General features: G+C 42.9%; 3 protein-coding genes and 1 long non-coding RNA gene across 6 annotated transcripts; 2 read left to right on the forward strand and 2 right to left on the reverse strand.

Annotated features, from left to right (window-relative positions):
* Positions 1-1,762: 1,762 nt before the first annotated feature.
* On the reverse strand, positions 1,763-47,459 carry crtc3 (CREB regulated transcription coactivator 3). 2 transcript variants are annotated; one of them, XM_086294720.1, is made up of 15 exons: positions 46,204-47,459; positions 39,333-39,443; positions 34,717-34,848; positions 30,757-30,815; positions 21,103-21,165; positions 17,137-17,240; positions 11,921-11,959; positions 11,755-11,840; positions 10,383-10,432; positions 9,463-9,683; positions 6,626-6,861; positions 6,183-6,344; positions 5,623-5,706; positions 5,083-5,290; positions 1,763-4,200 (listed from the first exon to the last, which is right to left on the reverse strand). In XM_086294720.1, exons 1-15 carry the CDS (start codon positions 46,333-46,335, stop codon positions 3,995-3,997), a joined length of 1,893 nt encoding a protein of 630 aa, XP_086150846.1. In that variant the 5' UTR covers positions 46,336-47,459; the 3' UTR covers positions 1,763-3,994. The 2 variants fall into 2 exon arrangements, with proteins under 2 accessions (XP_086150846.1, XP_086150854.1); XM_086294728.1 differs by lacking the exon at positions 21,103-21,165 and having other exon boundaries at positions 46,204-47,458.
* A 1,768-nt stretch (positions 47,460-49,227) lies between these two features.
* Positions 49,228-92,049, reverse strand: iqgap1 (IQ motif containing GTPase activating protein 1). Its single transcript, XM_086294742.1, has 37 exons — positions 91,767-92,049; positions 90,597-90,699; positions 71,267-71,423; positions 71,091-71,168; positions 69,640-69,716; positions 68,631-68,698; positions 67,922-68,035; positions 67,260-67,438; positions 66,872-66,959; positions 66,627-66,784; positions 66,462-66,546; positions 66,227-66,390; positions 65,275-65,435; positions 65,045-65,169; positions 63,893-64,056; positions 60,506-60,596; positions 60,266-60,433; positions 59,469-59,611; positions 59,215-59,385; positions 59,035-59,118; positions 58,883-58,954; positions 58,527-58,596; positions 58,084-58,448; positions 57,679-57,842; positions 57,372-57,596; positions 57,078-57,218; positions 56,910-56,994; positions 55,750-55,982; positions 55,505-55,637; positions 55,255-55,357; positions 53,120-53,255; positions 52,939-53,026; positions 52,355-52,564; positions 52,110-52,276; positions 51,027-51,149; positions 50,807-50,915; positions 49,228-50,713 (listed from the first exon to the last, which is right to left on the reverse strand). The coding sequence occupies exons 1-37, from the start codon at positions 91,810-91,812 to the stop codon at positions 50,600-50,602; spliced, it is 4,962 nt and encodes a 1,653-aa protein (XP_086150868.1). The 5' UTR covers positions 91,813-92,049; the 3' UTR covers positions 49,228-50,599.
* Positions 92,050-98,825: 6,776 nt separating this feature from the next.
* Positions 98,826-101,347, forward strand: cartl (cocaine- and amphetamine-regulated transcript-like). Its single transcript, XM_086299630.1, has 3 exons — positions 98,826-99,135; positions 100,437-100,514; positions 101,112-101,347. The coding sequence occupies exons 1-3, from the start codon at positions 98,878-98,880 to the stop codon at positions 101,217-101,219; spliced, it is 444 nt and encodes a 147-aa protein (XP_086155756.1). The 5' UTR covers positions 98,826-98,877; the 3' UTR covers positions 101,220-101,347.
* A 458-nt stretch (positions 101,348-101,805) lies between these two features.
* LOC147339491 (uncharacterized) lies at positions 101,806-104,193 on the forward strand. 2 transcript variants are annotated; one of them, XR_015130302.1, is made up of 4 exons: positions 101,806-102,109; positions 102,833-102,987; positions 103,401-103,490; positions 103,579-104,193. It is a non-coding gene; the product is annotated as an uncharacterized LOC147339491 (long non-coding RNA). The 2 variants fall into 2 exon arrangements; XR_015130304.1 differs by having other exon boundaries at positions 101,806-102,100.
* The last annotated feature ends 39,986 nt before the right edge of the window (positions 104,194-144,179 follow it).

The following is a 144,179-nucleotide window of genomic DNA, read 5'->3' on the forward strand; positions in this document are numbered from 1 at the left end:
TAGTGTTTACTGCAGAGTCAACAATTAGTATTACCATCTTCTTACGGCAGCTGTGAGGATGAGCACGAAGCAGGCGAACACACTGTGATGACTAAAACTCTGGGAAACGCTTTTTCTCTCATAGCTTCAGCTGAAATTTAGAGTTCTTAGACAGAGAGAAGACTAGATTTCGACTTAATCCCACAGTTTATTGCCTTTGCTGGCAGGTACAGAGGAACAAACATTATCAAATTGTTACCATCTGACTTCAGCTTGAACGTATAAACACAGAGCAGCAGTGCTAATAAATACACATGAACAGGTCTATGTGCCGGCACTCGATCGAGTACTGTAGTCATCAGACACTCGAGAGTAACGTGACGCTATTGTGCTCATTCACAGCTTCATGTTTTTATTCTTGGGCTCTGCTAGGAGGAGCTTTGCATGATTCACGGTTCAAAATCATCTTTTAAAAAAAAATCTTATACCAGGACTTTGTGCAGTCGCGCAATTAGCCATCATTTGAAACAAGCAGTCCTTCCTTTAACCTAAAGCTCTTTCCAGTGGCTGACCGTCATAACATAAAGACAACTGAGCGTGTTTTCAATGTGAGGATATCCTTGATGTCATATGGAGCTAAAAGAAAAAAACCCTCAGAAACTTAGATGACAGATTATATGCAACTTTGGTCATGTTTTATTTGATGCCAGCATCCACATCATTAGCTACACCAGTACTAGGTTGGATCACCTTTTGCATTCAGAACTGCCTCAAGTCTTTGTGGCACAGTTTCAGCAAGTTGCTGGAAACATTCATCAGAGATTTGGATCACTACTGACACGACAGCATCACACAGTTGCTGCAGATTTTTGCACATCCATGATGTGTGTTCGACTGGATTAAGATGTAACTAAAAGGACAAGAAACTAGTTTGATGCATTTCAATTTTTGTGGCATGGCACAATATCCTGCAGGAAGCAGCTATCAGAAGGGATGGATATGAAAGGAGAATAGTATTTATGTAGGCTGTGGTGTTTGATTGATTTAATTGGTAAAAAGGAGCCCGAAGTGTGTAAAGACAATGTCCTCCACACCGTTACAGCACCTGATCCACTGATACAAGAAGGAGTCGTGTTTTCATTTGTTTACATCAAATTCTGACCTCATCATCCAGATGTTGCAGCACAAATTGAGACACATCAGGTGGATGATCATTTTTCCAACCATTTATCTTCCGATGTTTGGCGATGCCATGTAAATTGCAGCCTCAGCTCCCTGTTCTGATAGGAAACAACCACACCGGGGACTGTTTCTAACAGCACATCTGCTCTAAGGGCTGACATGTTGTACATTCAGAGCTACCCTTTCCATCAGTGTGAAACAGTTTTCCACTGACCTCTGACATCATGGTGTGTGGGGATGTGTACATTAATGCATAGAGGAAACTTGTAAATAAATAATCTGCATTTGAATCCTGACAGACACTAACAAATGTTGTTTGTAGACCACTTACAGAAAACATGAGGGCAAAGGAAACTGCACGTGTTGAGCTCATCAGCTGAACTAGCTGTGGTTTAAAGAGGCTTCCTGCAGTGATGCTGTTAGTTTGTGCAGCGCTTACAAACATCGGAACCAATCAAATCAGACGTCCCTTTAAGGGACTTGTCTCTTTACAGAGTACATTTATATTGGTTTCAAGCGAGCGTGTGTTCGACTGTAAGTGTGAGGTACACCACACTGCTGCCATCTGGTGGCAGGAGCAGAAACGCCAGGACAACATTAATACTTAATGCACAGTATAGAGTTTTATTGTTTATATTAAATCAGAAAGAAAAGCACTATAACGTATGATACAAACCAATAAAATTTTATATCTTAGGGAAAAACAAAAACTCAAATGACATTACAAAAAAATAGTAACACTAGTGGACAAAAAACATTCTTTAAATAACAGAACTGTACATTTTCATACGCAACTAAAAAACAAAAAACAAAAAAACAGAAAAAAGTAAGACACCAAAAAGAAACGAATTAAATAGTGATGGAAAAGAACCACAGGCAGTCAGTACCAAACAGAGCTAAAGCTAAAGTCAGCTGACGCGGGAGGAAGGACGTAAGGCAGCAGGAAACAGGCTGGGACGCGGGGAGGATCAGAGCGAAGAGAGGAGAAACTGCTGTGTGGTTCCTTCACTCACCGTCTTTACAGAGTTAACAAGAGAGAGCAAGTAGCTGAATATAAACTCTTTAGAAAACAACCTCAGTGTAACCCCAGCACCCCCCCTTCATTTTCATTTTGACAAATATAATGACACTGAATCTCTTTGACACACAGACAGAAGCCACAGTCCACACAGTGCAGGACACCTCCAGGTTCCTTTGCATCAATCACTGTAAACTCTCACGAGAGTCGGCACCCACCGTGGACGCCGGACGGATGTAATATCGCAATTTGTAGGAAACTCGAGCCCGCCCATCGACTCAACCGGCGAGCCTTGTTACACTGCATAAAGTCCAAGTTGCACCTGTTCTACAGGTTTCTGAAACTCTTTGAAAAGTTGCATAGGTAAACGAGCAGGCAGCAAACGACAGCCTTCGATTTGACTACAACAAACACTAGAGGGCACCGAATGACTTTGATTCATTACATAATCGTCTGCAAATCTGAAAAACTTTTCACCCAGGAAACAAAAACTCATCTCGCATCAAAATTAAACTCGTGGTGCTTTTCTGCAACAACTGCATGTGTGCTATAGAAAGTCTTCAGTGATGGCTTCATTCTGTTTCTTTGGGTTTGCAGGTTTAAACAAAGAATCTACACAATGAGAATCAATTAGTGCAAAAGAGGTTAAATGCAACGTTACACCATGTCCGGAGTCCACGTGATCGAGAGCCCCCTGAACGACTCAGCAGCTTCAGCCACAGAGTGCTGGTGGAGGGAGGGGAGCTATGTACTGCTACAGAAGACAAACACGTAATTAACCCAGTAGCACAGCGCATGCCCCGCCCCTTTTTCTTGTCTTTTTTTAAAAAAGCGCCATTACAAGTTGGTACAAAATGTAAAATAAAATCATATGCAGTGAACGTACACATGAGCAAAAATGTGTCAGGTTCCTTTGAAGCGGATTCAGCCCAGAGCTGTGCGAGCTGTGCCAGACAGAAGTGCCAGGCCGCTCACGTGTGACGCAGGAAAGATCCATCAAAAATGCAAATAAACAAAACGTCTCAGAATCTGACTTCTCCGATAGAAAATTCACAAATCTAAACTTTTTAGTAGCAATATCAAAATGTCCTCTTTGTAAACAGTTTGCCCTTTTTGTCGAGTGGGTAAATACATTCTAGTCACACTGATGCTGAGGCTTGTATACGAGTGTGTAAGCGTGTATTCACAAATCTGTGGCAAACATCTCAAAATCATCTGACGCTCAAATCCCTGTGAGCTGCACTTCTGTTGTTCAAGCAGCCACGGCTGACTTCACTGCAGAACAAAGTCGTGCAGGTGTTCGACTTCATCGCAGCTCCACTCGTACGTTTGAAGAAACGTAAATTGCGTGCTGGCGTTCGCGTCGCCTTTTGGAGCAGCGGCGGGGTTGCTATGGTGCGTAACCATGGTGATTGGCGCAGAGTGGGGTGGGGGTAGGGTGTTGTGAGCTGGTGATGAGTGAAAGGACGGGAGCACTCGAGCTCCTGTCGGACGTCCTCGAGGTTTTGAGTGTGGAGACGGGAGGGGCTGTGTGTGTGTGAGTGTGTGTGTTAGGGCGGGGGGGCTCAAGCGTGCATGAGGGGAACGTTGCTCAGAGCAGGCATAAACAGTGTCTGTTCACAAGTCTCCTTCTTCCGAAGTGGGCATGACCGTGTGGGCGTGTTTCACATTTCATGAATCTTAGTGGCAGTGGATGCATGCACAGTGGCCCTACATGGATTGTTTGCATGCAGATTCAGATTTGTACACTATACACTGCAAATCTGTGTGTGTGTGTGTGAGTGTGTTTCTTTAGACATGTGGTGCTCTTCACATTCAGAGTCTGTCACTGCGGAAAGTATCCTCCACAGACGGGTCCGGCAGCACCATGTCGGGATCACTGAGCATGCTCAGTCCGTCCAGGCTGAGGGGCTCGATGCGCAGCTCGTCCTCCAACGGGAAGCCTACCTCTGAGTCAAAACATTCGGGCACCGTGGAGAGCGCACTGCTGATGTCCTTGGACAGACTGGGGTTGGAGTCATCTGAGAGAGAGAAGCAGGTAACGCCCAATGATCTTTTTGCTTAGACCAAAAAGAAATAAAAAAAAAAGCACAAGAGCAGCACAGGTAAAAGTCACGTACATGAAAGTGAGTTCATCTCCCTTCAGTGAGAAACGTCAGCACGGCGCTCTCCTATTCTTTGCTTTCAATGAACACTGAAAATTCGAGGTCGCAGCTGCGTGACATTTACTAATGTCACTGCAGTTCAGCACAATCACTGCAGCTGTCTGAGGCTGCGCCGCATTAGCTCAACATCCACCAGCTCTCTGCAACACGGCAAACATCATAATACACAACATCCTGTGAAACAGGTGATTTCTAACACCCATAACTGCACAGGCCAGTGGCTCATGTTAGCAAGCCAGAGACAGGTTAACAGATGGGAGGGGCTCCGTGATCCACCGAAAGCAGTAAAGACAGATGGAAAACGGGAGGTGCAGTAAAACAACTTGTGACCAGCAGAGGAGCTCTCAGCTGGACCGTCCTGACAGACGAAGCTAGCTCTGCTAACGTGAATGAGCCAGATGTTGACTTTGTTTGAAAACAGTAGCACCAAAATGTGGCACCGCATCCAATCGAACAGCAGGCAGCCTGGTGAGGACTCCCTGTGCCAAAGTCACTGACTGCTGTTAACTCAAACTAACAGCAACAGCAACAAAAGTAAGACTAATAACAATGTGACATCATAGCAAACAGTAAGGGTGACAAAAACAGGGCTGTGTAACTGGCTCAGATTCCTGCACCAGGATATCCAAACAGTCCAGCGTGTCAGGAAAACACCGACTGTTCGGTTTGTTTTACATACTCGCATGTTTATTTTTTTTAATCCAGACATGACAGCGGCTCTCTCCCCGTCAGACTCACCAGTCAGTATGATGTTGGGCAGTCCTCCGCTGCAGTTTGAGTACAACATATTGGACCTCATGTGCATCTGGTCCTGCAGGCTGCTGTGGCTGCCACCCATCCCTGACTGAGCAGCCTGCGAGTAATAGAGGGAGGCGGACGACGGATCGAAGCAAGACCCCCCTGCTGTGGAGCTCATTGTGTTTTCCAACAGACCAAACTGATCCAACTAGCAGGCAGAAGGTGGAGAGAAAAACAGAAAGAATCAAGGAGCTGAGATGGTGTCACATTCACCCTGGCAGACTGTACCATGTAGCACGTTTTCTCAGCACAAGAAAAATGTCACATCCTCCTGATCTGTCCTGTCAACACTGCACTCACTTTACTGTTGGTTTGATCTTTGTTTGAGGTTTCACACATACAGTCTGCAGGATTTTGTTTAGGAAAAATGTTCCCAGAAGATATTTCAATCTTTTAACAATTACAGACACTGGAATCTGTGTGTCAATAACCAAACACTCGAGGTTCTCATAGCACATCTGCAGGTTTAACAGTGGTCACCTGATAGGGGACCATCTTGTTCTGGCGATTACAGAACTGCGGCTCCATGAACGGGTCGCTGAAGAGAGCTGCCAAATTGTTGGGCTATCAGGGAGAAAACATTACAATGAGAAGGAAATCAGTTCATTTCATTCGTGATGACGTGTGCTGCCAAAACATATCAGACTTTATTATTATTACATATAATGTTGCTTCAGTCACTTTAACCGTAACCACAGGAAAGGACAAAAAGCTAAAACAGAATGAAACTAAAGGAGGCTTTGTGTGTCTGCTTCTGAATACATCTGCATAAAAATGATCGCATATGAAGTGCTGACTGACAAATCCAACTACAGCCTCAGTGTTGCACTGGCTTGTTTGTTGTTCAGACTCCATAATAAGATATAAAGGCTCAGCCTTGTCTGTTACAGTTCAAATGCTGAAGCAAAAATGTATGAAAATCAATAATACGCTGCAAACACTGTTGTTTAGTGACATGACTGTGTGTCCCCGCGTGTGCATGCTAACCATTCTGCACACACACAGACACACACAGACAGACAAAGACGCTCTTCACTCACTTGGCTCATGTTGAAGTCTAGTGGAATGCTCTGAAGCGGAGAGACGGGCTGCTGCTGCTGCTGGCGTTGGCGGCCCTGGTCCACTACATGCTGGGGTTGTTGGTAGAGCGGATAGGGCGGCGGAGGCTCCCTTGGCATATTGCTGGTATCCAAAGCAACTCCCTATCCACAACAGAGAAACCCAGCAGGAGTCACTAAAGTCCAATAAAGACCTGAAGCTAATTCAGTCTGACTGTAGTGTCATTACTTCATTACTCTGAACAATGACACCAGCGTGTTTTCTGCAATGTAAATGAGTAACTTGGAGGAAATGCTTTGCTTTGTTATGCGTACGTTGAATTTTGGATCCTTCTTTGTGACAGCAGTCGTTCACACAGTGAAATAACTCCTTTTTCTGGTGTTTCCCTCTAGTCAGGGGAAACCTGTGTGTGAGGTGAGTGTACCTGCGTGATGGGGGACAGCGAGGGCGACATGGTCGGAGACAGCTGCTTGGCCAGACCCCTGCGCTGCTCGGCTCCAGGAGACAGGGTGAGGGGGCTGATGGGAGCTGGCCTTCGCCGGGGGGAGTTGCTGGACAGGCGCAGGGACGAGTTGATGGAGGGATTGCTGAGCGAAGACTGCAGCTGACAGTTGTTGAGGGAAGCCTGGATTGAAGGGTTGCTCAAAGAGGAGGAGAGACCTGCAGGGAGAGAAAGCACAGCAACACAGGGACTCAATCACACGAGCTTCAGACCCAGCACGGTGTAAACGAGGAGAGTATGTGGTACTGCTGATGTACTTTTTTCCAGAATACTCTCCAGGCCCCGACTCACAACACTAGACTTTATTGTGTGACTGGGAAGGGAGAGAAAGATGGCGAGCAGAGGAAAGGAAAATGAGAGGACAGAGGGAAACTGAGGGGAAAGAAAAGGGCTGTTTGTAGCGAACCGAAAGAGGGTCAAAGTTTCTCTGTCACTTTGGTGTTTGGCCAAGCTGAACTGTATCCGACATGGGAGCCCAAACACACACGCGCACACGCAACATACACAGACATTTATGGGCGTGACCAGGCAGCAGAGTTCACAGTGGGAGCTCTGAGACAGAGAGAGCCTTTAATGAGTTACTAACAACGTATGGCTGGCAGAGACATGGAGCTGGAGCTCGCTCAAAGTGCCGGAGCTCGGCTTCCTAAGTTAAAGGGACAGTTCGAGCCCCAAATTCATGTATTTTCCCCATCAGCACTGTTATTCACCTGTCCAGACTGTTTCAGCGTAAAGTCCTAAAAGTCAAAGAAAAATCTATCAAAAGCACGTGTTACTCACTCCAAGTATGCCACAACTAAATGTTGCAAGGACAAGTGGAAGCAGCAGTGTTGTGTTAAACTGAGCTCCCACAGAATCACTGCTGTGATGTGTTTTATGAATAATTCAGGCAGACTCACATCTTTGGTCTTGGATCGGTCACAGCTCAATATTATTGGAACGTCCCAGACATGTTTGAGGTGTGCGGGCCAGAGATTGTCCGCGGTGATGTCATGTGATGAAAGGGGGGGCACTTTGAGTTTGCGCTATCAGGCAAGAGGAGCAACAGAAGGGGAGGCAGGCACCCATGTATCTGTGAGGTTTCCCCTGGTGTGTGTGTCCTGTGTTTGTGTGTAAACAAGTATTTGTTTGTAATTTACTCATTTCCACGTGGTCAAAATGAGTCTTTATCACATGTGGACTGTTGATTCAGCACCATGGCTACGACAGGCGCAAGAGAGGCACGGGTGCTCCACAGTGACCACAACTGCACAAACAGCTGCTAATTTGTGATTATTTTTGTTTTTTTACAGAAATAAAGCTTTGTATTTTTTTAAATAAACTCCCATAATGACTTGCATATTAAAAAAACTTTGTTTTTTTTTTGTTTTTTATTGGGGAGTGACGGTAACGGTGTTCTGGGAATCCATCCTACCTGAAAAAACATCCTACCCAATGTTTCTGCGCAGAAGCGGCGCATGCGCACAACACCAACGCTGAATTAACTTCTTTTTCTCTCACCCATCCGGAATACTTCTTAAGGTTATGGTTAGGGTTATGGGTGGGGGTAGGGTTAGGTTTAGTCGCAAGTCACCGTCAAATTATAACATGTCTTGTGTAGTTGTTCTGTTGTGTAGTCGTTTTGTTTTGTGTGTCAGTGAGGGCACTAATGAATGTCACAAAGGCACATTTGCAATGTAAACACTGTCACTAAGTAGAAAACCAGCGGAGTGATACACCTCCTGTCGTCAGGCCTGCAGGTTCATCCCTGTGCTGTTCTGTCTTTTGGTGGACAAACTTTTTTTTTTTTTTACTGACACACATCATTTGTGGGGCATCTTATTGTGACACCTGATTGTTCTCTCACTTTAGTTTTAGTAATACTTTTAAATGGTTGTAGAAAATGAAAAACCAGCAGGTGTATTGGCTGCATTTTTAGATAAATAGTTGTATATGTTTACAAAATGTACAATTTATATTTACCCAGCATGTCTGTGTTTTTTTACAGTAAAAAATACTACTAAGATTTTAAGTTCTTTGTGTGATTTCAGATCAGTAATAGAACTATTAATAGTAATAGTAATACTAATGCAGTATGTCAGTAAAAAAACAACAACATGCTGTTGAGCTGAAAGAATGAAACCAAACCAGGCAAAGGGGAAAAATAAAATGAAACAATCTGAGGGTGAAATACAAACGTAAACTCAAAAGGAGTCAAAAATGGCCGGTTGTATTTCAGACCTCAGAGGGTTAATCCAACAAATCATGAAAAATTAGGTTTAAATTTTTGTTCATGACAGTGCAGATTTCTGACATTTTGTGTAATTTAACATGTAACAATGTGATTGTTTTCTGACAAAAAACAGTGTGAAACTTAAGTCAGACTTGTGTTTGTAAATGAACCGCCCCATGTTGTGTAGCTTTTTATACTTATTGGGCTGCATATTTATTTATTATACAGGTTATACGGTACATAACATCAAAACTCACATGTTTTATGTAACTAAAGTGTCTAATTATGTGGGCTACATACAATAATTAAGTTGTAGACTATATTTATATGAAAAACATGTATTCTTACTGCATTTGAATCATTTTAACCATATTTAACCACCTGCATATGTGTTTGGGGGAAAAAAAGGGCTTTGATTTTGCCACCCCATTTGATTTCTTTGTCACCCTCATGCCACCCTAAGAAAATTTCTCTAGATCCGCCCCTGCACACACACACACACACACACACACACACACACACACACACACACACACACACACACAACCTTGTGAGTTGCCGATGCCCAGGTGCATCATTGCAGCTGGCAGGTTTCCGGTGCTGCTGCCCCCGCTGATGTTGGGGTACCCGATGTTGTCGTCAGGGTCCAGCGGCGTGGAGAGCGGGGAGGGAAACTGCAGGTTGCTGAGGTCTGGCAGGGAGCCCCCGGTACTCAACGAGCCCTGGTAGTGGGACAGCCCGGGGTTCTGCTCTGGAGACGGGAATATGCTGTAGGAAAGGCAGACAGAACACTGATTCAACACTGCGCCGCTGACCACAAACCATTCGGATTAAAGTAACGAACGCGACTAATTGAAAAGCACTCTCTTCTGTTCCCCACCCACTCTCTGCTTCTTCAATTATTTCCAAATAATAGCATATGGGCAGCAACTGTGCCTCGTCTGTCCCCAGACTATAAAGCAAATGATCGCCTCCATAAACAGAGCAGCTCGGCACCTGGTACTCAGTGTTCTCCCTTTCTTATTTCCATGTTCAACCGGGGCAAGTCTATGAACGCTCTGCAGAAGCTGTTACTGCATTCTGTATCATGAAAAGAGAAGATATAGGTCAGAGCTGTCTCACACGGTACCACAAGGCTGCTGCTAATACATTCCTGGCAAAAATGGAGATTCACGACACCGGAGGTCGTTTGTGGTGGAAGGAAAATAGTGTCAACAAAACATGGTTAAACAATGCCAACGGCATGTGATTGTCGTAACAACACTCTTCCTCTTACTTCTAAAGGTTAAAGGTGTAAAGGACGTCCTGTTTGAAGCAGTGGGAATGCGTGGCATTTCATTTCTAGCATTCCTTTGTTTCCTTAGATCAGCTGCAGTTGTTACTGCCCATGGAAAACACCCACAGCAGGTCAGTTATGACCACAGGAAAACAGCAGAAAACACACACAGTGACCCTGCTCAGACTCACTTGATTCCAGGCACTTCACAGGATTTAGGCCTTGAGGCCAGAGACTGGACCTGAAACAGAAACAGGAAAACTATGATACACGCAAAACATAACTGAGACATAAAGCAACGAAAACCCTGAACATGCATTTACACTTCTTGAAACAACAATTCTGCATTTTGATTTTATGCTAAAATTATTTCAAGGTTGCATCAAAGACAACCTAGTGTGCTAAAAAAAGGCAACGCAACAGCAGCCAGTGACTGCAGTCAGGGCTAGGCCACGCGGTGCGTTTGACTGAGCATGAAAGATCAGCAATTAGGCAACATTTAAAATGTTAACAACATGGAGATGTTGGAGCCTCCCGTTCATGTCAGAGCATGTTCACAGCATTTACAGCTTCAATTAGAGGTTGAAACAGAACTGCCATGAGAGAGAGGAAGAGGAGAAAAAGTCCTGCAGCGGTGTCAAGATGTGCTAAACTGTGGCTTCTTTACTTCCCAGCCACTCTGTGGGCCGTGCACCACCAAAGGGAGCATCAAACCATTTATAGGCTGCACTTGACGAGCAGCGATGAAGAACTTTGTTTAGAAACTGCATCTTGGAAATGATGAACACTTAAACACGCATCCATGTGCACAAGTTAAAAACATGAACACTACCGCCAGCAGCAGAAAAAGCTCGCCATTATTTCACTTTTCTACTACCGCTTATTGCTCGTGCACATGTTGCTATTCCAGAGAAATGATTTCAACAAACACTTAGAGAATAAAAGCAGTAAAATAAGGATCGCTCAGGCATCAAAACCAGAGCATCTGTGCTGAGAGCGGCTCTTTGCATCAGCACAGCGTATTCATCCAATAATGAGCAGAAATCCCCCTGAATACCAAGAATTGAGCAAAAAGAATGGGGACATTAATCACTGAGCAATGGGTGGTCATAACATTTGAGAATGCTGTGATCAGACAGACAGTGTTCTGACTGAAGGTCCACGTTTAAAACACACACAGTGTGCAAAAGTAAATGTCACGCATGCAACTGTGTTATGTGCAAATGTGCAGCTGGTGACTCGAGGGGTTAGAAAGACCACCATACTCTCTGTGTATTTAAATCATTTCTTGTTCCTTTGTGAATTTCAACATTCCCGATTCCGTATATTTGCCTCTCACATTTCTGGCTGCTAACGATCAGACAGGAAGGACTGGTTTGACCTGCAGTCTCTCCTGAGCCACGGCAGGAATCCACGGTGTCACGATCACCTACGCTGCCACAGACAAGTGCTGTTGGTCCCATTTTCAAGTTTGTTTCTATCAGCATAGAAAGAATGCAACCAGATGTGCAGGGATGAAGCCAGCCTGTGGTCAGTGATGTAAAAAGAGAGCAAACTTCTCACCTTCTTGGCCTGCCACAGCTGCTTGGGTAGAGGCTTACTGACACCTATGAGGTTCTCCTCGTTAGGGATGGTGGGGAAGGAGAAGACTGCAGAGAGAAAGGCGCATGTTCATTCACACATGTTTCCTAATGTCAAGTATAATATGGTGCAATGTGGTTCAACTCACCGTCTCCTGAGCCGTCCACCTCGGCCTCATTTACACTCGCTGCACACCAGCCTCCATCAGAAGCAAACAACCAGGAAGCAGAGTGCGAGTGGCGTGATCGACGAAGAAAGACACAGAAAACAAAGGCGGAGGAACGTTAGAGGATATTCTATATTAACCAGCTGTTTGAATAATCCCAGCACGCCTGATGCTCTCATTAGCCTCTCTGACAGTAACAGGCCCTCTGGCATTCTGCAATTACTGTGCAGTTTCAACAACAACAGCTGGGCATCTGGCATCGTGTTATTAATCAGAGAGGGCGAAGAAAAGTTGGGAGACGACTGTTGTTTTCTCATGCCTCAAAGATGCTTTCTACTCCTCCAGACTTAACAGCAGATCCACATGCCTGTGTCTCGTCCACCCAGCGTTTCTCTTTTCTCTGCCCAAGTCATCGTGTGGGCAACACCACTTCCTGTGAAACACTTCTGTTGCTTATTAGGAAAATAGTTTTTGTTTCTCTCGTTTTCAGGCAGCATCTGAAATCCACAGAACACAAAGGCTCCACAAACCTGTGACCACAGGTTAGAAGTGCTCAATCATCCAGGTAAGTACTAAGATCATCGGGCCAACTGCTCTTGGTGCAACCTAGGTCTCGGCTGAAGACCAGAGGAGACCGTGCCTTTGCCGTTGCTGCACCCAGGCTATGGAATACTCTCCCTCTTCATATTCGCGCGTCAGATTCCATTCAGTCTTTTAAATCACGTTTAAAAACGTATTTGTTTGATCTGGCATTTAAGGCGAATTAGGGTAATTTACATCTGGCTCTGTATTTAGATTATGTAATTATCTTATTTTATATATTTGTAATTTATATTTTATTGTGATTTTATTTGTACTGCGATTTTAATGGAAAGCACTTTGGTGTATTTCGGTCTTAAAAATGTGCTATATAAATAAATTTTGATTGATTGATTGAAGTAAATCCCTAAACGTTGATTCTGTTCATCTGGACATAGTGGGAGTGGGAGAAGTGTTTGTCACTCATCTTTCACCGTCTTATAATGCTGTGATTGCAGCCCAGCTCTCTGTGAATGGTACTCATGGACGTTGATCGGTGGTTGTTGATCAATGGCTATAATAATCTGCATATTAATGATCAAGGAACTGACCTCCATCGTTCCCTCAGTGGTGCTACTTTCAGTCATTGTGCAAATGTAGTGTTTATCATGTTGGGGAAACCTGCAGTCAGCTGAGACTGAAGAAGTCACCTGATGATGACGAAACGTTTCTCCCACTGAAAACGTCCAGAATCAACCTTTGGAACAAGTCAGAAGTGTTTTGGTTTCATTGGATTTAGACCATATCAGTGCATGTAGTGTGAAGCATAAATCCAATAAAACCTTTAAAGTATAATTGTAATTTGCTTTGAGGACAGATGTTTCCAAAGACTTTTCAGGATCTCCACAGCCCGACTCCTTCCGTGCTCTCATTCTCTCTGAGGCCCATTCAAATTCAGAGACAGCATTCAGATGGAGCAATGAGACAAGACAAGCGTCTGGCATCGCTACATTTCCCCTTTAAAGGTTGTCGAGTCCCCGTAGCTCAATGCTGCAACTAGGACGGAAACGGGACAACTGGCATGGAAAATGGTTGGGCTGGTGTCCCTGGCTCGGATCAGGCCGTGCAATGCTCTCAGTATGGGTGTTGTAAATGCTCAAGATTAAGAAAAAACACTAGTGTCTACTGCCACAGCATAGCAGCAATCAGAGCCCTGTCAGCTGCACAGACTGCTCCTTTTCTACTGACAACAACAGAAACGAAATCTCACGATTAGAGACTGCAGCTGAACTGATCTGTCCAAAGTGTTTCCACCTATTCCTCCAGTGTGACTCATAGCTGTAATTTCTAGTTAGATGCTTCTTTAATCAGCCAGGGCTTAACACCACTCTAAGTCCGCCGAAGCCTTGAGAGGTGTCAACGAGGCCCTGGAGCCTCACAGCTCTGTGCGCTTGTGCAGGAGGCCGTGACACCAGGCTGCTCCATCTCAAGGCCTCTTTCAGAGGAAACGACACAGAGCCTGTGGGTCATGTGCAACATGTATTTTACATTTACAACAGGCTGTGAGCGCAGACTGCACTGTGCATAGTCCCCCGCAGACTTCTTAGTTCATGTTGGAGAAACAGAATTAGCTCTTTGCAGATACAGTTAATGATTTATCAGTTTGACATAAATGCACCGAATAAAGTTTAACTACTTAAACTATTGTCAACGGACATTATCATAATTACACATTCATTTATAGACATAAATCCTTCAGTGGTTTGAGCCTCTTAACAATTCCAATGATGGGAGACTAAAGAAACCTTATGGATTCTGACTGATGGAGTCTCAAGCTGCAGCTCCTCTAATGGCCAAATGAGGCTTTAATGTTAAGGTTTCATTTTAAAATACCTCTTTTTTTTTTCATTATTTAAAAAAATAAATAAATTACCGCTTAGTTATTTTGGTCTTCTTGGGTAATTTCTCCCTTCATAGCACACCTGTTTGGATTTTGTTTAAGTACGGGGTGTGCTGACAGCTGTAGTCCCATAGCTGCATGCTGGGCCTCACCTCCATTAACTGGAGTCGCTGAACTGGACCTCTGGGGTGCCGTTTGTGCATTTTGGAGCACGTTAACAGACGAGCAAATGTTACAGCTGAAATGCAGCACAGACCATCCAAGAAGTCTGTGCTTCAGGTTTGGTGCGTAAGGCTGTAATATTTTACTCAGTGTGCTGTGTGTCCACTTCATGGATGCAGTTTGCTAACAACAGTTGGTAACTCAGTACTCCACCCACTGATCAACGGCCAATATGCTATAAACACAAAAACTAATGGGTCACAGTGGCTACGTCCATCTAGGATCCACGGGTAGCCACTCCCATCAGTGCATGCGAGCTGGAACTAACATACAGGCAAAAGCAACCCTGTGTGCATAAATGAAGCTCTTTCTTGGGTTAGATCTTGAGGCAATATCCTGTTTGAATGTGTTGTCTAAACAGAAGGAGTAGGAATCCACTGCAGGAGCACTTCTGTTCCACACTTCATCAGCACTGAGATAACAAAGAAGCACAAAGTGAAGGACTAACGAGTGCAGAGAAGAGGACGATCAGCTCTTTGACTCTGAGTCGACTCTCTCTCTTTGGCTCAGCTACAGACGTATAAACAGACTGTTTTAAACCACAAAGGGCTGATGGTGAGTTGTGTAACTGAGCCTAGAGTGGCTTACTGGCCTGAAATGCAGCTGGTTGGACTGTGTTCTCTGTTAATAAATGACCAGGGGAACAGAAACACAAACATCATAAACTAGCATGATTACAATGAAATGAGCCCAGTATAGGAGCGGTCTGCTTACTCTATATGACTAAAACACATCAGCTCTGTATTGCAGTGATCCAGCTTTCTACTCTGAAGTGTAACACATTGGCTAAGTTTTTGAGGCTAAATCCACGAGTGGGTTGTAATTAGTCTCGCTGGACTGTTTCCTGGCCTTTTGGTGGAGCGTTTCACACTGTTATTCCTCAGATTCTTTCATGTGATGGTTCCTGTTAGATTTAGGACCTGATTAAGTGGCTCAGGGCAGAATAAAAACCTCTGTTGGCACCAAAAAGCAGGCACACAAACAGGTTAGCGATGGAACCTGCTGATTAATTCAGCTTGGACTTTCTGACTTGCTCAGATTTGCAGGAGGACGAGGTCACTGCTGCTGTTTGTGGCATCATTTAGCCCCGTGTCCGTCATTGCAGCAATCATTGTTAGAACAAGCACAAGGCTGTAAGATCCATTCCTTCAGTCTTTAACGACTGCTCCCTCTGAACCAAGCCCTGCATATTTCTGCTCCTCAACACTGCTGTTTTAATGCATCCGAGCTGATTTGAAAGGTCAGAGAGAGGGGACGCATATAGGCAACAGTGTGTACTTCTCAAGTCATTTAAACACAGTCGGTCAGAATCTGACTAATGCTCTGTGTTTTTCTACACATCCGACAGGTCAGCTGTTAAAGACAGATTCCAGGTTTACATCCCGCCCTCTGGTTGGGAATATAAAGCAGCCTCACTCTGGATGAATCCTGCACTCCATCTCAGCTGTCGGGATTTGGAGAACAGCATTTCTCAGTGGCTGACAGAAGATTTTACCCAAAAACACAGCGATTCTCCTTCTGCCCCCTCTCCTCGGTCGTTAGTTTTGTCCCCCTGTTATGCACAGCTCGTGGTAGCTCGTGTTGCTCATTACTGAAATGACTCGGTCACGTCTTTTCTCATAAATTGGTGATTTACTCTTAGATCACCTGCAAAACCTTCCACTTCCTGTGGCACTTTTCAGCTGTTGTGGGATTATGCTAATCCGGCCTGCTTAGCAGCGCTGTGTTAGACGTTAATTCACAAATTCTGCTTGAACTAAAATTAGCTGGTGGGGCAGACCGTGGCTTCAAATGAGCCTGAGTATGTGTTTTAAGACACAAAGCTGGGAAGTTTAAAGATGTTCAAACAGAGAGTTTAACAAATGTATTAGTCCAGGTTTACACCACAGGTACCGTAACATAACAGTACTGCTAATCAACAAAACCATTTTTATGTTTGTGTCATGGTTAAACCATCTGCATGTGCAAGTTCTTTAATCAAAATGATATTTTAATACTAGAATATAATGTTGTTAAACATGTGTATTGAGTTAAGGAAATTATTTTGTTTTAAACATATTTTCCAAAAGCGTGTTTTCCTATTTTTACAACAGACGGTCTCATAAATTTGTTAAGCACTGTACTTCCATATCACACCTGTGCAACCAAATGCAACACCATCTTGTTTGCTTGTAGCTTAAAGTGAATCGGGTGACTCACTCTGCACAGAAGTTACAAACTCACGGTGAAGCACAGACGCACAAAACCCACGGAGTGAAGAGGCGACATTTTCTGGTTTGTTTGCGTCTCTCTTCAGGCAAACTGAGGCCTGATGATGTCAGGTTCTTTGATGGCCAATAAGAGCAAAGTAACTGCTGTGAACATAGGTAATATTTACAGGAATAAGACCACTTTAAACTCCAAATGTCTTTTTAATTTTGCAACTTAAAGGCATGTCTTAATGATGGAGATGAATTGCAGGTCTTCTTAAGTCAAATTCTAACTTACAACACTAAACACTGTCAAAAGGGACGCATAGAAAGTGCTCTCTGAATGAGTGTGCGTATGATACTCTCACCATTGCGCTGTGGGGGTCCTCTACCCATCTGCTGGTGCATGCCAAATGGGTCCTGAGGGTTTGGGTTCATAGCACTTGTATGAAGAGCAGAGTCTGAGTTGGTTCTGTGTAGGAGGAAGAGGAGGAGGAAGAAATTATGGTGTGTATTCCAGCACCCTGGACAGAGGCAGAAGGTTTCTGAGGGCTGTAAGGTCAGTGAATCATTCCTGCTCTGGCTGCACATGGGCCACATTCATCTGCAGGCTCCCGCTGACCTTACACAAACACCCTCACAGCACTCAGCTCAATCTTTAGCAGGACATCGTAACATAATCACCTTAAACCCTGAACGAGACACAGGGAACTCCATGCAATGGTTAAGATTAATATGAATGTTATAACAATCCAATTTCATCTGATTATTTGATTTGAAGCTGCGCTTTTCTTGGCGGTAGATGCCCAATCCAACATTTCACACACATATGTTCACCTTTCACTTGAAGCAATCTCTGAACATACACACACGAGCCAGCCCACACACAGCATCTTCGTCTTGCAGCGCTTCAGCTGAGAGCTTTCTTTAGTGCGCTCCATTAAGCCTAAATAGCTGCTTTTGTGCACCACAATGTAGAAAAGTGTTGTAATCACACTTATACTGTGAATGTGTGTGTGAATGGGTGGGTGACTGGATGTGTAGAGCGCTTTGGGGTCATTAGGGACTAGTAAAGCGTTATACAAATACAGGCCATTTACCATTTATACTTGATCCAGTTTAAGCTTTTAAAGCTGCCAGATTTTATTCCAAGTCTGCTTTGTACCATCCATTACTGTAGGCTGAGGCAGGCGAGTACGTTTGATTATTGAGCACATCGAAATGAAGCTAATGCATCTACACACTTTGGCTGTAAATATAAATCTGTGCTGTGGTTTGAAATAAAATAACAGAGACACATCAAAATGACCATTTTCTTCACTGTGCCAATTACAATGATGACTAGGGCTGGGCGATACATCGAGTTTTTCAATACATCGATATATTTTTATACGAGATAAGAGATGTGACAATATCGTTTATATCGATAGCGTCTATGTCACGTTATGATTATAAGTTTGCTTCTTGTCCACTTTTGTCTCTATGCTGCGTTACTCCGCCTCCCCCATCGCTTCACCTGCAGGCAACGACTAGATGGACACGCAGCTATCAAAGAGGAGCTGGTCGGTAAAAACAAAACATTTGGAAATTACTGCTTTAGTCCTGGCAGCGTTAATCTCATTAAAATGACGTTAACGTGGCAAATCTCCGTTAACGAGTTACCGCGGATCGCCCCGTGCGTGGGGCTGCACGGCGGCAATGCTTTAACGCGCTAACGCCGTGCAGCCCCACGCACGGGGGCTGCATGCCCTAAAGTCCTTTAATTTTCTCAAAAATTGACAGCGCGCCTTATGTATGAATTCTGGTTGTGCTCACTGATATTGAACCGATTTTCTGTGGTACATGGCGCTCAAAATTCTGTGAAAAATGTTTTAGTACGACTTTGCTAAGCTACAAGGCCGCACCGCTTGATGGATTGTCGGAGCATTACGGCTATCGTAGGCAGGAGCCTCGCGGAGTGATAGTACTGTGCTTCAACGTAATATTACCGTACTGTGTGTGTATAAGGACCATAAATGGCACCTGTTCAGAGACACGGTTACAAAGAGGATTTCAAACTCCAGGCTGTCAGTCACGCAGTATAAGTTGGGAACAGAGCAGCTGTGAAATCTGTCTTTGTTATTACGCTCAGCGTCTGTTAGTTTACATTTTGACTGCACAATTGTGAGCTTTTTGTTATGCACAAAAACAACATTGGTTTATTTTATTTATGGAGCATTATTATTAAATGCTGATAATTTATTTCTGAGTAATTTTTGCACGTACATCTGCGCTGTATGTTAATAAAAGTGTCTGTGTGAGATCTGGGACACAGCTTTGACTAAGAGCTCTCTCTTTGTTCTTACTTTATGGCTTTAAGAAATATGGAGAGATATATATCGTATATCACCATCGAGATATGAATTTTGGGTCATATCGCCCAGTCCTAATGATCACTGACTTTATGGTAAATGGCCTGTATTTGTATAGCACTTTACTAGTCCCTAAGGACCCCAAAGTGCTTTACACATCCAGTCATCCACCCATTCACACACACATTCACATTACACACAGTAATACATTCTAAGTTAGGAAATAGCCTTTAAACAACAGTTAAACAAGCACAGGGTGGAGACTCTGTGATCTGCCCCCATTCATAGCAAACAGGTGCATTTACAAACATTCTGATTGCAAATTTAGAAAAAAATAAAACAAAACATTGAATTATCTTCAAAGCATTTAAAATTCAGACATGTCATTTTCATTTTTCCCCTGTTGTAGGAGATCCAGACTTCTGCACTCAGTACTCATCAAATGTGGTCGTGTGTTCAGTCTTTAAGTCAGATTTAAACCCTTTCACAGCTGACGTTATTACAGTTAACTGACTCATTGAAGCTGCCTTTTACTTACAAAATTAAAATAAAATCAAAGTATTGAGTAAGTGTCCTCATTTTTATACGTTAAAAAACAAACTTCAACGTCCTTGCTACTGTGATATTTGCAATTTATTTCCATATTTGGCGGTCAACTGCAGCAACCAAGTGTTCATTCATAGACTGAGAGTGTGTCACAGTCTGGACAACCATTTTTATTCACAAGGCAATCGCACAAATCTCATAATGGGAGGCAACCTGTCTCCAAACAATCGTGATCCAGCTTCAGCTGGTTACAGTTATTCTCAGACTGGTGAAGGTGTGCAAAAAAAAACTGCCATCTCATTTACAAATGCAGACGGATTGCCAACACGTCGTGATCAATCTGCCAAAAAACCCCAAAGAAAAACAAGTTGATTGACTGATTGATCCAATTTAATGTTGTTGTCATAGTAACAGAAACACCGTTTTCTGATAATCCGCTGGTGCAAACCTAAAAATGTGTATTTTAGACAAACTATTCTCCGTGGTGATGACCTGGAGGCTGATACTCAAAGTTGGTTATGGAAAAATATCATGCTGAATGAAGATGAGAACGCCACATTGGAGATGGTATAAAATTGATCTGGTGCCATTTTACGAGTGTATGTGCGCAGATATTTCATATATCCCATCCAGTCTGTACCTCGAGAGCTGCAATTCGGTGTTTCACAGAAGCCAACGGTCACAGCGAGGTAATACTTGTAGAAAGCACTCAAGCACTTTGCAATGTGTGCCATTTTATTCTTTTCTACATATTCCACTTGTGTGTTTTTAATCCTGTTCTCTTATAATAAGAAATCCAATCAGACAAACAGTAAAGAAGAATGGTGCTAAGGAAGCCGCTGCTCCCCGCAACAATCGAGTACAGTGCAGCTGTTGGTTTGTTATTGCTTTGGTCACATTGTGTTGGTCCAGAGCTGTGAAAGAGATTAAGATCAGACCACATTTTATGAGTAATCAATGCAGAACTCGCTTTAATTCCAACATGTTCTCAACCTTTTCCTGCAACTGCCGCCAACACAAACTGACTCCAGAAAAATCAGAGAACCCAAAGACAATACAACATTTCAGAGATGATGTAAAAAGGCTGAGAGTCAGAAAATGTGAGTAAGGGACCTTGATGTTAGACTGCAAAGAGTCCTAAAGCTGGTTAGTGAGTACCTAATGTTACAGACTGAAAACAGGAGTGGTAAGACTCTGGAGCTGAGACTCGGGTCCTCTATTCCAGTGCTTCAAAGGAAGAAAGAAGAAGGGGATTATTGAGATGTTACAAATCAGGCAGAGATTTACAACAGATAGAAACCAGGACACGATGTAGACAAGACGGATTGCAAAAAGACAAAGAACAGAATTGTTTGCCACTGTAAGCGAGGGATAAGGCAGGCCGAGTGAAAGAGGGGAAAAAGACTGAGAAAGAGAGGGATGGGGTCAAGGGGTCACCTGTTGAGTTGTGATATTAATCTAAACCCCGGCCGTTTTTCCTCAGTCCATGGCTGCTGTTCCCTTCGAAGACAGACAGAGGAAAAGCATGACAGACACATTTAATGGGTAAAAGCAGAGACCCCTGGCTCCAGCCTTAAAGTTCTGCAAGAGGAGAAAATATCCCTGTAAAAAATGTGACATATTTGCATTGGCATACACATGGAAAGAAGAAAGACCTCGGAAAACACTCAAGACCCAGCACAAAAGTCCTTTATTTCGGAGGAAAATGGAAAGAGGGGATAAATTCAAAACAGGCTGAAGACTGATGGGAAGGAAAAATGAAGACAAAGACAAGAAGCAAGCTAGGTTTATAAACCTCTCACACGTGCAACCAGCACTCTGAGGAAACGACGAGAAACAGAGTCGTCAAAGCCTGAAACGATGGAGTGGGAACGCTGACTGAGTGGATTTTGTCCTAAAGCGCTCATCAAAAAGGGTCCTGACTTCTACGTAAAAGGAAGTAGTAACAGTTTGTTTTTCTCCAACTGGCACAGCTACTCTTCTAAAAATACTAAACTGTGATGGAAAGAACTAAAAACTAAAAATAAATAAATAATACACTAGACCACCCTCTCTCCAGTCATGCTGGCTGGGATGTTTGTGGAATGCTTTCTTAGCGTTATATAGTGGTGCAACGGATCACGGTTGATCCGTAATCCGAACCGATCCCACTCCACGGTTCGGCATGCACGTGATCCGAAGATTCGAAAAAGAAGAAAGAAAAAAAATGTGTATGGTGGTCAGTCTGTCAAGCGGTAGAGTGGAGGAGCAGAGGAGTTTGCAGTATTTAAGCAGCCCTTTGCTGCCCAGTCCGACCGGGCTAAAGCTATTACAGAAGCTATTGGGGTGTTTAGCTGCAGACGGGAGGCCGTATTCTGTTGTGCAAAACAAGGGGTTTAAACTGTGATGAACGTGCTTGAGCCATGCTATGATATCCTGTTGTGCGTCCACTTCAGTGACAAGATCGCTCCAAGCATGTGTGAGCAGGAAAAGTTTAAAGTTATGGCTGAACTGTCACAGACATCTTCTGCTGCCCTAACTACAAATGGGTGGACCTCCAGGGCAACGGAAAGCTACGTGACCTTTATTATATCGTTGTTATATCACAGCGGAGTGGTAGATACAAAGCCCTGCCCTATAGATTACATAAGATTAGATGAAACTTTATTTATCCCTCGGGTGGGTTCCTCCAGGAAATTCTGCAACAGAAGTTGCAGAATGTGAGCAGAAATATACCATATTTACACATATATAAATACAGAGAATACAAAGGGGATAAATAGTATAAACAGGAATAAGAATAAGAATACAAGGGATCGGCACATTTCAAGTATTGTGAGTCTATTACACCGTTGGATATTAACAAAAACTATTGCACAGTGAAAAGGCACTACAGCTTACTTGTTCCCCCCTCCTCTGTCCCTGTTTCCCCTCCCAGTTTGATGGCGTGTGGGACAAAGGAGTTTTTAAGTCTGCTGGTTCTTGACTTTGGGAGAAGCAACCTGTCACTGAACAGACTCCTCTGGTTGTTTATGACCGTGTGCAGAGGATGCCCAGCATGGTCCATAATGTCCATATTGCACCTTAATTTATTTTTATATAAGTGCGTGGAATGAGTCTTGAATTTAATGTTTTTTAATAGGCAAAAAATACTTAAATGAGTAAATGGCGAGTCAAATTTTTGTCTTTTTTTTTCTCATTTTTGCTGATCCGAAAATTGATCTGATCCGTGAGATATTTGATCTGTTGCACCACTAGCGTTATATATTAACAACATGCTCCTGTTTTTCAGCTGCCATCAAAGAAATAGTTGGAAAACCAAAAATCAAAGCAACCAGAAACACAATGACGTCAGGCACTTTGTTAACAAGCTGTTTAGCCACATCTTCACTTTCAGTACAGGGAGACAGAATTTAACTGCCCGACGTGTGAGCCTGGGTTCGAACCTGCTGGGCAGTGAATCTCTGAGTGGACTTTGTCTGTGTGAAGGCTAACGTTTCCTCTCACTGTCCAAAGTTAGGCTTAAGATATAGCTGAGAGCCCGCTGTGACTTTTTTCTCTGAGGAATTCGACCTCTGCTACTGTGGCTACATAACAATCAGTTCTCAGAACTGACATAATGTGGGCTGGTTCTCAAAGGGCACCAGTGCAGACCTGTGACAACACTGACTGGGTTTCCTACGTGACGTCTCAAGCCGACTGTCTTGGTGTTTTAAAAGTGGATATTAAAAAAAATCCAGGGTGGATCTGACTGGAAACCAGTGGAGCACACTGCAAAGCTAGCATTGCTCCAAAGCTAGCAAGCTGCCCATCCTCTTTCCAACTTTAATGTGGGCAATAACTTCAAAGTGAACATTACAATATGTTCAGTGAGACTTTTTGGTGGCAATACTATGTCAATGCAGGGACATCAAATATCGATTTTATTAAATACATGAAAATACTTTGGGAGCACTACAAACAAGAGCAGGGCTCGCAAAATTTCAAAATCCCTGGTAGCCCTTCGGGCAGGGACTCTTCAGTTTTTGGTAGCCCAAAATACATTTAAGTAGCCCGAATAAAAAAAGAGAGCAATTTTTTGATTAATGTTTTGTTTCCGTTACAATATTATACTTTAATGTATAATATTGTAACGGAAACAAAACATTAATCAAAAAATTGTTGAAACACAAATTACAACATTGTATAAAAATTACAATCATCAACTCAAATACTTGGTTCTAATTGAACAGAAATTTCTATGAACTTGTAAGAACTGTGTAGGACATGAATCAGTCTGTGTCAGATCCTGAATTTGAAATTTCCACTGAAGTCACGGGTAAGAGACAAGTGGAACCAAGATCTAGGCCATTTGTTTTTTGAAGTTTGCAAAGACTGCTAAATTTTGCCAGTGGTAGTTCACTCTTTGCAACATAGTATGCTGTTCTAAACAGATTTTTCAGGTTTATTTTTAGTATGTTATTTGCAATTGGTGTTTGTTCCAGGAAAGATATTGCAGACTGAGCAATAATGCATTTCTTGCATTTCTCATGGGTTCTAATGGGGGCCTTTCTTAAAATGACTGGTCCCAGTAACAAAGGCGCTTGTCGACTCAGAAATCGAATAAAACCAACAACACACCCGGCAGAACATTATGTTATTTACACGGGTGCACATAAGTGGTCTGCATGTGCGCATTCGCTGTCAAAATAAAAGACGCGCACCAGATAAGAAGTTGCAACGCGCGTTTGCGTCCATATAAAAAGCACTGTTGTTGTCCGCTAGAGTGGGATTTTCACGGCACATTCTGCACCACATCTCTGTGCGTTCATCATTTGTTTGAAGCCAGCTCACCTCCTGCAACCACTTTTCCGAGAATACGTGCTTCTTTTGTGGTTCGGACTCTTTCTGACATTTGTTTGGAGGTGGAGGAACACCAAAGTAATTGCTTAAAGGAGCTTCTTCGACATCTTTAAGAGTTCTAAACAAATGTCTGTCCTCCTCCAGAAAATCCTATGTACGCAAACACGCGTTGCAACTTCTTATCTTGTGCGCGTTTTTTTTTATTTTGACAGCGAATGCGCACCTGCGGACCACTTATGTGCAGCCCTGGTTATTTAGCTCGTCATATTGCAGCCACAGAAATTCTTTTGTCCATGAAACCATAAAGCTGCACTTTCTTTTTGCCTTATAGTCTGATTTGTCATAACTTTTCCGTTTTGTGGTAAGCTTTTCTTTGGCTGTCACTTCTTCACTCTGACCTGTCTTATTTGGCTCAGCAGAACTAAAATATATATCCTGCTGCTTTTACACGCGCACTCACATAACGCTCAGCGATTCTCTGCGCGATCAACGTCTCACATGTTTAAGCTGCGGGAGATTTCACTTGTCATGTTTGCATAGTAAGCTAACGATTAATAAGACGATGTCAGAGGAATTGGTGCGCAAATTATCGTCACTCACCAATCAGTGCTGTCGCTCTCTATACACAGTTCGCACGATTGCAAAGTGAAAGCAAAAAACAAGCGCAAATTCAAACGCGACTTCAATATGTCACATATTGACAGTGGCTCACCGATGCCAATGACATAATTACCCAGCTACATTTCTGAAAGAATGCAAAAGCATTGACATATATTTTTCCTTCCTATGATAGCCCGACAGGCAAGGCAGATTTTGGTAGATTTTGGTAGCCCGACAGGAAAAATCACTAGCCCCAGGACGTCGGGCTAGCGATTTTGCAAGCCCTGAAGAGGCTCATCACGCCTGACACGAGGCAAACAGTTGCAGTCTGACTGACTACGCTCACTCAGAGCTTGTTGATGCAAATAACTTCTCATTTATAAACGCACACAGATTGCCAGCATGTTGCCATCAGGCTGAGTGAGTTTCAACAGGCTGCGGTTGAGCAGGAAGGTAACTGAGCACAAATTTAACAGTAAAATGAGAATTTCCGTCTGTGTAGACAGCAACACACGTGTGATTGTCAATCATGTATCACACATAGATTGCATGTAATTGCCGACTTGACCCCATCTAATAGACTTATAGCAGACTGACTCCATAATTTTGTGGTTACTACAATTCTTGGTATATTGCAAAACATTAAAAATCGCAATAATATCACATTGTGAGTGAAGTATTGTGACAATATCGTATGTCTCTACAATGATGTAGGCTGGAATCATGTTTTCTCAAATCAGCACAAATGTTCACGCAACACTTACTCATGTTAGCAACGCTGACAGTTTAAGACAAACCTCTGACCTCCAACAGTCTGTGACAGAAGCGTCTCAGGAAACCAACACCCAGAGTGCCGTGCTGGAAACACGATTAGTGTTACTATTAAGCTTTGTGAGTATAAAGGTCTGCAAACCTCCAGACTTACCTGACAACTTACTGCATTCATGCAACTGTAAAAACAACAAACAAAAAGCTACAACACTACGTGTGCGACATTACCTGGCTGTTACTGCAGGGTGTACAACCTGTAGCTATATTTAGATATGACGTAGGCAAAGGAATGGAGATGAGCTGTGGCATCCCACCCATCCCACAACAAATATTTAACTTGCACAAATACGTGTGATTGTTAAAAAGGGCAGACCGGTCTAAATTCATCCAAGACGGGTTATGTTAATGCCATGTTGTACATGTGAATGCCAACCGGCGTTTGTGTTAAACAGCAGCAGCATGACGCAGTTTTCAGGTGAGACAGCAGTTGTTTAGTTGAAACAAATACACAAAAAACCCACAGCTCATTCAATAAATGCATAGAAAAAGCAGCAGCCACCAGGGCCATCAGACCGAGGGCACAATCCCTTAGCAATCGTCACAAAACATCTCCGACAGAGACTGCGGTGGAATTTAAGTCCTCTTCTCTGCACTGCAGCCTCCTGGGAGCCTGGGCTGAGATTTCATCCCGAGAGAGGCTGGTACAGGAACAGCAGGCCAAAGATGGGTGCATGGAAGAGAAGCAGAGCGTGGGACTGCATTGATGCTCTGACCCTGAAGCAGATGGTCTCCAAAGGGACCCAGAGCTGTACTCAGGTTTTATGCCTGAAGCATCTGTAGGAACTAACCCCCTTTAAGAGCAGTCTTCCCACACACAAAAAAAACAACGCACCTTTTTAACACTGGACTGTTCAGAAAGGTGTCGGTGTGTAGGAAGGACAGATGGTGGATATCAAAAACCCTGGCTCAACTCACTACAGATGGACGCATTAGGATACAACTCTTTTTCCCCTCAGAGAAAAAGAAAATCCAGAGAGATTATAAAATATTCCTTTGGCCAGACTGCTGGTCACTGGGCGGTTAAAGGCTATGTGAACAGCTCTGTTCCCCTGCATTTCTCTCATGCCTGGCAATCAATCCCTCAGCTTATGTAACAGAGTCTGTAAACCTCAACATCAGTCATCTGTTTACAAGAGGACAGATGTGCTAATGAATGCAAATATATATTTTTCAATCATCTTCATGAAAAGCAGCTTTTATTAAAACACCATCTTATTTCTAACAGCGGCTGGTAAAGTGTGTACTCTGTGCTGTGTACACACTTTATCCAGACCTGCCACAGTTCATCTGGAGATTTTCTCTTCAAGTACTCTAAGATCGGGCTCTGCGGAGGCCGACAGCGCCGCACACACAATTCCCGGGAAATCAAGTTTCCCTAATTTGGATCCATTCTTTGCAACTAAGCTCCGAAACACCTTAAGGATTATTTTAGCGCCCTATATGTTAGCTGTCAGAAAGCTACTGTAGCTAGCTCTGACACTTTCAAACATTAACGTATTCACAGCTTTATAGCTGTTAGTTTTATACCACCACAAAAACACAGTGGCCCAAACTGACGTGGATATTTGACTTAACAGTGATCTTTTCCCCTGTAATAGCACCTTACCTCTTATTGTTGCTTTGCTTTTTGGTTTGAACGTTTATAGAAGCTGGGTTACAATCGAACACAGGTCTCTCCACAGCGTATACCAACTCAAGGTTGTATGTAGATACATTACATGTAGACCGTGTTCTACCATCACATGCTCAGGACTGAATCATGTTGCTCTTCTTGGCCCTCACCATTGCTCTTTATTACTCTGCCAACATGTTTGGGCTTGTTGTCAAACTTTTACTCAGTGTAGCACATGACATCAAACCAAAAACTCAGCAAAATATGATGAGATTTCTCCTGGTTGCTGTGTGTCCTTTCTGAGCGGCTGATTTTAAGCAGTGAAACCGAACACACTGCTGAGCTAATGCAACGAAACGGTTAAAGTGTTTTGTGGCTCTTCTCCACAACTGACTAACAGTAATGTAGTGCAGATGTAGCTGGCGCTGTAAACACTTACCACCCCACTCTCCCCTGAGACAGTCTAGCTGGAGGATCTGCTTCTGACTGTAACAACACAAGGGCCTGAGACTATTTCCATGAATGCTTATTAACCTTATCCAAAGACCCCATCTGTGGCTGAGACTGAGTGGGTTTAAATATGGAAAACAAATGAACATTAGCCTCTTGCAAAGGATTGCAACACACAAAATTTCTTCAATGGGACTTCCTGGCCAACCAGTTGAAGAAGAGCTTCCCAAATGTGACACAAGTTCAGGCCAAACACACTTCCTGTTTCCCCTCCAATCATGTGTTATGTCTTTATCCAAGCTACATATCCGTCAGCAGGCTGAGAGGAAAAGCATAACAGTGACAGTGCAGAGGGGAGCTTGTGTTGTGTTCACTTATTTGGTCCACACAGACAGCTTACAGAACGAGGACACTTGCCAAACGCAGGTGGTCCAAGGACCGTGACCTGATTTGTAAAATAGCTATGGCTGCATTATCATCAAGAGATGACCGCTGTCGCTTCTCGAGGCGTCTCAAACGCAGACACGTGCAAATGACAACAAGTGACTATGAAAACGTGGTTGTGTGCAGAGTCAAAAAAGAGAAGTACTTCTCCATTGTTTAAGTACAAATATGCATACCGGTATGTTTAAGAAAAACGAAAACTAAGAGGGGACGGGCTAATATGGGTCCTTATTTATGGCTCCCAAGCACTTTACTCTGATCTAACATCATATATTGATCAAAGAGAAGAGCAGCAGAAACAGCTTTACTTCATCGATTTCAGTCTTAAATCATATGAAACATTGAGAGCAACTTATTCTGATTGCAAAGATCTGATTACGTTACAGTTTTTCATTTTCAGCAGTGGCACTGGCATGAGACCACAGCGTGCCCCTGATCCTCAAAGGGATTTGAAATTGGATCTTTGTAGCTTAAATCTTAAATGCTCTTGTATTAAAGAACCTTGAACCTTGATTAACCTCATTCATGGACGGTTATAAGCATCTTCCGAGTATTATTACGATGCCAGATTCAATATTCTGAATAAACTGATGGATTAAGTCAACGTTTAAACTTCTTATCAGCTTTTCAAAACCCACAATCTGGAAACTGTGATAAGTAAAATTCAGGAAGGCTACTTAGCATTTTGTTGTTGTTTGTCTTGGCTCAGCCAGATATACAAATCTCAGAATGATGAACTACATCATTAGAACTAAAAAGCAAATGAAAACACATGTAAAGCCCTCGGATGTCAGGTGAACATGCGAACATTAAGCAGGGGGACAGGGATGCTCTCTGAGCTTTCAAGCTCTACTGAGACAAACTGGGCAGCAGAGTTTGCCTAATGTGCTTCCACTTATGGTACGCCTTATAACCAGCATTATGGTACTCGTAGTTCCTCTGCCTGTGACAGTAAAGTAGGCCAAAATCCACTGCTGAGGGGGAAGCTTATCCCTGTTACACACTGTGACAGCAATCTGCTGCAGGTTGGAGCAGGAGGCTCGATTTGGCCTGCAGAGACTTGATGGAGCTGCAGAGGGGCACGAAGAGGGAACAGGAAAAGAAAACGAAAGGAAAAATGACCACAAGCATAACAAAGGGTTTTTTGGCAGTTTACATAAGAGTATTTGGATTTTAGATTGAGTACTTTGCACCTATAAACAGAGAAACTATGAAAAAAATCCTCTAGCACAACTGAGTCACAACCCATTGAAGACTCATTCAATCGATTGACGAGTTCACATTATCGTTCATAGACTTGTGTGCGCCTTCATGCCAGAAGGTCCAGTGACTGAATCACGTCAAAATGATCGTCACGTTTGCTCATACTCTAAATTCACAAGCTCAACCATTCACCACGAACAGGTCTGAGACAAAAGCAGCGGTGCCGAAATTATATGCACGAATCTGCTTTTAGTTCTTTGTGCCACATGGCTCAGTAAGAAACCCGCCCACTCCGAGTGCGCTGACGTCTGGCTGCTCCGCGAGGACGTTTGTCAGCCAACCTGTTTTGTGCTATCAACAATGACGCAAGGGCGTGGGCCTTATTCAGTTCTTCGGCGCAAGCTGTTATAGTACACTGCAACGCAGAGCCAATGTCTGCGTCGCTGCTGTGGAAGAAAACGAGGCAGGCTGATCGGCAGCCGGCCAAGACGGCATACAAAACACAAAGTGTGGAAACACAGCAAGACTGAAAGAGTGAGAAGGGAGGAGCTTGGCTCAGCTCTTCTATTACAGGCCCATAATTCACTCCCTTGTAAACACAGAGAAAAAGCTGTCTACCAGCACACTAACTGCTCTACGCAGCCACGATCAGAGCTCAGGCGTCCAGCCCAGCACAGTCTTCCAGCAGATGCCGAGACAGAGTTTCAGCTAAGTTGGTGATTCTGCACCACGGGGCAGCGACAACACAAATCCCTTAGCAGTAGGATGACTGCTGCTGGGCATGACCTTTAAAACAAAAGGCTATCTGTCAGACACCTTCAGTGAGGCGCAGGCTTCTCAGGGCCAACGCAGCATTTTCACACTTGAAACATTTGTGCAGAAACAGTCGAGGCCAACAACTCCACCCAACAGCCTGCTCCAGCACCTCACTCAGCCATTACTCACTGATCTGTGTTCAATCGAGATAGCTGGGGTCTGGACTTTAAAAGAAAATAACAGCTAGCACACAGACAGACTTGATATGGGAAATACACTGGCAGGAGCAAATGGTTCCTGTTGTAAAATGATCCAGTTAGAGGAAGAAGAAAAGACGATAAGCATTCTGTCAGGAGCTCGGAGGCTCTACTCACCTTCTCCAGTTGTTGTCCGGAGGTGGCGACAGGTACACCGCTCCATACGGAGAGCTCTCTATGTAGGCTTTGGTCAAGGAAACAAGTGACACATCAACACCATAACACAACAGTCAGAATTAAACCTCATTATAAAAGATATGCAGATGTGTTCTGTCTATAAGAAGCAGGTCAAAGCCCTGCTGAAGTGATGTACAGCAGAGAAAAGGTGTGAACAACAGAACCGACCGTCCCAAAACACTCAGTGAAACAACATTTAAGAAAGACATGTTTGCCTTTATACACACGCTGTGGTGCACAGTAGAGAGGGCACGCCATCCTGGATGCTCTAACATGCTGTCCAACAACCTGACTGCTGAACAACATGAAACAATGGCAGCATTGATTTACTCCTGAATGCTGATGCAGAGTTCCTGGCTTTGTCTGCGAGAGGGCAGGGTGGCGCTTCGTCTTGCCAACAGTTACTCTTTCAGCGAGTTGAGGTCTTTTGTTTTGGAAATACGGGGTAGCTGCTTAATTCAAGCAAAGCCACGCGAGACTGACGGCTGTTCCAGGAGAATCTGTATCACATGGATTATTATTGACATGGGGCAGATTTACAATCTAGATACTTGGTGTCATTCATCAGTTCTCACACAAAACATCGGACAGGCCCAGATACAGAGCAGAGAGGCCATGATCCAGTCAAACTGGATTAACACCTTTCAACAGCTACAATGGAGGAGTCCAGCCCGGAGCGCACAAAGAGGAAAAATGAATGAACAACCTTCTTCTATATGAGCAGTGAGCCTGAAATGGGAAAATCATTCAAAATCAGCCCACCCTGCATTTCTCTGGCCTATTGGAGCCACCATCACATTTTAAAGATTTTCCACTGTTAAAAACAGAAGAACAATCCACTACAAGTGTCTCGGCTTCAAGTGTCGTTTGATACAGACACACTTCATTACATGTTTTTGTGATTTTAACTAATGGTCCAGTCTCAGCGTGAGTCTGCATTCATTAAGCTGTCATTTACAGTCACGCTAGTTTCTCCTTTCACTGCTCCAAGTCTCAGTGTGAGTGCACCTCCTCAAACATATGCATGCAATGTGAACAGTAGAGCTGACATGAAAGGTGGAGTGTATATATGTGCGTATCGATGAAGGTGAGAAAGCTGCTTAACGTAACAAACAGAAAAAGAGAGTGTGCAGCACAGGTCGTCCTCGGATCTTTCCAGCAGTATCAACACACACGACCTGACTGTGCCTAAGACAAAAGCAACTGGAATACCTTCAACCTGAGCTACACTGCTGATGACTGAATCAAACAGATCAGGCTCATAGTTTGTCCCATTGTCACGATGACAGCATCTCCAACTTTCATAGTCAGGATCAGACTGACATCAAATTTGTCATTTTTATTTTGAAGGTGATGTGCTGCCCCCTGTAATCACCACGTAACAAGTAAAGAGTAAGTAGAAGGTCGACTTTCCAGCTCAAGTTCAACCAATCATCAGTAGCCTAGCTGACAGAAAGATTACTGTTCAATCCTAATAGGGCAACGATGACATGTCTCCTCCCCCCAGCTTTTTATCTGCACAGTGGCAGATTTGGCTCTCAGCAGTTCTAACCAGTGTTGTTGACTAAAGTTTCATTTCCGCTACCGCGATGTACATTTTTACTATTGAAATAATCAGATATTAAACAGGAAGGCTATGACACCATGTGACCATGAAGCACAGGTGCTTAGATGGCCTCCTGTCCCACAGGGCCCATTCTGAGCAACAAACACCTCATTATTGACCTTTGCAGACACCAATGCACAGAACTGACACCACCGCTTTTGTTTTGATACTACGAGATCAAACATCAACACGGGGGCCCCACCCAGGTTACATGTTACATTACAGTATACAACTTTCATTAAAATTAGAAAACAAACAAAGCTATCCATCCTAATCTCGCATCCTGTTCTACTGCTCGCTGATGTGAACCACAATCACAGCTCTTTAACTGTTAAGCAGAACAAAGGTCTGCAAACTGGGCTCAACTTTATTGTTTTATGTCAAACAAAAGTGATCAAAAGGAAGTGCAGCTTATGCTCCTATCTGGAAATGTACAGCTGCAAAACTTAACTGAAATAGAGAGTATATGTAATGTGTATATTTTGAAGGCAGTGTTCATACAGCAGTTAATGAAGCTGTCGTAAGCTTTGGAAGAGGTGTGGTGTGTTTCAGTCTTTAGCAACACGGGTTGGGAAGCGCATCTGTAACCGGAAGGTTGCCGGTTCGATCCCCGGGCTCTCTGTCCTGGTTGTTGTGTCCTTGGGCAAGACACTTTACCCTGCCGCCTACTGGTGCGGAGTTATATTTACTTAGGCCCACAGGAACCAGTCTACCTGCAGGTTGTGGTTAGAGGGCCCAGCTCGCTCCAGAGCAGCAGGAAGATAACTGTGGAGCTTCTAGAAAAAGCCACTAAATGATGTCAAGCACCACCACAACAGCAACTTGGTCAGCCAATAGAGAAGCACAGGGTGTGAAGGACTGCAGCTAGCTGGTTAGCAGTGACTAAAAGGTTCAAAGAAGAATGAGAGCATCTACTAGCAAATCGATTATGGATAGCATTGTTTGCTCAGATACAAAGAAATCACCAAATATGTTGAGCTGCTGTTGATATAAATGGGTCCAAGTGAAAACGATGCCTGGGAAACAGTGGACACATCTACGTGTCCATCCATACAATGTCTTCACCAGTCTGTCACAGGGCCAAGTTAGAACTTAACAAACAAAGTAAATGGACTGGTCCTTATATCGCACTTTTCTACACTGGGCTCATTTAGCTTTTCACACCCATCTGTACGAGCACGTTTTTCTAGGTTGTTGTTTTTTTTCTACGCAGGTGCTTTTCTATCCAGCATTCACACTCCAGTGGACACATCACAGAGCAACTCTAGGTTGGTATCTTGCCCAAGGATATTTGGCATGCAGCCACCCCACAAGTTACCACTTGTTTCATTATAGTGTAACAGATGCACAACAACTTTGGCATTGATTCAAACCAGAGTATTGATTTTATTTTGGCAATCTTACTAAAGTCAGTTAGTATAGATATATAAACTTTTATATATAAAGAGCTTCTCTTCAACATCTGTGCAGAGGCAGGGAAAGAAGAAACAAGTAGGGCTGCTAGAAGTGTGAACAAATGCTTAATTTAAATATAAAAAACTGGGTGTGAATGAATCCACATCAAGAAACTCATGTTTCAGTCATCGGTTAGAAGCAGCTACTGTTTTTGTGCGATTGCATGTTGGATAATGATAACAGCACACAACAGGCTCAGTCTAAAAAGGAATCGGGCCGTCTCTCCTGCACTGCAAATTCATTTTTAGAACAGTCTGTCCAAGTTACTTCTCTCATCTCTTATAATGGTTGCTCATCATTCATGAGTTAAATTATTATACGTGAACTGCCTACGCAGCTGTTATGCATCCTGACAAACACCGCGCATGTAATTGCTGACTGCTAAAAACAATCACAATAATTAACTGTGCATCGTAAAATCGTACAAATCCTGAATTATTTCACTGCCGACCGTGAAATCTACAAGGACGTATAAAACGAAATGATTTCTCTTCTCTTGCTCATTTCAGCTGTGATGAGACTCCATGATGAGATGAAGGTCGCAGCTACGAGTCAAACAATCACCGCTCTGCTCCTGCATCTTCACCATGAAAGTCTCACTTACTGCGTCACACTTGAAATTAGCATAATGACTAATTCTGCTCCTGAGGCTAGAGAACATCTGCCTACACCAGTAAGTGTCGTCACATTAAAGCTCACTATGAACACAAACCATTAACAAACAAAACAAAAACCACCTGGAAGCCACAGCACCCACTTTCTCATCGTCGATTAACCTTTCATGATGATGACAACATCCGTATTGCACAGAAACTATCGTTCGTTCAGGCTTTAAAGGATATCTGCCGGCCGTGCTTGTCGAGGGGTCGGCGATGGGGAGAGTTGATACGGTTGCGGTCCCTGTGGACCCTCTCGACCAGCCCGTGGTGGCGAGTCCCTCTCACAGAGTCCAAACCTGAAGGGAAGCCACCCTGTAAAGGACAGAGCAAAGGAACTGTTCACATCACACACATCAAAAAGCTGTTTCCTGAAATGTAGTTAGAGCTGCTGACACTTGGTGAAAGGTGCTGCAGAACTGAAATGAGCCGTTTAGTAATCATGTTAATTAAGGTTGTACACCTAAACAGAACAGACTTAATGTGATCACTAACACCTTTTACACCTCACTGTGCTCCATATTTTCACTCTTGTACACTATTAGAGCAGTTATGCCACAGTCACTGGCCCTCAGTAGTAGCTCCTCACCTTTCCCCTCTGGTTAAGATGACTTTCTTCTGATTGGAAGCCCCTCCCAAACCAGCGGTTTAAACAGCAGGTCGATGGGGTTTGTGGGCCTTAGATGACCAACGCAGAGATATCCCTTCTCTATGACATCTCATGCTGCTGTGCATAAAAAACAACTACCTGACAGCGAGCATATGGAGCAGTCTGCAGCCAGATTATCTGAAACTTTAGCCATGTGTGTAATTTAAAAGTCAACATTGAAAAATGTGACAGATACACACAATAGGTCCCCTTTAAAAGTCTACAAACACTGTCAGAGACCAATATGTACCCATGCATTTTCATCACATAAAGTGCCACAGTGAAATACATGTAATGTCACATGTTTAACAGTTTAGAGCTGTTTATTCCCTGGCTGAAACCCAGACATGTTACTCAACTATGTTAACATAAAGATCGAACCATCTGTTTTCATACAAGTCATCTTTAAAGTGTCTGGTAGTTATGTCTATATATGCAGCTCTGACCACAGGTATGTGGTCATAGAATTAAAACACTAAGACTAAACATCTTACAGACATTAACAGTGAGCGGCAGGTAACAGAGCACAAAATAACGCTGAAACCGATTAAAAACCCTGAAAACCATACATTTCACACCTGAGCCTCAACTCTCGCGGCCCGGTACCAAACGACTCACGGACCGATACCGGTCCGAGGCCCGGGGGTTGGGGACCACTGACATAGAGCACCTAGAGAACCACAACCACTATCCTCAGTGATTTGTGAGAGCAATGGGTCAGATATAGAGCATAAAGCAAACCGCCTCAGTGCAAATTAGCAGTCATTGCTCGATGAAGTCAACAAGACCACATTATTTACCCAAAGCAGAGATGAGATCCTGAAATAGCTGAACTCAACACCTTCCATCCCATGCCTGCACTAGAAAGAGAGCACCTAGAGAGTCTATAAAATTACATCAGAGTCCGTGATGAAGGGCAGTCCTGGCAAAGTCAAACCCGCCGAGAACAAGTCTGACTTGTAGCTAACAATATGAACCAAGCTCCCACTGTACAGGGACATGATAGGAATACCACATACCCCAACTTCCCAAAACATCCCGAAATGCAACTGGATCCCATCTCCAAGTTTACTAGTTGTGTTTTGTGTGTACATATGGAGATAAGTTGGGAAAACTCCCACAAATGCTTGAATATCCTTGAGAAAGAGCTGAACGAAAACCAAATCGTTCTTCCAGAATCCAAGCTTCAACTAACGGATAGACTCCCCTCTCCAGCACCCTGACATAGACCTTACTGCACTCAGGATCTCCTTGGAATATTGTTGAGATTCTGACTGAGGGTGGGATTTAAAGACCTCACTGCCCGAGGCCTCAGCCAGATGCTCCCAACGGACCTTTGCTATATGCTCAGCTGTACTAAGCCTGTGTGACATCCTCTCCACGCTACCGATAGTAGTGTTGCATTATTGCATTGGTTAGGTTTTGTATGCTTGCAGTATTCAGGTCTTATGAAAGGAATTTTGGAGTTTAAGAGGTCGCACTTTAGTGGAGAAATAAATCAGTTCAGTATACAGATTATCACCCCAGTCAGCTGAGATCAAGCAGAGGACGTTTCCACCTCTCGTTAGGGCTGGGCCATATTATACCGTTCACAGTAATACCGGTACAATGTTAGGCAACGATAAGAAAATGAAATATCGCAACATAATATGGGTGAAACGCGCATGCGCAGTGCCTTTGTTTTCATACGCACATGGCCGAAAAAGCATGGTGGCAACAGAGAATGAGAAGGGAAAAAGCGGATCGTTGAGTGAAACAGATGAACTAGAATTAGTTTGTAAAAATGCTGCCACTTCAGTGATGCGGAACTGGTTTGGTGTTTGTCCATCAGATACACAACAAAGCACTTTTTTTGTAGAACATGCAAGCGGGCTGTCGTTATTGCCGTATTTGTTGGACTAAGGTGCTTGTAATTCTGGGAGCAATCTGGGTCCTAAACTCCGCCCATTCCAGGTCCCAAAGTCAAACGAACACTGCAGCATCACTGAGAGTTAAAAACTGTCTAAATTCTTTCATCTTTAATAAAACGATCAGCGTTGCTGCTTTACCAGGTGTAACTATGAAGTTTAACATCCAGGCATCCATGAAAACAGAATTTATTACATTTAACGGAGTTAGAAGCTAGCAGGAAGTTAGCGGAAGTTAGCTCGCTAGTTTCGCTAGTTACCTAAGCATGATATAGCATGTTCTGGCAGGGAGATTTCTGAAAAAATTCAAACGTACAGCTCTGCTATCACTTCCAACATAAATGAAGACAGAAAACTAAACAGCAGTGACGTTTGTAGGGTTACTGAAGTTGGGCTAGCTGGTATATAATGATGTGCTACGTGATCGCTAGCGACACAGCTATGTTAGCATAATATAAACAGTGAAGCTGGAGGATGAACGCTAACTTTTTTCCACTCGATAAAAGTTAACGTGAAGGTTCCTGATGGTTAGAGACAAATGCAATCGCATGGCAGGATGCTGTAAACGGACCAAACTTCAGTCAGGAGAACAACTGAGATAATCCATCCACAATACGAGGTTAGTCATTAATATACTGCAACAACATGGGAATAGAGCAGCTGTGAGAGAATACAGCATTAAGGAATCAATAGTACAGAAGTGGAGGAAGCAAGAAGTGTGAGTTGAATAAAGTTTGATTTATCTGACTGCTTTGTTTCGCTTAATGTGCCTAATAATCCCGTGCACCTTATGGTCCGAAAAATACATATTTGACTTTTTTATGCAGTTTAATGTAGCAAAGCACCTCTTTTTAACTTCAGTGGATATTATACATGGTTATGCTCAGGATATGTCAGCGCATTTCTACTGGAAATGCCTTTTGGTTAAACTTTCAGCAAGGAATTTACTTTTACACTGTTAAATGTTTATATAGCTTTAATGCACATAAAAAACAGCTGCTTGTTTAAGTGAAAAGAAATGGATGGGGTTTTTTTTCGCTAGTATGGAGTTCTGTTTTGTCTTGCGTCAATTATATCGTCAGTTATATCGTTATCGCAAATTTTCAAATATATAGCGTGATAAATATTTTTGGCCATATCGCCCTGCTCTACCTCTCGTTAAGGCTTAACACGTGATGGTAGTATTGTGGTGTTTGGGAAAAGTTGGGATTAAATGGGTTAATTCTGTCTGATTAAGAAAGCCTTGGCAAGTATTACATTAAGCACTCTGCACTCATTTAATTGAATTAGGGCTAACAAATGATCACAATCGAGTAAGAGCTAGAAGCCATTTAGTTTGAGTCCCAGTAGAAACGAATGCACTCGATCAGTGAGGGAGGCTTTATCCGTCAGTGAGGGGAAAGCTCCACCTCAAAAGGCCATTCTTTCAGCTAACAGGGACACCTTTACCTGGACTTTGTGTATCTTAGGACAGATACTCCTCAGAGAACTGATACACGTCCCAGTGTGACAGAAAAGCTCTGTTAGAACTGCAGCATTGATGTTTTATCCTGGTTTTTCTTCCAGTCTGCAGAAACTCGAGTGAATTATTTAATGCTCTCGAGAGCAGCTTGTTTGCACTTCTAAAGATCCAGCACACAGTTTTGCTGCTTTTGCAGTTGAGCCGCACATCAAAAGTGGGCATCAAACACAGCTGACCTTGAACAACCCCTCAATGAAAACGAGAGCTTACACATGATGGACTGCAATTTCAAGGAAAGCACACATCTTTTTCTTTTCTTTTAATAAGAAATCTTTTTTAGCTTAACTTCAAAACTTCAAACCGACTAAAACCTCCCGTGTTTCTGCACCAGTATGTCCTGAGGCCATGTTCAAACTGACATTAGCCCTGTGAGGCCTCCTTAATAGGTTTGAACAACAATGCTGCACTGATGCAGCTGCAGCGCTAATGCAGAGCTCCACCAAGACCAAACATACATATATAAAGAAAGACAGAAATAAGGCTCGTCTAGTGAAAGAGTTTAATTTGGCTCAACTTCACTGCAGCATAACTGCACAAGAATTGGCCCAAGTGCACAATGAGTATTTCTGTTAAACCTCTGGGCTTTTTTTCCACACAGATTTCATACAGACCTTATCAAGTCCATGATATTTCATTTTGCTTAAAGTCTTAGAGAGGTGTTATTACATTTTGAATGCAGTCTGTGTGGGTGCTGTATATTTTGATGGTGACGAGTTCCCACCTGAAATTCAGTGCTGGTGTTGCCGATTTGATTGACGTTGGGCAGAGAGCCTCCGTAGTACTGTGCCCTTGACTGAGACAAGCGAAGCTGCTGGATCTTCTGAAACTGGACCTACGACAAAAACAGAGTCACGTGTTGATCGTCTGGGCACGTAGAGAACAAGTTCTGAATGAGAAATGAATTTGAGCAACCGACCTTATATCATACTTCAAATTCTGCAATATCCTGCGGATGTCTAAAATGTCACTTGGGGCCCACTCCTGTTATACTGTCACTGCTCCTCAAATTGCATTTTTTTTCTTTGCATGTCTCATCAAATGGATTTATGGTTTTCAATCAGTTTGAAGCAATATCGTAGTGCAAGCAGCCACTCCAGATGCTTTAGCACAGCTGTGCTCTTATTATTTAATCTGATTTTACCATCTACATTTTGGAAGTGAACAGAGAGACAGGCGTAATGTATAAATGCATTAAAAACTGTCTGTCTGATTAAAAAGCAGCCATATCCACTGGACACTGGGGACACATTCTAGGAAATGGGCAGCTTGGTGTCCACATTAGCAGCCTACTGCAAAGACGCCACAATGATTACCTCGCAGAAAACAGAAGGCAGCTTGTTCTGCCAAGGTAAACAGGGCCGGCCCTTAGCTGTGATTGGGGATAGGCAAATCAGAGGGCCAACTTCCCTTAGAGTGCCGAAAGGACAAAATTTAAATTTCAAAGACTGGCCTTGTTTGATTGTATCGTGTTGTATAAGAGTTTACAAAGAGACTGAAGTTGGCAAGAAATTTGGGGCGAGCTAGGACCACTGGACTAAAAACCTTATCTTTTGGCACAAAATGTATCAGTTTCTGTGCAGTGTGGGCGAAAGACTGTTCTGATTCAGCACACACAGCACAGCAGACAGTGGTACGGTGTTTAGAGGTGCTGGTGGTCAGTAACCAATGGGTCTGTGATATACACGACAGAAAAGTTGGTAAACACAGGCTTCCTCAAGCCAACTCAGAAATTTTTACTGCCAACAACTGGTATTTAATGTCAGAGGGTTTCTAGCCTCAAATTTCAGTAACATTGATTATTAATGTAGGACACATGAAAAAAATATTGCCTCTCTTAGAGTGTCTGGGTCAGCCTTTATGTAACATCTACATATATTTATGTATGTGAAGGGTGCAGACTTAAGCCTCTTGGTGTACTCGCTACAATGCAGAGTTCTGCAGAGCTTCTCAGGGGTTGATAGTAAGACTTTATGGTTGGTGTAAATGCTGAAGCAGCTATTTCTAATTTCAGCTGTTTGCTTCAAGTGTGCCCTGTGGCCTGGCCACTGACTGGGCTTTTCTGTCTCAGAGGTCACTTACAGTTCACATCTTATGGCAAACTTAACTCAGTGTCGCCTCAAAACCACATCCTCTTTGACTAGCCATTCAGGACTCTCGCTCGCACAGAAAGAGCCCACTGTCAGTGGATGGAATGAGAATAATGTGAAAAGGCCTTTATATCATCCAAGGAGTTTTTATGACTTGGAATGCATAAGGTTTACAGTCACAGGAAAATGAATTTTCCAGGTTTATGTGTGGTCTGATATCATCCTAGTCACAAATCTAAACAATCTAGCAAATAATACACAAACACTGTACATTTAATGTCTTCAGTAACTAAGAAAACTTCCCATCTCAATTCTGACATAATTGCACCTGCAACGCATGCAGGTCTAAGGTAGCAAAGCACCTCCAAACCCTAATGCTTCACAGCTGGGATGGGGCTTTAGTGTTGGTGTGGAGAGCTGTTTAACCACTAAACAACAAGCGTGTCTTTTCTCAGACAGAGCAGCTACAACAGGAGCCATTACCAGCTCCTAATGTTAACGTTTGGCATCCGTCCGGAAATAACAGAAACGTTTTCATCTATTTTTTAATCATTTTCTCTTTATTTTTTGTAGCATCGCATGAGAATCAATCTGTCTTTGTTTGAGTTACAATTCAGAATTACGTTCTGATCATCTTTTCAGTCACTGAGCACAGTTCCTAGAGTACATGAGGTGGTCATGTCAGGGACGTGCAACAACATCTGCCAACAGCAGCCTTATTGACTTCGGTTGGCCTAAAGACAAATGTTGTGACATTGAAATAGTGTAATATCAGAACATCATTGTTATAGCTAGGGCTGAACGATATATCGCATTTGCGATAATATCGCGACATGATCAAGTGCAATTTTCTAACCGCAAAGGCTGCGATTATACTGCGATTATAAGGCTGTCCAAATTACTACCATATCCCAGAATTCATAGCGCGGCCCAGCCAAACTCCAGTTTCCAGCAATGGCGGCCGCTACTAAGTTTTAAAATTACTCATACTAATCTTTCTGGGTCACAAAATAAACTTTTAACATATTTTCAGGCGAGAAAGTAGTTGTGTAAACATCAAATATCTGCTCGGTTTATCAAGATATCCCATATTTGCAAAAGTGCTTCGACGTTTTCAGAGGCGTCTGCTACCCACCAGCTCGACAGCTAGCCGGGAGCTCGAGGATTACTGATGCGGCCGAGAACGGCACAACTCCCGGCACATCATTTTCAGATCACCGCGGAGTTTCGCTGCTCGGGTTAAACGTAATATATAAGTCACTTAAGACAACCTAAAAATGTTATTGTTGGGCTTTTTTCAGTGTTTTGTTTGTTCGTGAGTAAATCGGTTTGGCTGAGATTAAAGTTATTAGATTAGATAAAATAAAACTTTATTAATCCCCCGGGTGGGTTCCTCCTTGGTTTTCACACAGCTGACTAAACGTCAAACAGAAAACTTATTAAACAGAAGTATGAGACAGTCGAGAATTTACACCAGTGTCTGGTTATATTTTAGATAGCAAGAAGCAGACGGCCGAGTTTATTAAACTCCACCGAGACAGCGATGACGCTAATCAGAACTAGCCTTCTGATTAGCTAATCAGAAGGCTAGACCGTCCAATTTCACGCCTTTAAACTTTAAAGGCGTGTTTGTGTGTGTGTTTATACAATTGCTATTATGTTTGCACTTTATGTGTAATGTTACTGACTGCAGAGATCAGTAAGATGTGTGTATTTTTTATTTATTAGTTTTATTTATTTAATATTATTTTTTAATTGAATGACTGTCTAGTAGTTCACAGATGTCGAAAAACTGAGTGTGGTAAAGCCACTGATTTTTTTTATGTATATTTCTGCAATCTGCACATTGTACTGACTTTCATTTTAATGTTTACACCAGGGTTCCTTGTCAGCACTTTATGCTCAGATGTTTGTAAGCTAAAAATAAACTATTGTGTATGTTCAAATATACTGTTGTGATTGAAGAAGTTAAATAAAAATGTCAGTCATCAATTCATGCATCACCTCATGTCATCATAACAGAGGTCTGTCTTCCAGGAAAGAACAGTTTAAAATTAATGTAATATAGTATTGGCCATACTATATGATGTATTGCTTGTCTTTGTTTAATAATACAGAAGACAAATACCTTAAAAAATAATCGCATATCGCATCGCAATCGCAATATTGGGGCAAAAAATCGCAATTAGATTATTTTCCATAATCGTTCAGCCCTAGTTATAGCAACACCATGACTTCCCTAGTGTGCATAACAAGGCAAGTCCTGGAATGTCTGAGAGCAAGAGCTGCTTGCCAGACTCTGACAACAACTTAAAAGAGCACTACTTAGCAACTAGGGGTGGGTTTTTATAATCGATTCATCGATTAAAATCGATTCTGGCTTGGATAACGTAAAATCGATTCATTAAAATCCTGAATCGATTTTTTAATATAAATTTATTTTGTCCGAAATGCCAGAATCTCTGGTGACATCTCACAAAATTTCAAGAACCACCAAACAGTAAATGAGAGCAGGTACAGGGATTCTGCACATAGACTTAAACACACAGCGCGACCCGCGGATCAGAATCAGTTAGATGTCGCCTTTCTCACAGTCGGGGCTGAAAGCCGACAGCTCGCTGATCCGGGTCCGCGCTTTGTGTTCACGCCCTTTATGCGCTGATTCTAAAGCTGTTAGTTTGATCTCTCTCCAAACAATATTGACCGAATCAGCAGCAAAAGAAGATCCAAACGCTTCACATAAACATCGTCATGAATTCACTCTTTTACTGTTTTGCTTCCATTGCGATGCGCAGCTCTCTCTCTCTCCCTCTCTCCCCCCCCCCCTCTCTCTCTCGAACAGTTTCGCTTTCTTCATTATTCGCTTGCTTGTTACACAAGTCTACTGTTGCTTACAGCGCTGTCGGCCGCTGTTTTTTCCCCTTTTACATTCTTCCGAAAAGAAAACCTCATTTCTGCTGTTCAATACTGAACAAATTGAAACTTTTTAAAATTATTCAAAATGCAAAATGCTTAGCCATGTCTCTAATAAAACCGCTGTAACGTCAGAGGTAATGTTGATTAATTAATGGTTTTCTTTCGTTTTTGATGTACTGCAGAATATTTTTATAAAATCCCAGGCCAGGAAAATCACCTACATGTTTTTCTGTGTTTTATCTTCAGCTACTTTGACACAAAGGCATCTGCTGTGACGCTCACACCTGTGATAAAGTCTTGCGTGTGTCAGCTTCCTTTTTATAGATACAAAAATATGTAAATGTCCTGATCTGAATTATATCTCTGACTGTCAAAATTTCCCAGATTTAAATCGAATCGAATCGAATTAAATCGAATCGTGGATCGAATCGATTCGGGACCTTGTGAATCGGAATTGAATCGATTCTAGAAATCAGTGACGATACCCAGCCCTACTTAGCAACCTCCAACAAAGCACAGCACTTTGGAAAATAAAGGCCAAAATAACAAACATGTTTCACCATTTGCAACAAAAACAAAACAAAAAAACCCCACCAGACTACGAAGGAGGAAAAGATGCTACCAGCAGGTAATGTGCAACCCAAATGTAAACAAATGAATCAACCGAGCATGGCTGGAGCATCGGTTGTCATATGGAGCCATGGTCGCAGTCCATATGACAGGAAGCGCCAACGACAGATGGAAATTACTGACGTAGTTGCATAGTGGAGCTGTAAGCAACAGGTTAAAACACTCAAATGTTCAACGTGCCAGGCAGAAAATTGTTTCACTTTCAATGTTACTATGTGGCAAATACTGTGCAGGCTGCTGAAGAGTTACAAGGTTACTTTAGTTATTGTTATACTAACGTGTTACACAGTTATTTGATACTTTTACTTTAAATTTCCTGAGAAAACACGACCCAGACTGCTTATATTTTGACTTGTGCCATGTCACTGGATGTTTTGGATACTTTGCTTTGTCACTACTATTGCACTACAAACCTGCTGCTGCTCGCAACTTGTTAAACTAGAGTCACACGTTGAATTAGGTACTGTCATCAGTAACAGTTCACTGGAAAAGGCGGCACACTGAAAAAACACTAATGCAAGTAACAACATAATGGTTACAGCCGTGTACTTACTGAACTAAGTACAGTAATGTGTTACCGAGTTACTGAAAAATGTAATGTGACTACAGCAATGCGTTACTCTAATTGTTACATTGTAACCCAACACTGGTCATCACATGTTTACAAGTATACAAATGTGACAAGTGAAGAAAGTGAAGCGAAGCACTGACTGACACAAAGACTGAGACTATGTAACTAATGTGCCGACATCACGAGCCTCTTTAGTTCGCCCTAGTCGGATTTCTCTTTTCAAATTCGTATTACATGAGACAGTAAGCATCAGGTTGAACCTGTGAAAGCATTTTCAAGAAATACACTGACAACGTGTAAACTCTGCATTTCTGAACAGGAAACTCCTTCAGTGTTTATGAAGCCGGAGCATGTCCAGAAGGGGGCCTGGAAGGCCGGCTGCCAACGCCATCAGCATATGGTAGTGTTACTCTTACAACGCCAGCGCCAACGAGCGAGAGCACAGTCTGGGGGAAAAAAGTACTCGTGTACTTTTACTTCACTGGTACTTTAAGTACTTCTATGTCTCTACTTCTGCTCCACTATAATATAGATTAATATATTGTACTTATATTGTAAAGCTTAGTTATGTCTTATTTTGCATGTTTAAAAATATAACTCTAATGAATGATGCTATATAAATACAGATAAAAGTCATTAAGTAAGGAGTCAAACTCATCTGATACACAAATGCATAAATACTTATGAGACAAAATCATTATGTATATGATTCTGCATAATGAGTGCTTTTACTTTAGTTACTTTATTCTTGTGCTCAAACTTTTATACGGTTGTGTTAGATATGTTTTTAATAAAATATTATATTAAAATTAACAATATATAAGAAAATAAAGTAGGTTTATGACTTTAGTAAAAAGTAAGTCTAAAAAGAGAATGTTTCATATAACGGCATCACGGGGTTACACAGAAGCTGGAAAACTGTGCCCATGTTTTCTGTGCCTAATGTGTACACTTTATTTATTTGTGCTAAAAAAAAAAAAAAAAAAACTTCCTGTGCCCCCTCCCCGTGCTATCCCATTCAAGAAAAATCCTGTACACGCCCATGACAAACAGGACGGCTTTTAAGCGGTTGGTGCAAATATTAAGGAGCCAATTTCTCCATTCCTGTCTCACCGCCGACTGCAGTTTAAAAAGGCTGTACGTCAATCGCTGCACCCAAAGTCGCAAGTTGCTTAATATTTGGCTCTTGAGTAGAATTACATAAGCCGAGTATCGACGGGTGTGATTTACGGCTGCTCAAGAGAAACGAGAAGTACTGGTTGAATACCAGAAATCTCCGCCGGCAGATGAAGCCTGACAGCTCCGGTGTGAATGAGGTATATGACCACATCCGCGTAGAAGACAAGAGAGCAATAAATGTCAACAAGCTGAAAGTGAAGCGCATTTACCCTTGAGACATTGAGGTCCGTCATCAGCTGTTCAAAGGCCCGCGTCTCCTCTGCTTGCTTCTGGTTGTGCAGCGCTATCTTTTCGCTGAACTTCCTGGGGTTCGAGCCACCTGTGCCTGGGGAGCTGGACATGGTGCGGGCCGCAGTTCAACAACTTCAGCTACTTGTTTTGAGTGGAAGACTGTGCTGGTGGGGTCTTATTTTGCAAAGTCTCTCAGCAAGCGTTGTAGCAAACCCATGAGAATTTTAAGAGCACACCTCGCGTTATCGGTTAAACTAAAGTCACTTCAGACGTAGCTCGGCTGGCTGCACTGTCTCAATGCTTTTACAAGGCAACAGGCAAGCTAACGCGGCTAGGCTAACACTCAAAGCTCCCTTTAATAAAAGTTGTTTAAGTGTGACTAAAAAGCGGACAAAATAAAAACTTTGCAAAGTATATATTTACTCTGACTTTCTAGGCAAACTGCGAGGCGACAATGGGTTAAAGTTAAGCTGTAACTTCACGCTGACACTCTTCCAGCGAACCACTTGTTTGAATCTAACGTTAACATGGCGTTAGCTGTCACTGCTAACATAGCGTTGGAAGTGAACGGAGAGCAACAGCGACAGCTAGTCGGCTAAGCTACTGTCAGTGCCATTTTAATTCCGACAAATGCACTTTATCTGCTTGTCGACATCTACCCGCTGTCGGTATCTTTTAGAGGAAACTTCCACCTAAATATTTACAGCTGCGGTCAGAGAAAGTTGATAGCCTCGTTAGCTAAATCTCTCCACTCCCGCTAGTAAAGCTGACCCGCAGTTGGCCAAAGGTTTACTCGCCGAATTGTATTTCAACAAGTTTCCGCTCGTTTTGCATAGACTTAGCTGTAGTTCCACTTTGTTTCCAACCAAACCGGGGAAAGCAGCCGCTGAATATTGGCAAGTGACGTAAGGATCACAATCCACAGTTTGACACTTTAGCTGATATGACAGCGCTTCGGAGTCGACTCTAGTGTTAATCCATGGACAGCATAGAGACCGCAGACAAACTCCAGCCGAGCGACTCCGTGAAGATAAAACAAACAGCGCCGACAGGGAAGAAAAAAAACGGTGGTTTCCCCGTCGCCGAAAAAATGTCTCTCGGAAAAAATGTTTTTCGCTTATTCGTCCTTGGTTGAGGGAGCGAGTAACAGCAACTCAGATCGGCTGGCTTGTTATCCTCATACTACTGCGAGAAAAACATTACCTCGTCAAAGGCGGTGTGTACCTGTGGTATCCACAAGGGGGCGACAAAGTCACCACGCCCTTACCTTACGCAGCCGCAAGAAAAAGTAAAAACAAAACATGGAACATCACTGGCTATAGCTATAGATCAAGAAAACTACTTCTGTGCTTACAAGATTTTCTTAAATGCGCTATTTAGATATGCAAGTATTGCATTTATCAAATTAATTTTCATGTTTCTATGAAATAGAATAATAAAACGCTGTGTTTCTTGGAATAAGCTATGTACAAATCGTGCTCTGAAATACACATGAAAAACACCCTTAAAATGTACATCGTGCATGAATGTACCATAAACATGAGTACACTGTGCTCTACAATTCACCTATTAGAAATCCAGATTTTGCACATATCATGATGGAAAGTAAAAGAATTCAGGAGCTGGACTGTCCTGTTGTTCTGTTGGAACAAAAGGTTGTGTAAATCAGAATCTTAATGATATGTGAACAATCCAATCAGTCAAACAGGAAACAAAGTTTGGTGTGTGTCTCAGGTTTATGCAGGGCACCCAGTTTTCAAACACACAGAAACATCTGTGCAGGAAAACTCCACACTGCTGTCGAGCCTGCAGACACTGAGAATACTCAGCATTTAGCTACAATACATCAAATTACTGAAAACTGCGGGTATGACACAGTAGTATGACACATTTACAAATCCATTTCCAAAAAAGTTGGAATACTGTGTATAACAGGTAAATAAAAACAGAATGCATGTTGTGCATATCTTGTGCACAATAGCATTACTCCATAGACTTCTGGGCAGAGAGACCAGCTGCTGAAATGTTGGGAAAGGACACAGCAGTCCTGGTTCGTCTTTGTCATGTCTTTCGTTTCACGATGCGTCAAATGTTTTCTGCTGATGGAAGCTTTGGAATGCAGGCGAGCAAGTTTAGCACCTGGACTTTGCCATTGTGACGCCACGCTGTTGTAATAGATGCAGTATGTGAGCTCCAAATCCTGCCTTTACCTTTCAGCACTCGTGTGGAAACACTAATGTAGTGCAGAGAAGCAGAAGGTCCCTCTCCTCTTTATCCCAGAGGATGCAGCATCCTTGTATTCCAAAACAAATTTCACATTTTCTATTTGTCTGGCCACAGAACAGTTTTCCACTTTTCCTCGGTCCATGTTAAGACAGCAGTGTTTCCGGTTCACGTATGGCTTTGTCTGCGCATCGCAGGGCTTGAACCTGCATCAATAGACGACACCGTGATGTCTGGAAGTGTCCCTGACAGAATCACATCGGTTTTTACTGAAGTGCCGCCTGAGGGCTCAGAAATCCTTGCACAGAGAATTCTTCAGCTTCCTAGAATATGTAGATATTATTACATAGCACAGATGATGAGATCATCAAAGTCTTTGCAATTCTACAGTGAGGAAGAGCGATCTGCAGTGCTGAACCTCTGCCTCTCCAAGATGCTCCTTTTATACTCAGTCTGTTACTTTTCTAGGGCTTTGTTGAGGCATGTCGCTGCTGCCGTAGTCAGAATGGACTGAACGTTTTCTGAAAGTGTTACATTTTCTGTTTAATGTTTTCTTTTTAATTGTCAATCAAATCTAGATTTGAAAATCACCATTTTATTAACATTTTGCGCAACATCCAAACTTTATGGGAAGCGGGTTGTAATTTCACTACACATTCCTTCTGGTTGTGTGTGTAGTGGAGGTGGGTTTACAGGTGGTTGTAACATAAAATGGAAATGCTCATTTGGGAAAACGCCTTCTCTTCCTGCACGAAAACTGTAAGATTAGGAAAAAGGCAGCGCATTGGTAGAGCTTTATTCTGAAACTGGAACAAGCACATTTCATCAAATGAAGAACAAATAATGAAGCGAGCACAAGGTGGCCACCTCCGATCAAAGTGAGTCTGCGTGAGAAGCAAAATCGATTTCACCAAGTCTGCACAGATTTTCAGCCTGGCTGAAACAATCGCTTCAAGGACCACTCAAACGCCACGACGTGACAGCGCAGAGTGACATCTAGTGGGCCCACAAGGTGCTGTAACACTGCACGCACACTGGAGCTCGTTGGGTGATGGTGCAACCATCAGCTCCAGCAGACTGAAAACATATAAAATATAAATAATGGCGACCAGGTATTTTCAACGCTAGAAGCATTCTCAGTATTTAACATCTGCTCAGCTTACAAGTCCAAATCCCATCTTGTTTTACAATTCATCAGGCATCATGTTGTGCTTACCCATTTTATAACGTAACAAATCGTTCTACAAGATAAAAAGAAAAATAATGATTTCCAGTAAGTTATCTGAGAAAGCCAGCAAAGCGGCACGTCTGCCCAGTTTCGTGTGATTCCACGTTTCGCTTGCTTCTCTTGCGGGAGCCAGAAGCACAAATGCACGGCAGTTCAGTTCTGAGAAGCAGCAGGGCTGCAGTCACGGCCAGCTCAGTCCACTCAAAACCACTGACCCGTCTGTAGACAGGAAAGGCCTCAGAGCCAGATCAGCACCAGTGCAGCCTGGACTTCAGAGGTAACATCACACTCCTGCAGCTCAGTGTTAGAATTGGACATTTTGGTGACTGATGTCACAGTAAAGCCAGGAGAAGATGATCAGAGAGAGAGACGGCTGCAGCGCTTTCACCATAAACACACGATCAAAGATAAGGAGCCCATCGTTTTCTTTTCTCTCAGTTTTTCCTGGACAAAGTGCCGTGTACTACAACCCTGCTGAAAAGTGCGCACGCACATCGATGATGTTCATCGGGCTTTTCTCAGTCAGGTGAGCGGATGAACTAACAGCTGAAAAAGACGTAAAACTCTCTTTACATAAAAAAAAATACACTTTTTTCTTTTTAGATCTAAGCCCATGCACAACATATTCAGAGTATTTAGAGCAAAAACAGAAATTACAAATCTTAAACCTCTGACCGAGCCTCAATGAGAGATGAGGCACTAGGAAAAAACTTGGGTAATGGAGGTTTTGCATTAAGAATAAAGGATACTACATATCCATGTAATAAAACATAATGCATAAACTTGTATAGGCACAGTGGAGACGTGCTGGAGGAAATGTGTAGGTAAGACAGCATGGTTCTGGTCAGGGCTTTAAAGCAACCCTCAGAGGGGGGGTTGTGGTTTCAGTGTCTCTAGCCCTTTTTTCTCCTCTTTTTTTTCTTCTATTTCCCATAAAATTTCTTGTTGAGCAGGAAAATGAGCAGGTTGACGTTAATGGTGGCCCGGTCGAAGAGCTTCATCACTGCCACGCCTTCATACTGCAGCTGGAGCAGATCCTGTGAAACAAAAACCCAAAGAGCTCAAACAAAATACGTCGCTGGTCAAGCTACTACGAGAAGAGCCAACGAAGCTGAGAAAGGCAACGCTACCTGATATTCTAACTGTAACGTCTCCAAGTGGACGCCCATGAACTTGGCCTTCACGTCAAACACTCCGACCGTCTCCGATGGGGAAATCTCAAAAATGGCATTCTTGAACCTGCGATGAGAAAAGAGCAGAAGACGGCTGTTTAAAGCAGAGGAACGGCAGACTTCTAACCTTGGGCTGTTCATGAAGCTAACTGTATACGTGATCAGCTGCACAACTCACTGGTTGGGCTGCAGGTCCTCTATGGAGATCAGCACGCCCTTTTCGTGCAGGCGGGCGGCTGTGTATTTCTGAGAAACCTGTTTGCTCTTCTTAGCCTTGTTGTCGCCTGGTTTCTTTGACAACCTGAGAAGAAAGACACACAAGTGTACAATAAAAGCAGCTCTCAGCACAGACTTCAAGGCTCACTATTGTATTCTAGGCTGTGACATGCAGACTTTAAAAACACTGAAGCCAATGCTGCACGGTCACCATGCAGCAGACGACGCATCGCAAGTCGCCAACGTGCATTTAAATGGAGGAAAAGAACAAAGATTTATGCTGTATGTAACAACAGCAATTTCATCACATTCACAGAGTTCAAACAGCCAAAAGACGAACAAAAAGACAGCTTCGTGATTTAAATTTGACCGAGCAGCCCACGCCACTGCCTGTGTTTCTGTTATGGGCGGATACGAGCCTCAAACATCAGCTTGTGCTAACGAACGCTCACACTGAGCTGAGGATGAGAACAAGCCTGAAGGTTGCCCATCAGGTCAAGTGCATGTTCAGTTTCTGTTTCTTTGTCCCCCCCAGGTCTGCCGAGGGAAGACATGTGGCACAATCAAGAGGTCTTTCTGCCACACCAACAGTGAGAGAAGATGCCGGGCAGGCCAAGAACATCTTTGATCCCCCAGGAAAAGATTATGAAGCTCAACCTGCCTCGAACCTTCAGAGGCAACGATGGTCCATTAAAAAAATCTGGCAGCTATAAAACACTCAGTGATTAGAGATTAAAACCCAAAAACAAGGAGTCCAAGGACCAGTGTGAGAGACTGGCTCCTATTTTTGGTTTTGACACAAATCAGACGTGAGCTGTAAGCTCGTCTGCGGAGGGAAAGGATACAGGATGTGACATTTTCAGGTCACGTCTGAAGCCCATTTACGCTGCACGTTTGAGTGCGGTATGTTTCAGATGTGGTACTGAGGTTTGCACTGACAAACGCACAACTTTACCAACATGTAGGTGACAAACTTCGCCGTATCCCCAGCAGCAGTGCAGCTCATGACAGCAGTAACAACCAGCAGACAGTGGAGGTCACTCACTTGCCCTTGCTGGCCAGGTTGTCCATGCAGGTCTTGATGTACTGATTGTAGGAGTCGATCTGCACGTTGTAAAAGTTGCTCTTTGAATTCAGGGCGGCGTTGGTCTGCTGAAGCTTCACCAGCTCGGCTTTCCTCCGCTGCCGATACCGTCTCTGATTCCTGATGTCCTGCAGACATTGAAACGACAACCCGTGAGGCAGCCTCTCTCTTATTTGTCCATTGAAGGGACGAGCAGTTTATTTTACCTTGGCGATGTCATTGATGAGGTCCTGATAGCGGTTCTCTGGGTGGACCTTCCCCAGCTCTGCCAGCCTCTGCAGGTTACTCTTGATCTTGTCCTTCTTGCCCTGCAGCGTCAGGCTGTCGTCCACCACCGGTTTGACCTGCTTCATCTTCTCAGGCGTGTTGGCATCTCTGATTGCTCTCCTCTGCATGGCCCGCTGGTACTCTGCCTCCTGCACATTATGTTCAGAGTCTTTAAAACTGTCATTAACAGAAGTGGCAGCAGTAATACTGTTACACTAGTAGTTGTAGTGAGTTTTTAATTTCCCATAAACTTCACTCCTTTTGATTGAAAGAGGATGTTACCAAATATGTGGCTATTGCAGTTTTGTGTTAGTAATTCACCAACTACAGGACAAAGAGTCATGTGTAAAAGTCAGTTCCTGTTTTGGGTCGTAAGGCAGCTCAGTAGTTTTCCGCTCAGATACAACATGCTGAGTAGACATGTCTCAGGACCATCTGCTGAGATGTTGACTTGGTTACAGTCATCACCCATCCAGATTACTGAGACCTGGTGCAGAAACACACAACGTCATGCACTCCCCACCTGCTCTGGGCTGGCTGTTGAGTCCAGGATCTCGGTCAGAGTCTCCCCAGGCTGGAACCGGATCACATCCACAATGAGCCTCTTGGTGCTGGAGAGAGAAACACAAAGACAGAGATGTGAGAAGTCAAAGAGATCCGACAAACAGCAAGCTGCTGACTTGGACTCTGCGGTCTGAACTCACTTTAGCAGGAGCGTCTTTGCGTCCATCTCAGCGTTGGCCTCACCGGGGACATCGAATTTATTCGTGAGAGTGAGCGACACTTCGGTTTTGCCCATCAGCTCTTTGTTGGGGTCGTCAGCGGGGAGAGGATTTTCACCTGAGTGCAACAGAAAACAAGGCATCGTAAACTACTGACGAGTTCCTGACCCGTGACCTGCAGAGTGGAGGCAGGGTTTAGACAGCCACCGTTTCAGACAGACCTGTTGTTTTCACACAAACGTTCCCTGCCAGCATATTTTAGGCCAGAGGAAGTCCAAAAGCCAGGATATGAAAACCAAAATGAAAACCACAGAACATTGGAGGAAAATGTTCTGTGGTTACGTTTTACGGTGCAGCCACGCTCAGCAACACATTTGAAGTCATTTAGGGATCGATTCCACTCTACCAACATTTAAGGTCCTGTAAACTGAAACATTTAGTTGGCCTTGAAAGCTTGACCCAGACAGACGCTTCCTCTTAGTCACAAATATGTTTCACAGGGTTTTGCAACCCAGGGGTTTCTTATAGATTTGAAATGATTTGGAAGTTTTCAGCCGTTTCTTGGATGTTTTATATTTCTACAAATGTCTTTAAATTTCTTTCCATGAAGCACTCTCTAAACCTAAGTGCTACAACCTTATAGCTAACCTCACATACTCGTTCTTGTGATTGCACCCTCCCTGTGATCGTCCTTTGAAGATCAATCAGCCTGTCTGCTTTGCCACCCAGAGTGTGAATGCACACCTCACACTAACACACTATAGCTAGTTAATGTGAGCATATGCAATTCATGTTAAATAATAAAAACATACCATAGGTGTACCTATTGTACATGTGTACATGCATGTGGTGTGTTTGGCATCAAGCTTACAGCCCACGATAAGAATGAGCAAACATTAATGAACCTTAGTCTGTAAAAACAAGTTTTTTTGTTGTTCATTTAAATATTTGCTATTCACCAGTTATATACATAATATAATATAATATAACATAATATAATATATATATTAGGGGTGCAACGATACACAAAATTCACGGTTCGGTTCGATACTTTGGTGTCACGGTTCGATATTTTTTTGATACAAAAAAAATGTTCATGCCTTTTTAATTTGTCATTTATTAAAATTATAAATATATATTTTAACTCAAACGTACAGTTTTTAAATTTAATGTTGCTGAAACAACAAAGGGATAAAATAATAAATCTGATCGAGAAATCACTCATCTTTGGAAAAGAGAGTTTATTACAGAGAAATGGCTCTTTCCAATATAAAAGCTATACCATACGCTTCTTCTGGGCTATATTCTCAGCAGCATATGAAACATATCAGGTCCCCATAAGGAGAATCCTGTGCTAACGGCTGTCTAAATGACTCGGGTAAAGTTTGTAGCATGCGTGCTTGTTGTTTTTGTCTTTGCACTAGGATGATGTCGGCGTAAATGTGCAGTCATATTCGTTGCGTTCCCACTAGTGCTGTCAGCGTTAATCTCGTTGAAATGACGTTAACGCCATAACGTGGCAAATCTCCGTTAACGAGCTACCGCGGATCGCCCCGTGCGTGGGGCTGGACGGCGTCAACACGTTAACAAGCAAACTGCGCTAACGCAGTAGTTCCCACCCATGTAATTGAGCATTGCGTGGCACATCCAACATACTGTTTTACTTTTGTCCATGACGCGCTTACCTTCAGGGTCATACGTCACATGAAAACCAAAATAGTTCCAAACGCCAGATCTGAATGAGGGTGGGGCAGGTTCAATTTGCCATGTTGCAAGGAGAGCTTAACTTCTGTCTCGCTAGCTTGCGCTGCGCTCAGTGGATCTGCACTCGAGAGTGCAGCCTAGGCGGAGTAGTCGAATGCAGATCCACTGAGCGCTCAACACAGACAGCATCGTCAGAAGAAAAGTTGATCAAATAAATTAAAAATGTTGTATTGTTCGATACATATGCGTACCGAACCGAAAGCACTGTATCGAGCGGTTCAATATCGATACGAGTATAGTTGCACCCCTAATATACATATATAGCAGTTTGCCACTTCCAGTGGTTTTGTTCATTTTGTTTTGTCTTATTACTGTTAATTCCTAAATATTACAAAAAAAACGACAAAGCTCACCAATGAGGGACTCCACAGTGGGAACCTCGCCTAGGTCCTCAAGCAGCTCATGGATGGGGTCATTGTGCTCTGGGGCGATGGCATCCTGATGGTCCAGCAGCAGCTAAGGATACAAGTTCAAGTACAAGTACCCGATCAGTGTTCGTACTGTACAGGCAAAACTTTTCAAGACCACCTTAAAGCGAGCGCTTTGGCACCTCAGTCTCAGTCAGTGAGAGATAAATGGATGAATGAGGTGAGTCAAACTCACTGTGTGAGTGTTAATAATCTCTCCGATGGAGATGTAGATGACAGGTTTGGTGACTGTGACCAAGTCTGAGTATTGATCCACGTTGAACTTGTCTTCGAGCGATGGGACGTCGCACGCTGCCAGAAAGAAGCGCCTGTGACAGAAGACAGGAGGAGAATGTCACGGGGAACAGAAACGGTAACAAAGTAACAGTTTTGGTTGTTATTTAGCTGTTCTACGTGCACACATTCATAATCGTATCAGACCTGAACTTCTGGTAGGAGGTGCTAAGGTATTCGTTGATGGGATTGAGGTGGGCGTTATCTCCCAGGAACATCTTGTTGGACGCAGCGTGCTGCAGCATCTTGGCCACAGAGCCCAGGTTCCGTCGCTGCTCGGTGGTCAGCTGACCACCAGCAGACATCTCGATGATGTCAAAGGCATCGGGAGCCACGATGGCCGGGTTCATGTAGCGGTAATACAAAAGGTTGCCCACAATCTGAAAGTTTCAAAGTAAACTTAATGATCACCACCAGAAAAATCAGCAGCATTTCAAAGCTTTGTCTCTATTATGAAGAAAACTATTAGACAAAGAAAGTTTGGGATCTAAAACCTCAGACTGGAAAACACTAACTGAGCAACAACAGGTATCAACAGGTATGACTTCATCGGATTTAATGTTAATTATATAGAAAGGAGGCCTTAACCCAAGACTGTATATGCTGTTATGGTTGGAACCCCTCTACTTTAGGATCATTAGTCATGAGGGTAATGAACAGACTCCCAGGATAAGTGCTAGTGTGTCATGCAGAAGAGCGCTTAAAAGTGTAAGGAACAAGTGGAGCAGTAAGAGAAGGAGAGCCAGAAGAGTGGCATGGCTCACCTTTGCGTCAGCAGTCGGCCGTAACATGGAAAGGAAGGATGGAGCTGGTTGGTGAGGCGGGGAGAGAAGAGCAACAGCAGAGTACGGAGGGGAAAAAAAGGAAAGAGTGTGAAACAAACAGTGAAAGTAGAGCGAAGCAAATGATTGATGAAGAAGGCTGGAGAAGAGAGGCTTATGAAAGATCCAGGTCAAAGGTCAGAGTGAAAGAGTGAGCTGTATGCAGAGTGCTTTCTGTGTAGCATGGTTGAACATGTAATGCTCTTAGGGCCACACATCTCTGTGTCAGTAGCACTGTCAGTTTTACACAGGCACAGTCGGCACAGGCACAGACATGCCGATGTTCTTGAACACGACTAAAGTAGTCTGCATGATTCACACTTCAAAATAACACCTGCTGGGTGTTAGCATAGTGCTAACATGCTTCGTCCTGTCTGAAACACAACATTTAAGCTGCTCCTCCCACCGTGTGAGATAACCTTCTCCTGATTGGCTGCCCCTCATGGATAAACAAGAGCATTAAGCTTGCAAATGACTGATGCAAACCTTGAGCAGCTCATCCTCCGTAGCATCTGGGAACTTCTCATGCAGAGTGTCCTTCAGCACTTTGGAGATGAACCGCATCCCGTATCTGAAATAAAACACACAGATGCTGTGACACAAGCCAGAGGTGGGCACTGAAGAAAAAAAAAAGCGATGTTGGGAGCAACGTACGGAATCTTTTCCACAGAGACGATTATGGCAGACAGGAATTTGTCAGTGATTGTCTTCATGTTCTTGATGGAGGCTTCCAGTCTGGTTCTCACCTCCTCGTGGCTCATGGCCTGCTCCGGAGTGACGTCATAAGGCAGCTTACTGTAAACAACAGTATGAGGGAGGATACATAGAATAAGGTTAATGTACCTATATGTGCAAGGTAGTGTTCTTTAAAATCTTGTTATTGTGCCGCTCCAGGTGGTGTCTCTGAGTTTTCGGAGAACAAGATGCTGGAGGACACCTCCACCTCACCTGGCCTCTCCAGTCTGAGACTCCATCTGGTTCACCCAGCCCTTGTAGATGTCCACTGGGTCGGTCTTGATGTTTAGCGTTTTGTCATCCATGATCTCCTTGACAACTGGCGCCAGGATCTGCCGCAGTGCATTCTGCCCCCGTGCACCTCTGTGGAAGCTCACTACCATCTTGATTACGGTAGGATTTCCAGTGACGATCTCCTTCATCTGGTCCACTTTTGACCTGCACACAGTTGTTGATGACAAGTCTTTTATTGAATTTAAGACATTTCTTTGTGAATTAGAAAGGTCATCGGGCTTCTCACTTGATCTCCTCCTGCAGGGCGGTCTTGAAGAGCTTGAGTAGCAGGTACTCCTCTCTCTGGTTTGATGCATAGTTATACAGAGTGAAGATTACAGAGTCCATGAACTTGGTGGATTTATTCTGTGGCATCTGGAAGATCAGCTTGGCGAGATACGTGGGGTTGGTCTGAAAGGACGCAGAAAATTTAACAACCTTACAGTATGTATCCACGGTAACACGCTGTGAGGATACTGTGATGCTCAGTGCTTTGTATCTTTACAGGAAAAATGTCAGATCTGTTTACATTACTCTCATTCATCTAAAGAAGCGACTCTGAGAAGTCAAACTGGTGGAAACTTCTCCTCCCTCTGTGCATCAGTGTCCTGTAGCAAAGACAACAAAGTGCAGCGATGTCCTGGGTTCTTACCTGTAACAGGTAGAAGAGGTACTGGTAGGCTTCCAGTTTAAGCCGCTTTTCCTTGCTTAGAGCCTTCAGGCCTCCCTTCTGCTTGGTCATCATCATCATGTCCGACAGCTGGCCCTTGTTCTTCTTGGTCAGCTTTTTACTGTGGGACACCACCTCCTGCAACGTGATCTTGTTCTTCACCAGCAGGCCGATCTTGATGTCCATCAGGTTCAGGTCGTTCTCCAGCTGCTGGTTGGAACGGATGTTGGTGACCACCTCCTCACGGAGCCGCATCAGTTCCAACTCCTCCTGGAAGTCCTGGTCGCTGTGGTCCAGCAGGTGGACGAACTTCCTCACCACCCCCATCGGAGGATTGTCAGCGCTGACTGGAGACAAATAAGGAACATGTCAGGTGGCCCCCCTAAATCGTGAAAAGTTGGTTTGACAGCCCAGGTCCTGCTTACTCAAAGTCTTGTAGTCGTCCCTGGCCTTGTTGGCTCTGATGAAAGCCTGAATCTTCACCACATCATTGATCTGTAAGTGACAACCGCTTGATCAAAGGTGCTCATTACAAACAGCTCCAAAGGGACCCGCAGAGGGTCACATGTGTCAAAGTGCTAAATGAGCCACCGCCTGGAACGCCACAGGAGCCAGAGGAAATGTCAGAGGAGATTTATATCCCGGTAAAAAAGCTTTCATTAAATAACAAGTAATTTGTTTACGTCAATGTAAATTGTGGCAGAGGATGAACAATGACTTCTCTCGAGCGTCCCGCGGCAGCTCATTTGAAACGACAGAGGCTGAAACAAATAATACTAACGTGATCTTCAAAGTACTTCAGACGATCCTTATACTTCTTACGAGCTTGATGCATCCGAACCATGGACTGGATCTGAGAGAGATAAAAGGAATGTGTTAGTTTCACACGTATTTAATCACACGCAGACGAATTGAGCCGCACACTAAGCTTACCTTGACGGCCTCAGCAGTGTGGTCTTTCAGGTACTCCTTACGGTCTTTGAACGCCTTCCTCTGTTTGCAGCCTTTCCAGTGAGCCTGAGAACGAGTGAGACCAAAAATGATGACTTCTTCCATCAGGCTCATCTTTCCATCTACACACAAACGTGATGGCAGTAAACATGGCTATATCACCTGTATACAGGTAACAGCAGGGTCTTGGGATTTCAGGAACTCCATCCTCTCCTTTTGGCCTTTTCGGACCAGATAGCCACGGCAGCGGGCTTGTAACTTGGTTATTAGAGTTTCATTGGCCAGCCACAGCTGCTCTCGATTGTAGGCCGTGGTTACCCCAGAGACCACGCCCTGACAGGCAGAAGAAAATAAAGAGTTAAAAGGTGTGTTAAACAGCCGGGAACCCGCAGAGCTTCCCTGGGAGAGACGCCGACCTGGATGTCCTCCTTGTTGAGCTGAGTGTTGTTCTGAATGAAGTTCTCTGGCTCCACCCAGGTGCCCTCCTTGGTTTGCAGGTTGTAGTAGTAGTTGTGTCCTCCCTTGACCCAGTGTTTCACCCACTCACTGCCATTATCACCTAGACACAGGATGGACGGAAGCAAGATAAAAGCAAGTTTCCTCTCGTAGTTGTGCTGTGAAGTGTAGTAATGTGCTAGCACTTTATTTATTAGCCCTAACACATTTCTTATGGCAGCCTGAGCCTTCAACTGTATGCATTTTACATGAAGGCCAACAGGTTTGTGTTTTTTGCGAGCATAAAGCAGACACTAAAGTCACTTCTTTTGGTTTTTGTGTTTCCTTGCAAAAATTCAATTGCCTGACTGGAACAAACCATTTCTACATGGTTCTGACACAGACAGAAAGCGTCGTGAGTTCATGAAAAGCCACACGAAATGCTCGTGCAGAAAGCTGCAGGTCCTCTAACAGTCACTTGAGCCCGAAGTCGATGTTCCCCTTTTAATAGATATTTAATAGATATTAAGGGCACTGATAAAGTAATACCCACCTCCCCATCAGTAATTCTATCACTATATTTGTGTCTTAGAAATAATCAGCAGGTAAGTCTGTGCACCTGTGCAGCTGATGGCTTTGTACTCCACCCTCCTAACGCTAAGACCTCACTATGCACATCGCGGTGTCTCCATCGTTTATATACAGTCTGTGTTACTTATTTCAAGTGTTGCGAGTTTCATCAAAACGCCACATCACTAATCCGTCTCAGGCTCCTCACCTTCCTTCTTTTTCTCCTGTTTGATCTTGGCCAGGTCGTCCTGATAGGTCTGCGCACACTCAGACGTGACGCCATACAGTCCTGCTCCAGGACCACGCAGAGCGGCCAACGTCTGAGCTGCATCTCCGCTGTCCACCGCCTCGTTAACAGCCTGGATGGCCTGAGAGACTGCAGATAGATAGGCTTTAGTTCTCTCTAGACTACTGAAGACAAGTGTGGCATAAATGTACGTATTCTTACACTGCAAAGCCTCTTTTGTGTCCTGGTTGGCTTTCAGAATGGCATCCTGGATCTCATCCAGCCACAGCACAGCAGAAGGATCCTGTGTCTCCTGGATGAACACATGAAAATATGTTTTGAGACAAACACAGCAAATCCAATCATAAACACGCCACTTTGAGCTCCCGTCACCTCTCTCTGAGCTGCTCACAACATAAGGATGAAGAGTGCTAACAGCAGGAAGTGCATGCTTGGATCTGAGATGATGACCATATTAGGGACATCCCCGATCTATGACATGACAAAGAGCCAAGAATACAAAAAAAGCCTGAGCTTTTGGCTCACAGGGATTTATTCTACATATTATTACAGATGAAGCTCCCATCCCGCTGCCTCAGATCTTCATCTTCTCTTTCTCTCTCTGTTCCCTCTGCTCGTCTGATCACAATGGGAGGGAGGGCCTTTAGCTGCTCTGCCCCTCGACTTTGGAATTCCCTACCCCCGGACCTCAGAAATATTAGTTCATTCTCTCTTTTTAAGTCCACCCTTAAAACTCATCTGTTTAAAATTGCCTATTCTTAAATTTCTGTATGTTTTAACTTTTATCTTCTATTTTTATCATTGTGTATATTTCCAGTCTTTATCTGTTGTACAGTGTCCTTGGGTGCTTTGAAAGGCGCTATTTAAATAAAATGTATTATTATTATTATTATTATTATTATTATTATATGCTGACCTGATTATATGAAATATTCTAATCCAGCATACATGACAAAAAAGAAAGTACACTACGGCCCCTTTGTAGGTTTTGCTCAACCAGAAAAGAATTGCCTTCATATATCAGCATGTTGAGAGTTAAATGAGACACAAAAATGGTTAAATATTGCATTTAAAAGATACATTTTCAGAAAAACAGATTATTTTCACAACAGCTGAACAGCAGATTTTGTAGAGATGCTTTGTTAATCCCAGAAAGCCGCTGTCATTTATCTGTGATATTTTTATCTTATGTAACTCCTGCCGTGCATATTTTTACTTTATGGAACATTTGCATAGTGCAATCATTCACAGCTGTAGCCCAGCATGCCATTTGTTCACCATACAAACCACTCCAAGACCTCGACTTCTACAATGTTATGAGATGCAGTGGCAAACAGCAGCATCCAGATGGCGCTCTCTGCCTCTGTATAAAGAGTGCAGGAGCTGGCTGCTGCTTGTTCCCGCTGCTTTTCAGAGCCTGGTGAGAGCAGGCAGCTCATTTGGCAACAACACCCCCACCTCCTTGGTGCGCCCCGCCTCTTCACATTTAGTGCCACGCATTAACAGGAGGTGTGAAAGAAGAGGGCGGATAAAATCTGGTCCCGCATCTTGTGCAGCACGCACATGTGTGGAGTCGAACCAGCCCCGTCGTTATAGTAAATAAAGTCGTAGCTGGGATGGTGCCGATGACTGTTTGTGTGTTTGCATTTTGGCGCTGTAACTGGTGATTGCAGGCGATGAGTCACTGCAGTTAGCAGGAGGTGCTAGACAGGGTGTGGTGGCAGAGTGGGCAGCGGGTGGAGGAGGAGGACTTGGGTGAAAGCTTTATGAAGTTTGTCACACAATACAAGCCCACTGTGGAAAGGGAGGAAGTGAAAGCTGGGGGGTGGTGGGGGGGGAGGCCATAATTCATCCATCTAGACTTTTCTTCTATACTTAGAAAACATGAATCTCTCTCGTGAGAAACACACACATGCAGAACTACAGTACAGTCTGCACACTGTAAACACTGCAGCTACAATCACATGAAGAGGATGAGGAGAGAATATTTAGCTTGTTAGTCAGTGGAGTCTGGGCAGGACTTCCTGCTGTTTATCTAGGCACAGCCCTCTGCCCACAACAGACGCCAGCTTCTGCCCAAATATCTTCTCACTAACTGTTCTGCAGAGTTAAAGGAGCGACACTAAGAAGCTAGTCGCAAACTCAACATCCAGCAAAAAACAAAGCAAGCCCTGACCTCACGTTACTTGGAAACAGCCACCTTACATTCCCACTATTCCCTGCCCCTTGGAGACATCAGCGGCGGGGAAATACCTCATTGACTTCGACCCTTTGAAACCCAACAGGAAGCTTTAACCGCTTCCTGCCTTCAGCTCGTTACTTCAATCAGCCGCACTCGCCCGCTGACACGACGAGCACGGTCAGAGTGCCCGCGGGTCTGTAATGCAGCGGTCAACTTTCTGCCCTTTTATGGAAGCAAACGACTGAGACTGGCTTGTTATTTCCTATGCCTGTGAAATCAGCAGGAAAATAGCTGGCTGCTTTTCCCATCCAGGTTTTTTTCCTCCCCAGCTTCTCTTTTTCTGGTGACTGTACTCAAAGTGAGTTCCCATATGATGTTTTTACAGATTTTAGATGAACCTGATGATGTTGACTTTGAAAACAATGTGGGCAGTGACTTGATAAGAACATTTCCCTTATCAGTGTTTATGCTGGAGCAAAAACAGACTACTTTCTAAAAGCAATGCACCGAGTCCACGCTCGAGAAATCTGGAGGGGACCTTTGGTCAGTGCGGACTTCCTTTGTGCACGGCAGTAAAGCTCTAACCAGCTCCTGCAGCTGAGCTTCAGCTTCAACAGGAAAACAGCACAAGTGTTCTGTGACATCATATGCAAACTGACTGCCTCACCACAAGCGCGCCCAAACACACAAGAACCTCCACAGACTCATCATCCATCCAGTAACGATAACACAGGCAAATGAGTCAAAGAGAGCACGGGTGCCTCTCCATCAATGATCAACCAAAGAGGAGCAACAGAAACGACGTGTCAGGCCTCAGGAAAGAGTGAGAGCAAGGAGACAAGCGCACACGTCCCACACAGACGTGTGACAGGAAGTAAGGGGGGATGGTACACATGACATCAGAGTCCACTCGAATCAAGCACCGCTCCGAGGACAGAGTCACATGAACGACACCTGGTGAGCTTCTTGTGCACCCCCCCACACACACACACACACTAAATCATGCAATATTTGCAACAGCTGTGTTTTAGTGACACAGTACGATGTGTGAACAATCAAACACTCCTCGCATAGCCCAGGATCATTAGTCGACCCAAGAGTAGCAAGTCCATCCCATCTGAATAAGACTCAACATTGCACTAAGTTCATATAAACAAGTCAGTAAGTTGATTAAAGTCTTCTACATGCGTCGCATGTCACGTCAAAGAAAACCAAAACCAAGCTGTAACTGTCTAAGCTGCAGTTAAAACTGTAGCCTGTTTGCATAATGTTCACAGGAATACACACAAAAAGCAAATAGAGGCTGAGTGACGCAGTAATTGCCATCCACAGCCCATGCTTAGCAGATGCAGCCGAACACGTTATTCAGTTTTGCGCAGCAGAAATCAGGAACATGAGGTCCTTACATGAGCCTTCTCCCTGCGGGCCTCCAGCAGTTTGTCATGGTAGTGCTGAGCAATCGACGGGTCCACGTCTGTGAGCTTGGCTGACGGGCTCTGCAGCATGGACAGCGTCTTCGTAGGATCTCCCTCATCCAGGGCTTCATTGATCAACCCAATGGCAGCAATTCCTACAAATGCAGAAGCAGACACACACAGAAAGTGTTGGGCTGTCTGTAAACGTGTGATTCTCATAGGACGACAACGGAAAAGCACCTTTTTGTTAAATACTGCCACATCTTGAATGATAATTCAAGATGTGGCAGTATTTAACAAAAAGGTGCACTATAACTAAACTAAAGCTAAGGAATATAACTAATAAAGGTGCTGAAATGTTCTTAAACTTGAACATATCATACAACAAATAAGAAAACATTTTATGGATCAGAGCTTAGATCATTCTGTTCTATTCATGGGTATGTTTGTGTTTTACCCAGAAACTCTGTTCATTTGTTTGTGGACTGGTGTCTCGAGTCCATAGCCATCTATTTTTTTATAACTACGGGGAGGGAGCAGAAGTGATGACACGGGGTGAGAGACGCGAGCGCCAAGTTTCCAGCTCGCTCTACCTGACCTGGCTCTATATGTTGTATTGTTACCATGGATGGGAAATTGGAACAAAGCTTTTCATGTTTATGTAGCATTTATGTAGCTGCAGCATTTTAACCAGCGAGTTTATGGGGCGTGGCTGCGTTTGTTAGACTGCCATTTGAGGAAGTACAATAATTGGCAGTTCAGTGGAGCCATCCACGGTGATGTTGGTTTAAAAACTTTATATCAAAGTGTCAAACCGATGATCTAGCAGCGCCACACGTTTATGTTTGCTGCACGAGCACGTCTGAGACCGTGGCACTAAATCACACTTTTAATTAGGAAGACTGTCATCAATGACAGAAACTCCTTAAAACAGAAGGATGTTCAGCATTTTTTGGATGGCATCAGGAACATCATCTCAAACTTTGCTGAAATATCGTGGCTCCATGGTGTGGTGGTTTGATCCTGGGAGGACACATGAGATCAGCAAACACACCGATCTACCAGGTGAGACACCTGTGAACAAGCGAGCAGCCACAAGTTTCTGACAAAGACGTGAATGGATGCGATCGTGTGGCCTCTTACGTTCATGCTCCTCCTGCACAGCCAGGTTGACCTGGTCGATGCAGGCCTGAATGTCGTTCCAGGTCAGATAGTCGGACCCTTCCTCTCTGGCTGCTGCTTTGAGACGCATCAGTTCATCCATGTATCTGAGGAGCACAGGGGTAAAGAGTTTGCACGTCTGCTTTTGTTCACGCAGAAACACTCAAGACTTGACAAAGGACGTGTTGATGACGCCAGGCGTAGGCGCTCACCTCTGAGCGTACTCATCCTCAACATTGCTGAGTCCAGTTACGGTGCTGGACAGTTGTTTCCAGAGAGCCCCTCGGTCTCCGACGTCCAGCGCCTCGTTCATTAGCACCACCGATGACAGCATCTCCACGGCAACGAGCAGCTCGGGGTGGGTAAGGTTACCCTGCGGGACAGAAACATAAAGCGCTTCATATGTAAAACTACCATTATTGCTACTAAAATAATCAACTACACTGTTTACTCGGTCATGAAGGAGGTCGTAAGATACACACCGCTTCCAGTCCAGTATATAATAAATATACACCAAGCATGGCTCCATGCTCGGGTAGGAAATGGGAATTCATGGAGCATGGAAAACAGGACCAAAGTATTCCATGTGGAAATAAAGAAAATCTTTCTTAGTTACAGAAACTGGTACGGTGAGTTTGATACGACAACACTGCACCTGCACATTTTATGCTTGCTAACCAGGCTTGCTAGCATTAGCTAATAGGTTAGTGGTTGACGCTCTCACACAATGAGGTCACGATTGGCGCCAAAGGAGACACGGCAACGACAAGTTCACAACCCAATGGCTGCCATCACGGTGAGCACATGCTGTGCTACAAAAGACGGATTCTGATGTCTGTCGTGGAAAACACACGAAAAAACTTTTTGGGGGAAAAAAAAAAAGTATATTCTCACATAGATGAGAACTTGGGTTAGGAGTACTTCCTACCTCGGTCTGTGCAGACTTTAGTGTCCTTTCTGTTTTGTGTACGTCTCAGTGAAAAATAAAATAAACTGTGCTATCATCAGAGCAGGCTGGATCCCAATAGAGCACCTGTTGTGATATAAACTGGAAGACTGTCAGCTGCTGCTGTAATTGGCATTAAAGCCACACGAACACGTTTCTCTGCTGAGAACTGTGTCAGTGAGCGTTCACATTATGCACTGAGCTTTGGGTCCGGGTACCTCTTGGCTCTGCTGCTGCAGGCTGGCTAGCTCTCTCTGGTAGAGGTCTGCAGCGCTCGGGTAGACCTCAGGCAGCTGTGCGTCAGGGTTCATGAGCTCCTCCACCGTCTTTTCTGGCACACCTTCTCTGATTGCATTATTGATCCGTTCCACTGCTTTCAGCACTGCACAGAGACAGGAACCGAGTTACAAACGCATAGATAACTTTTTTATAACACAGTTGCTACAGTCGTACTCTTTAGGTAGCTCTCTGCTATCCCGTTGGCCACGTCCACGCCGCTCTGCAGCTCGTCCTTAGTCAGGGCTTCTCCTGGAGACGTCTAAGAAGGAGAAACCAGGTTAATGTGGAAAGAGGGACGCAGGCTTGCTACAGTGGTGGCTGTTAGACTGTTGACCCCACCTGCTCTTTGTTCTCTCGGTCACCCTGCAGCTGTTTCAGGTACCAGGCTTTGTTCTGGGGCTGCAGGTTCTGAATGCCCATGGCCTTCAGCGCCTCATACAACTTATCCTCATCTCCACTCAGCAAGGCCTGTTCAGCTTCACTCAAAGCATTGTTCACTGTTGGAGAGAGGTCGGCATTTCCACGAGTGCACCACAGAATCCAGTAAATACCACAGAGTGTGTGTGTGTGCTGATGTAGCTTACCGTTGACCTTATTGACATTGCCTTGGATTTCTGCCTGGGTAAGAAGCTCATCGTAGATGTCCCTCTCTGCCTCGGCGTTCTCCATTTGCTGTGAGAGCAGAGCAGCACGTTACACGTTTGCACTGCATGATACTAGAATAAGATGTTTGTGCGCTTAAAGGGATGTTTGGGCCATGCATTCAAAGTGCATCAGTATGGCAGTGCTTCGTTTTAGCCATTCTCAGCACATCGCAGACTAATGCCAACATTTTCTTCCATCTTCAGGCTGAACCTTCAATTATTTTCTAATCAAAAAGCAGACGCGACTGCTATGAGCTCCCTTCATCTTTAATTATAAAATAATGTGCCTCAGGCTGCTATGAAAGCAGTGGACGGTAAATCCAGTTACCCGCTTGCGTGAGTTGGCCACCTTCTTCCCTTTGGCCTGGTACAACGTGTCGTGGTACTGCTGAGCACAGCTGGGATCCAGTTTGACCAGCATGGCGTTGGGGTTTTGCATAGCGGCCAGCGTGCCCTCTGGTACGCCCTGGTCAATGGCCTCATTTATGGCAATCACAGCAGCGTGCACTGAGGAGGAGAAGCAGTCACACCGTTTACTTTGTTAGTTTTTGTGGAAAAACTTTGAAACGTGGGATTGTAACATCGCTGCCTTACCAGGCTGTTAAAATTGTGTCCTTTGAGCCACAGCTGACTAAATGAAATCACTTTTCAACTGGTGTTATATACGACACAGTAAAGACGTCACTCATCAGCAGATCTTTATCGATCACGTCTCCATTTAAGAAATCATTTATTGGAAGAATTTGTTTCTGATTGTCTGTGGCTGTAGAGATGCCGTCTGACGCAGTGATGTCAGGTTGGCTTTGGACTGGACTGAAGTAAACAAAGGCAGGCCGACGGTTTCTTACTTAATCAACTATCAAACGTCCTAAATTCCTGAGTTGGAATAATCCTGAGACGGATGGGAAGAAATGCATCCGTTTCATTAAAGCATTTATTAGAAGCTCTGAGAGCCCGCCCCCTCCCAGCGACACCCGAGCCCCTGCTTACATGCCGCTTCATCCACTGAGAGCTCATTGGCCAGGATCCCACCAATCTTGCTGAAGGCGGGCATCTGGATTCCATACTTTTCCAGCTCGCTCTTCATGTTGTTGATCTCCTCCTCTGGGAGAGAGAAGACAGAGCAGATGGAACAGATCCACGGATCGCAGCAGAGAGGGAAAAAGAGAGAAAGGAGTAGGGTTGGGGGGGCAGAGACAGACTGTTCCTGGCTCATGTGTGATAATCTGATTTTGGAGACTGGCTCAGGGACAGCGAGCTGAGCTGGGCTGACAGGAAACCCTCTGACAGTTACTAATGACTTTCACATTTCCAGGAGCTCCTCCACTCTTTACTCACAGCGCTGCCAGTGCTGCTCTCAGGCTGACGGCAGTTTCACCATGATTTACATATTACTGTATGTTGTTACAGTGGTGGAGGCTCATAGCAATGACATGACATTTAGCATCACGTGATGAGGTCAGGGGAAGTGTACAAGTATTCCCTGCATAGCGGCTCCAAGCTTTTGTTTACAAGTGGAAGCCAATCAGAAGAAACCCAGCAGCGTGATGTTTAACCATAACAATACAGAATGAGCACCACAGGTTACCTGTAAGCGGCACGCTAACTTTGGCAGTGGTCTGGATTTAAGACGACATAAGGACGTTAATAAGAAGCAAACGAGGAAAACAGATGCGCACGTTCAGGCTCGCACTCTTACCAGTGAAATCGACTTTTCCATACAGGTCCTGGATCTGAGGTGCCAGACCCAACTTGAACAAGTACAGACTGCAACACAGGGGAGAAAAGAAGTGAGTATAAACATGAGTGAAGATGTGCAGAAGAAGAGATGAGCGTCACCACAGGAACGCATATAAACACCAGCGCTTGGCTGACACCTCCAACAACTCCAGGATTTTACTACTCGTTTTATTTTTGGTTACGCAATCGACAAATAGTGAACAGCCAATATGTATGAAATATATGAAAAGTACTGTATGTGCCTTTGCTAAAGGCTGGAAATACTACTTTTAATTATCACTGTGAAGAGGTTCAAACCAAGGAGACGTGATTATTCAGCATGTGCCTATAAATGATCTCAGCTGACCTGGGGCTAAAAGGATATTTAGACTGAACAACAGCGATGTGTAAAAGTGAACTCTGAAGGTTACAGGTAGGAAAGTTAGTTTTGCTGTGAAGTAGAGCAGCAGCACAAGAGGATGAAGAAGAAGGATTTGGGATGGCAGTTTTCAGAGGCACCATGTCTTAATCTGAGAAGATGTTTCAGAGCCGCCTTAACACACTGACCACCACAGTAACCGTGAAGGTTTACAAGCTGCTGTACAGCTGCTCACAGCACCAGTTGGACAAACCACACACTTCAGTGTTTACAGTAGAGCACATTTCTGTGGCAGTGCATGTGTGCGTTTTCTTTAGGAGGGTAATTACAGAGCTCAGAGCAATGACAACATCTGCTCTGCTGGCTTTGAAGGCATCAACATCCTTTACACCTGAGCGTGCAATCAAAACAAATGAGCACATACTCTGTGCCGCTGGATACCTCAGTGTCACAGACCCATTGTTGGAGCCTTTTTCAAAAGTCACGCCATATGCTGAGCGCTCCAGGCTTTAATGCTTTTAAAAAAAGAGCCTCAGCAGCAGTCTGAACTGCAGGGCAGCTAAAGCTGGGTCCTTACTGTCAAATCAAACTCAAAGGACGAGACACAAACCTGAGTGCATGTATGCAGTAGATGCAGCGTGGCATGTTCTTCCGGTCATATATGTCTGTGGTCTCAGGGTAGAAGATCTGAAACACAGAGACAACGGCTTCATCATGTCGCAGCATGTGTGCAGGAGTGACTCAGTATATTAGCTCAATGGTGGGATTACTCAATGCAGCTCTTCTATTCACACGCCCTGGCGCTGCCTCTGTGGCACAACTGGAATGAAACATTTAACACAGCTACCAGCGGGTCATTTTCATGTCTGATAGTCGATTTTATTCACGTCCAACTAAATGACCCGCTGCCAGTTTGCTCATGTGGAAATTTCTCACAAAGGAGCCTCGTTACTACAACAGGCCAGTGTTTCCTCATTTTAGGCTGAGTGCTCCTTTACTGTCCTGAATGGACAGTTTACAAACCTGCCAACTTCTCCAAAGCACTCCGAGCGTCCGAGGAGTTCAGACCACAGTATCAAAGTCAACGTCCACTGAAGGGAAAGCTTGTTTGAAGCAATCAGTCACTCTGAAAAACGCTGCTGTCATCAAAAATGGGAATCAACCTAAAACTCATTCTTTTCATATAAAAGCTACATTTAGTGATTCATTTTAAACATTTGACACGAGGGTAAAGCACCGTTCTGTCACGATGCACAGGGACGGCAGGGCTCTTTAAACTGAGTATTGGTGAGCTGCACTTCAGCGCTGCTCTGAGGATCCTTCTCTGTCGTCTGGCAGCCGTGGCCATCGAGCTCTTTTTCCATCCGATTGTTCATTCGTTTGGTTTGAATTATCAGGAAAAAAAACCCACACCCACTCAGGTCAGACAAACAGCTCAGTTTCTGACATCCCACTCAAATGCAAGAACAAAGTAAAAATAAAGAACTGTTTTTTTGTGGGGTTGGCATCTTATTTGTAATCTGATATTACCTGTAGCTGCTATCATGACCTTGGTTGATAAAAAAAAGCTCATCAGGTAAAGTAAGTGTCTCCAAACATTCTGAGCAATAAACTAAAACTGTGTGACTTTTAATGTCCCAGCAGTTTCCCATTCTGACAAACGCATGAAAACAACAAGGTCGGAGGAATGGCCCCCCACCCCCCCAACACTGACACGGCAGCATTAATACTGTAGGACTTAAGCCGCTTATTTAAATCTGACAAAGAACTACTCTTAACAGTCACTGGCTGCAGGACCGACACCCTGTCATATATTTACTGTAACGTCATCTCTAGCACACTTCTTTGCAAGCTTAGCTCAGGCTACCTGGGATCATTTGATGTCTTGAGGGTGAGAAATTGAAATGTCAAACAAAGCATGTGCTTTGAATGTGAGCACTGGCATCACGTAACTGGCTGACAATATGCAAAACCAACACAATCCAGTAAGTCTCTGTTGTAAATGCTTAACTGACAGTTTGTGCACATTTGTGTCCCCTGTGGGCTTTGAGCCGGCCTTACCTTTGGCAGTCCCTTCTCTGCCATGGCGTTGAGCCACTGGATGACATTGTCTGTGTGTCTAAAATGAAGACCAGTCGCCTGTAAGAGAGACGTATTACATCAGAGGAGAACAAAGGCTCACAGTAACAAATTACAGTAAATAAATGACAAATGCATAAACATCTGCATGTTTTCACCTTGTAACGTGTCTGCTCACGGTCGTAAATCTTCTTGAGGGAAACTGTCTGCGGCGCAAAGAAGTTGCCCAGTTTGGCCAGATAAACGCCGTTTCTCAGCCCCTCCTCCAGCTCTGTTGTTGGAGGCAAGTCCTCATCCAGGCAGGCCTCCATCCATCTGCAAGGAGGGCAGCACAAACACGTATCATGCATTACAGTCAACAAAAAGCACAACTTCAAGTGAAGATGGAAACACTGCAGTGCCTCTTAAAGGCCATGAAACAAAGTGAGTCATTGCTCACAGCATTTAAAAGCAAATATCACAGATGCATGCAAAGAACATTTGGTCTTGATGTTTAGATTTCCCCCAATAGGTTTAAAGGCGAAAAAGCTAACCATAGCCGATAGCTATAAGCTAATTCAACACACTTAGCAAGACCGCTCTCGAGATCATTTTCTGGCAAATACTCAGAAACCTGCTCTGAAGTACAGCTGAGAAGTTTTGGTTTTTAACCCAAAGCACAAACAACTTTTTGTATGTAATGCACGCTAGTGTTAGCACGTGCAGATAGCAACACTGCACCTCCATGACTGCCACCCCTGCTATTAGAATAAGAGCAAAACACTTTCATCTAAAACGGTTCTTTTTGTATAGCAAGTTTTATTTCAGGATAAATGCCATTAAAATATAAACACATCGGCCATCAGAAGTTTCCACAGAAACATTTTCCTACCATAGCCTGATTCATTGGTTATTATGAATAAGGAGTAAGCCCTGCTCGGGTTTAATATTAATGCCGCAGGTCCAAAAGGTCCAACCTCACAGTTAAAAAGGATCCAACTAGTGTCTTGACTTGATCTCAGGGGGAAAGAGCACAGCTTTCCTTCCTGTGTTGATCCGTTTCACACATCAGTATTAATTCTCTGCAGCTCCAAGACAACAAACCCCCCTAACCTGGTTAGTGCTGCTAACCCCTCAGCATTCCTCACGCGTGACATTTCATTTCTTCCAGGTCACACTGTGGAGGCGCATTCCCGCTGAGTGACAGTGTCAGCCCCGGGCCACCGAGCAGACACGCTGAGCTCTCTCACTGGGACGCAACTGGTGGACTAGATTCCACCAGCAAATGTCACTTACCAGTAACAACATATGAAGCCAGCCAATGTTAGTATGTAATTTAAATCACCCTGTCATCTCCTTTCATTCTCTTAAATACGGGTCAGTTTACACTCATTAAAGGAGGAATGATCCCTGCAGCAAAGCATCATGGCGGCGTGTAACAGCATGGTGAACTTTTCTGCTCTAACACTGGTTATGAAACTACTCTGAGTTTTATCTGTGTAACGTCACAGTGTGAAGGCAGTGAAATGAAATGTGTTCTTGTGAACAGACAGCCTGTGTTTGCATTCGCTAAGGAAACACTCCCACTCTTCAGAAACAGCACAAGGTTAACTCTACGCTGATTACAAGATTCCTTTCTTCCTACAGACAGACTGTCCTTAACACACACACACACACGCACGCACGCACACGCACGCACGCACGCACACGCACACACGCACACACACACACACACGCGCACACACACACACGCACACGCACGCACGCACGCACACGCACACACGCACGCACACACGCGCACACACACACACACACACACACACTTGTGAAAACTGTCTCTGACTTTATTCAATCAAATACAAAGTACAGAGGCTCATTTTTAGGCAATATCCACGTCTAAGCTCTTGTTAAAACACTTGTGTGACGAAACATTCACAGCAACATTTTCCAACGTGAGAAGCCAGCGAACCACCAGCTGAAACAACTTCCCTCTCAGGAAGTCGTGACACAGGGTCTCCAGACAGGCCTGCTATTGAGGCTGAGGTGATGGACCCACAGCGCAGGGCTCGGGCCTGCCAGGCAGGAACAAGCCCCCCCTTTCACTGCACATGGGAGCAGTGAAAGGCTCCACAAAGGCTGCTCAGTAATGGCTCTTTTATCAAGGCTATACACATTCCCCTTTTCCCCCAAACACAGACACACCCTCCACTTAACTGGGAAGGACGGCGGCCATGAATGGGATCTCTGAATTGTTTGTCGTCAATTATGGCAAAGAGCTGCCAAAAATGATCCGTGTGACATTTACAGGCGTCTACAATTCAAAAAATAACCACAAATATGAAAATGTTATCTGAAGTCTCTAAAGTGGCTGTAAACAGTCTTATCAAAGACGTGACGGTTCAAGAACGTCCTCTGGGACAAGCTCATCGAAGGCTAAAGCTACATTCATGTCATACCAAAAAGATCACCATTAGAAAACTTCTGATATCAAGTTTTTTTGTCCCACTCGACAAAACAGTTTAAGAGCTGCACGCTTTCACACGGACATTAAGTCAGGATTCATGTTTGTGAAACGAAACCAAATCAAATGTTCACATGTCACACTTCAATGATAATATTGGACCGATACTAAAAGCATGAGACAAAGCAAATTAGTGACAATTAAGATTATTTTTAATACTTTTTCCAACAAGGTCCTTATTTAGGAGACAGCTTTCAGTATGTATACTAGCTAGCAACAGTTTACACTGGAAGTACCAGTTTAATGATTTCTGTTGAAAAGCACTAACATTCAGTGCTGACACTCACACTGAATATACGTATTCACAAAGAACTGCAGATGTTTGATGCTCATCGTCCTGCTTTTACTTAAGTTTCAGTTTAATCACTTCTGTAAAACCAAAGGAGTGGCTAATGGCTAATGGCTAATGGCACAGACAGCTAACATGATGTAATGCAGTGTGTGAAAACCAGGCTCAAGCTCAGGTTACTTTTTTAAAATGGTAAGAAGACATCAAACTAAATCAATCTACATGAGTGTGGTTTCATAATGATGACAATAACGTTACACTGCTGTGATTCAGACATGGACGATTTTTTAAAGACAGGAATTCTAAAGTTGTTACATTCTGATAATAAATCTCATCTGTGGAGCTGTAGAAGTTTGTGAATGTAACAGTAATATGCAGAATAAACTACAAGGCCAAATAACCAGTGTTGGGAGGTTACTTTTAAAGTGTATTCCACTACAGATTACATGCCCCAAAATGTATTTTGTAACTTATTCCGTTACGTTACTCAATGACAGTAACGTATTCTGAATACTTTGGATCACTTAATATATTATCATGCTGTTTACAACTACATGAATGTACTATTGTTGTGTGATTTATTACTATTACTGAAGGCTACTCGTCATACCAACTTGATGTTTAAATCTTAATATAAATGAGTAACAGTAGGTGGACATTAGGTAAGGCTGCACTTTCTGCAGCGATCTCGTATAGAAAACGATTCGTCGCGAATATAAAATAGGTCCGCGGCTCCGAACCGTAGTAAAGGGACCTCTGGCTAATACGTCGGGTTCGTGTCGGGCTCGTAGCTGAAAACTAGCTTTACTTTGTTGTCTGGGTCAACTTTGCTAGCGAGAGACAGAGAGAGGCTGAAAGGCTGCTCCAACTGAACTTCTTGTTTCAGAGGAAAACACGAACACAGTGTACAGTCGAGTCTTAATAGCTTACTTACAGCTGGGCTCGTCGGGCTCTCTTTTTGGCTGCAGTGGTTATTATTATATTTACATGCTTCCAGCTCCCGTTTCTGCTCGGTGACAGCTCGTACTTTTCCTTTTTCTCCCTCCCTCGCTCACAGACACATCACGGGTATGACAGTCCATTTTCGCAGCAGCACGGACTACACTGCCCATCAGGCTACATGCTTTAGGGCGATGCCTGTAACACTCTGCCTGTTGCCTTCATATTAAATCATTTTTGTGAATAATTTTTTTAAATATTTCTTCACATCATTATGCTGCTGCAAGTAGAGGTGACATGGGCCACGAGACTGAGACACAGACATCAGAGCCTCTAGAGCCCCAAAAACAGAGAGGGCATAGCCCAACATATGAAACAGGAAAAGACCGCCGTGTAATCCATTTATTTCAGCAAAGTAACTGTATTCTGAATACCACCTTTTTAAACGGTAACTGTAACAGAATACAGTTACTTATATTTTGTATTTTAAATAGTAACGGCAGTACATGTACTCTGTTAGTCCCCAGCACTGCAAATAATCAGCCTCGAGCTGAACATCTGCTGCTGGACCCGTAGATCTTTGTTTTGAAAGGAACCTTTTCTTTTGAAAAAGCAGACAGCTGTCCTTCCTTAGGAAGCACAGCTCCAGCCCCAGAAACTGCTGCTCAACTTCTCCAGGACCACCATAGAGAGCATCCTCACAGACTGCATCACAGTGCGGTGCAGAAGCTGCACAGCTGCTGCTGGACTGTGGCAGGGCCGTACGGCTGGAGAGCCCACACCACAGACTAATACAATCCCACACAAACAGACCAAGAGCAGCTTCTTCCTCGGGCTGTGGCCTCCATCAGCCCCACCCCTCCACATACAACGAGGTGCACTGATAACTGTCAGGACACTCATGTACCCCTATATAAGCACTGTCTCAGGTTAAATAATCTATTTATCATTTTTAATATTTATACTTAATGTTATTTTGCTGATCACAGCAGTTATGTTGTTGTCCTTGTATAAAGACAAAGACTATTCTACTCTAACAGCACAGGACACAGAGGGAAACTGCAGGAATTATTGTCTCATTCCTCCTCAGATCCTGCACGCTTTCAGGAAGCCGATGTCAGTGCTGAGTTCAGAGGTCAGTCTCATAGGAAGAGGTCTGCTACTGACCGCTGTTACTCCAGGAAGACACACCGACCACGCCTCTGCCTGCTATCGAGGAGCTTCCTCTTGTTTTCCTGCATGACTTAAATCAAACGGCCTATACTTGCCCTGCACTCTCTTTGCTAGGATGGTGGGTTTGAGATTGAGGCGGAGCGTTAATAACATAAGCTAACTTCAGCCGCTTCCCTTTTCCCCAGGTTTCACTTTTGGACACAGACACACCGTTAACGTTTGATAACAGCTCAGAAATATAGGCTGTGCAGGCCACACGCCTGGTTACTGTACAGCTGAGTCACTGCTGCCCGATGCCTCTCAGGGAGCGGCCTCATAGGTTTCAATGCCTCATTGTTTGGAACAGTTAGGTCAGGGCTATAAAGAACGATAATGTGCTTCAGTGAGTCGAGTGTGCACATTAGTGAAATTATATTGGTTTAGTATGATAGACATGTGTCTAATGTGAGGCAGGTAATTACACTGATGAACCGTAATTAAGAAACCAGCATTTAGAAATTGGATGTTTGAGGGGAAAATAAAAAGTCCTTTATGAGGACAATCCTACTAAAAAGGGGAAGTCAAGCACTGCCACAGGAAATGACAATTCAGCATTTTAGTCACATGATCAAAAGAAGTCTATATGTTTGCTTATGATAGCATGAACCACACTCAGTGCTGTTTTATTACGGTCGGACAGAATGATCTCACACCTAGTTGAGGATCTTTCTTCATTTCATGCTTTTAATTTTTTACCACTTATAACCAGATTATTTCACATGGGAGTCCAACTAAATCCTGAGTGCTAGTAACACTAGAAAATTCAGCAACTGAGGTCAGAGACAGCGAGACAGCCGCTCAAAGCTTTTATGGTTAGTCTAACTAGTTCATTTATGTTAAATACATTTCCTGCTGATTACAAAAGAAACCTTTGATCAAATTGTAGTTTATATGTTATATTGTGACAGAACTGTAAGAATAAGTTTTGGTTTAGTGAGCCAAGCACCAGTAAAGCCTCACGTCCACACCTATGGAGCTTGTTCTTTTTACATCGCTTAAAAGATCCAGGATTAACTGGATAATCCTGGATTGGCTAAACCTGGGAATGCTGATACGGTTTATTTGGTTCTAATGCAAGTGAACTGAATTAGCTGAGTAGCCATGAATCACTTGAACTGATTGCACAGTGTTGTGGTCACAGTGTAGGGGAAACGTATAGATGAATGCTGTGACAGGAGTCTGCATAGCTACAGCTCGATGAGAGCTTCTGTTTGAGGGCTCTGTGATGAAAGCCAAACAAGAAAGGAGTGGCTGTTGAATAACAATCACAGAAAATGTGACCACGTTTTTACCAAACCACAGCAGCCGCTGTTTGTCCAACGATGCTCGCTCCACCTGAAATCTTCTTCGTGTCATGAATGCAGCATTTGACTGAAACCTCCCAAACCAGACGAGCCCGAAGTGGTTGGACATTTAGTTCCGTCATGTAATACATGCAATAACCGTGCTGTGCAGCAGGTTTGATTTCTATGCTATTTTACTGTGACACCCAATCCAACAGGAGAAATATCTGGGACCTCATCAAATCATTGGCAGTTTGCAGGATTACCATCCTGGTTAAAATGGGAATGCCCCTGTGGAGAACGATCCTGCGACACACGTATTCATTGGTGCGATGAGCAGAAACACATGCATCACCAGGCCTAACATTGGGCCACTTTTAGCCCGTGGATGGACCGAGCTGTGGAGAAAAGCAGGAAAAGGCTGAGTGGCGACAGCGCCAAGCTTCGGCACTTATCGACGTGCTCTCAGTCTCGCATTGTTCCCCAGCATTACAGACCTATTTCTGTGTGTGCCTGAAAAGAGAAGGGTAGGAAGTGGTGTTTACATAATAGCTGGAAAGGCAAATGATGTGTGGTGAGCCTTATCTAGCAGCAGCACAATGTCAAGGCACACGTGGCCTCTATGTCCTGCTCTGTGAAGCTAAAGGAAGGTGTGTATGCTCAGCCACAACTCTAACACCACAGGCCAATCCAGCCCAGCGGGAATCTGACTGCGTTTCATGGAAAACGAGGCTGTGAGTGATGGAGGGAGACGAGGAGAGAAATGACAGGAGGGAATACAAAGAAAGATGAGTCAAAGCCAAGTTGTCCATTACATGCTTTGCTGCAACACTGGAATCTGTGCACCAAGTGACCTTGCACTTTCCCCACTCACAGTCAAACAGCCTGTCCTGTCTGTGACAGCAAAGCCAACCACGTTACCCTGCACTCACCCACGCCTGCTCCACACAACCCTCTGCTGTCCTTTATGCTACAGAAGGCTTTGATGGATTTATTATTTGCCACCTTGGACATTCTGCTGCATTCTCGTGATAAACGTGAGCTCAGCACATATGCAGGTATGTGCAACAAAAGCTCAAGATTCAGGCTACACCAGCTGCTTTGTTTCAGACACTTTTTCCTGTCCTTGACTCTGTATGATGTTAGAGAGAGCTGATGTAGATAATGCAGTTATCTAAGGCAGCGGTCCCCAAACAGCTGCTGCTGAAACCTTATCGTTATCAGGACTCAAAAAGCCTTTTTAAGACAGAAGATGAACAAACTTATCCGAAAAATAAGGACGACTTGGAACTTTGAAGTATGCAAAGCAGCTCTCGTAGAGCCCAAGAGTCCCAGCACGTCCGACCTGCTTTTACTCGAGTCCCAGACGAGGTCACCTGAGGTCAAATAACAGCTGATGTACAGTACAGCAGGGGGTTGGTGAGCAGGGACGAAACTATTGTGAAGTCCAGAGTGTAACTTGCAGTCTCAGGTTTCACAGGTGGAGGTAGGGCGGGACCTTTCCCGCAGGGCCTTTATGGAGCACTAATCCCTCTCCCTTTCATTCCCATCTCATTCCCTCATTCTCAACTGTTTACTGCCAGCCGAGTGACTCAGGCCTGTTTTCTGGGACGCCTCGCTGTCTCCCAGGAAACAGGCAGCAGGTAGTATTTACACAAATACCCAAAATACTACACTGAATACTACGATGAAGACTCATGTCTCAAAAGGCACAAAGAGCAGAGGAAAGCTGAGTTTCCTGTTAAAACAACCAAGCAAAGAAAAAGAGAAGAAACTAGTAAACAAGTGTTTTTAACTGAAATTTCATCAACAAAAATAAAACTTTGCTCAGAATGAATAAAACAAAAATGTCATCCTTGGAAGCTTTTCATTTATATGGAATCAGCACATCAGCTGAGCCTTCAGGTTTAGTCACCTGACGACTGTAATGGCATCGAAGAGGCCATTTTTCACCTCCTACGCTGGCTGTGACATTACGTAACAGGTATTGCAGCAGCAGCAGCAGCTGTACACAACAGCGTTGGGAAACTTTTGAAAACAGGAAACTGCAGGCAGTTGGCCGGAGCTTTAGGAGGAACTGTGCTGCTCTTGAAGGGTGAGAACACCGGGCTTCTGTTTTACACTGCAACATGACGCTCGGCATGGGGACAGTCCTAATCTTAACTTCAACACCAAAATACAGATTTACAGTTTAAAGCCTTTCATTGCTGTTGCTTCAATTCTCCTCGTCCATGCAATCGATGTTCGTTTTCCTTTTTTAAGCATAAACTTCCTAAAATCTTCTTTTCAGTACTGTGGGTGTCAGATAAGCTCAGATAAAAGATAAAACACAGAGGATCCTTGTGTTTAGCATGATAGGTGGTTTATTCGACTGGCTTCTCTTGAGCTAAGATTAAAAGACAGTGGCGTCGCACCATTCCCACGTATTAAGAAGACAATAAGAAAGAAACTTTATCGCGTCACGGGTTAATGTGTGATGAGATATTCTGCACTCCACAGATCTCTCTCTCATATCATATATTCAACACTATGCTAACACAGCATGAGGCAAGCTAATAGCAAAGGGTCAAGAGTTTACAGGTCACATAATGTGATAACTCCATGTAACATAATGTGTTGTGTCAACCTTAATTTAGATTAATTTCTCTTCAGCACAGCTGTGAGGGGTGCACTCAGTGATACCGAGAGCAGGGAACAGAAAACTAGTGTGAGTGTAAATGTGAGCAGCGTGCAGTGAAAGACTCACACAGAGCTAAAATAAATGTAGTCCAAATAAACAACACCAACATGTCATTTTTTTATTTTACTAATCAAATGTCACTTCAGTAAAATTATGTTCGCGGATTTATTCATGTCTTAAATTTTATTTTATAAAGTTAGGAAAACAGTCTTGTCTGTTGATAGGTTTGTAGCTTGAACCTATTCGCTGGAATGTTGAAGACAATTTAATTACACAGCAAAAGCAAGACACGAGTAGGCAAAGTTCTTTATGTCTCTCGTGCACGGGAGAGAACTGGACAAACGCCGTCCCTTCGCTTGACCCCAGTCGCTCTCGTCCGCTCCCCCGTAACACTGCTCTTTTATTGAGGTTACATGAATTTACATAGGTTCATTAACATATGACATCTACATACACACAAAGAATACCTTGTTGGGGGGGGGGGGGGGGGGGGTGGTCAGTGTGTGACCCCATAAACGACTTCCCTAAACCTGCTGGTCTGGAAGTCCAGCCGTTCATCTAAACAAAAGGCACTTAGACTTAAACAGATGTACGTGTGTTTGCTATACCATATATCAGTAAGAGCAGATATAACCTCTCTCCAGACCTTAAGTTGTGTGCATGCCAGAGTGCTCTGGGAGGCACACAGAGTCTCCACAGACTACTAAGGATCAAACCTCTACCAACATGACAGTGATTATAAAACTCTAAGCATATATGAGTAGATATTTCTAAGCATAAATGACAATCCACTATATCAACCTGACATCTGTTGTTGCCTTACATATAAAAGAATGATTCCTAGTCTCTTGCCGTGGCCAAGAATAAAGCTTATAACCTTTTATGCAAGTTCGCCTGAAAAAAAGAAGATATATGTTAATTGATAAATACATCTTTGGCCTCTTTCACTTTCACCCAACACCTCGAACCCTTGAAGAATAGACTTTCACAAGACTTAACAACATGAGGAACTTTGAGATGTCAGTGAAGCTCTGGCTGTCATAAATATTAATGTATCCAGCGCACACATTAATATTAGCCTTTTAGCTATTGTCAGTTACCCAATAGCCACATTAGCTGTCAAAGCTAATTAGCTGTAAAATCTAATGTGGCTATTGAGCTACTGATAAAATTAACACTCACTGCATAGCATTAACAGGACAACACAATTATTAATTTTATTGCTTTCTTTAACAAGACAAATAATAATAAACATACTTGGCTAAACCTTCATGAAGAAAAGCGTCAGTGAATTGTTGTTGCAGTGACTCAGCCACACCTCTGGTTAGCAGAAAGGCTAGCATTAGCTTAGAGCATTGTGAAAGCAGAGAGAAACACACAATCTGCACCAAGAGCATTTTAATTCATTAAGCAAATGAAGGTAGATACAGCTTAATGCGCCTGTGTGAGTGGATTTTGTGTTGCGGGAAGAGAGTTTCTTAGTGTGGGAGAGAAGTAGCAGCAGCCACAAAAAGAAAGAAGGAAAAATGGATGTTGTTAGCGGCAGTCGCATTCGTTGACTGCACCGTCAGCTCATATCTGCCGTGAGGTTGACTGAACTAGTTACTTCTCTAATTGAAAGGGAGCAGAGCAGTTTGATTTTCAATATAGAGTTATTGCTATAGAATTTATGCTGAATAAAGTACAAGGATTTAAACAGATTACACAAAAATCCCAAAGATTTCCACTCGTATAACAAGAGCTTAGTGGCCGTCAGCTGCCAATGATGTAACCCAACAACCACCTCACTGTGCCACTTGTGATATCTCTCCCCACTGTCGACCACCTCGTCTGTGAAGAAATTCTCATCGCTCTTAAGTGATGGGCGAAATGTTTTCCCCATTTTAAGAGGTGACACACCTTTGCTGTCAAACAGCATTTACTATGACCTGAAGGATGGATTTCATCTGAGCAAAAACAGCCTGAGTGCAGCATGTCAGTCAGTGTCAGCGAGGGTGAAATCACAGGTAAACTCTGCTGTCGTCATGGCAACAAGTTAGGTTTTTTTTGTTAGTTCACCTTCAAATTTATTACCAAAGTCCATGAAAAAAATCCCAAACTAATCAACTACAACTGTGCAGTATTTTGGAGCACAACACCTGCACACAGGTATCTACAGTTACATCACAGCAGTATGGCTGGCTTTGAGGTTGAATAGTAGAAAGAAACTTGTTTGTCGTTGTGTACGAGACCTGGTAGCATTACACTAAGAGCTTCACAGCATCATTTGACCTTTGTGCTGTCTTATTCAGAGTAAAGGTTCAACTCTCGTGCAAAGCATACCCAAATTCTGTTTGCGAAGTGTGTGTGGGAGGAAAAAGATCAGAGAAGGGGAATCAATAAAGAACAATGACTGGGTTCATCATTTGCAGTGACCTTAAACATAATGGATACAATAAATGATCTTAGAGCAGTTATGTGGGCTACACATGACGAGTGGCTGTTATGGAAAGTAAGCTACAGCGCTAAGTTAGATTCGATGTAACTTTCCTAAAAATGCTTAAATCGTTGGCGTATTTTTTTAGATTCACATGTTCGGTTTCTTGCAGAGTTCACTCTCGTTTGTGTGTGCTGAACATAACCAGCAGCCAGCGAGGTTAGCTTAGTACTGAGACCAGCGGGGAAACCGTTAGCATAGCACCTAATCAGTGCCACGAATTCTCACATTTCATTTGTTCGTCTGTCCAACAACCAAAGCACGACCGCCTCTTGAGCTCCAAATCAAAGAGGGACTCAAAACTGGTTTAATCTAAGCTTTATAACGGAAAGTTCCAGCAACGAGTCATTGCAACCTGTTTCAGTCATTTACATAACTGCACTGCCATTTCTTTTCAGTTTTCAAATCCAAATCCTTTCTAACATTTTGCAGGAAAACTGTCATGTAAATACGTACGAGACATCCTCTCTGACTTCTGTGAGCTGTTAATAGACCTGAAAATGAACCACACTCTCACAAAAGAAAACAAAGCCAGACACCTTCCTGTTCTTAATCTCGCCATCTCAGCGCGCTGTCAGCGGCAGGACTAATACCACAGATGGCAGACGACATCGGTGGTACACACTGACCTGGTGACTGAAGTGCTTCTGAGAAGGTACGAAGCACAAACTGACTACGTACCCACACCTCTGTTATCAATTATAACATTTTCATGGTGAGTGATGCACGTGGTGTCTGCGGGTAAAAGCATTGTTTGTTGTCGTTTTACTTCTTTAACCTGACAGGTGAGTCTGATCTCTGATCTGACCATAAAAGTCAGTCAGGATTCCACCTACGCCTGGACAATAGTTTTATCACTTCCTCCTTGTTCTTTTGAACAGGCTGTGAGTTTTAATAAAAACAAAACAAAACAAGAATTCATGTCCAATGGACAAATTAGAAGAAACTCAAGTTGGAAGATGACAAAGTTTTTCCTTCCTAAAATAACTGCCACTCAATGTTTTCTTTTAAATTCCTTTTTTTCCCCCAAAACATTTTAAATTTTTTTGTTATTGTTGTAACAAGATTATTTTCCAAATCTGGAATAAATAAACTATATCATATAAAGGTACTGATTAGGGCTGCTCGATTATGGCAAAAATGATAATCACGATTATTTTTACTGAAATTGAGATCTCGATTATTTGACGATATTTATTTAACCCTTTAAGACCTACTATAGAACCAAGTCCGCCAGAGATTATATTATTTTTTTTATATGTGGTAGTGCCATTTGTGGGAGCATTTCAAGTTGCTATACAACTGTTATAGCCCATATTTTAATAATATGTATGCATTAAGTCCATAGTAACTACATTAATTGCAAAAAAGTACAATAAACTACAAAAAAATTGAAAATCGTTTTTGTTTTTTTTACATATATTTCTACTTGGAGAAATTTAAGAGGTTTATCCCTCAAAACTTTAAAAACAAAAAAGTTGCACAAAATAGTTTACAACAACAGGAAATTTATTTTGAGTGTCTTCATAGTTTTATTTTGGAGATACACCAATTTTTATACACTGCAGGAAAAACAAAAAAAACAATCCTATGATGCAAATTTGCAAAGAAAACAGCATGTGCATCAAAATAAACTATTTCCAGCAGTGATGTTTGAGTTCTAAGCATCCCAGCAACTATTCAGAAAAGTCAAACATGACCAGTATAGGCTTTTAAGGCCTACAAGTAAAAAACTACATTTCCGCGAAAATGACGTCACTTCCGGTTTCGGCCAGGAAATGGCGGACATGTGATAGTTCGCACTGACGTCTGTTTCAATGTGGGAAGTGTTACGAACAGCTGATCAGATCGGCAAAGCGTGTTTCTGGAATATTATGTTTTTGTTCCTGCAAGCGCTTTTTATGCAATTTTTGCAAAGCTTTATGTGGAAGGAAACCGTGGCCGAGGACAAGCTGATGGCATCAGATGTAAGTACAACTCCTCCGGTTTCATATGCAAAACAAATTATTGCGCTAGCTTACACGGTTCAGGTTCTACAGGGATTTAAAAATAGTTACACAACACGGAGCGTGCAGCTCTGACCGGCTTTAAAGGGTTAACAATGACTTTAAAAAATAATATAAAATAGTGTGCAACACCACTGAAGTTTTTTTTACCTCTCTTTTCAACCAACGGCAGTCACTCTTCTCTCCAAATAACTTCTGCTTAGCTTTCCGAGCTTCCCTCGGGTCCTCTTAATCAGCGGTCTCCAACCTTTTTTGCGCCACGGAGCGGTTTATGCCCGACAATATTTTCACGGACCGGCCTTTAAGGTGTCGCGGATAAATGAGGGAGGGGCTAATAATCGGCTCAGTCATTTTTAATGATCGTTGAAAGCCCAGATCGTAATCGTGATTAAAATTCGATTAATTGAGCAGCCCTAGTACTGATTTTTTTGTAACAAATGGACAGAAATAACATCGGAACACACACATTTTTGTCCAATTAGGTAACACATGCCTTTTGTATAGTCACTCTGCTAAAGGCCAATTTTGAACTGGAAAAACCCAGCTATACTATCTGTTTACCAGCCCATACTGTAAAATCAAACAGGTAACCTCTGCCCCTCTTCTTCAGCCAAAACAAACACATGCTCCTCTGCTGCCTACAGTATGCTGCGCATGGTGCCATCAGCTTTGGGGGGGGTAACCTGTCACAACCCGCTCCTACACCCCAAACACAACATCGTGATCTGCAGAAAACATATGCTGAGTGCGTGACTCGTACCCAGCTTCACTACACTGCAGAACATACAGACAGGAAATGATCATGAGAAAAAAAAAAAATTGTAGCCCACATGACACTATGTGCCATCTGTGCACTGAGACTACTTGAAATTGTTTTCTGCTTGTGGCAATGTATGAAATGTCTGAATGTGTAGCCTGGATCAATAAAAATAGTATCACACTGAAAACATGTCTGACTGCATTCCCACTGCACACTGCACGAAAGGAGCAGAAAGTGAAAGAAAATTGAAGCGAAACTTCAGAAACATTAGATACAAGATAAGTTTCTTCTTATGTAAATGTTACCCAAACACGCTGCTTTCAACTTCTCAAACAGGACGACTGGATTTCTACTTTGGATTTTTTCTTTTTCATGAAACATTTGGGGGGGGGGGGGCAGCTGCTTGATTACTAGACAATGAAAATAATCATAATAATCATGGCCTCTCCAGTGAACGGAGCTCAGCAGAGGTGCGCGACTCACTTACCATTCAAATATGGTGTGATAAAGAGCAGGTTGCCTGAGCCTCACTGCTTGCTTCTGTGCATTTAATGGGAACATGAAGATAAGAGCGATAAAACCTGCTGTCGTTTGCATCCGTCTGCCGGGCTGGCAGGTATGAAACGGGCACTTGTGTCTGTATCGACACTTGAATGCACATCTGACAGTAGTAGTGTTGGAGCGGTGGCAGTGCATTCCCACAGCCAGGTACAGGCTCACGCCCTGCTGTGCATCTGTCACATACATTCATATCATACCACACACACTCCCAGCATTCCTGTGCCCCGGCCTTTCTCTGCAGGTGTTCCCTACATGGAGTCGCTTCACTGCCTGAAACTCTGATGTAACAACTGTAACAGATTCCTGCCACCAACGGCCCGGGACACCGTCACTCAGAGGAGTCGTTCTTGTAGAGGTCAAGAGCAAATACTGTGCTGCTACTGGCAACAGACTATTTAAATCAACAGAGGAATTGTGTCTTCATCAAACATCGTAGACTTCCCTTGAAACAAAGCTGTGATCAGCTAGTGGGGCAGTTGGATTAAGTCTGGTAGAAACGAATGTGAAGACGGGAAATAACCCAGACTGGTTTATCCAGGACCGCACGCACACACAGACACACACACACGCGTTACTGAATCCTTTCCTCCAGGTTTGTCTGATATTCACAAACCAGAGAAATGTTGAAAAATCATGTTTGTTAATTTTAAGAAAACAGGGCGTCCTGCCCAACGCCACCTTCAGGCCTGAGATATGAAGCCAAGACACAAGTGCTAACAGCTGCAGTACCTGCAATGGCCACTTGAGGCTGTTCTAGAAACGAGTCAATTCCCAAACGCTCCCAAGTAAAAGGAGCTTACAGCAGAAATGAGCATCAGTCAGGATCACTGTGGTCACTATCACTATAATTGATGAGGCTTTTACATTTGATGATTGCTACCTCACTATTACAGTAACATCAACATCAGAAATTGAAATCTGATTTCAAAATAATATCAAAGATTTCAAAATATTGAAATATATTTTCACACTCATAGGCCATTGTTGCAATGCAGGATGGGTAGTGAAACAGTTGGAATGATCTTGGAGCTCACAGTGAGACAAAAAGTCCTGTGTTAATGAGTCGAAGCCAACGTAACGTAACCGCTATTCAAACAGACACAGGCAGGCGTGTCTTTGCAGCACCTGCTCCTCGATGCCAACTGGGAGGCTGTGCTGGTTAAAAGCTCCACTTTCATTCAGCTGGTAGAGGTCAGTTTGTAACTTTCATTTTATGATAAAAAGTCTATTACTAATGGTAATTTCAAAGATTAGTAATGACTGCCGTCATACAGTCCTTCTCCAGTTTTATATCAGAGTAAGTTTCATGTTGACGCACAGAAACGTGGCCCATAATTACAGGCCCAAACGCTTCTCCAGGCCACTGTGTGTATCAGACATGCCTGCATCACACTGAGCTCTTGGGAATTGCTGAGCTGCCTGACCAGGAAGACTGTCTGCTTCCTCCGGGATCGGGGCAGTGAGCACATCGTTTAGCATCCAGCTGAACAGTGTCTAATATTTTCCTTCTTTTACAATCCGACAGTGATTTTCACTCATTTTCCTGAGGGAGTTTTGAGTCCTCGTGGGAGAAAGTTGTAGTAGCAGCATCTGGTTTTAGTCTTCACTTACCACCAGCAGCATTTGTGAACTCTTTCAGCCAACTACATTGATGAAGTGCATGTGGATGGAAGCGCAGAGAACACAGCTGCAGGGCTTTCAGGGCTCGTCCTCGTCCAAAAGCCCCCCCTCTCAAAGACTGATGTAACGTCCCTTGATTCCTTCAGACTGACAATCCCAACCAAAAAGCAGCACGCTGTGGCATATTTTTATATTTATATAATCGGGTTCATTCTGAACTGTGTAATGACAGCTCTGTGACAATCTGTGCGATCAGCAGGCTGTGCCATCAGAGTGAAGTCTTGTAGTTCACAGCAAATGTGTAAGAAAAATGAACAAGTGTCACATGTTGAATGGTGTGATCTTATATTATTAGCATATTAATGCTGACAACTTGAAGTAGTTTAGGTTCCCAAACTAAGGCAAGAACTTAGCTAAATATCGAATTTACCAATATGGTCTCACATATGCTTTCCTCCAGCAACGCAGTGTGAAAAACACAGGAAACTCATGTGACCCCACATTTCATACTTAGTGCTTTGCTCACCTAAAATGTGCTCTTTTCCTCTCAAGTGTCCTGATTTACCAAATTTACAAATCCTAGAAAGCATTTCAGGGGTAAAAAAAAAGCCGCCCAACTGAAGCAGAAATGTCAGATACTCCGAAATCATTCCAAGGATTTCCTGATGCCCGCCCGTGTGAGCCGGTGAGGGACGAGGGGCAACACACACCTTCACTGCAGAAGTACAATCACACAGAATCAGAGCGCACGCAGCCTCGCAGCAACCCGGCTCCACTCACACCGGAACCTGTTGCTATGACAACTGTGGGTTTCTGTGGCAACAGTGGGAGATATTAAAATCAACAGGGACTGAGTCACTTCCTGTCTAACACAATCCTTCCTCTTTTGAACCCATGAGCCCGCGCTGACTCCACACACACTGAAAGCAAACATACGTGGCTGCTGTCAAGCTCGGGCAACCGCCACCTTTCTCTCACACACACACACACACACACACACACACACACACACACACACACACACACACACACACACACACACACACACACACACACACACACACACACACACGTGTCTAAGAGAAAGAACAGACCTCACCTATTTCGTCATGAATGTACTAACGAAATCACCCCCAAAACAAGAAGTCGGCTCAACATAAAGTTATGAGGTGTGGCTGCTTGAACCTTTTCAAGTGTGATGATCTGCATTTAGCAATTAATGTTCAAGTACGCTCACCCTGACGACTGAGGTATCCAGTCATACTGCAAGGGTCCTCATAGAGACTTTCTGTTGGGGTCACAGGGTGTTGCTCAGACAACACAGCAAAGAAAAGAAGTAAACAGAGTACGCCTGTGGCTTTTACTCCAGTGAAACCACAGACCTCCAGCATCACTACATGTTTGAAAGTAGGGCTTGTTAGCATACAGAGCATTAGAACTTCTTCCAACATTTCAACGCTGGTCACTGAGTGGAGCACCACACATGACACCCACCTAAGAAAAAGCAAGTGTTCTCCAAAGCTAAACGTTTTACCCGTCAGATCAAAGAGTCACTGAAAGGATCACATTGGATTGCGACGCGCTGTTACGCAGTCAGCACCAAAACCACCGCCATTCAGAGACGTCACTTCCAAGCTGCTTGTTCTCTCCAAACTGTAACTTCAGCACAGGTTGAGATTAAACGATGACACGTCTCCGCTGCACGCAACAGTCAAGCTGTGATACGCTTCAGTCAATAAATAGACTCCTGCTTTCTTTCTAGCAAATGTTACATCTCATACTCACAGGTTACATGAGGGCAGACATACAGTTGAATTAGGAACCAAATCAGTGACTTGCTCTGGCTATTCAGATTTTCCCGTGCATGCTTCACATTACCATAACTCCTCAAACATCTTGAGCCAAAATTACTAAATAAGTGCAGCCTGCCTGTCGTGAGCGATAAAGCGTTAACAGATGGCAGATTAGCCAGAAATGAAAACGATGACACCGCCGTACAAGCCATGAACGAGTTCTGCCGCAGATAAGACATTTTCTCCCTTTCTTTAAAGCCAGAAACACTTTTCAGTCATTTGGACGACAGGCGGGATTTTTCTCACTGTGTTGCAACATTTAACCACATTCTCTGGGTTTTGGGGACCGAGAGCGACTAAACTCAGTTTGGTTCTAATATTCTTCGTTTTAAATTGAGCTGAATGTTTTCAGTGGGCGACCCAGACTCTTTCACTTCAGAGCCGGGCTTGCTTTAATATGTACAGACTGTGGGTTGACACAGTGTCACTGAAACAATCATGGCCTTTCCTAAAAGACACACATAACCCTCGTATGTATCCTAATGTGTCATCAGTGGCTTCACAGATAAGCACTTCACCCGTGCCACATGCACTAATGTACCCTGATACTATCGTGGACGCTGGCATTTAAACTATAACAACCCGGGCCGTCCCCCTCAGTCTGTGACTGACACAAAGTGTTTGAGCCTCTCTGATATTTGTTGTTAGATTACAGGACAGTCTGATATTCTGCCTCAGTCCATTTAAATGGGGATGGGACCCACAGACTGTTTCTGGATGGTTTTCATGGTTTGAGCTCGTTGAACACAGTGATGAACTGTGTTCAGCGAAAGTGGTTTTCACAAGTGGTCTTCAGCCCAACAAATGATTAACACCTTTTCTTTTTTTACATGTAGAATTGTCTGAAGGCCTGAACATCACAGCCGTGCAGCAATGCTTACAGCCGTGATGTCATGTGTCACAGATCATTTGACCTTCACTATCACAGCATTTCCCAGAGAGGTGACGAGCTCCCTGCCCTGAAAGACTCTGGACGCTGATTTTGAATCCAGTCTGGGATGCTGGGATGCTGTCCCGGGTGTTTTTGTTGCTTCAGCCCAGCTTTACTGGCAACAAGTTCAGACTGGACATACATTCTTTAAAAAGAAAAAAAAAAGGCAACAAGGCCGATCACTTTGACCTTCTTATGAGTCGTCTCTGGTCTGTTTTCTGTAGCTTTTTGGAAACTGGTAGTTTTCTACATAATTCTCTGTGTATATAATCTGACACTAGGTGCAGGGGCTCATTGCGAGCTGACTCACAGCTCTTAGTCATGAACCCTGCTGCCTCTGCAGGCTCAGCTGACTTGCAGATGAAGTGACTTTCTTACCTTTTGGCTTCCTCCAGGTGGCACAGGTACTCATAGGCCATGTTCTGCTGGCGCCGCTCATCCATCTCCTCGGCTGTGAGCCGCTCCACGCCATCCAGTACAGCTGGAGGCAGGAAACACAAGGAATGCTTTTGAAACAGCAGGAATACATGGGAAATAAGAAACTATGGCTGTGTTGCTGCACAAAGAGCCTCACAGTGTGGCTATTCACAAACAGCGTTTACACAATGTTCACCTCATCAATTTTTGTTTTGCTTGCATAACTATGGAAATCTTTCCAACCAGCAGCGTGGCCTCTAACTTTCTCCATAAAGCCAGCGTGTTTGTAAGTCATCTGTGCTTCACACATGAACACAGGTGCGTGTAACTTTAGGGAATGCATGTGTGTGGAGATGGCAAACAGTAACCCACACAATGCAGAGGAAGTCACAGGGCGATTCCCCGTGAGATTACACAGAGGCCTGCACAGAGCATGAGTCCCTACAGCCGTGGGGTTTTTCCCACATAATGATGGGAGGGGGATGGGGACGAGAGGAGGGGAGGGACCACCTCAGCAGGTAAAACAGCTTTCAGCAGAAACGGAACATACGGGGCTAAGACTTCAGAAACGGCCTCCTGTTTGGAACCAGGTTTGGTATCCACTCATAAATGACATACCATCGGCTAAGCAAACCACTTCACATTTTCCACGCTGCGTGGATAAAGTGTCACAGTGCAATCACCACACGTTGCCTCAAAAGGTCTGAGTTTATGGGCGGTGGTTGTTAAGTTGGTAGCTGTTCGCTTCATGTGTGCGAGGACGCAAAACTTTGGACTATCGCCGTCTGTCCCGTTTCCACCAGGTCCAGTCCCCATCCCACGTCCACGTACGAACTAACTTGGACGTAAAGCGGCATTTAAGAAGGAAAAAGTCGGGGAAACTGCTTCCCCGCTCTACGATGCCTTGCTATTAAAACGCGGAAGTCATGATTAGGCTGTATCATGCCGTCAGAAATAAAGAGCCAAGCTCGCCGTGAGCGCTTTCTACTAACATACAACGTCTGTTTCGGGACTTTTGGAGGAGTCTTGCGTGAGCGCAGTGTCCACTGTGGTCCGGGGCTGTGTGCGGTTAAAGGAAGCCTTCCTGCCTGGCATCTCAAGGTGAGCACGGGGGGAAAGCGCATAACTTACAGCCATATCTGGGCCGGGGCCCGTCTCCCTCCTCTGAAGTTGACATCCTCCTCTGTCGAGAAACGCGACTCTCTGCGCTCCACTGCAGTCACGAAGAAAAGTTGAAGCGCAACTTCAGTCCCAAACTCAACAGAACTTTGAAAAGAGCAACACGCCGAGAAAGAGCCGAAAGAAAAGCGCACAGGACCTTTCGGCCCTCTTGTTCCTCCTCTGCACAGTTTGAGTTGCGAGCTTTTTTTTCTTCTTCTTCTTCAAACCTCACTGATGTCACTGGGTGTGTTCTTCATAATCCTGAAGTATGCGTTTCAGGAAACACGGTTTAGCAGCCTGGGGCCGGCCAAGCTGCAGGCGCAGCGCCCCCTGCCGTCCACTCGAAGGCGGGATAGTGCAGGGAGGTTCCCAAGCGGAGGTCCGGGGACCCCAGGGGACCGGGGAAATCGCAATGACATGACAAAATGTTGCATTTTCCAAGAACCTTCCCGTCCAACCTGTAATCATGGGCAGTACATATAAGTCAGCATGTGTTAATGCGGATTTGACCCAAGTGTTCATCTGCAACAAACACTGGGGGGGGGGGGGGGGGGAAGGATGCTGTGACTTTCAGTTACTGGGATAACGATGTATTTACAGTAGAAAGCTGGAGTAATAGACACAATAAGATAAGATAAACCTTTATTAGTGCCACACGTGGGAAATTTGTTTGTTCACAGCAGAAAGTGGACAGTGCAAAGTTAAGAGCAGCAAAAATTAAGAACCCCCCCCCCCCCCCCCCCCCCCCCAATAGAATAAAATAAGATAAACTAGAATAACATACCAAATACAATCAGAATGACAATGATAAAAATGGTTGGCGAATGTGCACAACCGCTAGAATCTTTTTCTGTCTTTCACCAAAAGGGAAAAACCACAGTGAAATATTAGGTTTGTGACAAATGTATTTGTTCTTTTTATGTATGTATAATGTTATAAATACTTTATTATCAGGCTGCAGGAGTGCGTCTGTGGCACTGCACACGAGTTTAAACATTCCTTTGAATTCACATTGTTTCACAAAGTATTTGGACCCTTGGTTTGAGTGCAAACATGTGGTAATTGAAATACTTCTGGATAGCTTGATCCATAATAGTCACGTTTTAATAAGTTTGGATTTTAAAATGTGCAAAGACGTAAAAAGACTCTGGACGGTTCAAACCAGGATCTTTTTACTGTGAGGCAACAGTGCTAACCACCATATCTACCTATCTATATAATAAGATAAAATACATGTTTGTATAAAGTCTCACAGGCTAATTGGCTAAAACAGTTATCAGATTAAAAAAAAAAACAAAAAACAAACAAACAAACAAACTTGCAGTTATACTGTTTCTATGGAAATTCAAGTCCACTTATCAGTCGCAAGCTGGCACTTAAAGTAAAGATCTTCTTATGTGAGCAATTTTAGTTAAATGTCATTGTGAGCAGACATGATAGAAGTGTTACGTTAGTGCAGAGCAGAGCGATAACTCTTATTAATAAACCACAGAACAACAAGCCTTCTTATAATTCCTTCTTTGTGCATAACTACAAGGTCAGCTGCTGACTCATTTTTCTCTGTTACTAAATTTAAAGGGGTTTTCCAGCAGTGCAGTAAGCGTCCCCTGAGAGGCCGCTGTCAGCAGCAGACTTTTGAGTTTCGGTGGCCGATACGTTCACTGAAAAACGAGGCCCATGGTGCACACACACACGACTCGCTGGAGCTCAGAGCTTTTGTTGAGTTACAGTTCCAATCAAACGATGGTGAAAAGCAGACACAAGTTGGACTCAGCTTGTAGGAATCGATGCAAACACACAGTCTTCTTTAGAAGGATGAAAGCTTTATCGTTAAACCATTTACATTTTTTTTCTAAAATATTTCATAAAATTGTATTTAAAACGTATTATTGTGATAGACTGAAGCATGTCGTCGACGCCGTTAGGAATAGATTCTGTTATGTGGACGATAATAATGATAACAAACAACAAACAACAGATATTTATATTCATGCTGAATTAAGAATTTCATAAATTTTCCTTGCCATATGTATCTTGACAAAATTTTATCCCATTCATTAAACTGTTTCTGGTTAATTTCTATTGGTAATGTTTGGAATAAATATAATAATTTAGGAAGAATATTAATTTTAATTGAGTCTATTCTCGAATATAAACTTAAATATGGAATTAGATTCCATCTCGCTATATCTTCCTTAATTTTTTTTTGTATTGGTAAATAATTTCGTTCTAATAGTTCTGTAAGATCCTTCGGTATTATGACTCCTAGATATTTAAAGTACTCTGTTTGCCATGCTAATTGATACTTATTTTTAATTTCTTCTGATGGAATATAATTGTACTTAAGCAATTGTGTTTTACTCATATTAACCCTATATCCAGATAGTCGACCAAAGTATTCAAATGATTGCATTAATTTAGGTAAAGAATTTGATGGTTGACCCAAAAATATTAAACTATCATCTGCATAGCAGGCTAATTTATGCTCCTTTTCATGGATATTAATACCTTCTACTTCTTTATTTTGTCTTATATATTGAGCCAATGGTTCCAGATATAACGCAAATAATAATGGTGAGCACGCACAGCCATAGGTAGCCATTAATTTTAATCCTTGCCATAGGGTTATCATAAAGTGCCTGTATTGTCTTAATTATATTTTCGTGAAAGCCAAATCTATGCAAGACTCGGTAAAGAAAGTTCCAATTGACTGAATCGAATGCTTTTTCTGCATCGATACTGATTACCATTGCTTCTATTTCATTCTTTTGAATATGATTAATACTTTGTAATGTCCGTCGTACATTATCTTGTATTTGGCGCTCTCGGATAAAACCTGTTTGATCATTATGAATTAGATTAGGTAAGAAATTTTCTAGTCGTCTAGTCATGATAGATGTAAACAGCTTGTAATCTGTATTAAGAACAGATATTGGTCTATATGACGCACATTCTAATTTTTCCTTATTTTCTTTTGGGATGGCAGAGATAATCGCTTCTTTCCAGCTAGAAGGTACTTGAGCCTTCTTTAGGACCCAATTCATTGTTAGAAGCATCACTGGTATTAATTCTTCTTTTAGCTCCTTGTACCATTCTGACGTATATCCATCTGATCCTGGAGATTTATTTATTTTAACTTTACTTATTGCTATTCTTAGTTCCTTTTCTGTTATATCTTCAATCAAAGTTTTATTCTGTTCTTCATTCAGTACTGGTAAATCAAGAGAAGCTAAAAAACTGTTAATTTCAACTATACTACTCTCTGTGTTATTAGCATAAAGAGTCTTATAAAATGTTTCAAATGCACTCTGAACTTCTATTGGTTTATTTTTTATTAGTTTTGTCACTGGATGTTTGATTTTGTGAACTGTATTATCTGCTATTTTCTTTTTTAGTTTCCAGGCTAATACATCCATTGCTTTTGATCCTCCCTCATAATACCTTTGTTTAAGAAACATTAATTTTTTTAAATTTCATATGTGGTCAAATCATTTATTTCATTTCTTGTTTTCCTAATTTCCTCCAATATGTCCTGTGTTGTTTTTCTTTTATGCCTTTAGGCCCCGAATTAGATTTAAAACCCTACAACTTAACAAAGGAAAAGGGGGGTGGGGCTTACCTTCTCTTAGGGAATATTATTGGGCAGCACAATTAAGGCCTATGATATGCTGGTGTAATCCTTCATACGATGCTCAATGGAAAGCCATTGAGGAGGGTCTGACTTCCATCCCCATACAAGCTATTATAGCAGACAGAAGCTTGCAAAATTTAATAAAAACTATTGAAAATCCATGGATCAAGTTGACTTTTAAAATTTGGGAAACAGTAATAAAAGAATATAAACTAGAAGAGGATATAGCAGTTCTTAAGTGGTGTGCATATGACACACATTTTGCTCCAAATAAATTGGACACCAGATTCAAAGATTGGACATATAAAGGATTAACAGCTTTATGTATGGTAATGGAGGAAGGGAGACTAATTAGTTTTGATAAAATGAAAGATAAATATTCATTAGAAACACAGGATTTTTATAGATATCTACAGATGAGGCATTTTGTCAATAAAACGATAAAAGCTAAGGCTGAATTAAGTAAACAGCTGCTAGACGTATTTAAAAGGGCATATAGTTCAAATAAAAATAGAGGTATTATAGGTGACCTCTATAAAGGATTAACAAATATGAAATTACACTCAACCTTGTATATCAAAACAAAATGGGAAATGGAGGGAGGAATGGAGATAGAGGGGGAAGAATGGACAACAATATGGGCATATCAATGGAAATGTAGCAGCTCACAGAGCTGGAGGGAATTTGGGTGGAAATGCCTGATAAGATATTTTATTACACCTCACCAAAAATCTCACTTTGAAGGTAACCCTCCCTCTTGCTGGAGAAATTGTGGAAATACAAATGCAATCACTATCATGTTTTCTGGGACTGTCATGTTATTAAAACTTATTGGAAGGGAATACATGCAGCAATACAAGAGACATTTGGAAGATATTTACCTTTGGAAAGTAAAACTCTATTTTTTGGACTTATGCCAGAAGGATGGACAAAGAACGATAAATACTTGTTTAATATTTTACTGGCAGCTGGCAAAAAAGCCATCACAAAAAATGGCTTTCTTCAGAGAGCCCAACTATGAACATGTGGATGAACATCACATTGGACATTTACAGAATGGAGAAAATGACAGCAGATGTGAACTACAAGAGGGACCTGTTTGTATCACGATGGAAGAAATGGATGGACTACATTAGAAAACGCAGGGCAGTTTTTGCTTTTGCTTTAGATTTTGACTTTGTTAACTACTAGAAGACTAGAGGAAATATTAGTTACATTAATGGAAACAAAAACACTCCCTATATTTATTTATTTATTTTTCTTTCCTTTTTCTTTTTCCTTATGTATTTTTTATTTATGTTGTTTGTTGTTTCCTGTTTTGCTTCTTTTTTTTTTCTTCTTTTTCTTTTATTCTTATTGTATGGATATTTTAGTTGTTTAAATATAGAAAAAAAGAAAAATATATATGTACTGAAAGATAGCTGAAGTTGATGGTATTGTATAGTGATTCTAAAATGTTAATAAAAAAAAATTAAAAAAAAAAAGAATTTCATAAATACAGCTTCCCCACACCTGATTAATATCACTATTATACCCACTGTCAGTGTTATCAGGTCCTGCTGTGACGTGTCAAAATGTCTCTTGAAAACAACCATTATGGTACAATTTTTGTTAAGACTGTGGCCAAATACACTTCAAAAATATAGCTTTTGTGTCATCCTCCTTGTAGAAACACTTAAATATTCCTGATACTTATTTAAACACACGTGGAAATCACTGTCAAGTTTGTCTTCGTTCTCCAAAATCAGCCAGGACAGCAATGACAAGTTTCTTTGGAAAAGGGGGCCTGGAAAAATCAAAGCATGGATAAAAAAGCTTGTTTGTTTAGAGTTGAAGCAACTTTTTAAAAAGGCAGTCAAACGTTCCAACAAGCTTTTATTATGCCCCCCCCCCCCCCCCCCAAAAAAAAAAGGGGGGTGGGACATGAATAAACTAGTAATAATGGTGCACTCAAAAAATAATATTCCTCCAATTGATCCCTTCTTTTCCACTTATCCCATTCAGGGTGTAGGAAAGCGGCTGGAGCCAGTCCCGGGTGGTGCTGGGTCAGATGGTGGATTCAAACCCAGGTCCTTGTTGCTGTAAGGCATCACCGTGCCCTAAGGTTGTAACCTACACAGCTCTATTTACTAAAAGACGCAGAGCTCCAATAAGGCCCCCCTGACACTGGATGAGCTGTTTCTCTACTCACACACACACTCAGCAGAAATGTAAATCAATGGGCTGAAGGTTTGGGTCTGATCGGTGTTGTTCTACACTCTGCAGAGGCTGTCACATCTGCAGCAGGATGACTTGCAGCTATTTGTGGGGTTGTAATTCTCACCGACTTGTATCATCAGTACAGAGAACCAGTCTTTGTTTTGTCAGTGTAATGTAAAATAAACGCTCAATAGTATTGACCCCAAACCTCTCTCACACACACACACACACACACACACACACACACACACACACACACGCACACACACACACAGAGGCTCTCATTTTTGCTTCTGCTTCTCAGCCTCTAACAGTTATGGATCTTTTGGCCTGTATTGCTTCTTGTACTGTCACTGCTCTGATGCACTCCGCAAATTATTATTTAAAAGATGATCTTGCTGGGTGGCAGTCAGGTTGGTAGACAGGCGACTAAACATGTTTGAAAGGGTGAGAGGTGAGTTTACAGGAAACAAAGGAATGATGAGTGAGGTGCAGGTAGAGAAACTGGGATAAGGTGGAGTGGGTGTGTCAGACAGGTGACTGGGAGGAGACTGAGGGCCTCTGCAGGGTGGAAGCAGGGATATAAACTGTAACACTGCTCACCTCTGCCTAAAGAGTTAAGGAGAAATAATCCAGCCATAACAGTTTGATCCAGGGCCGTTTCAGGCCACAGCTCCATGAAAACGCTTCTGCTCTTCTTACCAAGGAAGAATTTCTTACTTGTGTTTGTTAGACTTGAAGTAAGAATGCAGAAGTGGCAGTTTTACACACAGTGGTGTTGAAGGTAATTCTCTCAACTGTGTGTGATGTTTTCTGATGTAATCTAAAATATATATTTATATATAAGTACCTGCCCTACAACACAATTCATATGAAAATAAATATTTAAAATATGAATATTTTATTCAGGATGTAATTTGATGTGACTAAATGATAACTTCGTTGTGATACATGGCGGTGCTACAACAGTAAAAGTTATTTTGATGGGCAAAGACGTTCAGAATGAAAATCCCTCCTTCCTTTATCACACAGGAAATGAAGTAAGCAGGTAATCAGGGATGATGCTGGAGGGATGAGGTTTCTAGACATTTAAACGTGTGTGTGTGTTTACACATGATGTGTGAGTTCCTCGTGGTCTAACCAAAAGAGGGAGGAGAGTGGGCTTCTCGTGCTCCCCTTCAGTATTTTCCGGTATGGTAGTCTCGCAGCGGCCTCCCGGGCGGGGCTGTGTGAACCGGTATAAGAGGGGACATGGTCCGGAGGGTGGAGGGAGAGTCACCTGTAGACCTGTTGCGACACTGTGCTCCTCAGCCTCTAATCTGCTGCCTCCCACTGGGACCTCCGCCCTCCCGCTTCACCGCCACCAGCACCATGGATAGCTCCGGGATGCTCCGCGGGCTGCTGCTCGTCGGCCTGCTGTCCGTCCTGTGCCACGGCCAGGCATCACGGGAAGTCTCCGCAGAAGACTTTGGAGAGAAGAAACAAGAAGCAGCTGTAGACAGAGACCTGGTGAGTATCTGCAGAGCTGTGAGTTTATGGAGGAAGGCCACAGTGAGGGAGGGAGCAGTTTAATGATAAAGCTGAGAGACGCCAAATAACTAAGAAAAGAAAATATCGTTTTGAGTACAAACTCAGAATTCTGGACGGATGCTGTAAACTACATGTGAGGTATAAACTGTTTGTGAGGCACAAATACTCAAATCAACATAAACACGTAGGATCCAAATAAAGCGCATTTCATTTGCATGCGATTCTCTCACTTCCACGCTGCTTAAACACAATCAGAATAAACAGAAGTAAAAGTTTGCAGACTTATGCAATATTCCCGGATTTCCTATGACAGCAACTGTTAACTGTCACATCAGCTGCTTTTCTGTCTGCTGTATGTCTTTGGGTTTCAGTGGGGATGCAGCTGCACGTCACAGTTTTTTTTTTTTTTTTTCGTGAAACTTAAGTGTGATTTACTTGACCCTCGGTGGTTTCTGGTGGCCAAAATGATGGCTCACGTTGTCAATAATTAGAACCATGTTTTTCTTTGATCCGTGAATAATGATGAAGTATTTTTTTTTAATAGAAAGAAAAAAAAAGTTACATTAAATTATCAACACATGTACTGCACAACGGCTCGTTATATTAATAGTCACGCTGTAAATAACGTCAAACTGAGAGGTGATTATAATGGTCACTTTTGTCTGTTTTGCCTGTTTATCATCATAAGTTTTTGCTGTGGTTAGTTATGAACGTTTTGCCATTTAGCATATGGCATGATAAGCATAATAAACAAAAGCTTTATTATAAAAGCTGAACAGCTTTTCAGAGAGTTCAGTTGAAATTTAGTAAATTGCGTTCTTTCTATTTAATTGCATTTGTATCCTTTGTCATGTGTCTAATTTTTTTTCCAACTGCAAACATATAAACTCATAAATTCATGATTCATATGATTCAAATGAACCTGGACATGTTTTAGTTTGCTGGAATAAAGTTACAGTATCAAAAAATTATCTCACTGTAGTCTTAGTAGTAACTCTGTAACATAATTGTGTTATTAACATGAATAACGCTGACAGTGCAGTGTTACAAATGCTAACACGTTTAACATTTAACTCTAACCTGAGTGAAACTGACTGAAAGGGTAACACAGCTCATAGTGTAGCGTTAACACTCTATCACAGTTAGTTTGACACTTTTGTTTTTATTGTGTATCTTCTGGCTTCATTAAAAAGTTTGAGCACGAATAAATGTGCAAAAGTATCAAAAAGTGGATGAATGTTATTTAAATCAAACTTTTTCTGTTGTTCTGTGCTGAGCAGCTAGAGGCACTCGACGTGCTCCTGGGCAGAAACCATAATCAAGTCTCCTCCCCTGAGAAAAGAGGAAGCATCCCACTGGTAACGTCACTCCCCCCCCCCCCCCCCCCCCCCCCCCCCGGTTTTAACATTAATGCACCGTGGCTCTAAGGACGTCATTTAGTCTCGGCTTGTAAGACGAGTCATTAATATGTACTGCGTACATCACTCCACTGCTGTTTAATTAAAGCGTATGGAAAATATACCTGCCAGTAATTAAAAGATAACAAGGGAATGCCAACAACACTCTTTCATTCAGTGCAATTACAGACTAATCAAGGCTGCTGCCCAACTCCAATTAGCTGAGAGAGGGAAACTGGAAAGCTGCAAACAGCTTTCAATCCTCCTGTCTCCTCACACAAAATAAGTCAGCCTGTTTCCTACAGGCCCAGCTGGAGGTAATGGATGGCATTTAATTACAGCGCTGAAGAATGATTCATCTTCTTCTTTCTGTTAAATAAATTGAATAACTGTTCGCAAAGTAATGAAGTTTTTGTGCGCAAATAACAGAATAAAAAATAAATATCCTCCCTGACAGATGTGAAAGCTCATAGTTCTTTTTGCAGCTGTTTCCACATTCAAAGATAAACAAGTAAACTCGCTCAGAGTAACAAGTCTGTGTCTTCCTGCTCCCCTCAGTGCGGGTTGGGGAACCGGTGTGCCATGAAGTACGGGCCTCGCATCGGGAAGCTCTGCGACTGTGGAAGAGGAGCCAACTGCAACTCCTACCTCCTCAAGTGCATCTAAACCGCCCAGGGCTCTCCTTTAATTTGTCACCTCTGCTATGCCAAACACATCCTTCAGCACAGCTCCCATAAACCAACCCTTTCATTTATAGTCATAGCTGTTGTTAAACAGTTGTCGCCTGAGGATAAGCATGGATTTTGTACTGCTGACAGTACTGAATATGTTGTGTTTAATGTAAATGTTTCATCTTCAATAAACACGTCAACATATAATTTGTTTTTTTTGTTATTTCTTGGTCCGTGTCGCTCGCCCTTTGTCATTCAGGTTACTGTGTGTTTTTATATTGGAGATGAGAACATGTTGTATAAAGCTTGTTTGGATTCGTTTTTATTGGCACTGCAGCCATTACACTACGCAGGAAGTTTGCTCAGCTGGAAGGACAGCACTGTGCAAATTCAAGCTCTTCAATGTAGCTGGAGTGTGTCCAGTAACGATACACATTTATTCTGGTTTCAGAGGCCTTTCGGGCCAGTGGAGAATGCATACGTAAATACACTCTAAAAAATATTCGTTGTGTTTGTCGGTAGAACTTACCAAAAAAGCATTTTTCTGCTAAAAAAAAAGTAAGTTGTCTACATGTACACGTTTCAGTGAGTTGAATAATCAATGTTAGAAGTCAGTGCAACACAAAAATTAAAAAACAGCTCCTTAACTTAAATGTTTGAGTATATTGAATAAAATACTTTTGTCATCAATCAACAACAGAAAATATTAAGTTTGTGTAACATGTAAAAATGAGTTTCAACATCCTTCCTGTTTGAATTGAGACCATTCAGACAGACGAGGGCAACCCCGTAGCATATGTTCGTATCGTGCGCAACAGTTTCTGGATTCTTGTGGCTTCGTGGGAGAAGAGGTGTGTTTGCCCTCGACTGTGTTCGGTGAGTTAAGTAAGTACTGAATTCTAAATAGATGAATTACAAGTTATATTTGTACACTTTAAAATGTCATATTAAAAAAAAACTGAAATTTGATGGTTTTAATCGTAATTTAGCAGAGTAGAGTTGTTGTTGTTTTTTTAAGTTTAGCTAGCCGTTTCTTTTAGCTAGCAAACGTTCCTCACAAATAAAAGAGTACAGATACAATTAAAACATGTCACTTGTCAGGGTACATTTGGTTAGCTGATAGACCATGCCGACAGCAGAGCATGTTCAATTTGAACCCGTATATGTTCAAATTAACCGGTCAGTAGCTGCCTGCATTTTTATCATGGTGTCAGAGTAAATTCGTGTTTCCACATGATGGTCTCGGGTGAGGTAACTAATTACTGACAGAGTAAAATGTGGTGAATTTATCCCTGACTAAAAGTATTTCTATCAATTGTGTTGATGTTCTAAGCTCGACTGGGAATTCTGCCTGAGGTTAAAGTTGGTTGACCTAGCAAAAAAAACCCAAAAAACAATATTGTGTGTGTGTGTGTGTGTGTGTGCGCGTGCGCGCGTGCATACGACTTGCATTTGCTTTCTGTAATTGTAAGCATAATGTAAAGTGTGGGATTGTGGCATGTGCACAGTGGTATTTAACTAGTTTAAAAGAATATAGCCATGGTGGACTGTTTATGCCTTGCCTGTACTGGGATTGTAACTGCTCATTTGAACATATGCTTCCCATAGGAACCGAAAACACACTCCTCACTCATTGGATGACTTCAAGCCTGAGCTGATACAGAGGTGTGTCAGTCGTTTGAATGCAGGAGATGATCCTCTTGAGGAACATAATGAAAATCCATTGTGTGAAGATGTAGCAAATGAAGAGGATGAAGAAATTGGTGAATTGCCTAATTTAATTGAGAAACATTTAGCCCACCTACTACTGAAACTGGAAAGTATATGTAATGTACCTCGCAGGTGTATTGATGAATTAGTTGTTACAGTTACAGTTATAGTTCATGTCATCCTCTGATTCAGGTCCTATTCATCAAAAGCACAATTGTGCTGTTGATGAAATTTAGGTTACATTTACTTTTACTCACTTTATCCTATTGCTAGCAAAGTGGGCATTTAAAGCAGGCCAGTGTGTAACAGTTTAAATTGAAGTTACAAAGATTAAAACTTTATTTCTTTTAAAAACATATTTAAAATCAATATTTGGCACAATGCAAGTCACATAAATGTAATAGTTTTGACTTTTCACCTAATAAACTGTAAGTTTAAGTTTTGTTTTGCTTTTTTTATTCTCCAGAGTTCAGTGGAAATGAAGAGAGAGGTCGCAATCCGTTGCCTGAAGGTGTATCTGAAAGAGAAGGAAGAGGATCTCTTCAGAGAACAGCTGGTAGGTGAATCTCGCATTCTTTTGTGTTTTATTTTTAAATGGCACATAAAATGCTGACATGTTTCCATTTAAACTACCTACTTGCCAGGATGGTGAACAACAGTTCCCAGAAGAAGTGGTAAAGATTGTAGTCACCAGACGTGCAGCAGTGTCTCTCAAAGCTGTCGCTAAAATTGTGATTGAAGGAACAGCAGTCCTGGAAGACCTTGATGTGCCCAGAGCGTGTGCCTTAATGATGGGGCTTATATACACTCTCAATCTGAGCTACCAAAACAAGTAAAGAACACTCTAGAGGTATTTCTGGAACTTGATGGGCTTAAACCAGTCCACGGGTAATGTCTGTTAAGTGCAAACTTCTGTCATGAAACGAATGTGAATTGGACTGTAGTATTCCGATGTGCCTCTTACGTTTTTGTATGCAGTCCTAGATGAGTGTAGTTTTGAGAAAAGTTTGTAATACATATAATCTTAGCTTTGGATTGTTCCGTTGTTGAACATTAAAATCTTTTGTCATTTCCTTGATTCTGCGACAAGTTGAACAAGTTGATACCAATTTAAGTTAATGTACATGAAGTACTTTTTTTTTTTCTTAGTCATTTATAATTAAAGGGCTGCTGTAATGTTTCATTTATGTTGTATTGACACAGAAGTGTATTACTTTGAAAATGTTTTGTAATAAAATAATCAATTGGAATAAGTGAAATGGCTTTGTATGATTTTAGAAAAGCTATAGAAACCTAAACTAATTGGCATGGATAATTGTGAGTAGGATATATGTAAAAAAGTTCGTTGGTGTAACTCAACTAATGTAATTTCTCAACTTAATTTTACCAGAAATTTTAAATTAATATTAGGTTGAATAAACTTAATTATGCTTGTGGAGGTCAAGGTAAATCATGTTGGTTTGTTAAACAAGTTGAGTTAGCCAAACCTAAAAATTACTTGCTGAATTTACTTAATAATATGCAAAATTTGTAACTTAAAAAGCTGAGTGGAAATTGTTACCTTACTTTTTTAAGTTGAGGCAACAAAATATTTTTTAGAGTGTAGGAGGTTTCAAACTTGGGAAAAGCCTTAAAAGTATAATGTACTGACACGCTGGTTTATTTGTTTATGTAGAAACTTCAATTCAATTCAGTTTTATTTATATAGCGTCAAATCACAACAACAGTCGCCCCAAGGCGCTTTATATTGTACAGTATATCCTATAATAATAGATACAGAGAAAAACCCAACAATCATATGACCCCCTATATGAGCAAGCACTTTGGTGACAGTGGGAAGGAAAAACTCCCTTTTAACAGGAAGAAACCTCCAGCAGAACCAGGCTCAGGGAGGGGCGGGGCCATCTGCTGCGACCGGTTGGGGTGAGAGAAGTAGAGACAGGATAAAGACATGCTGTGGAAGAGAGACAGAGGTTAATAACAGATATGATTCAATGCAGAGAGGTATATTAATACATAGTGAGGGAGAAAGGTGACTGGAAAGGAAAAACTCAATGCATCATGGGAATCCCCGGCAGCCTACGTCTATTGCAGCATAACTAAGGGAGGATTCAGGGTCACCTGGTCCAGCCCTAACTATATGCTTTAGCAAAAAGGAAAGTTTGAAGCCTAATCTTGAAAGTAGAGATAGTGTCTGTCTCCTGAATCCAAACTGGAAGCTGGTTCCACAGAAGAGGGGCCTGAAAACTGAAGGCTCTGCCTCCCATTCTACTTTTAAATACTCTAGGAACAACAAGTAGGCCTGCAGAGCGAGAGCGAAGTGCTCTAATAGGGTGATATGGTACTACAAGGTCATTAAGATAAGATGGGGCCTGATTATTTAAGACCTTGTATGTGAGGAGCAGGATTTTGAATTCTGGATTTAACAGGGAGCCAATGAAGGGAAGCCAATACAGGAGAAATCTGCTCTCTCCCTTTCAAGGATGCCAATGTTCACATTTTGGACAGAGAGGACAGATGGTTTGTGAGCGACCATCTTTGAACAGAGGCGGGGGTTTACGACACCAACTCTCTGCCATCTATAATCCAGTTTTGAGATCCCTTCCCAGACGCCTTAACGCCCACTCACATCCTGGGCCATCTGACCTCAGGAATTCGCATGATAAGGTGGGGCCAGGTTTCACAATGAACTCACCCGAAACTCTGACTGATTGGGACCCACGCCGAGTTCGACACGTTGGCTCAGGCGATTAGAGGATCATCAGGGGGTCCTTTTGTCCTTCTGTGGGGGGATACTCCCACTAGGTTTATATCTGGGACTCTCCACCATTTGACCTTAGAACTGAAGAAACTTCTCGGATGAGAGGTGAAACGTCTTCAAGTAACTTAAAGAAGTCCAGACGCTTTTCTTTGCAAGCTCCTTTGAATATTTGTTTAATATGTGCATTGAAGGACATGTCCTGGTCAAAAATGACTCCAAGGTTCCTCACAGTGTTACTGGAGGCCAAGGTAATGCCATCCAGAGTAAGAATCTGGTTAGATACCATATTTCTAAGATTTTCGGGGCCGAGTACAATAACCTCAGTTTGATCTGAATTAAGAAGCAGAAAGTTAGCGGCCATCCAGGTCTTTATGTCTTTAAGACATTCCTGCAGTTTAACTAATTGGTGTGTGTTATCTGGCTTCATAGATAGATAGAGCTGGGTGTCATCTGCATAGCAGTGAAAATTTATGCTATGTCTTCTAATGATGCTGCCTAAGGGAAGCATGTATAATGTAAACAGAATACAACTTAGACTCACATTAGTGTCAGGTGTGTTAAAGGTGATTTAACTTCGTGTAACAAAGAAGACGATTAAAAGACGAACTGTTGCCAGAATAAAGTTGGTAGCACACACTGCCATTTCTAAGTAACCACAGCTTATAACAGGCACGACATACTGTGCAGTTACCATTGACTCAGAGCTCTTTTGTTGTTGTTTTTATATATTTCTGGGAATATTCATGGGAATTGAAAATGAGCACTTAAATCAGTAAAAAAAAAAAGTCTATAAACACACAAACACAAACTGTAATATACAATGACAATGAGAATGATAGTGAAGATGTTCATTATTTCCAGCAGAATCACAACAACACCATCAATCATCTGGAATCATATTTCAATGCAGATGATTACTTTAAACCCAATATTCACTCTTGTTTTTGCTCTATTAGCATCACCACCCAAGTACACTGTGTAGATAACTACACATTACACCTACAGGAGTTGTTTGGCAATGGAAACCCTGCTATGATGTTCGAGGCACACACTTTTTGTGTTTGGAAATCTGCAGTTAGTGAGTCAGCAGAGCGTTGGCAACTTGTATGCACTATACACCTCTGCAACAAAACTCTATAATTTTATATGATCAGTCACTTCTTGGCTAAGCTGCTCCTAAACGACTGTGAAACATCTAAATTTCACAAACTGGTGGCACCAAGACCATGCCAGAATTCAAAAACACATTCTTTGAAACATGTTGGCAACGGCTGCATGGCTACAAGCTGGAGTTGATACCTGTGGCAATGAGACTGAAAATGTCTGGACTCAGTAAGAGATGTGGCCTGACACAACGTCCACACCGTGTACAGCCTTTTACCCTTCACTGGCTCCGCCTGTGAGCTGCAGTGATTGGGTACAACGATTACTTTTTTAAGAGTTAAAAGGCTTAAACCCCCCATAGTGCTGCAGACACAAGGACAACTTGTGTTCCTGACGAGGGGAAGCCTCTTCCACACAGTCTATCTGGATCATTGTTATTATTATATTGTTAATATACTGTTTGGTAGATATTCATTTATAAAATAAGTCAGAATTTGAAGCAGAATATTTCTGCAGTGTATTACAGGGTGTGTCACATAACTTCTACAAGCAGTTGTCTTCATGTTTTGTTTTTAACCCTCCAGTGCAGGAGCCATTAAACAGCTCCTGCACTGGACTCCTGCAGGACTGTGGCTTTAAAGGTTGATGGAGACCCTCTGCTGGCTGATGCTGCTTGGGCTGGAGCCAAGTGCAACATGCTTATTAAGCCCAAAGTGGAAACAGACCAAAGAAAAACAAATCAGCGTGACGGCTCATCATTTATAAATGCTTATTTATAACTGCCCTTTCCTAAACTTTTATTCTTGCTCTTTCCAGAGCCTGTGCACCCTGCTGCGTGACACATTTAACCACAGCTTGGAACAAATGTAGTGTGTTCATAATATTTGGCTGTATTTAGTCACAAACTGTGACAAATAAAAGCACACTGTCCAGCTGCGCCAAAGATATGTACAGTAATGCTGCAAACATGTGGCCTGCAGCCAACAGATACATGCTTTTCATTCATCCTCCTAATCCGCCATGAAAAACCGAGGAGCTCATTTAAAGTTCTTTGGCTTCCTCTGCTTCTGTTGAAGAGATAGCAGACAAACAGCCCTGTAATGCGTCCCCTGTCCAACGGCTGAAGAAATTTAACCTGCATTAAAAAACAAGTCAATCAACAGTGGATGAAAAGCTTCTGTTTTTAATTATTGCAAACAGTGTGTACCATGTGTCCCCAATAAGGCAACCTTACCTGTGAATTTTAACATGTAACATGGGAGTGTATGGAGATGCACTGCCTTTTAAAATTAGCCTGAAGTCTCATTAGAGGAACCACATGTTTTGGTACTTCCACACTGACTTAAAATGTAAGCCACGTAAATGTTTTCACAGGGGTCTGTGAAAAACCAAGAACACCCCACGATTCAGTAGATTGTAGAACCATGTTTAGTTGAAGTGATGATATTCTGTATGACTGTATCATGTCTCTGACATCACTGCGGAGGAGGCCCTCTCTTCTGCTAACAGCCCACCGTTACCAGTAGCAGGGCCTAATGTAGCCTCGGAGTAGTAATCTGGCCTGCAGGAGGACTAAAAAGGTCTGGAAAGCTCACAGTTTCACACACTGTTTTAGTTTGTAGTTTTCAGACTTCACATCGCTCTCTGTGGTGCCCTTATACTCTTCAGCACCTGGAAATATTGTTAAAGTTCTTATTAAAGCAACATCCTGCCTGATAAGGAATCTATATATCTGTGTCCTATTGCCCAAAATTATTGTGTGCTGGACTGTACTGGGACAGTGGCTGCTGTCGTCACAACCCCAGTGATGTTTCAAATAAGTTTTTTTTTCCAGCATTAAATCTGTTACACCACATTCACTCTGTCCTGGTTTCTTCCAGCCTCATGACTCCCCTGGGTTCTCTTAAAGTGGTGCCAACTTGATGAAAAAAGCTCTTTTTTTGTACAGTTGTGAAGCACAATAGAGAGAGCTGTTTTACAGCAGACAGAAAGCTGTTGTTTCCACTCCCCACTCAGGTAATGTGATCTGTTCCCGACTAGATGGCGTGATTCAAAGATAATAAACTAACTGCTACAATGACTCACATGAAACATAAAAAGAAATAAAAGTCACTATTATTCTTTGTCTGTGATGTTGAAAGTCTTTAGTCTGTAAGAAACACATCATCGCTGCGTGTGCTTTTAGATCTGGGACAAACGAACAACTGCAAAATGTTATGTAGATGACTTGGCTTGGATTTTCTTTTTTTAGAAAGTTTTATTCATGTTATAATTCATACATTTACAGCAATGGCAGCCACAGAGCAGAAGAGATGCATCTGCCTGCAAGAAATGAGCAAATGTGTTCATGCTGACTTTAATCTGAATTACATGATTAATGATCACTGGCTACATTTGTGTAGATTAGATTGTCAGATGAAATACACAACATCCCTGCATTAGCTATAATAATCCAGGGCAGCCTTAAATACCACAGTGCTCACTGAGCCCATCAGGATCAGGATCAGGATCAGGATCAGAATCAGGATCAGGATCAGTGATCACTGGATCACATGGAGCAGTGCTCGTGATGATGTAAGTTTTTGACCTACGTAATGTTATCAGTATCTAACATTACCTCAGAGTTACCTCAGGCCATTATCAGGCCCACTGTATAACATAATGGGCTTTTGTTAAAGCGGCTGGTGTGTCCCAGTTACACACAAAGTACGTTGATGCATGACGTGCGCGGTACATATGGAGAGTCACGCACATTAACATAAAGTATTTTAAGAATGAATTATTAATTGTGAAACAATTATTCACTTTATATTCATTCATAAATTAAGTTTTGATGTCTAATACTTATTTATACACTAATGAAGCAATTTATTATTTAAACACTGGATTGTCAGCAAAAATTAGGAAGTATAAATGTTTCTAAATGAGCTATTAATCCATTCATAAATAGTTCAAATGGAAAAGGGATTTACAAAAAAACACTCAATAAAAGCTTCATTTAAAATATAGAAAACATATATCTACATAAACGTATTTAGGCGCTATACACGAGCGCCTATATATATTTACATATATATGTATATATATATATATATTTACATATATATATACATATATATGTAAATATATATATATATATATATACATATATATATATATTTACATATATATGTATATATATATATATATATATATATATATTTACATATATACATATACAGATATATCCGTGCTACTTTGATCTTGCCCTCTAGCCTCCTTCTCCATGGAGGGTACTGCCCCTTGTGGCTGTTCAACTTGTAGCCAAGCATCTCACTGATCACTGCTGCCGTATTGTAGATCAGCTTGTTAGTGTCGGTAATCGTGGTTGTAGGTATTGTCCGTAGTGCTGCATTAACATCATCTAGCAGACCTTCTGAGGGTAAATATGTATATATATGTGTGTGTGTGTGTGTGTGGTCCGCGTCAAGCTTGGCCATGATCCTATTTTTCAGGTCAGTTCCTCTCGCACTCAACGATCCTTCTCCTATCGCACTTGGGGCTATGTAGCCAATCTCGGGTGGGGGTGATGATATCTCCTCCCTGACCTGGCGTCCTGACTAGCTGTCTGTGTGCATGGGTGTTGGACTTCCTCACTGGCAGAACTCAGGTGGTGAGGGTGGGCAGGTGCTTCTCCAACAGCATCACCATCAACACAGGAGCACCTCAGGGATGTGTCCTCTCGCCACTGCTCTACTCCCTCTACACTTCAGACTGTGTGGCCACCCATGGCTCCAACACCATTGTGAAGTTTGCTGACGACACAGTGGTGTTGGGTGCCATCTCCAACAACGATGAGGCGGCCTACATGGATGAAGTGAAGAATCTGGCATCGTGGTGCCAGGACAACCACCTCCAGCTGAACGTCAGCAAGACCAAGGAGCTGGTGGTGGACTTCAGAAGGGGTCAGCACAGAGACTACAAGCCCATTATCATCAATGGAGCTCCAGTGGAGAGGGTGCAGTCCTTCAAGTATCTTGGTGTCCACATCTCCTCAGACCTGACATGGGCTGCCCACATTCAGGTCCAGACCAAAAAGGCTAGGCAGCGCCTGTATCACCTACGACAACTGAGGAAGTTCAGGGTCTCTCCAAAGATCCTCAGGATTTTCTATACAGGCGCTGTGGAGAGCATCCTCACACAGAACATGACATCGTGGTTTGGGAACAGCTGTGTGAAGGACCAAAAAGCTCTCCAGAGAGTGATCCGTACAGCAGAACGCTGCTGCAGGATTGCTCTCCCCCCGCTTCAGGACACCTACACCAGGAGATGCCGGACTAGAGCAGCGCAGATACTGAAGGACCCGTCCCATCCTGGCAACAAACTGTTCCAACTTCTGTAATCTGGTAGAAGGTTCCGCATCTTCCGGGCAAGGACAGAGAGACTCAAGAGGAGCTTCTATCCCCAAGCCATCCGTGCCCTAAACACACACACCCGCCCTCTCACATCATCACATCATCTATAATTGACTGAGACAGGACTCTTCCAGACACTAAACCAAGGCACAATGTACATTTCAATTCCTTTAATTTTAAATATGTTTATATTGTCTATCCTGTAAAATAGTCAGATATCTATTCATATTAATGTACAGAATTCACCTGCTTGCTGCTACTACTGCACATTCACCCAGTGTATATACTATATGTGTATATATATATATATATATATATATATATATTGTTACGTTCTGGTCCCGGCAAGTAAATAAACGTAACAAATAGTTTGCCCCACTCACTTCCCACCCACGCAAAAACCCCAACAACGACACCTTTTTCAAGTATTTAAGCAGCCATTTATTTTCATCGGCAGTGAGCAATGCCAAAACAATAAACAAAACTCCCTATAAAACAATCCCTACTCTTCCCTACACCAAAATAAAAAGAAGCCAAAACAAAAGACAAGTCACTTACCTAACTATCTAACGAAAAACAGGAGAAAACTTGCTCAACAAAAGAAAACGGCTTCTCACGCCTACTAGGCTGCGGCAGTGACAGTGATATATCAGGTGAACCAACCCGTGATCACTACTTGACAATCTATTTACAATTATTTACAACATAATAGCCATCCCACCCAGATATACTATTTACACTATTTACAACCAAGTAGACATCCCAACCAGATATACACTCAAAACTCTACACTGCACTAACATAGATCATCACACAGGTTCTTGGTCGAGTGGTGGAGGCTCGGGGAGGGCTTCCAGGTGGCTGTCGTTAAGTCCTTAAGTACCGGAGGTGGTCCATCAATTATCCACACAGGATCCACACAGGACAGGCAGAGACTCCACCCGGATACCCAGCAGCCACGCCCAGGTTTCCACCTCCTAGGAGAGAAAAAGGGGAAAGATACCCACAGCCATCCCCCCCGTGGGAAGCATAACACAACACACACATCACTGGGTCGTAACAATATATATATATATATATATATATATATATTAGGGGTGCAACGATATTCGTTTCGATATTGAACCGTTCGATACAGTGCTTTCGGTTCGGTACGCATATGTATCGAACAATACAACATTTGTAATTTATTTTATCAACTTTCCTTCTGACGATGCTGTCTGTGTTGAGCGCTCAGTGAATCTGCGTTCGACTACTCCGCCTAGGCTGCACTGTCGAGCGCAGATCCACTGAGTGCTCCACACAGACAGCATAGTCAGAAGGAAGAGCGCAGGGCACCTCCCCCACCCTCATTCAGATCTGGCGTTTGGAATTATTTTGGTTTTCATGTGACGTATGACCCTGAAGGTAAGCGAGTCATGGACTAAAGTAAAACAGTATGTTGGATGTGCCATGCAATGCTCAATTACATGGGTGGGAACTAGTGTGTTAGCGCAGTTAGCTCGTTAACGTGTTGGCCGTCTAGCCCCATGCACGGGGCGATCGGCGGTAGCTCGTTAACGGAGATTTGCCGTGTTGTGGCGTTAAGGTCATTTCAACGAGATTAACCTGAAAGCACTAGTGGGAACACAACGAATATGACTGCACATTTACGCCGACATCATCCTAGTGCAAAGACAAGTGGAAGCAGAAAAAAAAACAAGGGCTCGCAATATCGCTAGCCCAACGTCCTGGAGCTAGCGATTTTTTTCAGTCGGGCTACCAAAATCTATCTCTTCCCTGCCCGTCGGGCTATCGTAGGAAGGAAAAATATATGTCAATGCTTTTGCATTCTTTCGGAAATGTAGCTGGGTAATTATGTCATTGGCATCGGTGGGCCACTGTCAATATGTGACATATTGAAGTCGCGTTTGAATTTGCGCTTGTTTTTTTGCTTTCACTTTGCAATCGTGCGAACTGTGTATAGAGAGCGACAGCACTGATCTGTGAGTGATGATAATTTGTGCACCAATTCCTCTGACATCGTCTTATCAATCGTTAGCTTACTGTGCAAACATGACAAGTGAAATCTCCCGCAGCAAGCTTAAACATGTGAGAGGTTGATCGCGCAGAGAATCGCTGAGCTTATGTGAGTGCGTGTGTAAAAGCAGCAGGATTTATATTTGACTACGATGACCTGGATGACTGAGAACCTTCACAGACAGATATATATTTTAGTTCTGCTGAGCCAAATAAGATAGGTCAGGGTGAAGAAGTGACAGCCAAAGAAAAGCTTACCACAAAACGGAGAAGTTATGACAAATCAGACTATAAGGCAAAAAGAAAGTGCAGCTTTATGGTTTCATGGACAAAAGAATTTCTGTGGCTGCAATATGACGAGCTAAATAACCAGGGCTGCACATAAGTGGTCCGCAGGTGCGCATTCGCTGTCAAAATAAAAAACACGCACAAGGGTTAGGGTTAAATTTACTTTTGAGTTAAAATATATATTTATAATTTTAATAAATGACAAATTAAAAATGCATGAACATTTTTTTTGTATCGAAAAAATATCGAACCGTGACACCAAAGTATCGAACCGAACCGAACCGTGAATTTTGTGTATCGTTGCACCCCTAATATATACATATATATATGTGTGTGTGTGTGTGTGTGTGTGTGTGTGGTCCGCGTCAGGTGATGAGGAACCAGGGCACCCTGACGAGAAGTGGGCTACTGGAACAAGAAGGCATCGGTGGGCAAGAGACGAAAACAGGGCGTTGTTGGAATTCTACTACGCAAGTAACCCCGGCGGAAGGGGCTACATGAATAGGATGATTCTTCTATGGATTCTTCGATACCCAACATCCACAATAACGGCGAAACAACTAGTAGCTCAGTGTTCCAACATTCGAAAGAAGGGACTGCTCTCACAGCTAGAGATTGACGAGGTACAACATAAATGCTACGGCAAGGAGGAGTCAAGGTTCAAGGTTCAAGGTTCTTTATTATTTGTCACATGCATAGTTATACAAGTATAACACACAGTGAAATGTAGCCTGACACGCTCCTCGACATGTGCAAAAATTGGGGGGGGGGGGGGGGGGGGTGTAGAGGAAGAACATTATATATATATATATATATATATTAGGGGTGCAACGATACACAAAATTCACGGTTCGATATTTTTTTGATACAAAAAAAATGTTCATGCATTTTTAATTTGTCATTTATTAAAATTATAAATATATATTTTAACTCAAAAGTACAGTTTTTAAATTTAACCCTAACCCTTGTGCGTGTTTTTTATTTTGACAGCGAATGCGCACCTGCGGACCACTTATGTGCAGCCCTGGTTATTTAGCTCGTCATATTGTAGCCACAGAAATTATTTTGTCCATGAAACCATAAAGCTGCACTTTCTTTTTGCCTTATAGTCTGATTTGTCATAACTTCTCCGTTTTGTGGTAAGCTTTTCTTTGGCTGTCACTTCTTCACCCTGACCTGTCTTATTTGGCTCAACAGAACTAAAATATATATCTGTCTGTGAAGGTTCTCAGTCATCCAGGTCATCGTAGTCAAATATAAATCCTGCTGCTTTTACACACGCACTCACATAAGCTCAGCGATTCTCTGCGCGATCAACCTCTCACATGTTTAAGCTTGCTGCGGGAGATTTCACTTGTCATGTTTGCACAGTAAGCTAACGATTGATAAGACGATGTCAGAGGAATTGGTGCACAAATTATCATCACTCACAGATCAGTGCTGTCGCCCTCTATACACAGTTCGCACGATTGCAAAGTGAAAGCAAAAAAACAAGCGCAAATTCAAACGCGATTTCAATATGTCACATATTGACAGTGGCTCACCGATGCCAATGACATAATTACCCAGCTACATTTCCGAAAGAATGCAAAAGCATTGACATATATTTTTCCTTCCTACAATAGCCCGACGGGCAGGGAAGAGATAGATTTTGGTAGCCCGACTGAAAAAAATCGCTAGCTCCAGGATGTCGGGCTAGCGATATTGCGAGCCCTGTATCTGATTGAGGAATCACTCATCTTTGGAAAAGAGAGTTTATTACAGAGAAATGCCTCTTTCCAAAATAAAAGCTATACTATCCGCTTCTTCTGGGCTATATTCTCAGCAGCATATTAAACAGCTGTCTAAATGACTCGGCTAAAGTTAGTAGCATGCTTGCTTGTTTTTTTTTCTGCTTCCACTTGTCTTTGCACTAGGATGATGGCGGCGTAAATGTGCAGTCATATTCGTTGTGTTCCCACTAGTGCTTTCAGGTTAATCTCGTTGAAATGACCTTAACGCCACAACACGGCAAATCTCCGTTAACGAGCTACCGCCGATCGCCCGTGCATGGGGCTAGACGGCCAACACGTTAACGAGCTAACTGCGCTAACACACTAGTTCCCACCCATGTAATTGAGCATTGCATGGCACATCCAACATACTGTTTTACTTTAGTCCATGACTCGCTTACCTTCAGGGTCATACGTCACATGAAAACCAAAATAATTCCAAACGCCAGATCTGAATGAGAGTGGGGGAGGTCCATGTTGTAAAGAGAGCTTAACTTCTGTCTCGCTAGCTTGCCCTGCGCTCTTCCTTCTGACGATGCTGTCTGTGTTGAGTGCTCAGTGAATCTGCGTTCGACTACTCCGCCTAGGCTGCACTGTCGACCCTAGGCGGAGTAGTCGAACGCAGATTCACTGAGCGCTCAACACAGACAGCACCGTCAGAAGGAAAGTTGATAAAATAAATTACAAATTTTGTATTGTTCGATACATATGCGTACCGAACCGAAAGCACTGTATCGAACGGTTCAATATCGATACGAATATCGTTGCACCCCTAGTATATATGTATATATGTGTATATATATATATATATATATATATATATATATAGGCCCTGGCGGACTGACCCCCGGCTGCCAAGACTGGCAATAGGGACATGGAATGTCACCTCTCTGGTGGGGAAGGAGCCTGAGTTAGTGTGTGAGGTTGAGAGGTACCGGCTAGATATAGTCGGGCTCACCTCTACGCATGGCTTGGGCTCTGGAACCAGTCTCCTGGAGAGGGGCTGGACTCTGTCTCAGTCTGGAGTTGCCTCTGGTGAGAGGCGGCGGGCTGGGGTGGGTATTCTAATATCCCCTTGCTGCCGGTACGTTGGGGTTTTTCCCGGTGGACGAGAGGGTTTGTTCCCTGCGCCTTAGGGTCGGGGAACGGGTCCTGACTGTCATCTGCGCTTATGCGCCGAGTGGCAATTCAGAGTACCCAGCCTTCTTAGAGTCCCTGGGCGGGGTGCTGGAAGGTGCTCCACCTGGAGACTCTGTTGTCCTGCTGGGAGACTTCAATGCTCACGTGGGTAACGACAGCGAGACCTGGAGGGGCGTGATTGGGAGGAACGGCCTCCCTGATCTGAACCCGAGCGGTGCTTTGTTATTGGACTTCTGTGCTAATCACAGTTTGGCCATAACGAACACCCTGTTCGAACATAAGAGTGTCCATAAGTGCACGTGGCGCCAGGACGCTCTAGGCTGATCGATTTTGTAATCATATCACCAGACCTGCGACCATATGTTCTGGACACTCGGGTAAAGAGAGGGGCTGAGCTGTCAACTGATCACCACCTGGTGGTGAGTTGGATCAGGTGGCGGGGGAGGACGCTGGACAGACCTGGTGCACCTAAACGTGTAGTGAGGGTGTGCTGGGAATGTCTAGCAGAGGCCCCAGTCCGCGAGATCTTCAATGCACACCTCCGGCAGAGCTTCAACAGCATTCCGAGGGAGACTGGGGACATTGAGTCCGAATGGACCATGTTCAGCGTCTCCATTGCCGAAGCTGCTGCATTGAGCTGCGGCCGCAAGGTGGTTGGTGCCTGCCGTGGTGGTAATCCCCGAACCAAATGGTGGACACCAGAGGTGAAGGGAGCCACCAGGCTGAAGAAGGAGTCCTATCTGGCTTGGTTAGCCTGTGGGACTCCGGAGGTAGTATCGACAGGCCAAGCAGAATGCGGCTCGGGCAGTGGCTGAAGCAAAAACTCGGGTGTGGGAGGAGTTCGGAGAGGCCATGGAAAAAGACTTTCGGACTGCCTCGAAGAGATTCTGGCAAACCGTCAGGCGTCTCAGAAGGGGAAAGTGGTGCTCTACCTGCACTGTGTATAGTGCTGGCGGAGCGCTGCTGACGTCGACTGAGAAAATTGTCAGGCGGTGGAAGGAATACTTCGAGGACCTCCTTAATCCCACTGACACGTCTTCCGAGGAGGAAGCAGAGTCTGGGGATGAGGGGAATGACCCGCCAATTTCCGGGGGCGAGGTCACTGAGGCAGTTAAACAACTCCTTGGTGGCAGAGCCCCTGGTGTTGATGAGGTCCGCCCCGAGTTCCTGAAGGCTCTGGACGTTGTAGGGCTGTCCTGGTTGACACGCCTCTGCAATGTTGCGTGGAGATCAGGGGCAGTACCCTTGGACTGGCAGACCGGGGTGGTGGTCCCCATCTTTAAGAAGGGGGACCGGAGGGTGTGTTCCAACTACAGGGGGATCACACTCCTCAGCCTCCCTGGGAAAGTCTATGCCAGGGTGCTGGAAAGGAGAGTTCATCCGTTAGTCGAACCTCGGATACAGGAGGAACAATGCGGTTTTCGTCCTGGTCGCGGAACACTGGACCAGCTCTTTATCCTCTCGAGGATACTTGAGGGTGCATGGGAGTTTGCCCAACCAGTCTACATGTGTTTTGTGGACTTGGAGAAGGCATTCGACCGTGTCCCTCGGGGTGTCCTGTGGGAGGTGTTGCGGGAGTATGGGGTGTCTGGCCCATTGCTACGGGCCATTCGATCCCTATACAACCGTTGCAAGAGTTTGGTTCGCATTGCCGGCAATGAGTCAGACTCGTTCCCGGTGGGTGATGGGCTCTGCCAGGGCTGCCCTTTGTCTCCGGTTCTGTTCATAATTTTTATGGACAGGATTTCTAGGCGCAGCCAAGTGGCGGAGGGCTTTCGCTTTGGTGGCCTCAGAATCTCATCTCTGATTTTTGCGGATGATGTGGTTCTGTTGGCTTCATCGGGTGAGGGCCTCCAGCTCGCACTGGAACGGTTCGCAGCCGAGTGTGAAGCAGCGGGAATGAGGATCAGCACCTCCAAATCTGAGGCCATGGTTCTCAGCCGGAAAAGGGTGGAGTGCCCACTCCGGGTCGGGGATGAGTTCCTGCCCCAAGTGGAGGAGTTCAAGTATCTCGGGGTCTTGTTCGCGAGTGATGGGAGAAGGGAGCCGGAGATCGACAGACGGATTGGGGCTGCAGCTGCAGTAATGCGGACGCTGCACCGGTCCGTCGTGGTGAAGAGGGAGCTGAGTGTAAAAGCGAAGCTCTCAATTTACCGGTCGATCTACGTCCCTACCCTCACCTATGGCCACGAGCTGTGGGTAGTGACCGAAAGAACGAGATCGCGGATATAAGCGGCAGAAATGAGCTTCCTCCGAAGGGTGGCTGGCCTCTCCCTTAGAGATAGGGTGAGAAGTTCGGCCATCCGGGAGGGGCTCAGAGTAGAGCCGCTGCTGCTCCACATCGAAAGGAGCCAGCTGAGGTGGTTCGGGCATCTGGGGCAGACCCAGGACACGCTGGAGAGATTATATCTCTCGGCTGGCCTGGGAACGCCTTGGTATTCCCCCGGATGAGCTGGAGGAGGTGGCTGGGGAGAGGGAGGTCTGGGCCTCTTTGCTTAGGCTGCTGCCCCCGCGACCCGGCCTCGGATAAAGCGGATGAAGATGGATGTATGTATGTATGTATATATATGTATATATATATATATATATATATATATATATATATATATATATATATATATATATATATAAAAACACCCAGCACGCCCCTGCGGGCGGTTTATCCTTCAAGCTCGGGTCCTCTACCAGAGGCCTGGGAGCTTGAGGGTCCTGCGCAGTATCTTAGCTGTTCCCAGGACTGCGCTCTTCTGGACAGAGATCTCCGATGTTGTTCCCGGGATCTGCTGGAGCCACTCGCCTAGCTTGGGAGTCACCGCACCTAGTGCTCCGATTACCACGGGGACCACCGTTACCTTCACCCTCCACATCCTCTCGAGCTCTTCTCTGAGCCCTTGGTATTTCTCCAGCTTCTCGTGTTCCTTCTTCCTGATATTGCTGTCATTCGGAACCGCTACATCGATCACTACGGCCGTCTTCTTCTGTTTGTCTACCACCACTATGTCCGGTTGGTTAGCCACCACCATTTTGTCCGTCTGTATCTGGAATATATATATATATATATATATATATACACACACACACACACACACACACATATTCCATGTGTTCTCCCTCAAAGTACCTTTTCCTTGTAGATGCAAAGGTTTGATTTTCCTGGTTTTGTTATTTTGTATTTTATTTTAGTTTAATAAAAAGACCAATGAGTTCATTCCTTGAGTTTCTGAGTCCTGTGTTTGGGTCCAACCTCTGCCAGCCACACAGTCACTGTGACAGGTAAAGTACCTTTGGCAGCGATTAAGTCTTCTTGACTTCCATCGCTGACCTTTACCACCCTCACCTATTCCTTACCCGCTCAATCTGTCTGTCCAGCCTGTTGATACCTCCTTTTCTCCTTCCTTAGTGTGCAGCCTTACACAGGACTCACTCTAAGCTTTTGTGACCTCTCTTTCTGCTGTCTGCCTATGTCTCCCAGCATTTCTACTTTCTACTTTCTTCATCTTCTTGATTATCTCATGTTTTTTTTTTTTCACCTATTTTTTTTAATGCCCATCAAAGTCTGTTCCATTCACCAGTCTCTCCCTGATGGAGACACTCCATACTACTTTATCCACCTTACTTCAGAATTAGTTTTTCTCTTTTAACCTCCAACCTGTGCACTCACAACATTCAACAGCCAGCAGCCCTTCAGTTTACAGCTTCAAATCCAGGATCCTGTCTGAGATGAGAGCAGTTTAAGTGTCATTCAGTGACTGTCCAGAAGACAGACGGGGCTCAGCTGTTAGTCTTAACCCTTCTATAAGATAAATCACCAGCTGATTTCCCCCTATTATGGGTTTTTTTACTTTTTTGTTTTTTTGCCTTTCAGGCTGTCTTCACACTCACAGTTGGTTACACATTTGATAAATCCAACAATGATCTGCAAACTCATGCATACCAGCCGAGTCAAGGCCTTCTACAAAATGAAGGTATATCTGTAATGCTTAGCAAGTATTTATTACAGTAACATAAAACCACATGTCAGTTTTATCATTAAATTAACACCTACAGCTATTCATTTTTAAAAAGTCTAATTTTCTCATTTTTTTCAGTCCTTTTCTATGTAGAAAAAGTAGAGGCTCATTCAAAATTATTACTGTTTTATATACAGACATTTTTTTTTTAAAACTAAAATTGTGGTTAATGCTGAAAACGGAAACTTTTCATATGGGGTGACTGTGGCTCAGGGGGTTGGGAAGCGCATCTGTAACCGGAAGGTTGCTGGTTCAATCCCTGGGCTCTCTGTCCTGGTCGTTGTGTCCTTGGGCAAGACACTTTACCCTACCGCCTACTATTGTTGGCCAGAGGGGCCGATGGTGCGATATGGCAGCCTCGCTTCTGTCAGTCTACCCCAGGGCAGCTGTAGCTACAACTGTAGCTTGCCTCCACCAGTGTATGAATGTGAGAGTGAATGAATAGTGGCATTGTAAAGCGCTTTTTGGTTAGTACTTGGATGGGAGACTGCCTGGGAATACCTGGTGCTGTAAGCCTATGGCAGCACGGCGGCATGGTAGTTAGCACTGTTGCCGCACAGCAAGAAGGTCCTGCGTTCAATTCCACCATCAGGCCGGGGTCTTTCTGTGTGGAGTTTGCATGTTCTCCCCGTGTTTGCGTGGGTTCCCTCTGGGTACTCCAGCTTTCTCCCACTGTCCAAAGACATGCAGCTTGTGGGGATAGGTTAATTGGATAATCCAAATTGTCACTAGGTGTGAATGTGTGAGTGAATGTGAGCGCGAATGGTTGTCTGTCCCTGTGTGTTGGCCCTGCGACAGACTGGCGACCTGTCCAGGGTGTACCCCGCCTCTCGCCCTATGACAGCTGGGATAGGCTCCAGCGCCCCCCGCGACCCTGAAAAGGATAAGCGAATGGATGGAAATGGATGGATGACAATTCCAGCACGTTGGCGATATACTTTTATATGTTACCATAGCTATAGTGGATTTTTCCGACCACATGTGAGAAGGGAAACAAGTGGAACCAGACAAGTACGTGTTACCAGCTTGTAAAGTGATTACTAACAACAGTCGGATAGCAGCCTTCATTTGTAGCTGTGTATTTGGCCATGTGACACATGTAAAGCAAATACTGCTTCACTCTACACAAACTCCCCGGGGAAATATCTTTGTGTTTTTAATCCTCTGTCTTCACCAGCTAGCTGCTAACTTTGTCTGCCATCTGATGCTGAGCAGGCAGTGCACACTGGGCTTAGGGGAGCTTTTCTGACACCTGTTGTGGAAATAAATGTGGTTAATGAGCAGCAAAAGTGAAAAAAATACAAAAGTTTTTGGTCATTACATCAAAACAAAGTTTCTTATAAAGACAGTAGCTCTGTAGGATTGAAGGGAACTGTAGAGGCAGGTGAAAAACTTGATTCACGACTCTTTAGAGTTTCTTTCATTTTCAATTAGTGGAGTGATTTAATTACACTGAGCTATAAGGTCCTGTCTGCACTCAGTGTTTGGACAGGATTAGTGATGCACCAGTGCTCTGATGTCACAGTGGGCCAGGCACAAATCCAGACAGAAGCATAGAATAGTACGAGGTTCCTCCTCAGTGAAAAGACTCGTTCAGTATTACCTGATGACTGATGGGGAGTCTGGACTCTGATTCACACACATGGATAATCGTGAATGTTTACACATAATGGAGAGACATACAGTATTTTGATAATGTGCTTAACACACAAGGATCTTTTGCAAATTCACATGAAAATGCAAAATAAATAAATAAAATCATGTCAAGAGGTCACCATAGCAATAGGTGGTGATGCATCCCTCAGCAAACAGTAATGCTGGCCAATCAGAAGTCTACAAGCAATAATATGTCACTGAAAAGTCTTCATCCCGGAGGAAGTTTTTGACATCTGGAAGCAGACTCACTGGCCACTCGGGGAACTGTAGCACCTCCATGTTTACTAGTTTCAGCTCCAGTGGCTGCCACCTTGTAAACTCCAGAGTTTAGTAAAGACTGCATATCTTCCAGAGAGTGAAAACTCCCTCTGTCCCACAGTTTTATCTGTCATATATGCACCCACTGTGTGGGCTGCAGTGACTAATAGTATGAAATGAAAATATAAGATGTGTATGTGTGCAGAGTCATTTTTACAGTTCTGCTTCTTGTCGATTGATCACTCAACAGCTCCTTAACTGATGCTATTTTTCTAAGTCATGACACATGGAGGGGTACCTGAACGCTATCTCAGCCAGCTGCATGCGTCCCATCTTGCATCTATGTGCAGTACTGCACTGCTGCTTTGCACAGCTGAGGTAAGCCTCTAAGTCCACGGATGTTTTGATTCCACTAATCTCTTACTCCATCAGAGAGCCCACCCCACAGGTATGTGTAAACATAACACAAAGATGTTAGATGGGATCTCCACGGTCTTCAAGGGAAAACGGCAGCAGTGATGGAAGGACATGCCCTCCCTGAAGGGGATAATTGAAGTTCAATCAGGACTGGGTTTGGGTTTTTTTTTTCTTTATGGGTGGTTTTCTCAAACCTTATGACTGCACCTGGTATAGAAAGTCACTCAAAATAATGCAGAGTGGTTTCTTTGAGAAATATTTGCAAATGTGGTGCAAGAGACGTAGGATGGACTCAAGCACTGAAGAGAAGAGCAGCAGCACAGCTGTTAGTGTTAGAAGTGCACACTAATAAGTGTGAATGCCAAATGAATCCCACAGAGTTTATTCCCATTTTTACCAGTTTAATATAATGTGAACTGACCGACACTGAGTGCAGACGAAAGGGAAGCATCTCATCCTCAGGACAGCTGTGGGCTATTTGGCACCGATGTGTGTGATTTTAAGTCTAAAAATATGAAATAAAATATGTCACTTATATAACAATCTAATAAACACGATTATAAAATGCGGTTTAATTACTCTCAACATGAGAAACACAGCAGTTTTGACTTCTTCTGTTATTAATCTGTTTCTATTCACATTCGTTTTGCTGTGAGGTTTATGAAAATGATCCATCATGCAGCTCTGTGGGCAAAACCCCAAAACTGGCCGCCATACTTTCCGTCGTGCTACCACAGTAACATAAATGGAAATCCATCAGAATGAGATGTTATTCAATTATACCTCTGGGCGTCCAACCTTCATTTTCATTTTCGATCTTTTTGCTTGAGTGTGTTTTATGGACAGACACATAAAACATCAGAGTCGTGAACAAGAAAGAAAATGCAATTACTCCCCAGTTCCCAGGAGCACTGCTCTGATTGCAGATAATTTTATTGGATTACCAATAACCTGCAGGGAAATGGAACACAATCTGTGTCTGGCACCAACATCACTGCATAGACCAGATGTTAATGAGATTCTTCTGGACCTGATTACCTGAGAGAATAAAGTCGCAGGCCCAAGAGAAATGGCTGTGTTGACTCTTTGCCGAAGGATCATAAAAACAGCTCAGGTGGTAGAGCAGATCAGCTACTGATCGGAAGGTTGGTGGTTTGATCCTAGGCTTCCCCAGTCTGCATGTCAAGTGTCCTTGGGCAACTCCAACTTGCCCTCCGATGCGTTCATTGGAGTGTGACTGTGTGTGAATGTAGATTAGCACTTGCGTGTAGAAGTGCTTGCATGAGTGGGTGTGATTGGGTGAATGAGGCATGTTGTATAGAGTGCTTTGAGCACTCCGGGAGAGTAGAAAAGCGCTGTCCATCAGTCCATTTACACACACGCCTGTTCAGCTATCTTAGTTATCAGCTATCTTCATTGACATAATGGTTTCCCTAGCCCCATAATTGTAACCCTGACACTAAAACCACATTTTGAGCCTCAAAAAGGCCTTCAAACTTGTGAGGACCGAATGACTACCTTGACTAACAAGTGTAGCAGCACAGGCCACTGTAGCTGGGAGCTCTTTGCTAGGCGTTGCTTCTGGTAATCCGACCCACTAAAGTGGACCTCATGACAGGATTTGAGCTGTTGGGGACTTGTTTTGTTTTACTGCAATTATCTGGCAAATAACACGGATCACTGTGTGGCACAGGCCATCAACAGCTACTTCAATCATTAATTTGACACAAAGTGAACAATGAGGAAAAAAATAAGAATCATTTAAGAAGCCTGAGGTGATAGGACCACTTTGTTACTTTGTTACACATCATACTGAAATGATGATGATGGAGTGGATATGATAAAGAGCAGGACCACTGAGGAGTTTTCTGGAATGATGAACACTGGTCCTGTTGAAATGTGGAGGTGAAGGAGGTAGAGGAGAGAAAACGCAACGAGAACCTTCAGTTGGGACAAACACAGATCATCTCTCTCTCTCCTGTTGTAGTCTGTTTGGCTCCATCACTACAGTCACTTGCTGTTCCTTATTACTAGCTTCAGGTCTAGGATGAGTGGTGACACATACCAGTACATTCACTGGCTTCAAGTGATGTAGGATAACCAAAGTACTGAAGAAGTTAGTGAGATCAAACAGTTGTTTCACTTTCAAAGAGAAATGATGGAGTCAGACCCAGGAAGTGAGGACACATGTGTGGATACAGTAAGCCTACAGCATTTTGAATGAGTCTCTCTTTTTAGCATCCAAAGCGATGATGCTAATTTAACTTGCCTAAACTCTTAATGGGGAATGGCAATACTAGAAAGATACTGGTACAACGATCTTATAGAGAGGTCAAGTTTTGATCATGGAGCAGTTGTTTTCATAAGCAGACTGTTTCTAAAGTGAATGGCTTTCCTCTACCAGAGCCGTAGATGCACCTTCCTGTTTGAGCTATAAAGATCAAAATCTCCGCAGTTTTATTTTGTCAATGAAACAGCTGCTAGAAGGATGCAACCGCTTGCTACAAATGGCCACAACAACTAGGAATTGTCCTTTAAAGCTTTTCCAGAGACCAGGAGATGGTGCTGTTTCTTAACAAATGTCCATCATTTCCCCTCTAATCAGACTGGGTCATGTGGCTGAAAGCAGAGAGAGAACCAGCAGGACTCTGAACAAATGTTTGAAACCACACTCCAGGACTGTCACATCAGTGCAGCAGCTGATTTCACTAATTAGGCTCTGCTCTCTGTGTGAACACGTGTCAGTCACTTAAATCTGGTGTTGCTGTGTTTGTTTAGAAGAAATCCTGCATCGGCTCAGCACTCAGTGCCTGCTTTGTCACAGTCTGGGGGAGGCAGACTGTATGAATAGAAAAAAAAGGACCCAAAACGCAGACTCCAAGGAACAGGGAACAGAACTTGAATGTTAACAAAAAGCGAGCCGTTTAATAAGGCTGGTAAAAAAAAAAAAGGTACAAAGAAAGGGCAAGGCAAACTGAAGTAAACTGTCAACATCAACCTAAACTGGAAGAGCAAAATAAACAACAAGAAAAACCTAGACATGAAACATGACATGAAAACCTTGGCATGAACAACAGACGACCTGACAAAGAATGAACAGAAACACACAGACTAAATACACACAAGGGTGATTAGGGGAAGTGAAAGACATGCAGCTTGAACATTTAAGGGGAAAAGGGAGACTAAAACACAGGGGTAGAAGACACAAGGGGAATCTAAATAAACAAATGAGCTTAGATAACCTAATGAACTAAAAAATAAACCATAAACATCAAAATAAACTAAAACTCAAAACGCTGGGTCAACAGACCCAGGAACGTGACATGCTTTTGTATGGATGGAAGCATATTTGGATTGCAGTGGTTATCAGCAGTGGCTCGGTGTTTCAGTTTCCAGACACTTTACTTGAATTTAATTAAGTTGAATTCAGTTTGGTTTATATTACATCAAATCACAACAGCAATCAAAGTGCTTTATATCATAAAGTAACTGCCCTAGTGAGAAACCCCACAAATCAGACTACCCTCCATGAGCAAGTACTTGGCGACCGTGTGAAGGAAAAACTCCCTTTTAACAGGAAGAAACCTCCAGCAGAACCAGGCTCCGGGAGGGGCGGGGCCATCTGCTGCAACTCCATCACATGAATCTTTTTACTACAATAAAAAACTCTCAGATTTATTTAACAAAGCCCTGAAGAGTAGTTTTACTGGTGCTAGAAGACACTGGTTTTACTGGGTGTCAGTTTTCCCATTCACCCTGTCGATCAGGGATCATGGCTCATTGTCAGCAAACATTTTCTTCTGAAAAGTTCTGTTTCTTAGTTTAGATGTGTATTTAAAATGACACCGTTGTGCACATGAAATATTGCTAAACAAGACTGTTGTTTCAAAAAGTGAACTGGAGATACTGGATTATTGTTTTCTTGTATGAGTAAAGCACATGTTAGTCACCTCCAGTCTGTTCATACTGCTGCTGTAAGTCTTTCAACTCACTCATAAATCTTGACACATCAGGGTTCTTACTTGTACGGCCTTACGAGGTGAGGGCCCCTCCTGCATTACTCAACTGCTCCATCTCTGGGTTTCAGGTCCTCAAACAGGGGCTTTCTTAAGGTTCACCGTCGGTTGTGGATTGTGCCTTCTGCACATTAGTTCCAAAACGTGTTCACACTTTTAAAAAGCAGCTTCAACACAGACAGTGTTTGTAGTGTTTGTGTTTTGTCTCTGACATAGGCTGCTTCTTACTGATCCCTTTGTAAAGGACTTTGTGACTGCTCTTTATTTTAGAAAGGGTTGGATTACACTTTTTTTCACATTTGCATTTTTCAGATCATCAAACAAATGGTAATAGTAGACAAAGATAACCTGAATAAATGCAAAATACCCCCTTTGAAATGATAAATTAGCATTGATTAACCACACTTTTTCTTTAATCTTTTAATTTGATGGTCAGAAAATATGACAAAATTGCAAAAAAAAAAGAAAAGAAAAGAAAGAAAGAAATCAGGAAGGGGGCAAATACTCGTTCACAGTGCTATAAAAAAGCTTTACATGCTTTCTATTACTGAAGCAGTGTGGGCTCACTGACAGAGAATGGAACAAAGGGCAGCTTTTTAAAATTCATTTGTCCCTTTTGTAACACAGTACAGAGTCATTATCCCCGTGGTGCAGGTGCACTGTCTCACAATGAACACAGGATGTCTCAGCCATCTTAAAGGATTGAAAATGTGAACATCTAGAATAGTTGGACAGACGTCATCTGCAGATGAAGTGCATGTGATATAACTGAAAGCAGGGGCGATTCTAGGATCAGAGCTTTGGGGGTGCTGAGCACCCAGAGAGCTGCCCAGCCAGGCAAGATAAACTTCAAGATGAGACTTCTTCCCCGTCTCTGTCAGTCCCTGCATCCTTAAATGTCTCCCGAGTTCTCTCTGACTGTCTCCTTGGTGCATCTAAACCCCTGTTCCTCCCTGTCCTCATCGTCTGTTGTCTTCATCTCCATTATCAGTCATCATCATTTTACCGTCTCTGTGCAAGTCTGCAAATTTCTTTATTAAATCAAAAGATTCTTAAATTCATCAAGTCTCTCTGTGCCTGGGTCCTCGTCACAAAACATGACATCATTGTTTTGTACATTTTAACACAATTTAATCCTACATTTGTGAAAGAAAAGCAAAACACTGTTTTTTAAAGTCTGTAACAAAACCATCAAATCTGATAAAGGTTATTTAAATGCTGCAGAAGAAGAATGGATTGGAATAAAAAAACAAACAAACTGATGATGAAAATGATGCTCACAGTGAGTAAAAAGTAAACTGAGTGCATTTTTTGGACAGAGATTCACTTTTAACCCTTGTATGGTGTTCGGGTCTGTGAGACCCGTGTTCAGTTTTTTTCAAAAGAAAAATTAAACAATTAATTATTTTTTCATGTGTAAATGTGTTGTGTCTTTCCACTCACTCCACTTGATTATAACTGATTTATTTATAACATTTTATATAAAAGAAAAACGAGAAGCACATTAATTCATAAATGTGATCTAACAAAGGTAAAGGGAAAAAATTAACCATGTTTGCTGTTCATATGTCTTGTAATTGGGATGAAGTAAACATCTGTTGAGTAATTTAACATAAAATTGTTTGATAGTGTTAATTTGGAAAGCCAAAACTCTAGCGGGTCCACCAGACCCATGAACACTGGCTGAGTAACAAAAATACGAACACCACACAAGGGTTAAAGTGTATGTATGATATAATACAGATACATAAAAATACACTCCAAAAATAGAGTCCTTGAAATGTACAAATGTACAAAATATTGATAAAAAAATGTATAAAAATGGAAGCAATGTCGCCAATGGTACAATGTATGAAAAGATCTTTACTGCAGATGCTACTATGACTCTGCAGATTTTTTCATTTTATTTTAACCTATGTTGCCTCACCTTGAAGTTGGCAAATCTGTCACTTTTGGTGCTCAACTCTCTCAACTGACATCACAGCCAGGTGCTGGAGTCTGCTTTGACCCATGGTCCTTCTCAGCCAGGTGTCCCTGTCTGTTTTCATACCTGGTTCTTCCTGACCTTGTACTCTCTCCTCACGTTCCCCCCATACCTCTTTCCCTCTTTGGACTGACAATAATACACAAATAGATTGTATTCAATTAGATGAAAAAATTACATTAATGTGAAAAAAAATATTATTAAGATCACTAGTAAAAAAAAAAGTCCTCTCTCAGTGTACTTTCAACCAAAAGGCAAATAACCCAACCACATGTACATCTAATAAAAGATATAAATATTGAAACACTGATCCAACATTATCCTTTGTTGACAGATCATTTGTTCTTACACTTTTACCTGAATGTTGCTTCTGGGTATCATATTGGCACATATGACAAAATAACCAGCTTCTCTCTTTCCATTTCAAACAGGACAGTGGTAACAGCAGCAGGCTACGGACAATGTTAAGTTTTAGATTTTAAATAGTCTGTATAAATGTCAATGGGAGCAACAGGACAGTCAAATGTAGCTGATTTTACTACAGAGCAGGACGGATTGTAGGGTAGCAAACATAGTCGGGAAACAAGTTTTCAACACTGCAGGTTACCTGGTGTAATGTTTTTCAGCTAAAAAGAAACATGGCCTGACTCCTACCTAACTATATAAAGAGTAACTGAAGGTTAAATGCAGCTAATATGTCCTGTTTTAAGCCAGATGCTCACACCTCCACTCAGCTGCGTCTCAGACACCATCGCTCTGCCAGAAAGTAGGGGTAGAGTATGGGAGGGGCAAGCTGGAACAAACCGGGGGGGGGGATATCTATACTTTTGTTGTTAAAATATTACGTCTCACCCAAGTACTGTATGCTTTTTATATTTTTAGTAGTGTGTCACACAAACAGCAAATATTGTCCAAAAAGTAAGAATGAATCAAAGTGTGAACTCTGAAAAACCTTATATGGTCATCTTGTACGTTATGCAGCCAATTTTCACAATTGTAACTGGAACTGTAATTATATATGTGAATATGCCAAAGGAAGTGCCAAACTGAAGCTTTTATAATGACCTGTGAAGGTCCCGGCAGTTATGAAAACTACTTAAAAAGAAAAGTGGCATGTTTTTAAAAGTAAAGTCGCTGCTTTGACATTACGAAATGTCAATCTCAGCATTTCTAATATCAGGAGTGATGTAAAGCTGGTGTGTTTTTTGTAATAATTCCTCATATGAAGCATTAATCATCACTTCCAGCCGGCTGAATAATAACTGTGCTTTCGTTTCTTCATATAAAGGTTTCATTTTGACGTATGGGAGCGAGTCTGGCACGACTCCCTTATCAGTGGACAACAGGAGATTAAAGATGGTCACTTCTGACCTCTTGATCCTGAAGTAATTTTTCCCGCTGGCACATTACTCTGGTTTGATTGTCAAGCAGAAAGACATTACACTGGTCCATCAGCAAACAAAGAAAACCTGGGTGACTAATGTGAGTCATTACAACAGCTCTAATAACAGCTACTTTGCACTCCAGGATTAATTATTTAGGAACTCTAATTAGTTTTAGGAGCTTGTTGGACAGTTTTTTCCTTTTTTATGAAGTGGTGTAGAAATGGGAAGAGAATAGAAATGTTTTATTGGCTCGTAAATAAAGAAGCGCTGACTATTTCCTCACAACACATGTGTAACAGATACAACCTGACCACCCTGCACTGATTGGTTTATTGAACATTGACTTTGATGCCAGGAGCCTGAATAACAGGTGAAGCTGGATTTATTTAATATGAACAGGAAATGCCTATTAATACTAAATGTGTTCAAACGTTCCCTCTGCAGTGTCTGTGTTGTTTCTGCATCATCACTGAAAGAGCATTCAAACAGAAAAGGTGACAGGTTTTTGAGAGTTGAACCTAATTTGAACCATTCACCGATTTCACACCGAGCAAGTTTATTTGGATTTGAGGTATGAAGGTGTGTCCACACACAAATGTGACTATGAAGAATGGTGTCCTTTCATTTAAAGGGATGTCAGACGTTTCCGTAACATCTTCACTGTGACTACGTCTAACCTAAACAAACCTCAGTTTTAACATTCATTTGTTCAGGATGGGGTGAGACCACAGCTCTGGTTCTGAGGTCAGACTTCCAGGCTTTATTTATTAAACCGAGCTGTGACAGAAAAGCACGTATAAGTCGGTTTTGAAATCCATACTTGGAAGTGGCAAGAATCTCTAAACAGTCCAGACTTGACTAGAAGCGATTTTTGGGTTTTGCTCTTCAGGGACGTGCTTGCTCTTGTCCGTCTGTCTTCGTGCTGCAGTTTTGGATGGCTGCTCGTTTCCCCTTTGGTCAAACTAGTTCTGCTGAACCAAAACCTCAGCTCTGCCACTCTATCAGCTCAGGGACGAGGCAGGTGATCAGTCTGATATGTGCATCGTCTCTCCCTCTGCAGAGTGAATTCAACAGCTGTGTTTGCACTTAAGTGTTAAATGAAAAAGATGAAACCAACAGTATGGGTAATGTTACTTACATGGGTTTATGTGGTGACACCAAACATGATTATTGTAGATCAGCACTCATATTTCTTTGCAAGTTCAGGTTGTCTTTGAACTTCTGGGCATGAATTAAAACACAGACACAACTTTAAATTCATCGTGTTGTTCTTTTTATCTTCACTGTGTCACTGTATATAGACGGCAAAAACACCTGTTCATAAACACCAAAGAAATTAATATTAGAAATGAGTATACTAGTTGTTCTTTTTTACAAGCTACACGTTTATTGTGTAAGACCAAGTAATCAGTTACAGGCACTATCACTGTCCATCATATCTATAGATATGCATGACCACACATTCCAGTCACCCCACTGCAGAGAGCCACTGCACCAAAAACACTTATTTATAAACAATGACGTACGCTTACATATCAACAACACGCATGTATATGTAGATGTCTGCGTTTGTACACATAATATATTTAATTTGAGTCTTTTAACCCTTTCACACGCCGTGGTCACTACAGTGGGCAGCTGTTCAAAGGTTCTTGTGTCAGTGTTGATGGTGTACTTGCACATAAATCACTACATTGGACACTGATGTGTCCCTCCATACCTGCCACCTACTCCAAAGGGGATGTTGTCCACCTAAGTGGACATGTAAAAACTATTTGAAAAATACATGTTTAAAAAATAAAGTTCAAAAATCTTTTTTTCAAGATGAATAAAAAAATCCTGATGGATTTTGCCATAATTCATGCATGACAGGGTTAAGAATAATTCCCATAATCTATATGGGCGTTGATACTGGTGCCCGAGGCAGTGTAGAGAGAGCAGAAATTTGATTATCATTGGAAGATCGAAGAAATTAGCAATGCAGCAAAAATTAGCAGCATAGAAAACTTTAGTACTAGCATTTGAAATACTGCAGAGTTACTGCATTAACTGGTTTTTCTGTCCTGTCGCACCAATTTTTATTTACAGCACCAATTCACATAAACTGTTGCCTCAAGGTGACCCTGTAATATTAAACAACATGAACAAAGACAAAGAATCAAGAGAAAATCCAGTGATTACACAGCCCCGTACAAGCAAGGACTTGATGAGGGTGGGAAGGAAAAACTCCCTTTTAACAGGAAGGAAGCTCTGCTGCCCTCTGCTGCAGCAGGCTGGGGACTATAAGCAACCTGTAGTTTGGAAGAAAACTGAAGGCTAACTGAAATCCACTTGGTTTCATTGCTACAGTCTTTCATTCTACTATTTCTGATGTGAACATTGTAGGGACATTTATGCAACTCTCTCCTTCTGCAGCTATACTGTCATTAAAGTCTTCACTACTGTAGTTCCTTTTGCCTGTGCACCAAGCTGAGGGGTCTGAAATTGTGCCTCTTCCTCTGTGACTGTGTCATGGACTTGCACTCCACAGGTGGGGACACCAGGTGATGATGCTTGCAGCATCGTTAATAGTGCTGCTCCTGCACAGCTCCAGTACCAGTGTAAAATTTGCCGATGACTCAGCGGTGGTAGCCTTGGTCTCTAATGAGGATGACTCTGCCTACCTGAAAAAACGTGAAGGTGTCATTTCTGTGGATCCAAGGAGATTATTGTGGATAAGACAAAATCAGCTCAGAATCTAACTCCATCCCACTCAGGCTCCACTGGCCTTTTGTGGGATGAGTCAGCAGTTCCAAATATCTTCATGTGTATATTTTTGAGGCCCTGGCCTGAACTATTCACATCTCCACTGCAGAAAGCAACCACCTCAGCAACTGAGGAAATTCACTCTTTAATGCCATACACTAAACATTCTTTAATGCTACTGTACTTGTCGGAGTTGCATATAACAGCTCATTAGACAGACCTGCAGGTCATCTACACCCAATGATGCAGGCCTGGGGCGAAACAGATCACTGCTAACACGTTTCACCCGAGCCATATACTTTTCTACTGGCTGCATTCAGGCAAACGCCTCTGCAGGCAGAACTGAGACGAGGAGAAGCTTTCTTTGCTGTCTTTTTAACCACAGGCTGTGCAAAGTCTAAATTTACCTTAATCCCACTTTAATATTTTCATTCTCTTCTGCGTGGCATTACTTAAGCTGCATGCACAGTTTAAATTCTGCCCACGTGTATTAGATTAATATCTATACTCGCTCATTACATAACACTTACCTGCCACAATTGAACTTGTTGCCCTTCTAATTGTAACATTAACTCATCCCTGTTTATCTTACACTCTCTGTTTTACCATTTGTCTAACTTTGGTCTCATTTTGGAGCCTGACCATGCTCTCACAGTTAGAGGCTGCAGCCCTTTCATTTAGCTTAGTCCTATCCTTTACATAGAATTTTGTTTAATATAATATATTATATGTATAATGCATTACAGTCATGTATAGTGATTATATTGCTTTTCACCACAGTGCTACCATTTTCACACTGCTACCATTATCAGCTTCAGTGGACCAGCACATCATGAAAAAAGTAACACTGAGTGTACAATGGGTGTAGTGTGAGTGCTTATGCGTCTCTCAGCCTTTAGTTTTGTTCTCAGTAACTGAGAAGCTCTGTTGTGGTTGAGATCAGGTAACTTTCCCTGAAGAATATCTCATGTCTTTGCCTTGAGACTCTTTGCTTTGGCAGTATACTCTGGGTCGTTATCCGTTTGCTCCGTGCTGTCTGAGCAATTTTGTAGCACTTGGCTGAATCTGAACATAGAATATAGCAGAATTGATCACATCATTAATAAAAACTGCTAACTTTTCTCTTCCTATTATTGTGGTGCAAGTCAATCTTAGTTTCATCTGTGCAGAGAATTTTTCCAGAACTGTGTGTTATTTTGGATGTTTTGTGCAGTCTGACCTTTCCTTCTTGTTCGTCAGTATCATCAGTGGTGTGCACCTTGTTTTAAACCTTGTGTACTGAAGGTTTAAAACATGAAGGCGTCTCTGGGTTGTAGACAGCGATACACCTGGCTCCCTGGCGTAACTATATGCTTTAGCACAGAAAGAATTCTGTAATTATCCACTTTGTCTCTGATCTTTCAGGCCTTTGGGTCTTTCTGAGCTGGCCAGTGTATTTTCTTTAAGCATTTAACAGACTGTTGATTTGCCCTCTCCTAAAGTTTTCAAAAGTCCTAGAATATTCTCCTCCTAGAGTATACTCAGAGAGGTGTTAGGTAAAGCAGTTTCACCCCGGTTCTTTTTTATTCCTCAGGCCTCCAGAGACGACACCAAGCTCAGCAGTCATTTCACAAAACCATCTTCAGTTACGCATGCACCTTCTAGAAGGGGAGACGTGCAAGGCCCTCTGCAGAGCTCCACTTCTTTGTTTGTTTCCACCAGTTTTATAGAAGCAACCCCATCGTGAGTGCCTGTGTGTGCGCAGTGGCATTTGATTAAACATTTCATTTACTAAGCATACAGTTTCAGCATACCTGTGTGTGTGTGTGTGTGCGTGTGTGTGTGTGTGTGTGTGTGTGTGTGTGTGTGTGTGTGTGTGTGTGTACGTGAATGAATGTGCGTGTCTGTATATGTGACTTCCTGTTGGTCATAAAAGTCAATCTCCCCTCATCCAAGCTACACCAAATTCCTCTACAAAACATAGTTAACAGATTACAAGCACTGAGACCCCCACTCTACACCCACTGGCCTCTTGTTGTCTTACTCTTACAGCTAAGCATGTGGAGAGTCTCCTGCAAACCTACTTCTAAGTTATGACAATTATGAGCTTTTATTACATTCAGGGACAAGCATCAGCATCAGCATCCCCAACTGTAGCTTCCTGTCTCCTTTTATGACAGGCAGACCCCCAGTGTCCATAAATTCCTCTCCTGCTACACAATCACACACTCTCAGGCCTACAGCTAAACCAAACTGAAACACACAGACACATCCTTCCCTATTCCTCTGATCTACTGCCAGTTAAAAGGGAGTTTTTCCTTCCCACTGTCACCAAAGTGCTTGCTCATAGGGGGTCATATGAATGTTGAGGTTTCCTCTTCTGTATTTAGGGCAGGGTATCGTCACAGTCCTCTCTCAGCATCACAGCAGGTGTGTCAAAGTAACTAAAGATATAAAACAGAAAAACTTGAAGCAGATTTTCCTCTCCTGGCTTCGTATAGCAGATAACATTAAAAATATTCTGCAGTAATTAAAAAACTGAATAAAACCACGAATCAACATATGAACCTTACCTGATGCTGCATTGACATTATAATAGACAATAGATAATAGATAATAAACAAGTGAATAATACAGAGATTTGAGATGGTAAACTGGTAAATTCATGACAATGTTTATCAAGCATGAAGTTTGGATCTTGTTTTGCTGCTGGTTCAGTGAATTTTGGTCAGAGAGTGACGAAACCTGCAGCATCAGGATCTGTGAACTGTCGGCGACGACGGCGTGTCCGTGTAGGTGTTTACGTCTTTTTCCGTTGATCTGCTCTTTAATCGTTGCTGTTTTAGCTGTTTGGCGGTTGTTGAAATAGTTTTGTGAACTGTTACCTGATATTCTGGCGTTTCTGGCAAAACAAATCGATTCAGGAATAATGAATTGATATCACGTTACTCAAACTAAAATCGATTTGAATTGGGAAATAATAATTTTTCAAACCCACCCCTAGCTGTGTTATAGTATAAAGAGCTGAATGTTGTTGTATAAATAAAACTGAACAGAAGTGTGTGCCATCTCTCCGATGATTTATTTTTGGGTTTTCAATCTAATCTAATGTTACGTCAGCATCTCTTTGGAGTTCATATTGAGAGTTAAACATCTCCCAAATGCAAGTTTCAAATTTGGAATGAACTCTAGATTAATGAGGTAACAGGCCGGGCCAATCGATCGCCCAGTTACTTTTAAGCTTCAAAAATGAGCACCATGTATAAAAATGGCTTTTCTTAAACAGTTAATGCAATACTTTTGTTTTGTTCTTGTTTCTGAAGGTCTGCACCTCAATCATTGTGTCATTGTCCAGATCTGGGAGATACCATATTTTGCAAGTCAGCAAAGTGACTATGAGTGAAAGTTATATGTTTCTTGCAAGTAGTATCATAAACCATAGAAACCATAGAAACGTGTGCTGCATCCCTCCCGTTGCTGATTATCACCCAGCAGGTGATAATATATTCATTTTGACCCTTTCCAGGATTACTGAGTTCCTTAAACCAATTATGTTTTCAGTGTCTGCACAAGGACAGAAATCACTGACCTTTGCCACATTGATGTCACTGTGTGGTTGGTTACAGCTTTAAATGGCAGTGACTGAGTGAGCACAGGCCCAACTTTCCCCTCTCTGACGTAACGTGATGAATGAAACAGCTGCCATTGAACCACTCAGGAGGAGGAACAAGCTGAAAGCATGAGGAGAAAACTGAGCTTAGCTAAGTCTGTGCTGAGGAAGTGTTTTTATTAAGTGACTCCAGAAGTGAATGTCAGCACATTTTACAAGTTTCCTGACATTACTGAACAATGAGGAGCACTTTTGTCCAATCAAAGTATATCTGCTCTGCTCAAATATAACTTCAGCTCTATACTCAGGGGACTTTAGATCTTTTACCTTTTCTCAGCTGTAGGGAAACAGCTGACTATGAGATTCTGTATATAGGAAACATCTGACATGTCTTCCAAGGAAACATCTGCTGCTCATCACTCTAGACACAAAGGATTAGGTACACCTGTGCCTTCCTTTATCTGTCCACACTGATTGTGGTCACGAAAATGTAAAAATATCCCACTATTTGCATAAATGTCAGGGATAAATCTGATCAGATCTCTGCCTACAAGCAATAGTAATGCATACGTTATGGATCTTTATCCAGTGTAGTTTTTTCTGTAAAACGGGCCCAGCCTAATGGATTATGATTCCTCGTGCCGCATGCATCCACTGCCAATATTTACCACTGATAATACTGTGTGTGAACAGGTGGAAGATAAGATTACAGAGTGTATTCAGCTTGTCTATCAATGCAGGACAGCACAGCACCTGTTGAACCTGCACTAGGCTGAGAGGAGCTTGCTCACTTCAGTAGGACATCAGAAACCCAAAGCATCCACTCAGGCAAACATAATGGCTGAATTTGGTTGTTAAAAGTTATGGTGTGGACTTGATGGTCTGTTCTAGTTCACCGGCATTGTGCTTTCTCCACAGACTGGACATTGATTGTTAACCTGAGAAATGCTGAACACAGGTTCTACAGAACCAACAGCTTCAATTCTGTCCAATCCAAAAATGTTTTACTGTGCAGTAGAGGAAAATCTTTGGATATGGTGTTGTAGCCTGGTTTGGCAACTTTGGTCCGGAGTTAAAATCTCACTTTATCCTAAATGCTATGAAAATCATTGACATGAGGCAACATCACTCCGATGTATCACATGGTTTACCTGGAGCCACCTGGGGCTGTCACTGTTTGGAAAATATTTAAATTATCCATTTAATCACCTTTTACCTGTTGTCACACTCATGCTACACAAATGTCCTTTCAGTTTCTTATAGAAGTCATCCAAACCTGTTATACACTAGTTAAGTCTAAGTGGATAAACCTATAGCAGTGTTTCCCAACCTCTTGGAGCCAAGGCACATATTTCACACTAGAAAAATCCCACGGCACACCACCAAACAAAAATGTCACAAAAAGCATATTGATCATTTACCCAAGAACACCAGGTATAACACAACTCAATTCAATTCAATGTTATTTATGCAGCGTCAAATCACAACAACAGTCACCTCAAGGAGCTTTATATTATACAGTAGACCCTACAATAATACATGCAGAGAAAAACCCAACAATCATATGACCCCCTATGAGCAAGCACTTTGGTGACAGTGGGAAGGAAAAACTCCCTTTTAACAGGAAGAAACCTCCAGCAGAACCAGGCTCAGGGAGGGGCGGGGCCATCTGCTGTGATTGGTTGGGGTGAGAGAAGGAAGACAGGATAAAGACATGCTGTGGAGGAAAGACAGAGATTAATAACAGATATGATTCAATGCAGAGAGGTCTGTTAACCTTTGTGGCTCAAGGCGATTGAGCGATTGTGGCTCAAGAGTTGGCAGTTCGTCTTGTAATCGGAAGGTTGCCGGTTCGAGCCCCGGCTCTGACAGTCTCGGTCGTTGTGTCCTTGGGCAAGACACTTCACCCGTTGCCACCTACTGGTGGTGGTCAGAGGGCCCGGTGGCGCCAGTGTCCGGCAGCCTCGCCTCTGTCAGTGCGCCCCAGGGCGGCTGTGGCTACAATGTAGCTGCCATCACCAGTGTGTGAATGGGTGGATGATTGTGTATAGTGTAAAGCGCTTTGGGGTCCTTAGGACCAAGTAAAGCGCTAAACAAATACAGATCATTTACCATTTAACACATAGTGAGTGAAGAAGAAACACCCAGTGCATCATGAACCCCCCAGCAGCCTACGTCTATTGCAGCATAACTAAAGGAGGATCCAGGGTCACCTGGTCCAGCCCTAACTATATGCTTTAGCAAAAAGGAAGTTTGAAGCCTAATCTTGAAAGTAGAGATAGTGTCTGTCTCCTGAATCCAAACTGGAAGCTGGTTCCACAGAAGAGGGGCCTGAAAACTGAAGGCTCTGCCTCCCATTCTACTTTTAAATACTCTAGGAACAACAAGTAGGCCTGCAGAGCGAGAGCGAAGTGCTCTAATAGGGTGATATGGTACTACAAGGTCATTAAGATAAGATGGGGCCTGATTATTTAAGACCTTGTATGTGAGGAGCAGGATTTTGAATTCTGGATTTAACAGGAAGCCAAAGAAGGGAAGCCAATACAGGAGAAATCTGCTCTCTCTTTCTAGTCCCTGTCAGGACTCTTGCTGCAGCATTTTGGATTAACCGAAGGCTTTTCAGCGAGTTTTTAGGACATCCTGATAATAATGAATTACAGTCGTCCAGCCTGGAAGTAATAAATGCATGAACTAGTTTTGGATAATTTAGAATTGGCTCGGTTTGTCCCCAGTATACCTTTGTTGCTTTCTTCTGACCACTACTCATGCTAGGACCAGGACCAGCTCAGACTGAACACTTTTAATTTTCAAATATTTATCTATTGCTATTAGCACTGCCTCATCTTACAGCATGACTATTATGTCATTTCATCTTCATCTTCTTCTGTTTTCCTGGCAGTTGGCAACTCATTGAATTAGAGCAGGTAGTTGTACTGCCCTCTAGTGGAAGAGAATGTAATTGTTCTGCCTGTTACTCATGCTGGTCGCTTAGAGTATTAATCAGGTGGAAGCAGATAATCTTCCACAGCACACCTGATCATTTCTCACAGCACACCTATGTGCCGCACCACAGTGGTTGGGATACACTGCCCCATAGTGTGTAAAGTTGCTGGCAGGGATGCTAGCAAGCTTAGGAGTAAAAGTGCATCCCAGTAATTTTCCTCCCAGCATGTCCAGTTCCCTCCAAAAATGAAGTAAAAGAGATGTTGTTTAAAAGTTCCTGAGTATAAAGTTGTGTATGCTAAAGCCAGCTGACATCTCTATGATGACTTCCAATTCCTTCAGCTGTGATGCTTTTCATGCTTGAGACCGATTCAGTTGATTAAAGTTCTGCTGCTTATGCACCTCACAGAGAGTCTGTTTGAGACCTCAGGGTACGGCTGACCCTCAATACATTTTAATCACACATCAGTTCTCATTAAAAAAACAGTCGATATTTGAGGAAAAGAAAGAGAGGGAGGAAATATAACCTCAATCACTCCTAACAGAAGAGTTGTTGTTTGAATAGAAACACTTAGAATCTTAGAAGACGCTCTCTCTCATGACTTTACAAATCTCATGAGAATCCAGCTGCATCATGAGGTAAGCATCACACTGCACAGGACATGACAGGAAGCGATTAGTGGATAAGACTGTTTGTCCTACCTCCACCTGCCCTCCAGTAGATACTTTAAAGCCCGAGCACAGGCCAAATAGTTTTCACAGCTTTTTGTTCCCTTTCCCATGGAAACTTAGCACAAGAACTGTAATTATTTTACTACACGTTGCTCATTTGCTCTAAATTTTTAAGGCTAGATTTGGTCTTTGAAGATCTTTATGCCAAATGAAGGGAATACAGGGTGGACTTTGGAACAGCTGATGTAGTTGTTCCTTCAAAAACAGAGCCAGAGTGTGTTTCAGTTACTCACAATCTTTTGATTTTAGTCAAAGCCCTTCTTGCATCGTGACAACCAGATGTGAAATTCCTTCAGGCTATTTGGAAATTACATTCTAAATAAATAGGGAGAGATTCCCATCGTCACTGGAACATAAACATGGTGCAGTGGTTAACACAGTTTCCTCACAGCATGAAGGTCTGGTTTCAGGTGTGTGGGCCAGCCGGGGCCTTCTCTGTGTGGACGTTTCATGTTCTCCCTGTGGGTACCCTTCCTCCCACAATCCAAAGACATGAAAGTTCGGATAAATGATGATTTCAAATTATCCACAAATGAGAAGCAGATAAAGTGCTTACAATGAATGGTTAAAAATAGCTTGTAACTTGTTTCCATGTACGGACCAATCAAATGCTCAAAAGCTTGAAAGATTCAGCAACTTTCAACCAACATATTTGTTACCTATGCAATGCACAACATTACTGCTGATGGCTCAATCATTAACTCTAGCAAATTACAATTAATCAAATTTTAATCTCAATTACAATCTCAGCTTTCAGGGATTAAATGGACACGGTTAAAACATGTGCATCCAGTAGAACACAGCAAAAGCAAATCAGATGTTCAGTCTATGTTAACAGACACATGCACAACAACAGGCTGGCAAACCAGAAGCTTGTGAACATTGGTGTCTGCGACAGACTGGCGACCTGTCCAGGGTGTACACCCCCCCTCCCCCTCGTCCAGACTGCTGGGACGGGCTCCAGCCCCCCTGCGACGCTGACAAGGATAAGTGGAAGAGGATGGATGGGTGGTGTTGTTTGGTTCTTTAGGGACCTTTTCAGCGTTGTGGGGCCACTAGAGCCTATCCCAGCTGTCATAGGGCAAGAGGCGGGGTACACCCTGGACAAGTCGCCAGTCTGTCGCAGACACACAGGGACAGACAACCATTCTCGCTCACATTCACTCCCGCATTCACACCTATGGGCAAATTGGATTAACCAATTAACCTATCCCCACTAACTGCATGTCTTTGGACGGTGGGAGGAAGCTGAAGTACCCGGAGGGAACCCACGCAAACACGGGGAGAACATGAAAACTCCACACAGTGCTGACCACCGTGCCACCGTGCAGGCGATATATTTCAGTTAATGTTTCTTTGAGTGCCATTTCCCCTCCTAATGTTTTTAATACCGATTTATTCTGCTTCTGACCTCACTCCTCGTTGTCTTCTCAACTAAGAAATTTGAATCTATCTTTAAAAAACTTTTTTCTGTCCGACTTGACGCACCAGCAGCTCTCCTGCTGAGAGGTTTGGCTGGATTGGTGTTCCTTGAAGATCAAACAGAGTCTTAAAAACCGTAAAATGAACACAGAATTTGAAATTCAGATTACAAGCAGAATGGCTTACACAGGATAAATTGGGCGGCTCGTTCTGATCATTCTCACAAAGAAAATGTTCACGTTATTATTCAGGAAGGCAAGGAGAAAATGTATGGTGAGCAGACAGAAGTATTGGAACTCATGGTGATGGAAAAACACAAAATGTGGCAGAAGAAACGTGTATGCTGTTGTTCCAGTTTGTTACACTGAAGCCATAAATGCCATAATTATCTTGTTTTTTATGGATAATGTCAGTTAAAAATAAGCAAAACAAAATGCAATTCTTCACATTCTTATGCAAAATGCTTTTTAAAAACATTTGATGAACAAATTTTACATAACACATGATCCCAACTGAAGTCATGGAAGTGTTGCCAAAAATATTTTATTGTTTTTTTTGCTGCCACTGTATCAGACAGCATATTGTTTGTGTTGAAGCACAACACAACAGGATTCCTTTTAAAAGAAGACCGTTGTTTGGCATTTATTTGGAAAACTATTGAAAAGCACAGCCTGCTTGTTCACGCTGCTCTGTGTTAAACATTAATAAAACGAAGGTGGTGCAGACAGTCAGTCTGTACAACACTGTGCAGCCCGGTCTCTTCTTCCATCTGACCTCCCTTGTCACTTCCAGTTGCCACGTTATGGCTGTGAAAAGCCTGCAATAGTTCAGACTTTATCGATTTTTCTTCTTTTCCCATCTTGACTGGCAAGCAGTGACTTTGTATCCACTTTTGACAATCACAGAAACTTCAGATTGGAATTGATTTAAGTCCCCGGGGAGCCCAGGTGCATTTAAGACACTGCAAAATTTTAATGATTTATCAGTTTGTTACATAATATGACACTAATGATGAATGTTGAACAAATAACCATCTATGTAGGCAGAGACTGACTCTGACTCATCTTCAGTGGCTGAATTTTGTACTTTAAGAGGCCACATATGATATTTCTAACAGTAAGAGTTAATATTACAGTGGTCAGGACTGTATTAGCAGATTAGATTAGTTTGAAAAGAGACATTTGTTTTGGACAAATGGGATAAAATTAAAACTGAAAACTAAATTCACACACACACATATGATGTCACAATTCACCTTTTGCCATCAGTAGTTTAACTGAGAATGGCACTAAAGAAAATTTACACCTGTTTGGTATCCTCTACCTTTTTCTTCCTGATGGCATCAACTCTTTAGAAACTGTGAGTCTAAATGCTTACATGTTGTCGCTTGCTCAGTCTTCTCTCAATGTTAATTTTAGTCTTTTGGCCCGACTGGATCCACAAAAATTGTTTAGACACCTTCATAAGTATCCAGAATGTGGATCCCAACAAATCCCATCTGATGGGACATGGTTCCTATGTTTAGACAAACAAACAACTTAACTAGGTTTAGAGAAAAGATCGGATTTGGATAAAAACAGGATATGGTCTCAAGGCATAGACTGTAGTTAAAGGATGGGCTGCCACGACGTCACCCACAGGTTCGTGAAATCCTGTTGGGAAGCCTGGAGCTTTTTAGCCGCCACCATCATTGTGTTTTGAATGAGTTTACTCGTGATAGGTACTGCATGTTTTACTAATTTTATGAAACTGGATTGAGTCCATAAACACACCTTTTGCACAACCCGCTGTCATTGTTGCATTTTTCTATTGCACTTGTTTCTGCTCTGTTCTGTCTGGTGTTGCACTGCATTGATTGTCTGCTACATGTAGCACTGTGGTCTTGGAGGAACCCTGTCTGACTTCAGTGTGCGCTGTACCACTGCTCATGGTTTCAAAGACAATAAAGCCACCTGACTTGACATCAGGAAAACGTTTAACAACGTCACAGAGCGAGGGAGCTGAGGGTTGTTTCCTGTGGACGTCTACAGCAGCTAGGAGCTGCTTCTGCTGACAAATAAAAACACTGCAGGTTTCAGTCACTTCCACGTTGGCTTCACTGTCCACTGTTAAAAGGAGCTACTAGAAGATGTTTTCACCAGAGCATGGTTCATAATCAGCTGTTTGCATAAGCAACCTTAGTACAGGAGCACGGTCTGACTCTGCTGCCCCGCTGACATTTTGTCTAGACCAGGGGTGGGCAACTCCAGGCCTCGAGGGCCGGTGTCCCTGCAGGTTTTAGATGTGTCCTTGAACCAACACAGCTGATTTAAATGGCTAAATTACCTCCTCAACATGTCTTGAAGTTCTCCAGAAGCCTGTTAATGAACTAATCCTTTGATTCAGGTGTGTTGACCCTGGGTGAGATCTAAAACCTGCAGGACACCGGCCCTCGAGGCCTGGAGTTTGACACCCCTGCTTTAATATGTCACAAGTTTGTGAAGTCTAGTGAAATCTGTCTGAGATATCCTTGTAGCTCTCAGGATCAAGACACTGTTGAACATTTCTTAACTTTTCCACTAATAACATCATTCAATTCAATGTTATTTATGCAGCGCCAAATCACAACAA

The sequence above is a fragment of the Aulonocara sp. 'chitande type north' Nkhata Bay genome, linkage group LG1, assembly GCF_057382095.1.
Source record: "Aulonocara sp. 'chitande type north' Nkhata Bay isolate Kocher_YH1m ecotype deep benthic linkage group LG1, A_spYH_male_GT1.1, whole genome shotgun sequence".
NCBI classification, from domain to species: Eukaryota; Metazoa; Chordata; class Actinopteri; order Cichliformes; family Cichlidae; genus Aulonocara; species Aulonocara sp. 'chitande type north' Nkhata Bay.

Bases quoted from the DNA above. Each gene is read 5' to 3' on its own strand.
- crtc3 (XM_086294720.1), bottom strand. From the start codon at position 46,335: ATGTCCAGCTCCCCAGGCACAGGTGGCTCGAACCCCAGGAAGTTCAGC. The intron at 21,166-30,756 runs GTGAGTAGAGCC...CTGTCTTCGAAG, and splicing joins CCGGACAACAACTGGAGAAG to GGAACAGCAGCCATGGACTG. The intron at 11,960-17,136 runs GTGAGAGTATCA...GCTGGTGTGCAG, and splicing joins AGGACCCCCACAGCGCAATG to CGAGTGTAAATGAGGCCGAG.
- iqgap1 (XM_086294742.1), bottom strand. From the start codon at position 91,812: ATGTCAACTTCAGAGGAGGGAGACGGGCCCCGGCCCAGATATGGCT. The intron at 69,717-71,090 runs GTAAGGCCGGCT...TCTGTGTTTCAG, and splicing joins CAGAGAAGGGACTGCCAAAG to ATCTTCTACCCTGAGACCAC. The intron at 60,597-63,892 runs GTAAGGACCTCA...GTGTTCATCCAG, and splicing joins CCCGCAGGGAGAAGGCTCAT to GAGACACAGGATCCTTCTGC.
- cartl (XM_086299630.1), top strand. From the start codon at position 98,878: ATGGTCCGGAGGGTGGAGGGAGAGTCACCTGTAGACCTGTTGCGACAC. The intron at 99,136-100,436 runs GTGAGTATCTGC...TGTGCTGAGCAG, and splicing joins CAGCTGTAGACAGAGACCTG to CTAGAGGCACTCGACGTGCT. The intron at 100,515-101,111 runs GTAACGTCACTC...TGCTCCCCTCAG, and splicing joins AAAGAGGAAGCATCCCACTG to TGCGGGTTGGGGAACCGGTG.